Source organism: Caretta caretta, chromosome 1, assembly GCF_965140235.1.
Source record: "Caretta caretta isolate rCarCar2 chromosome 1, rCarCar1.hap1, whole genome shotgun sequence".
Classification (NCBI taxonomy): Eukaryota; Metazoa; Chordata; order Testudines; family Cheloniidae; genus Caretta; species Caretta caretta.
This window is the reverse complement of record NC_134206.1, coordinates 344,192,164-344,336,342: the sequence shown is the minus strand read 5'-3', so window position 1 is coordinate 344,336,342 and position 144,179 is coordinate 344,192,164. Positions and strand designations below refer to the sequence as shown.

The 144,179-nt window shown below is 45.0% G+C and overlaps 1 protein-coding gene across 5 annotated transcripts; it reads right to left on the bottom strand.

The window, feature by feature from the left end:
* Positions 1–48,883: 48,883 nt before the first annotated feature.
* PRKCQ (protein kinase C theta) lies at positions 48,884–136,728 on the bottom strand. Of its 5 annotated transcripts, none has more exons than XM_048836659.2 (20): positions 136,559–136,728; positions 116,559–116,720; positions 116,316–116,467; positions 112,904–113,029; positions 102,083–102,282; positions 99,330–99,390; positions 95,658–95,820; positions 94,604–94,635; positions 94,425–94,510; positions 93,238–93,367; positions 92,603–92,712; positions 91,986–92,109; positions 86,337–86,497; positions 83,474–83,647; positions 74,097–74,188; positions 67,386–67,448; positions 63,411–63,549; positions 57,386–57,574; positions 54,157–54,285; positions 48,884–51,859 (listed from the first exon to the last, which is right to left on the bottom strand). In XM_048836659.2, exons 4-20 carry the CDS (start codon positions 113,019–113,021, stop codon positions 51,704–51,706), a joined length of 2,127 nt encoding a protein of 708 aa, XP_048692616.2. In that variant the 5' UTR covers positions 113,022–113,029; positions 116,316–116,467; positions 116,559–116,720; positions 136,559–136,728; the 3' UTR covers positions 48,884–51,703. The 5 variants fall into 5 exon arrangements, with proteins under 5 accessions (XP_048692616.2, XP_074980663.1, XP_048692617.2 ...); XM_075124562.1 differs by having other exon boundaries at positions 99,330–99,386; positions 102,202–102,282; XM_048836660.2 differs by lacking the exons at positions 116,316–116,467; positions 116,559–116,720.
* Between the last annotated feature and the right edge of the window lie 7,451 nt (positions 136,729–144,179).

Here is a 144,179-nt window from a genome sequence, read left to right as displayed (position 1 = left end):
ACTAGGCCAGGACAGGGGGCAGCATGAATGACATTGTGAAGCTGTGAAAGAGGGAGAAGATGAAGAGAGAAGTAGAGGGGCTATATAGAGGGGGTAGCAGGGAATGAGACCAGAGGGGCAGGTGGACAACAGATGATGTCCAGTGAGAGGTGTGTCAGTTTAGAGCCCTGAGGCTCCAGATACAGGAAGGGCTTTGTTTCCTCCAAAGCTCTAGGATATAAACACCAGAAGTAACAAATTCTAATAAAACAAACCAACTTTATACCTCTCCATGCACCCGGATAGTGACAGGGCCCAGGCCAAACCCTGCTCTCAGCTACAGGGATGCTGCTGTCATTGAGGTAGTGGAAGCTGTACCCATGTTACAGCGCATAGCTGAATCTGTCCACCTGAGGGATGGATCAAAGCTAGAGTCACTTCTCCATTTTCTCGCTGAATGTTGAGGGAATTGAATAAAGGAGAGCTTGATCTGATGGCCTGTGCATTTGTGACGAGCGCATGAGGTGCGTGGTAACACCGAGATAAGACAAATCCTCATACTGATTGGACCCCCATTACCACAGGATTCGAGTACAGCTGGCCTGGCGGTGTCACTCCTTCACCACGAGTCTGGGTTCTTTGGACACAGCCCCCTGAGATGTAGGCATTTAAATGTGCAAACAGGAGAGAACCAGCTCCAACCATATTCTTGAAGGACTCTTAATACTTGGTGAGTCTTTGGGGACCCAGACGTGCATCAGGCTTCATACGAGGGCCCAGCATAATATTGTTTCACAGGACTCCTCTCCACGAGGAGATACACAGAGATGGGGCAGAGTATCTTACATGTTAGAGCAGGCAAAACCCCTGGAGAACAGCACAGCTTTCTGAATGGCCCTCTGTCAGCACAGGGTTTACAATGGTGTCAACGGCACCATGGCGGTGGACCCACACTCAGAAGGGGCCCCGGTGTCCAGACTGGGATCCTGCCCCTCCGCTCTGCCCCGGGGCCCCGTCCCTGCTCGGTGTCTTCCCTCCTGAGGCCCTTTCCATGGCTCACTCCTCTCTGCCCTCTCCCCCTCACCCACCCGCTGCTCGTTCCTCTCCGCCGCTCCTCCACATGAGAGCAGTGGGCGGGGCTGCGGGGGGAAGGGCTGCGGGGGCGGGGCCTCAGCGTGGCATGGAGGTCAGGGCCTCGGGGGGAAGAGGCTATGCAGGGAGGTGGGGCCAGAGTCCGAGCACCGGGGCCCTCAAAAGGTTAATCTGGCCCTGCCCTCGTTGATATTCTCGTATATAATGCTTATCGAGGGCCTAATCCATAGCTCATTGGAGTCAATTGGAGACTTTTCACAGACTTCAGTGAGCTTTGGATCAGGTCCTAAGCATGCAGATATCACCATTTTCACATCACCATTACATTACATCCTAGCAATAAGACCTGCAAAGGTGGTGCATTTCAGCATTTTGACCTCACTTACACAGCACTTAGCTTTCTGCCTCCCTACCTGACAGAAGCTATATTCCCCAGAACGCATTGTGTGTTCTGTCCGACTCCAGCCAGCCAAGCAATACAATTGTTCTCGCTTGCTATTATTGTATAATAACCAGGAGGTGGCCCAGGAGTCTCGATTTGGGATTTGTAAAAGGAAAACTAGTGGTGTTTCCATTGTATTTAAACTTCCGAAGTTCAGGGAGGGGAAGGTCAGTCACGTAAAAAGGTTTAGTTTTGTTCTTTCTATAACAGCCAGACTGTGAAGTGGCTTTTGGTCTTGGGAAACCTCATCAGTAAGCTTTTGTTTTTTCAAAAAGAAAAGGAGTACTTGTGGCACCTTAGAGACTAACCAATTTATTTGAGCATGAGCTTTCGTGAGCTCATGCTCAAATAAATTGGTTAGTCTCTAAGGTGCCACAAGTACTCCTTTTCTTTTTGCAAAGACAGACTAACACGGCTGTTACTCTGAAACCTTTTGTTTTTTGTTATCGAAACCCAGGTTCCATTTTACCCAAACTTTATCTAAGAGCATAAGAACAGCCAGACTGGGTCAGACCAATGGTCCGTCTAGCCCAGTATCCTGTCTTCCAACAATGGCCAATGCCAGGTGCACCAGAGGGAGTGAACAGAACAGGCAATCATCTTCCATCTTCTGCAAACAGAGGCTAGGGACACTCAGAGCATGGGGTTGCATCCCAGACCATCCTGGCTAATAGCCATTGATGGACCTAATCTCCATGAATATATCTAATTCTTTTTTGAACCCTGTTATAGTTTTCGCCTTCAGAACATTGGCTGACGAGTTCCACAGGTTCACTATGTGTTGTGTGAAGAAGCACTTCCTTTTATTAGTTTTAAACCTGCTGCCTATTAATTCCATTGGGTGACCCCTACTCCTACGAGAAGGAGTAAATAACACTTTCTTAGAATCTTAGAATCTTTCTTAGAAGAATCTTGGCTGGTGTGAAGAAAGTGACTATCATATCCCTCCCCTTAGTGGTCTCTTTTCAAACTGAAAAATCCCAATCTTAAATCTCTCCTTATATGGAAGTTGTTCCATACCCCTAATCATTTTTGTTCCCCTTTTATACCTTTTCCAATTCTAGTCTGTTTTCTTTGAGATGGGGTTACCCGATCTGCATGCAATATTAAAGGTGTGGGCGTACCATGGATTTATATAGAGGCATTATGATATTTTCTGTCTTATTATTTATCCCTTTCCTAATGGTGCCTAACATTCAGTTAGCTTGTTTGACTGCTGCTACACATTGAGCGGATGTTTTCAGAGAACTAGCCACAATGACGCCAAGATCTCTTTCTTGAGAGGTAACAGCTAATTTAGACCCCCATCATTTTATATGTATAGTTGGAATTGTTTTCCAATGTGCATTACTTTGCATTTGTCAACATTGAATTTCATCTGCCATTTTGTTGCCCAGTCACTGAGTTGTATGAGGTCCCTTTGTAACTCTTTGAAGTCTGCTTTGGACTTAACTATCTTGAGTAATTTTTAGGGCTGTCAAGCGATTAAAAAAATTAATCGTGATTAATCGCACAATAAATGGTATTCTAAATAATAGAATACCATTTAAATATTTTTGGATGTTTTCTACATTTTCAAATATATTGATTTCAATTACAACACATAATACAAAGTGTACACTGCTCACTTTATATTTCTTTTTATTACAATTATTTGCACTGTAAAAAACCAAAATAAATAGTATTTTTCAATTCACCTCATACAAGTACTGTAGTGCAATCTCTTTATCATGAAAGTTGAGCTTACAAATGTAGAATTATGTACAAATAACTGCATTCAAAAATGTAAACTGCATTCAAAACAATGTAAAACTTTAGAGCTTGCAAGTCCACTCAGTCCTACTTCCTGTTCAGCCAATCGCTCAGAAAACAAGTTTGTTTACATTTGCAGGAGATAATGCTGCCTGCTTCTTGTTTACAATGTCACCTGAAAGTGAGAACAGGCATTCTCATGGCACTGTTGTAGCTGACATTGCAAAATATTCACCCTCCAGATGCACTAAAGATTCAGATGTCCCTTCATGCTTCAACCACCATTCCAGGAGACATGCATCCATGCTGATCACGGGTTCTGCTTGATAACAATCCAAAGCAGTACGGACCAACGCATGTTCATTTTCATTATCTGAGTCAGATGTCACCAACAAAAGGCTGATTTTTTTTTCTTGGTTCATGTTCTGTAGTTTCCACATTGGAGTGTTGCTCTTTTATGACTTCTAAAAGCATGCTCCACACCCTGTCCCTCTCTGATTTTAGAAGACACTTCAGATTCTTAAACCTTGGGTTGAGTGCTGTAGCTATTTTTAGAAATCTCACATTGGTATTGTCATAAATATAAAGGGAAGGGTAACCACCTTTCTGTATACAGAACTATAAAATCCTTCCTGGCCAGAGGCAAAACCCTTTCACCTGTAGAGGGTTAAGAAGCTAGGATAACCTCACTGGCACCTGACCAAAATGACCAATGAGGAGACAAGTTACTTTCAAAGCTGGACGGGGAGGGGAGGGAAGGGTCTGTCTGTCTGTGTGATGCTTTTGCCGGGACCAAGTCAGGAATGCTCTTCAGAGCTTCTGTTAAGTTAGTAAGTAATCTAGCTAGAAATGCGTTAGATTTCCTTTTGTTTAAATGGCTGGTAAATAAGCTGTGCTGAATGGAATGTATATTCCTGTTTTTGTGTCTTTTTGTAACTTAAGGTTTGCCTAGAGGGATTCTCTATGTTTTGAATCTGATTACCCTATAAGGTATTTACCATCCTGATTTTACAGAGGTGATTCTTTTACTTTTTCTTTAATGAAAATTCTTCTTTTAAGATCCTGATTGCTTTTTCCTTGTTCTTAAAATCCAAGGGTTTGGGTCTGTGTTCACTGATGCAAATTGGTGAGGATTTTTATCAAGCCTTCCCCAGGAAAGGGGTATTGGGCTTGGGGGGATATTTGGGGGGGGAAAGATGTCTCCAAGTGAGCTCTTTCCCTGTTCTTTGTTTAACATGCTTGGTGGTGGCAGCATAGGGTTCAAGGACAAGGCAAAGTTTGTACCTTGAGGAAGTTTTTAACTTAAGCTGGTAAGAATAAACTTAGGGGGTCTTTCATGCAGGTCCCCACATGTGTACCCTAGAGTTCAGAGTGGGGAAGGAACCTTGACAGGTATCTTCTTTGCATTTTGTCAGATCTGCAGTGAAAGTGTTCTTAAAATGAACATGTGCTGGGTCATCATCCAAGACTGCTATAACATGAAACATATGGCAGAATGCAGGTAAAACAGATCAGGGGACATACAATTCTCCCCCAAGGAGTTCAGTCACAAATTTAATTAACGCATTATTTTTTTAACGAGCATCATCAGCATGGAAGCATGTCCTCTGGAACAGTGGCCGAAGCACGAAGAGGCATACAAATGTTTAGCATATCTGGCATGTAAATACCTTGCAATGCCGGCTACAAAAGTGACATGCAAATGCCTGTTCTCAGTTTCTGGTGACATTGTAAATAAGGAGAGGGCAGCATTATCTCCTGCAAATGTAAAAACTTGTCCGTCTTAGCGATTGTCTGAACAAGAAGTAGCACTGACTGGACTTGTAGGCTCCAAAGTTTTACATTGTTTTGTTTTTGAGTTCAGTTATATAACAAAAAAAAATTTACATTTGTAAGTTGCACTTTCATGACAAAGAGATTGCACAACAGTACTTTTATGAAGCGAATTGAAAAATACTATTTCTTTGTTTATCATTTTTACAGTGCAAATATTTTTAATAAAAAATACACACTTTGATTTCAATTACAGCACAGAATACAATATATATGAAAATGCAGAAAAACATCCATAATATTTAATAAAATTTCAATTGGCATTCTATTGTTTAACAGTGCGATTAAAACTGCTATTAATTGCAATTAATTTTTTTGAGTTAATCACATGAGTGAACTGCGATTAATCGACAGCCCTAATAATTTTGTCATCTGCAAATTTTGCCACCTCGCTGTTTCCTCCTTTTTTCAGATCATCTATGAATATGTTGACCAGTACTGGTCCCAGTACAGACCCTGTGGGAGACACCACGATTTACCGATCTCCAATCTGAAAACTGACCTTTTATTCCTACCCTTTGCTTCCTTTCCTGTCTTTTAACCAGTGACTGATCCACGAGAGAACCTTCCCTCTTATCCCAGGACTGCTTACTTCGCTTAGGAGCCTTTGGTGAGGGACCTTGTCAAAGGCTTTGACAAACTGCGACAGGTTTGGGGTGATTTGGAGGGAAAATTCTGGTCACGGCCCATCTTGACTCATAACTGATTTGGGGCTGTTTGCTAATGCCATGCTTCTTGGGCCCAGTCCTCATTTGTGGAACACACAGGTTACAACAATCAGGTTTTAAAATCCATGCGGCACTAGAGGGCGCCAGGACAAAACTTTCGGCCAAAGAACAGGTGTGTCCCAGCAAGTGCCAATACACTTATCCATGATGACTAGCTGAGGGAGGTCTTTACACTGAAAAAAATTAAAGGTTAACCAGACTGCTCCAATGATACCAGACTCAGAGTGGCACAAAGTAGCTGGAGTGTACCAGATAACCTGGCCTACTTAGCTTCCAATCTCTATCCTGTTGATTTAAGCTTTTACTTGAAATATTCCCTTTCAGTTTCGTATATCTTGTTGGGTGACTACAGAGTTTTAAAATGATACCTCCTGTTTTGGTAGCTGATATTTTTCTTTGACTTGAGCCTTTCAAACCAACCTTTAAAAACCCACAACAAAATTCCTAGCATAGGGACAAGAGTCTTTACAGTATCACAGCGTGTTGGGCTATTTCTGTGGAACGTGGCTCCATTTTAATGAGTGAATGTAGTGGTATTGGAAGGTGCCATATAGACAACTCGGAGACTGATATTCTCTCTATTTATCCGAGACAGTTTCAGGCAACTTTGAAGTGTGAGAGTTAATAGACCCCTGGCCCTGGCTTATTTAGGCAGGGGCTGGACGGAAGGGCCCACAGCCCCTTGAAGAGAAATGGTCTTGTGATTAAAGCTGTGGACTAGGGCTAAGGAGATCTAGATCCATTTCCTGGTTCTGCTGCAGGTTTCCTCTGTTACCTGGTGGAAATCACTTAATGTCTTAGTTTTCCATCTGTAATGTGGAGATACTAATACTTCCATTCTCCCATCCTTTCTCTGTCTGGCCTATTACACTTGTCAGCTCTTTGGGAGCGGGGGACTGCCTCTGTTGATATGCACGTACAGTGCTTACCACAATGGGGACTCCTGGGTTTATGGGAATATCAACTTTGGAAATTGCTTCCTTCCTGGGTCCACCAGAGCCCAAGTTTGCTGAGCAACTTTCAGGTCATGCTGCAAAGAGCTGCAGGCTTTTCAGGGCTGTATGTCCCAAAGAGGTAGTCCTGGTTGCTCCCATCTGCATCCACCCATTGTCTCTTGTCGTATAGCTACATTGTAAACTCTTAGCGGGAGGGACCATCTTTTTGTTCACTCTTTGTACACTGCCTAGCACAATAGGGTCATGGTCCATCACTGGGGCTCCTAGGTGCTAGAGTCCTACAAAGAATAATATTTATCTGCACCACAGTCCAGGACAGGCAGTGGCTGTTCCAGCTTTCCGGGCATGCTCAAACACGACTTGGAAAGAAACGTGCTTCTAGTGGTGAGGGAGAGATTGTTCTCCAGGCCAATACAGTCCCTGGCCTCTTGGAGGGGATTTATAACAAAGACGCTAATCACTGGTGTGAGTTTTTGGCATTGAGATGTCTGTCCACTGGGCGATGAACTGAGATCCCCAACTCGTTTTCCTTAGGTCAATGAACAAGTGTCAGGCGGTAATGGCTTTCTGCCACTTCCAACACAGATTAGAAGGGAATGACTTTTCACTCCAGTATCAGCTACTGTCAGTGCTCACATGTCAAGGTGGCAGGCAATATAAAGCAAGAGACAGATAAGATCATGGTGATGACTATAAAATACATCACATGGAGATACACTGGAATTTTAAATAAATTCACAATCTCTGGTTTCAGAGTAACAGCTGTGTTAGTCTGTATTCGCAAAAAGGAGTACTTGTGGCACCTTAGAGACTAACCAATTTATTTGAGCATGAGCTTTCGTGAGCTACAGCTCACTTCATCGGATGCATACTGTGGAAACTGCAGAAGACATTATATACACAGAGACCATGAAACAATACCTCCTCCCACCCCACTCTCCTGCTGGTAATAGCTTATCTAAAGTGATCATCAAGTTGGGCCATTTCCAGCACAAATCCAGGTTTTCTCACCCTCCATCCCCCCACACACAAACTCACTCTCCTGCTGGTAATAGCCCATCCAAAGTGACCACTCTCTTCACAATGTGTATGATAATCAAGGTGGGCCATTTCCTGCACAAATCCAGGTTCTCTCACACCCTCACCCCCCTCCAAAAACCACACACACAAACTCACTCTCCTGCTGGTAATAGTTTATCCAAAGTGACCACTCTCCCTACAATGTGCATGATAATCAAGGTGGGCCATTTCCAGCACAAATCCAGGCTCTCTCACCCCCCCCCCCCGGAAACACACACACACACACACAAACTCACTCTCTTGCTGGCAATAGCTCATCCAAACTGACCACTCTCCAAGTTTAAATCCAAGTTTAACCAGAACGTCTGGGGGGGGGGGGGGGGTAGGAAAAAACAAGGGGAAATAGGCTACCTTGCATAATGACTTAGCCACTCCCAGTCTCTATTTAAGCCTAAATTAATAGTATCCAATTTGCAAATGAATTCCAATTCAGCAGTTTCTCGCTGGAGTCTGGATTTGAAGTTTTTTTGTTGTAAGATAGCGACCTTCATGTCTGTGATTGCGTGACCAGAGAGATTGAAGTGTTCTCCGACTGGTTTATGAATGTTATAATTCTTGACATCTGATTTGTGTCCATTTATTCTTTTACGTAGAGACTGTTCACACAACCTTCCACACAAACCTTCCACACAAACCTCCTCGTGGCTGGATTTTACTAAAACTAGACAAGCCATTTACAACGCACTCTTTGCTTCTCTACAAAAGAAAAAGGACACGAAACTTTCTAAACTACTACATGCTACAAGGGGCCACAGCAATGGTTCCCTCATCCCACCCAGCAATATTGTTAACCTATCCAACTATACTCTCAGCCCAGCAGAAGCAGCTGTCCTATCTCGGGGCCTCTCCTTCTGCCCCTCCACCCCCACGAACATGATACAGTTCTGTGGTGACCTAGAATCCTATTTTCGACGTCTCCGATTCAAGGAATATTTCCAACATACCGCTGAACAACATACTAATCCACAGAGGCCTCCCTACCAACACTACAAAAAGAAGGATTCTAGGTGGACTCCTCCTGAAGGTCGAAACAGCAGACTGGACTTCTACATAGAGTGCTTCCACCGACGTGCACGGGCTGAAATTGTGGAAAAGCAGCATCACTTGCCCCATAACCTCAGCCGTGCGGAACACAATGCCATCCACAGCCTCAGAAACAACTCTGACATCATAATCAAAAAGGCTGACAAAGGAGGTGCTGTTGTCATCATGAATAGGTCGGAATATGAACAAGAGACTGCTCGGCAGCTCTCCAACACCAGTTTCTACAAGCCATTACCCTATGATCCCACTGAGAGTTACCAGAAGTAACTACAGCATTTGCTCAAGAAACTTCCTGAAAAAGCACAAGATCAAATCCGCACAGACACACCCCTGGAACCCCGACCTGGGATATTCTATCTACTACCCAAGATCCATAAACCTGGAAATCCTGGGCGCCCCATCATCTCAGGCATTGGTACCCTGACAGCAGGATTGTCTGGCTATGTAGACTCCCTCCTCAGGCCCTAAGCTACCAGCACTCCCAGCTACCTTCGAGACACCACTGACTTCCTGAGGAAACTTCAATCCATCGGTGATCTTCCTGATAACACCATCCTGGCTACTATGGATGTAGAAGCCCTCTACACCAACATTCCACACAAAGATGGACTACAAGCCGTCAAGAACACTATCCCCGATAATGTCACGGCTAACCTGGTGGCTGAACTTTGTGACTTTGTCCTTACCCATAACTATTTTACATTTGGGGACAATGTATACCTTCAGATCAGCGGCACTGCTATGGGTACCCGCATGGCCTCACAGTATACCAACATTTTTAAGGCTGATTTAGAACAACGCTTCCTCAGCTCTCGTCCCCTAAAGCCCCTACTCTACTTGCGCTATATTGATGACATCTTCATCATCTGGACCCATGGAAAGGAAGCCCTTGAGGAATTCCACCATGATTTCAACAATTTCCATCCCACCATCAACCTCAGCTTGGTCCAGTCCACACAAGAGATCCACTTCCTGGACACTACAGTGCTAATAAACAATGGTCACATAAACACCACCCTATACCGGAAACCTACTGACCGCTATTCCTACCTGCATGCCTCCAGCTTTCACCCTGACCACACCACACGATCCATCGTCTACAGCCAAGCTCTGCGATACAACCGCATTTGCTCCAACCCCTCAGACAGAGACAAACACCTACATGATCTCTGTCAAGCTTTCTTACAACTACAATACCCACCTGCGGAAGTGAAGAAACAGATTGATAGAGCCAGAATAGTTCCCAGAAGTCACCTACTACAGGATAGGCCTAACAAAGAAAATAACAGAACGCCACTAGCCGTCACCTTCAGCCCCCAACTAAAACCCCTCCAACACATTATTAAGGATCTACAACCTATCCTGAAGGATGACCCAACACTCTCACAAATCTTGGGAGACAGGCCAGTCCTTGCCTACAGACAGCCCCGCAACCTGAAGCAAATACTCACCAACAACCACATACCACACAACAGAACCACTAACCCAGGAACCTATCCTTGCAACAAAGCCCGTTGCCAACTGTGCCCATATATCTATTCAGGGGACACCATCAAAGGGCCTAATAACATCAGCCACACTATCAGAGGCTCGTTCACCTGCACATCCACCAATGTGATATATGCCATCATGTGCCAGCAATGCCCCTCTGCCATTTACATTGGTCAAACTGGACAGTCTCTACGTAAAAGAATAAATGGACACAAATCAGATGTCAAGAATTATAACATTCATAAACCAGTCAGAGAACACTTCAATCTCTCTGGTCACGCAATCACAGACATGAAGGTCGCTATCTTACAACAAAAAAACTTCAAATCCAGACTCCAGCGAGAAACTACTGAACTGGAATTCATTTGCAAATTGGATACTATTAATTTAGGCTTAAATAGAGACTGGGAGTGGCTAAGTCATTATGCAAGGTAGCCTATTTCCCCTTGTTTTTTCCTACCCCCCCCCCAGATGTTCTGGTTAAACTTGGATTTAAACTTGGAGAGTGGTCAGTTTGGATGAGCTATTGCCAGCAGGAGAGTGAGTTTGTGTGTGTGTGTGTGTTTCCGGGTTGTGTGTTTCCGGGGGGGGGGGTGAGAAAGCCTGGATTTGTGCTGGAAATGGCCCACCTTGGTTACCATGCACATTGTAGGGAGAGTGGTCACTTTGGATGAGCTATTACCAGCAGGAGAGTGAGTTTGTGTGTGTATGGGGGTGGGGGGGGTGAGAAAACCTGGAAATGGCCCAACTTGATTATCATGCACATTGTAGGGAGAGTGGTCACTTTGGATAAGCTATTACCAGCAGGAGAGTGAGTTTGTGTGTGTGGTTTTTGGAGGGGGGTGAGGGTGTGAGAGAACCTGGTTTTGTGCTGGAAATTGCCCACCTTGATTATCATACACATTTTAAAGAGAGTGGTCAATTTGGATGGGCTATTACCAGCAGGAGAATGAGTTTGTGTGTGGGGGGATGGAGGGTGAGAAAACCTGGATTTGTGCTGGAAATGGCCCAACTTGATGATCACTTTAGATAAGCTATTACCAGCAGGAGAGTGGGGTGGGAGGAGGTATTGTTTCATGGTCTCTGTGTATATAATGTCTTCTGCAGTTTCCACAGTATGCATCCGATGAAGTGAGCTGTAGCTCACGAAAGCTCATGCTCAAATAAATTGGTTAGTCTCTAAGGTGCCACAAGTACTCCTTTTCTTTTCACAATCTCTGTTCTTTGGGTTCATTTTGTATGCTTATTCCAGCAATGAGTTTGCTGACAGGATCCTTTTCTGAAATAGTCAATTAAAACAATGCCCTAAGAAAGCAGATTTAAAATTCGCAGTCACAAGTATGCACACTGGAAATGGGAGTTGGGAGTAACAACTGTACTTCATGAAGTCAGAGGACAGAAACAAGGCTGTGAGCAAGATTAATTAGGCTCTCCATCATATAATGAAAACACAACTCGAGGCACTAAATAATCATATACAAATAAATAAACTCAGCCAGCCAATCAAAGCAACAAAACAGCTCATTTACCTCTCCCTATCCTGCAAAAAACTTGTCAAAACAGCTTTCCTGGCAGGTCATCAGGTTTGAGCTCTTTCACACTGTATGATCTCTGCATCCAATCCAGAGACCTCACGTTTTGAATGGCCGGTGCTCACAATGTGTGGCTTGTGAACAAAGTAAGAATGAGTCACAGAAATGAGTCAGTCTTTTACTCCGAACAAGGAGGGAAATATGATCTGTGGTAAGGTCACTGGCAAACAGAAGAAGTGAAATTTGATTCATCAGATTGCTCATGCTTTGCTTTATTGAGTGCCACTCCCCGTTTTATATCTATCTGTGTTACAGACCCATTTTTCAAAAGAATTCTGCAGGCAACAGTTGGCAGGTAAGTTTCTATGGCAGCGAAACAACATTCTTTCTTCGCCGAACCAAACCCCGGAGTTTCACTGTTTTTACTGTTCTTGTATCTCATCAGTGCTGCTCGGAAAGGGCAGATGTGTCTACTAATAAGTGGAGACTGGGTTCTTTAATCCACCTGATTTTTAGAAGTGTTCGCCGCCTTGCTCTCAAAGGGGTACGACTGGGTGTGAAACTCTTCTCGAAAGTTGAACACTTTTGCATACCCGTCCTGTAGGGTCTTGTTTTAACAATGTCCTTAAGCATGAGCCTAATTTTAAGAGCAATGGGATTACTCCATGTGCCTAAAGTTAGGTATGTGCCTTTTTGAACTGGAGCCTTGGTCCCTCTGGCTAATCCTCTGCTTCTGAATGTCTATTACTGGGCCTAAGTCATATCTGGGTGACAGTGGGAGTTCTCTTTTTCCCTTCACACTAGGCAGGATTTGTGTAGGCTGCATGAACGGAAGGAGATTCAAGCAACGATTTGTTGAGGTTTCGTCACTGTGTTTGTACCAATGAAGAGGAAAAATAAATCATCAAGATAAATTAAAATAAAATAAAAAACCCTCCTGTGTCAGAAAGCAGCCTCCTTGAGGGGAAACCAAGTGAGTCACTTCCTGGCAGAGGTGTGACAAGATAAATGAAAGAAGTCACCGCGCAAGGTGACAAATGAACTCTGTGTCCCCAGCCAGGCTGTCTGTGACAGTAGGAAAGCTCTGCTGACCTTGTTCATTCATAGTATTGGTGTTGTCCAATGGCTGCAATCCCAGCCTAGGTGTTAGGCGCTGTATGAACAGTGAAACGACAGTTCTTGTCCTGACAGGTGGACAGCCCAAACAAAGAGAGCCGTGGTGTGGGAGAGTTGAAGGATGGGGGCTATCGAAGAATAAGCCGATCTTGGCACAGCGAGCAATGATCATGTCTCACCACCTGCCTTGCCATTGGCTGGGCCAGGTCTTGCAGGCATCCCAGCACAGGAGAGTTTTAAGGTGGGATCTGGCGGTGAATAAGGTGGTAGTTAGATGGATTTTGTCAGGAAGTTCTCCTCACTCATATGGCAGGCAGAGGAGAAAGCACAAAGGGTTTGAGGGAGAACTCAGGAAGATAGGACAAAGACTTGGAAGAAGCCTCCTGGATCATCAAGTCCAGTCCCCTGATATTGCAGGCAACCTCGTCATATCATCCTGTCAATAAATGTATCATGCTCCATCTAGAAGACCTTGTGGGTGGATAGGGAAAGCTGGCAACATGTTGTGATTGCTGCCCTGCCTACACTCGGGCCCAGAGCCTCAAAGGTATTTAGACAGCTAACTCCCATTGACTCCCCTCAAGGAGGTTCCAGTGGGAGTTAGGAGCCTATGTACCATTGGGAATCCGGGCCTAGGAAACTGAAGTAATGCTGATAGTAGTTTTCAGTGATGGCTTCCCCTAAACATGTGTTGGAACTGGGTTCCCTGGTCCACTGGGTCTCTACGACCCTCCTTTTACATTGTGTTTTAGTTTTGATCTCGTTCTTTTCTCCTTTTGTATCTGGCCCATCTTTTCCTTTGCACATGGTCCTGGTCTAATCAACATTCAGTTGGATACATGTGATTTTTAAAAGAAGAGCCATCTCTAAGCTAAAGCAACAGTGGCCGAGATCACTTCTGTACGAGTAAGTGGTGGGTTAGTGCTGAGAACAGGGAGCAGTTCACTGTGCTAACAAGAAGCTATGCTTTACAAAACTGTACCTACAAGGCCAGCTTCATGAATCTAGTTTGGGGGAACCTTCTCCAGTTTTTGGCCTCAGTCTGAAATCATGCAAATCTCAGCAGCTTCAGATGAGCTTTTCTTTAAGTTTTCGGGTTCATTCAAGCTCCAGACCAAAGGAGAATAAGAGTCCACGAGAAAAATATTTTCCAACTCCCTGTGAAACAAAACTGCTGACTTGTGCACAGCTGCCCTGAAAAATGGGTCAAATTGTGGTCCCATTGAAGTGTATGGACATTTTTGAAACTGACATCAAAGGGATTGGGATGTGATCCAGTGTCTTAATTAGGGATGTAAACAAATGCATCAGGTATTAATGACTAGACAATGGAGATTAATATTTACTGGACTAACACGCAGGCTGTAGATGTGCCAGGATCTGAAGTGTTCCTTTTACACTTGAAACCTGTTGGTGCAAGCTGCACACCTAACTAGGGCTGCATAGGGATTTATATAACATACCTCAATGGGGAGCATTACAAGACTTATCCTTCGCCCCCTCAGGACACCATCATGAAGTTCCAATCCAAGGAAGACTAGAATCAGGTCCTTGATAAATCTTGGGCTTGTTCTGAGTTCACCTGGAAATTGGAACACACGAAGCGACTTAAATCCACTGTCGTTTATCATAACAAATCAGACTGGTCAAATGGTCAAATTGGAATTAGTACCTGATCCAAAGCTCTTTGAAGGCAATGGAAGTCTTTCCACTGACATCAGTGAGTTAGTCAACACTGAGCATGTTTGAAGATCCACACTCGGAGCACAAGTGCTCACAGACCTATCACAGGGTTGCACAGTTCACGAGTTTGAGTTAGTGAACTTCCCTCCAGTAATTTATACCCATGTTAGTTTAACATTTTTTTAAACTAACATTTCACTCACTAAAGGGAAGCCTGTTCTATGTACTTTAGAAGCTACTAAATAGTCAGTACTTGCCAACTCCTACTTCACCGGTTCCTCGAGAGCTGGACAAATGCTACCAAAAAGTATTTGTGAAAATTTTGTTGAACTCACAGCCATGAATTAGATTCAGCAGCATGAATAACCCTTTTTTGTTGCAGAAAGGGTTGCAAATACTCATTCAAAAATGGATTCCTAGGGAAATACCCGTGCAAATATATAACTATGCGAGTGTTTGTGCTGAACGTGTTCACATGCCATATTGGAAAATGGGTGCATTTGGGATTGACCCAATCAGTGAGCAGAAAGAAGAGCACGTTACTTAGGATCTGCCTCTACTGCAGTCATTGGGTGTGATTGCAGCTTGGGAAGACATACCTAAGCTAGCTTTAATTTAGCTAGGTCAGGTACTGGAGCCGTGAAGCTGAAGCCCCTCCCAAACCCTGGCTATTAATAATGCTACCATGGCTTCATGGTTCTAGTACCTGAGTTAGCTAGATTAAAGCTAGCTGGGTATGTCTACACGAGCTGCAGTTGTGCCCTGTGACAGCAGGGTAGACATACCCTCAGACAACCAATCATATGGCAAGAATAAGTGAATTACAAACAGGGAATAACAAAAGGACAGCTGTTGCAAAGAGTTTGCAAGGAAGCTAGAAGAGACGTTTGTATAACCATTCAGCTCATGATGGGCCTTTCCTTTTGTCATTCTGTCCCTGCACATGTGTCTTGGTGTTATTTGATTTTCTTTGTGTGTTTAGAGGTTATTTGTTTATAGGCATCACAATTTAACAAGATTACAAAAACACTGAATAAATACATTTAAATGAATCATTGACTGGAGTGACCTTGATGTCAATAGCAATCCCCTTTGACTCTATGCAAACATTTTAGCCTTTGCAAATCTGGTAATTCATTGCATCTGTTGATGTTACAAGTGAGTTTTTGTTTATTTTAAATGACTGCCTAATAGCTGGAACCGACATTGTGTCTCTTCTGCTGACTCACTGGTTAGTAAAAGCACTATAATGAGCATGACATCTTTAAACACTATTGAACATACTGTTTCCTTTCAACCAGATATAATTTGCAGTCATTCAACTCTCATGTAAAAGAAGCATGTGATAAAGTGTGCAATTTAATATGCCCCTCCCTAGCCATTATAGGAAAGGGTGCAGAAAATGCTGAGAATTCCAATATTATTTACTCTGATAATCCCCAGAGAATATATATTAGCTGATTGCCTTTGTTTAAAAAGGCATGTAGATTTAGCTTCAGGAAAATCTTTTACTTTCTTTAACAGGAGCAATCTTGACGCTCACTTCCATCATTAATAGACCATAATAATAGCAGTAGTTTTATTTATACACCACCCTTTGCCAAATTACTTGAAGCACTAAAAAACAGAATAAAACCAAAGTTGAACATTCTAAAAGGATCATAAAACACGCCCTATTATAATACATAAACATTAGTGCTACCTGAAAGCAGAGAGACCAGTGTTGAGTTCCTGGCTCTGCCACTGGCTCTCTGTGTGACCTTGGGCAAGTCACTTCATCTCTCTTGTGGTAGCTAGATTAATAGATTCCAAGGCCAGTAGGGATCACTGTGATCATCTAGTTTGACATCCCATATAACACAAGACATAGAACTTCCACAAAATAATTTCTATTTAATCTAGAGCAGATCTTTTAGAAAAACACCCAATCTTGATTTTAAAATTGCCAGTCATGGAGAATCCACTACAACTCTTGGTAATTGTTATCCCCATTCTATAGATGGTGAGTTGTGGCACAGAGAGACTAAGTGACATGTCTAAGGACACACAGGAGGTCTGTAGCAGATGGATACTGAATCCAGATCTACTAAGCCCCATTTCAGTGCCTTACTCACAAGACCACCATCCCCGTCTAGACCACCCTACACCTACACTACCTTAGTTTCTTTCACTCTCCCCAAGCTTCTCACCTATAATGATTAAAACTTTCTCAAATCCTACTAAACTCAGTGACATCTTGTAGCAATGAGTTCCATAGTCTAATTGTGGATAGTGTTGAAAAGTATTTCTGTTCATCTATTTTATTTTTGCTGCCTTTCCATTTCCTTGAGTGTTCTTTTACTCTTGATTTATGAGTGTGGGTGAATAGAAGTGTCCAGTTTACCTTCTCCTTACTGTTCATGTACTTTTATCTTGTCTCATTTTCCTCTTCTCTTCTCTAAGGTAAACAGATAACCCCTCATGAGGGTTTATGAGGACTATCCCGTTGTTTTATGCCAATAGTAAGGATTCTCTGGGCCAATGTATGGTCTCAAATACATGTACCACAGCTTTTGTTAAAGTTGAGAGGAAATGTGCTTGAAGATGAAGGGCCAGACTTTGGTCCATTGTCCAGCAGCCTAGAAAATGCCAATGCCCAAAGGGTTTGTCTGGCTATGAGTCAGCATGCTTGAAAATCCACACTCTTTTCAGGCTGTCTAAAACTTATGGAATTTATAATAAACTTCAATAGAAAGCAGCAGAATCAAGCAAACCGGCGGTTTGGCCCCTTTGATATAGTATTCAAAAGGTCCCCAAATGTTTTAGGAACAAAGAATGAAGTCTCCTTTCCACTCCTAAGCCAGAGAGCAAACAAGGGAAGCAGTTGCCTGGTGGCACCCACATATGAAAACAGGATGCAAATGAGTGTATGAGGCCAAAAGGCAGAGTGGGGCTTAGAATATTCTGTGATTAGGGGACCCCTAGGGAAATTTTGATACCCACACATTGAATACTTGTTATGTTCAGTCAATTAGCATGGGGGAGATACAGGCCCAATGGTACATAGTCCTGCCAGGAGTGCAGGGGATTGGACTAGATGACCTCTCGAGATCCCTTCCAGTCCTATGATCTCAGAATATTCTCCCTGCCACAGCAGAGATGAATAGTCATGAGAATAAACAGTCCTGTGGAGGCGGCATCTTTCCTGACAGCCTCAGAGATTTCAGGGTGAGCACGTGTGTGCATTTGCAGGGACAGGTGTGTTTTCATGCATCTGTGTCTGCAAACCTTACAGATCCAGTGCGTGGGATGGCCACCATCTTGGCTGACACACCGGAGATTGAACTGATAACCTTTAGAGCATGAGGGGTCACTGCTTGAGCTAAAACAAGTGAACACTTTGCAGCCGGGGGCTGTACTAACTCAGACTCCCTCTGGATTGGCACAGAAGAGGATCTGCAACACACATGCACCACTTTCATTTTTATTTATTGAACTGCCCCTAAAATAGCTCAACATAAAATTTGGAGAGAAAATAATGAAGAAAAAACCAAACCCCTACAAATTACCCTGAGTAATTTCAAAGAACCTCAAAGAGCCACTTTGTACAGCTTTCTGTTTCAGAACACTTCACAATTGCCTTCTGCTTTTAAAAACCTCCACGGACTTATTCCAACCTCTGGTCTTATACAATGGGCCCGATTCTGATCTGATTTACAGAGGTGTAGATCAGGAACTCAGCACAGTCACACCAGTGAAAAACCATTGTGAGACCAAAATTTAGGCCCCTTATTCTTTTCTCCATCTGAACCCAGTTCCTCGGCTTGTCTAGCATTGACCTTCTCTCTGTCCTTCGGGGCAGCCTGGCCATTTCTAAGCAGGTGCTCGGGTAGTATGGTAATGCTAATGAGATAGAGAGAGATTCTGAACCCTGCCCTCACAAAGGTCCCAATTCAGCAGGGAACTTAAGCACATGCCTAATTTTAAGCATGTGAATAGTGCCACTGAAATCAGTAAGGCCAAATTTTGTGCTTGGATTTGTACTTTAGAGCCTCTCTCTGACCTGTAATCTGAATACCTCCCAAATTCAGACTTGCTCTGGAAGCAGATCCCAGTATGAAGCCCATGCTTTATGGCTTGGGCCCATCACTACTCTTCCTACCAGAGCTTTCTCCTCTGCAGCTCCTGTCATCTTGCTCCTCGCCACCTCCTCGAGTCTCCAGCTCCCTTCGCACATCACCGGCAAACCTCTCATTCGGATGTGATGTCCCAGCACAGGCTCATCTCTAGCTGTTCCAGACTGTTCATTCTATCAGCCCATTTGTCGGCATGAACATAAGTGAAAAAGGCCATTGAGTTTCTTTGCCTTGCCAAAAAGCCACATAGATTTCTGACTGGATTATTGTTTGATTGGCTTCACTGAGTTTTATAAGGGTTTGTACATGGAGTTGAAAATATTATTTACTTTTAACAAGCTATTTATGTCCTAGCGAGCCTCAACCACTAATCAATACTGTTCTCCCATCTGTTCTCAGATACTGAGATCAGCACATTTCTAATCTCCACTCTGAATGAAAGGAAAGAAAACATTTGGTCAGAGAGAGAGAGAGAGATGGATCTGAACCAAGTCTCCATATCCACACATCTCCAAATGTTTGGGAACTTCGGATCCAAATCCCTGACCTTTGTAGGTTATGGACATCTTTAGGAGGAGATCTTTGTGTAACTTAGCCCTCAGTCTCCTGGGCTCTGATTAGTGTTATGTTCATGGCATACAGACAGAGATATTATGTAAAATCATAAAATACTTTTTCTGGAAGGTTTCAACGTAACACTACTTTATTTCTTAGAATCCAGCACTAACACACAAGAACCTAAAACAGAGAGAGTCGAAGCACAAGTCACCTCACCTTTCTATAAGCTGACTCTGGAGACTGACTGCTGCTAAACCCAGATCACATGCTTCCGTACAAAGCCCCTTAGCCTGCAAGCAGGACCAGGAAAACCTCTGAAAATTTATAGTGCTAGCTTACAGTTTTAACACAGTTTTCAATACAGCACAGTTAGAAGAATCATTTTACTCCTTACAGTCTCAGCAGACATCAAGGCTGTTTAAGTCAGGTTCCTTTAAATAGAAGCAGTGTATTCTGACAGCCAGTTGTTCTGTAGAATTACAGTGAAAGGATGAGATTCCATTGATATTATTATTTATTTGTATGGAAGTAGTGCCTCGAGACCCTAATCATAGACCATGACCCCATTGTGCTAGGGGCTGTACAAACAAAACAAAAAAACAATTCCTTGCTTCAGTGCTGTGTTGATGGCCCTTTAATCAGCCCCTGCTGGCTCAGGGAGCAAGGCATTGGGCCCAGAACTCAAACCTAGATCTCCCACATGGAACCAGAGAAGTCCCACTGCGCCACCTACCGAGACAAACCTTTTTTGGGTCAGTATCTGGCTAATAGTTGCTTACTTAAAAACATAAACGTAGCAGTTATGAGCAAGAGGCTCGGTTTGCCATCAAGGCCTATATAGGCATCCCATAGGCATCCCTATTCTGCGCTAGGCCTCATAACAAATGGGGTCACTTAGTGCTAGCTGCAGCTTACCTGATGTGGATACGTCTCATCTCTAATCCTTACCATTAAAAGCCACCATCGCTGCTCTCATATCTCATTCTGACAAACGTGGCGGTTCTCATAGATATATTTCAAGCAGGGTTGCTGCTGCCTCTCCACCCCCTTCCTCTATATGGAGAGAAAGTAATCGGTAGCCCACACAACCAGAAACTGTATATCTGGCTATGCTCTCACCTGGCAGGTTAAGGAGGACAGAGCTGATCACAACTAGGGTTTCTTTACTGCTGGCAATCTGGGACAACAAGCCATTTCTATTCATCTACCAAGGAAGAGAGAAGCACAAGGGACTAAGTTCTATTTATCTATCTTATAGCCTCATAGATTTTAAGGCCAGAAGGGACCACCATGATCCATCTAAACTGACCTCCTGCACATTGCAGGCCACAGAGTCTTGCTCACCCACTCCTATAATAGGCCCATAACCTCTGGCTGAGTTACTGAAGTCCTCAAATCTTAATTTAAAGAATTCAAATGACAGAATTCATCAGTTAGTCTAATTCAAACCAACAAGTGATCCAGGCCCCATGCTGCAGAGGAAGGTGACCCCCCCCGTACCAGGGTTTCTGTCCATCTGACCCGGGGGGAAATTCCTTCCTGACCCCAAATACAGTGATCACTTAGACCCTGAGCATGTTGCTGAGACCCCCCAGCCAGACATCCGAGAAAGAATTCTCTGTCGTAACTCAGAGCCCTTCCATCTCGGGTCATTGGAGATATTTGCAAACAGCAGGCATTGATGGGCCATATGCCATGGTAGGCAACCTTCTCATACCATTCCCTCTACAAATTTATCGCCCTCAGTCTTAATACAAGTTAGTTTTTTTTGCTCCCTCTGGTTCCTTGTGAAGGCTGTTCCAGAACATCACTCTTCTAATGACAGGTTTCAGAGGAACAGCCGTGTTAGTCTGGATTCGCAAAAAGAAAAGGAGGACTTGTGGCACCTTAGAGACTAACCAATTTATTTGAGCATGCTCAAATAAATTGGTTAGTCTCTAAGGTGCCACAAGTACTCCTTTTCTTTTTACTCTTCTAATGGTTAGAAACCATCATCTAATTTCATGCCTAAACTTGCTGATGGCCAGTTTATAGCCATTTGCTCTTATATCAATATTGGCCCTTAACTTAAATACCAGGGAGGGAGAGGAGTTGTTTATCCCTCTGATTTATTTACAAAAAGCGATCATATCTCCCCTCAGCCTTCTTTTGGTTAGGCTAAACAAGCCAAGCTCTTTGAGTCTCCTCTCATTAGGTAGGTTTTCTGTTCCTTGGATCGTCCTAGCAGCCCTTCTCTGCACCTGTTCCAGGTTGAATTCATCCTTCTTAAACATGGGAGACAAGAATTGCACCCAATATTCCAGATGAGGTCTCACCAGCACCTTGTATAACGGTACTAACATTCCCTCTCTCTACTGGAAATATCTTCCCTGATGCATCCTAGGATTGCATTAGCTTTTTTCATGGCCACAACACATTCGTGGCTCATTTTACATTGTGTGATGGACCAATACATCTAGGTGTTTCTTCTCGGTTGCTTCCAACTGATACGTCCCAAGCATATAGCAAAAATTGTGCGTAATCCCTGTCATCTTCAATGTAACTAAATTTCCCATGTAGAACTGTATCAAATGCTTTACTGAAATCCAATGCAATTAGATCTATTACATTTCCTTTGTCTTGAAAATTGATTATCTTCTCAAAGAAAGAGACCAAGCTAGTCTGGAAAGATCTACCTTTATAACCATGTTATATTTTATCCCAATTACCGTTTATAACTACTGTCTCTTTCAAAATTTGTTCTAAGATCTTGCATATAATTGAAGTCAAATTAACTGGATCTGTAGTTTCCCAGATCATTTTTTCCACTTTCTTAAATACAGGCACTTCATTGGCAATTCTCCAGTCACTGGTTATGACCTCTGAGTTTACGGATTCATTAAAGATCCTTGCTGTTGGGCTTTCAAATTCATCTGCCAGTTCCTTTAATATTCTTGGATGGAGTTTACCCGGGTCCCCAGTTTGGTCCCATTAAGCTGTTCAGTTTGGCTTCCACCTTGGATGTGGTAATTTCTACTTCCATATCCTTGTTCCCATTAGCCAGCCTGCCACTACCCCCAAGCTCCTCATTACCCTTATTAAAAACTGAGGAAAAGTATTCGTTTAAGTGTTGGGCCAGGCCTAGATTATTTTTAACCTCCACTCCATCCTCAGTGCTTAGCACTCCCACTTCTTTCCTTGTTTTCTTTTTATTTATATGGCTAAAGAACCTTTGCGATCTATCTATCGACTGTAGGGTTTCATACTACCACCCATCACCATAATACTTGAGTGCCTTCCCTGTAAGATTTGTGATGGGGCATATTCATCCTTGGGGTGCCCCCTTCTCTCCATGCATAATTTCCTCAGCTCCAGCACCTCTTGCAGGCTGTTTCTCACTGGGATGTCTGTGGCTTGAGCGTCTGGCCAAGTCACATAAAATTCACCCCCCACTTCCAGGGTAATAATGTCCCAACTCAAAGGAAAATAAACCCCTCTTCCATCCTCCCCAGAATCAATCCTCTGCACACTCTTTGCTCCACTCATGGGCACTGCAGAGTCCCTCCTCACTCTGTCGCAGAGTGCTGCCTTCCGGGGCCTTCTCCCTGGAGGCCTGGCTCCTCCCAAGCCACTGACCCTCAGGGCTTCTTCTCTGGAGCCTCTCTTCTCCTGGGCCTGCTTTAAGAGTCTCCTTCTCCCTAGCTGCCTTCTCCCTTCAGGGGCAGTCTCAAGGGACAAGCTCCTTCCTGCAAACCCCTCTGTTGTTCCTTTCCCCTTGAATCTCGCCTCCTTCCACAGCCCAGCTTCTCTAGCCTTGCCCCTCTTTCAGGGCTCAACTCGCCTTTTCAAAGCCCAGTCCTGCCCACCTCTCATGGCCTGTTGCCCAGGGGCATTCCTTTCCCCTGCAGCCCTGCTTTCCTTCCCAGCCTTGGCTAGGATCCCATCCCAGAATTATTCACCCCCACCACCACCTGGACTACCGTCTTGCTATTCCCAGAGAGGGACAGCAGAGTCTCTCCCTGCAGCCCCTTTCTGCTACAAACTTCCTCTCTTTATACTGTGTGGCCTGCTCCTGGCCAGCTGGGCTTCAGGATTCATTAAGTCTGGCCCCCGTCCAGGTGCAGCCTGGTATGTTAATTGGCCTCTTGAGCCCACATTTACCCATTCAGGGGCTGTGTGGGGTATGCACCCCAGCACAGATGGCTTGGTGTGTTTATTTGATTAAAACCAAGGGTGGACATTTATTTGCAAGTTACTGCTGGGTGCAGCTTTCAGCCATCTGCTCCTTTGGTATCGCAAAGGTTAGGCACCCCGGTTTTAATATTCGTCACAAGCCTCCATATGCTAAAGCACAAGGCAGTTTCTAATCTAAGCCATATAGATTCAGTGGCATCAGACAGGGTTTCTTTTTTCCCCCTTACAAGCGCCATGGTATCTTTTGCAGACCATCAGAACAAGCAAGCTTTTCCGAGAATTGATTTGCATTCTGTCTCGCTGCGTTGCCAGGGTCACTCCGGGTATGTCTACATTGCAATTAAACAGCCTGGCAGCCTGAGCCAGAGTCAGTTGGCACAGGACAGCCCACGGGTGTCTAATTGCAGAGTAGCCCTGGCCTCTGTGCTGGCTGCCTCAGTGAAAGGAGAAGCCTGGCTTTCATTGAGGGAGGATCCAACTCGCCTTTCAGCTTTCAGGTGTAAATCAGGAGTCACTCCATGGAAGCCAGTGGAGTTACACCAGCAAGAAACTGGTCAGAGAGAATTAGATCCTTGGAGTGCACCATCCTTTCTTCTGAAGGCGGTACGTGCTAGGTTATAGCTTTGCCACAAACCCGGCGTGTGGGTCAGTGTTTGGTGCTGCACTGCCCCAGAGAGAGAGCAGGGGAAGAACTGTATCTCAGAGAGGTACAAAAAGGAGTAGAAACTGGCTAGTGGTCCAGGCCAGAATCAAGTGTTTATTATCCCTTCTGCAATGGCTCAGCTGTGGCATCTGGCTCATTGGAGTCTTACCAACGCCTGCACCCCCTGCTTGGGGGGCTGACCAATCACATTACCTTGCATGGCTCGGACCAAAATCTGAGTAGAATTTGCACCTGTGTAGGGGTGCAGCCTGCCTCACAGTCTAGCCCTATATGTTTACTTTCCAGTTGGTTAGATTAGTGGTGACTAATGAATAAGAATCACTCCCGAGGGCAATTTTGCCTAACAAACTTGGAGGGAGCAGTGAGCCTTTAAGCCTTTGTGATCCATGCAGTTATATAGGCTCTGATCCATCACCACAGCCAGCCCTGGACAATGTAATGTAGCTATCTGTTTTCTGTGCACTGCCCCTTTAAAGTTTCCAAGGAATCCACCTGGTGGTCTCCTTTGAAGACAGGATCTGAAGAGCCAAGTTAGTTGAAGATGGCAGCTGCTACTGAGTGAGCTGCGTAACCCACACTAGGGGAAGTGCGGGTCTTTGTCTCCCCCTGCTCATTGGACCATTTAGGCAATTTGACTCTGTTATGGCTTCCAGCTAAAGCATTTAAGCCTTTAGTTCAAGTGATAACAGCTCATATTATTAGCTCGTCAAATTCAAATCCAGATTTGGGCCCAAGCAGCATAAGTTACCATCACACCCATGGCGATCTCTCAGAGGGCTTTTACATTTGTTCATTCTTGTTTTGTCGGGCCAAAATAAGTCACTCGAGACCAAAAGTGTATAGTTGCATTTCGTGTGCGAGGAAACTTAAGCACAGAGCAGCAGCTTATATTCCTCCTCCTCCCAGTCTGAATCCTGGTGCCAGTGAGCTACTACAGAATTAAAATGCATTATTAAGTTTAAACATCTTTTCAGAAAGTTAATTTCCCAGTCTCTGCCAGTTCCTACCTTGCTATCTCAGAAACTCCACCGGGCTGGGATTTATTATCCTGATAATGGTGTGCTTCACTTTCTCCATTCTGTCAATTTTTTACTCTTTTCATTATTCCTAGTATGGCTAGAAGTGACTCGATATGATGAGTTGATTGTTATGCCTTTTGAATGAAAGTCACTATGCGGTCCCTTTTCTCAACTGCCTTCGCCCCATGACATTATTTTTGGGGGGGAGATGAGATGTTACATCTCAAAGAATTTCACCCTGGTGGAAAATGCCAGCGATTTTAAATAAATACATTCTCTGAGATGTTACATTACCCTGCAGAGCTAGTGCACAGCAGAGATCAAATGGCTTTCCAGAACTGATTTTGCTTCCCCGCAAGCCGAATCGAATATCAAAGCCCACATTTAAAAGGAACCATTAGGAAAAAGGTTATACATAAAGTTTTCAACGGAAAGGTGTTGTAAATGAAATGGGAATGATTGCCGGAGAAATCGTTTCCTTTGCTACAACAACAATAAATAATAGAGCTGAAAGCTGAGATTCCTGCTCCAATGTCAGAAGATTTTCTGTTTAGATTATTTTAAAATAAAAGAGCAAAGTTGGCAGGTGGGATTGAACCTGGGTCCTCTGGAGCTTAGTGCATGAGCCTCTACCACATGAGCTAAAAGCCAACTGCATGTTAACTAAAGCTGGAGAGAAAACTCATTAATCTCTCTCTCTGTAAGTGGTCTCGCTGCCACTGGCTGGACAGAGCACCACAGCCAGGAGGTGTGTGGGTTACACACACATTTACACCGGCTGAGAATCTGGCCCCATACGTGAAAAGAGAAACACAGATCTATGCAAACGTATAGAAACCTGCAATGATGATTACACTTTATTTGTATTATGGCAGGGCCACAGCTAGGTGCTGTACGGACACAGAGACAGCCCCGGCACTGAAGAGCGAGTCTTTTTGTAAATATTGGGGCTGCTCAGCGCTGGAGTACACCAAACCCCCCGGTGCCGGTAGTGTGCCAGGAGCAACAAGACTTAGAGGCAAGAACTGCAGGTGCTCCTGCATCTAGGCCTCATCGATGCTAAGTCTCAATAAGCACGCCGACACACGCCTAAGGGAAAGGGTATTTTGGTAGGGCTTGCGGGAAAGGGGAAGGTTGCAGATACCCTAGGTGCAGAGGCTCACCAGTTACAGTTCAAGGTGACCAACAGCAGTAAATGTTTGGGTCTCTGGGGAGTCCAATTGAGAGTCAGGGCTCTTCAGGGCTGGTGCTTCGGGTGCCCTCTCCATAGAATCATAGAATATCAGGTTGGAAGGGACCTCAGGAGGTCATCTAGTCCAACCCCTTGCTCAAAGCAGGACCAATCCCCAACTAAATCATCCCAGCCAGGGCTTTGTCAAGCCTGACCTTAAAAACTTCCAAGGAAGGAGATTCCACCACCTCCCTAGGTAACGCATTCCAGTGTTTCACCACCCTCCTAGTGAAAAAATTTTTCCTACTATCCAACCTAAACCTCCCTCACCGCAACTTGAGACCATTATTCCTCATTCTGTCATCTGCTACCACTGAGAAAGTCTAGATCCATCCTCTTTGGAACCCCCTTTCCAGTAGTTGAAAGTAGCTATCAAATCCCCTCTCATTCTTCTCTTCCGCACACTAAACAATCCCAGTTCCCTCAGCCTCTCTAGGTGGACTCCTCCTGAAGGTCGAAACAGCAGACTGGACTTCTACATAGAGTGCTTCCGCCGACGTGCACGGGCTGAAATTGTGGAAAAGCAGCATCACTTGCCCCATAACCTCAGCCATGCGGAACGCAATGCCATCCACAGCCTCAGAAACAACTCTGACATCATAATCAAAAAGGCTGACAAAGGAGGTGCTGTTGTCATCATGAATAGGTCGGAATATGAACAAGAGGCTGCTCGGCAGCTCTCCAACACCAGTTTCTACAAGCCATTACCCTCTGATCCCACTGAGGGTTACCAAAAGCAACTACAGCATCTGCTCAAGAAACTTCCTGAAAAAGCACAAGATCAAATCCGCACAGACACACCCCTGGAACCCTGACCTGGGATATTCTATCTACTACCCAAGATCCATAAACCTGGAAATCCTGGGCGCCCCATCATCTCAGGCATTGGCACCCTGACAGCAGGATTGTCTGGCTATGTAGACTCCCTCCTCAGGCCCTACGCTACCAGCACTCCCAGCTACCTTCGAGACACCACTGACTTCCTGAGGAAACTTCAATCCATCGGTGATCTTCCTGATAACACCATCCTGGCTACTATGGATGTAGAAGCCCTCTACACCAACATTCCACACAAAGATGGACTACAAGCCGTCAAGAACACTATCCCCGATAATGTCACGGCTAACCTGGTGGCTGAACTTTGTGACTTTGTCCTTACCCATAACTATTTTACATTTGGGGACAATGTATACTTTCAAATAAGCGGCACTGCTATGGGTACCCGCATGGCCCCACAGTATGCCAACATTTTTATGGCTGATTTAGAACAACGCTTCCTCAGCTCTCGTCTCCTAAAGCCCCTACTCTACTTGCGCTATATTGATGACATCTTCATCATCTGGACCCATGGAAAAGAAGCCCTTGAGGAATTCCACCATGATTTCAACAACTTCCATCCCACCATCAACCTCAGCCTGGTCCAGTCCACACAAGAGATCCACTTCCTGGACACTACAGTGCTAATAAACAATGGTCACATAAACACCACCCTATACCGGAAACCTACTGACCGCTATTCCTACCTGCATGCCTCCAGCTTTCACCCTGACCACACCACACGATCCATCGTCTACAGCCAAGCTCTGCGATACAACCGCATTTGCTCCAACCCCTCAGACAGAGACAAACACCTACAAGATCTCTGTCAAGCTTTCTTACAACTACAGTACCCACCTGCAGAAGTGAAGAAACAGATTGATAGAGCCAGAAGAGTTCCCAGAAGTTACCTACTACAGGATAGGCCTAACAAAGAAAATAACAGAACGCCACTAGCTGTCACATTCAGCACCCAACTAAAACCCCTCCAACGCATTATTAAGGATCTACAACCTATCCTAAAGGATGACCCAACACTCTCACAAATCTTGGGAGACAGGCCAGTCCTTGCCTACAGACAGCCCCGCAACCTGAAGCAAATACTCACCAACAACCACATACCACACAACAGAACCACTAATCCAGGAACTTATCCTTGCAACAAAGCCCGTTGCCAACTGTGCCCACATATCTATTCAGGGGACACCATCACAGGGCCTAATAACATCAGCCACACTATCAGAGGCTCGTTCACCTGCACATCCACCAATGTGCCAGCAATGCCCCTCTGCCATGTACATTGGTCAAACTGGACAGTCTCTACGTAAAAGAATAAATGGACACAAATCAGATGTCAAGAATTATAACATTCATAAACCAGTCGGAGAACACTTCAATCTCTCTGGTCACGCAATCACAGACATGAAGGTCGCTATCTTAAAACAAAAAAACTTCAAATCCAGACTCCAGCGAGAAACTGCTGAATTGGAATTCATTTGCAAATTAGATACTATTAATTTAGGCTTAAATAGAGACTGGGAGTGGCTAAGTCATTATGCAAGGTAGCCTATTTCCCCTTGTTTTTTCCTCCCCCCCCCCCGACGTTCTGGTTAAACTTGGATTTAAACTTGGAGAGTGGTCAGTTTGGATGAGCTATTGCCAGCAGGAGAGTGAGTTTGTGTGTGTGTGTGTGTTTCCGGGGTGTGTGTTTCCGGGGGGGGGGGGGGGGTGAGAAAGCCTGGATTTGTGCTGGAAATGGCCCACCTTGATTACCATGCACATTGTAGGGAGAGTGGTCACTTTGGATAAGCTATTACCAGCAGGAGAGTGAGTTTGTGTGTGTGTTTTTTGGAGGGGGGTGAGGGGGTGAGAGAACCTGGATTTCTGCAGGAAATGGCCCACCTTGATTATCATGCACATTGTGTAGAGAGTTGTCACTTTGGATGGGCTATTACCAGCAGGAGAGTGAGTTTGTGTGTGGGGGGGGAGGGTGAGAAAACCTGGATTTGTGCTGGAAATGGCCCAACTTGATGATCACTTTAGATAAGCTATTACCAGCAGGACAGTGGGGTGGGAGGAGGTATTGTTTCATGATCTCTGTGTGTATATAAAGTCTGCTGCAGTTTCCACGGTATGCATCCGATGAAGTGAGCTGTAGCTCACGAAAGCTCATGCTCAAATAAATTGGTTAGTCTCTAAGGTGCCACAAGTACTCCTTTTCTTTTTGCGAATACAGACTAACACGGCTGTTACTCTGAAACTCCTCATAAGTCATGTGTTCCAGTTCCCTAATCATTTTTGTTGCCCTCCGCTGGACGCTTTCTAATTTTTCCACGTCCTTCTTGTAGTGGGGCCCAAAACTGGACACAGTACTCCAGATGAGGCCTCACCAATGTTGAATAGAGGGGAACGATCACATCCCTCAATCTGCTGGCAATGCCCCTACTTATACATCCCAAAATGCCATTGGCCTTCTTGGCAACAAGGGCACACTGCTGACTCATAGCCAGCTTCTCGTCCACTGTCACCCCTAGGTCCTTTTCCGCAGAACTGCTGCCTAGCCATTCGGCCCCTAGTCTGTAGCGATGCATGGGATTCTTCCGTGCTAAATGCAGGACCCTGCACTTGTCTTTGTTGAACCTCATCAGATTTCTTTTGGCCCAATCCTCTAATTTGTCGAGGTCTCTCTGTATCCTATCCCTACCCTCCAGCGTATCTACCACTCCTCCCAGTTTAGTGTCATCTGCAAACTTGCTGAGAGTGCAATCCACACCATCCTCCAGATCATTTATGAAGATATTGAACAAAACTGGCCCGAGGACCGACCCTTGTGGCACTCCGCTTGATACCAGCTGCCAACTAGACATGGAACCATTGATCACTACCCGTTGAGCCTGACAATCTAGCCAGCTTTCTATCAACCTTATAGTGCATTCATCCAGCCCATACTTCTTTAACTTGCTGGCAAGAATACTGTAGGAGACAGTGTCAAAAGCTTTGCTAAAGTCAAGGAACAACATGTCCACTGCTTTCCCCTCATCCACAGAGCCAGTTATCTCGTCATAGAAGGCAATCAGATTAGTCAGGCATGACTTGCCCTTGCTGAATCCATTCTGACTGTTCCTGATCACTTTCCTCTCCTCTAAGTGCTTCAGAATTGATTCCTGGAGGATCTGCTCCATGATTTTTCCATGGACTGAGGTGAGGCTGATTGGCCTGTAGTTCCTAGGATCCTCCTTCTTCCCTTTTTTAAAGATGGGCACTACATTAGCGTTTTTCCAGTCGTCTGGGACCTCCCCCGACCTCCCTCCAGCCCAGTCACTATTAGATTGAGGGTTTCCCAGCCGGGCTCGGTAAGTGTCTCTCATTGGGGCCCCTCTGCACTGGCTCCCTGCTTAGCTGCTTCTGCTCCTCCATACATCTCACACAGAACTGGTCCCATCTGTAATATCTGACAGCCACAGCATATTCAACACACAGCTCTGCACACCGTATCTAGGGAGTCTTCCTCCATCCAGCTTCCTGAAGCTCCTGACGAGCTGCTTCCCAACAAAGACTGGCCATTCACTGGTCCAGAACCTTTCCTCTGGCCTGGCCAGGGAAAGGAGAGGACTGTGGGGAGGGGACTGATGGGATTTGGGAGTCATAGGCCCCAGCTTAGCAAATCCATCACACTTTTCATCTGAGGTTGGCAGATAACACTATAAATAGGCTTGGAAGAATTAGATTTTTATCAGTAAATATAGATAAATGTTGATTTCACCATACACATTGTGAAGCAGGAGAGCCGGAAGCTCCCTAGAAGTGGGGGTCTACCATTGCCTGGACCATGGCCTCACCCCCTGCTGTGCCCCCCAGAAGCCCCACCTGTGCTTCGCCCCTGAGATCCTGCTGTCACTTGGCCTCTTCCCCCTGAGGCTCCAACCGCTTGCTCCTCTCTGCCCCTCCCCTGCATCGCTCGCCTTAAGGCAGGTAAAAAGTGATATGGCCACGGCCACATGGTCCCCCCCGATGTGAGACTTTCTGTGGGTGTCCAGAACTATGATTGTCCCTGTTAATCCTCTGCTTTAGCCAAAGAGATTTGTTGGGTGTTAAACTGAGTGACAGCTTTCGGTCACCTCTGGTTGCTAGCCTGGCAGACAAGATCTTTAGGATTTCACCATCCCTTTGTGACTTGCAGGTAACACTAGATACACCCTGGTCCCCGATCTCCCTAGAAGAGTGTTCATCTGCAGGACCCAGCCCTGGTCACAGAAATGACCAAATTTGCTGCGCACACACCAGCCTGTTGGATCTGCTGAGGTTTCACACATTTATTGGTCCTACAAAACCCAGGAACTGTTGGGCACCATCTACTGTGAGCTTTGGCCTGCTAAACCCAGGGTTGTGAGTTCGATCCTTGAGGGGGCCATTTAGGGATATGGGACAAAAATTGGGGATTGGTCCTGCTTTGAGCAAGGGGTTGGACTAGATGACCTCCTGAGGTCCCTTCCAACCCTGATATTCTATGATTCTATGATACTGGCACGTTATCTATTACCTATTAATGGATATACAGGCATAGGGCACGCTCATAACAGTCGGTTGCATCCAGCTGTGGTTCTGAGCTATGCAGCATAGGCTATGAGCTGGCTGTTTCCTGGAACTTCTTGGGTTGACAGACTCTGTTATTCATACCACTAGACCAACCCAGGGCTGTTACTACAGAAAGGTTATATGTTTCGACCGAGGTCACACAGCGATTCCATGACAGAGCTAGGAGCTAGTGTAACCTTTGGGTGGGCTCAGTGCTTCTGAGTTGCCCTTCTCCAGTTCCCATAAAAACCATCAACTCCCATAGAAAAGCAATTGGAGACCCAGAATTCAGTCTCTAAGGATTTTCAGCAAGGATTGCACAGGGTCAACCTCCCTACATTCAAGTCCCCAAAGGAATGAAGTTAATGAATTTACTTAAGTAACAACTTTATAAAATCTTTTGATAAAGAAACATAATAAATGATAATAATTTATAACATAACTTGGCTATTTTATAATCCATAGACATTATCCTCACAGTTATACATTAACATAAATAAAGAAAACAAATTAAATCTAAACAGGTCAGTCCCCACAGAAACACAGTGAGAAGAAATTCAGAGTTCCCCACAGTTTAGGCTGAGTTCACTTGAGTCTCAGAGTGTTTGATCACCCAATCTACAGTCTGCTGAGTGCCTGGTCTACATTACAGAGTTTAGTCAACTAAAGTTATGTCAAAAAGAAAAGGAGGACTTGTGGCACCTCAGAGACTAACCAATTTATTTGAGCATAAGCTTTCGTGAGCTACAGCTCACTTCATTGGATGCATGTTATGTCGACACTCAAAAAGTGCTATAATACAAATCAGCAGTGCATGTTCACGCTTGCTCCCCCTGTCGGCAGAGCACGTCTATCAGCTGGGGCACTATCATCAACAGTGTGAGTAATGCACGGTGGGTACCCATCCCACAGTCCAGCTCGACACCTTCTGCCACTAGGTCTTGTGGGAAGGCAGAGTGGAACGCAGCACATCTTGGGACTGGGCTCAGTGTCCCATGATGCACTGCTTTCCGTCCCAGCTTCCGGCTTTCTTTAACGGTATTTTTCAGTGGCCCTAGTTTGGTGTGCACCCCGGCATCTTTGTGTGAAGGGACGCAACATTTCCCCTCCACTTGCTTGTAAGAAACTTCCATTGGAATCCATGCAGACTCATCCTCTGCTGAAATCACTGTGAGCCGGTCAGCTAACTGATTAACCAGCCACTCAGCTAAGTATCTAGCTTAAAAAAAATAACCTCTGACAAGAAAATACAAGAACTGAGAACCGCAAAATAGAAACGACTTTTTCCCCATTACTACAGTTAAAGAAGAGTTGGTGAATCAGACTAGTTGAGACAATGTAACTAGAACAGTCTGGCTAAAATCAAACAACATTCAAAGTATACAATTAAGATAGAAGAAATTATTTCCCCCCTTTCAATAATTAACATTGCTCATGTTTCCTTGTTAAGAGGGTTAACAATATCACTGACCTGCTGCAGAGTTAGGGACAACAGTCTGTTTTCTGCTCCTGGGCTCAGCTTCTCCCAACTCACCCTTCGTAAAGCCCTTTGTAAAGCAGCTGCCCTGACCGCTTGCCCTCATGGAGTCTAACCCCAGCAACAGGGAACCTATTGGGGCAGACCCAAAACTACCAAACCCCAAATCCAGAAGCTTCTGCATGCATTGTGCAAAATCTGTCTATCAACAATTAGCCGGACACAACTCACTCCTACCACCCAAGGGGTCTCTTAAAGAGATATCTCCCTATCAGGCATTTGGGTTACATAACCAGCTGACACACTGGTACATCGTTATTATTTGTGTTATGGTAATGCCTAGAGGCACCAACTGAGATCAAGGCTCCGTTGCACATACATACAATGAGAGTAGGGTGACCAGATGTCCTGATTTTATAGGGACAGTCCCGATTTTGGGGGCTTTTTCTTATATAGGCACCTATTACCCCCCACTCCCTGTCCCGATTTTTTAGACTTGCTATCTGGTCACCCTAAATGAGAGACAGGCCCTGCCCCAAAGAGCTTAGAGTCAAATAGACAAGACAGATCAGGAGGAGAGGGGGAGGGGGAGCTTCCCTGTATTAGAGATGGGAAACTGAGGCACTGAGCGTAAATGACTTGCCCAAGGTTACATGGGTGTGTTGTAGCAGAGCCAGGAACTGAACCCAGATCTACAACAATCAACTAAAATGTTAACCACAAGATCACGCTTCCTCGAAAACAGAGGTTCCCCTATGTTTTTTGCTGCACCCCCCTTCTCCATGGAAGCTACATTGCTGGGTCCCTCCAATTCCTGCCTGTCTGGTGAAGAAAGTGACTCACTGAGGGGAGCGGGCAGCCCACACCTTGGCTGCTGGCAAGACCTGGCTGGCTCAACCCCCGGAAGAGCCCACGGCAGCTCAGCACAGAGCGGTCTGTGGCTCCTTGCTTACAGTCTCCGGATAGTTTAAAATATGTGGGGCTGTGGCTGGCCCAGTGTCTAGGGCGGGAGCATGTGCAGGGAGTCAGGTTGGGGAGGAGAGGGAAAGCAGCAAAATGCTGCCAGGGCGGGGTCGGGTGGGGTGGGACTGTGGTCCTTTCCCTCCCAGCTGCTGGGGATTCCCTGCCTCTCTTCTTGCTGCTCTCTTGCCCTGGCCTGAACACCTGGCTGGCCACAGCTCCATGCCCCATCTAGTGCCCTCCAGACCCACACCTCACAGTTTGAAAACCACTGCCCTAAGACATGACTTAACACAACTTTGCATCAGTGCAGGCAAGGTTAACTTCATGGTAGTTAACCCAAACTATTCAAGCTCATGTTCCAATCTGGCCCAATGTTCTACTGAAGCCCTGAGAGATTCGATACAGTTCGCCAGCCTTCTGAAGGAACCTGGGATGACTTAAGAGTTTGCACAGTGTTGCTGTTGTAAGGTCTGATGCAAGAACCGTGTGGAAAACATTTGAGAATGAGTATTGCTTTGAATTGTTTTACTCCCTCAAACCCCAACACTCAAAGTGAAACTCAGCATCTCTGGGTGGATCAAAACCAAAGGCAATGCTCAAAGGAAGCATAAAGAAAGAGTTTTGGACAACTCTAGTTAGTGTTATGATAGTACTGGTGGCTGGTGGATGAGCTGAGGTGGGAATGAAGTGAAACTGAGTCTCTATAACTCTTTTGAGTATGTGCTAGAACAGGCGTGGGCAAACTACTGCCCGGGGGCCGCATTCTGGCCCTTCAGAAGTTTTAAGCTGGCCCTCAAGCTCCCTCCGGGGACCAGGGTCCAGGGCTTGCCCCACTCTGGTGCTCCAGCCGGGGTGCAGTGTCGAGGGCTTGCCCCACTCCACACGGCTCCCAGAAGAAGCCGGATATCCCCACTCTGGCTCCTACATGTAGGGGCAGCCAGGGGGCTCCACATGCTGCCCCTGCCTTAAGTGCCACCCCCGCAGCTCCTATTGGCCAGGAACCAAAGCCAATGGGAGCTGCAGGAGCAGAGGGGGGACATACTGCTACTTCCGGGAACTTCTTGAGGTAAGCACTGCCCGGAGCCTGCACCCCTGACCCCCCACCACGCCCCAACCCCCTGCCCCAGCCCTGATCCCCCTCCTGCCCTCCAAACCCCTTGGTCCCAGCCCGGAGCACTTTCCTGCATCCCCAACTCCTCATTCCCAGCTCCACCCCAGAGCCCTCACCCCCCCCCCCGCCGCCCAACCCCCAAGTTTGTGAGCATTCATAGCCTGCCATACAATTTCCATACCCAGATGTGGCCCTCGGGCCAAAAAGCTTGCTTACCCCTGTGCTAGAAGGACTGGGAGTTCGATTCCGGACGCTTATCTGGGCCTGACTATAGACAACTTGGAGACATGTTGGTCCCAGGAGATTAGAGAGACAAAGTGGGTGAGGTAATGTCTTTTACTGGACCAACTTCTGTTGGTGAGAGAGACAAGCTTTTGAGCTACTCAGTGCTTTTCTTCAGGTCTGGGAAACATATACAGAGTGTCACAGCTAAATACAAGGCGGATCAGATATAGACAGTTGGCTGATGTATCACTTGTTTAATATCTCTTGCTGCTAGGGACTAGACACAGTGAGATGTCCAAGTTTTAGGTCATGTGGTTTCCAGAAGGTCAGTGCTCAGCAACATCCCCACACCCAGAACGCTACACTCCTGGAAATGGCTGCCCCAGACATGTAAATCAATTCTGTCTGTCCCTGAGCCCATATTCATCATTGGTGGTGATGGATAGTGCAGTATTAAATTTCCTTTAAACAAGTGATTGATAACAAGCATAAATGTGAGAGCTCTCGTTTCTCGGGCTGCTCAGGAAATGAGTCATCAGCACTCTGCAGCGTGTTTGCCTCACTTTCAAGGAGTTGGTGTTTTAGCAGTGGATGGATGATATCCACTCACTGGACCATTAATGTTGATTTTCAGTAAGTCTTGGAACACTGGAGAAGTTTGAGAAGATCAGAAGAAAGCTAAAATTTTGCCAATATTTAAAAAGGGAAAACAGGATGACCTGGTAATTATAGACCAGTTAGTCTGACAACAATCTCTGGCAAGATAATGAAGTGGCTGATACAGAACTTGATTAATAAAGAATTAAAGGAGGGTAATATAATTAATGACAATCAGCATGAGGGTATGGTAAATAGATCCTGTCAAACTAACTTGATATCATTTTTTGATTATATCACACATTTGGTTGATAAAGATAATAGTGTTGATGTCATATACTTAGACTTCTGTAAGACATTTGACTTGGTACCACATGGCATTTTGATTAAAAAAATTAGAACAATATAAAATTAACATTGCTCACATTAAATGGAAAAAAGCTGGCTAACTGATAGGTCTCAAAATGTAATTGTAAATGGGGAAATCATCAAATGGTTGTGTTTCTAGTGAGGACCTGCAGGCATCAGATTTTGGCCCTATGCTATTTAACCTTTTTTATTAATGACCTCGAAGGAGATTAAAATCCTCACTGGCAGTTTTCATATGACATTATTCACCACATGTGGTAAATAATGGAGAGACATGTCCTCTTCAGTATTAGATTTTTTTCTAAAAGATACACTCCAGGAATGCTCTTGGAGCAGGTCTCTGGCCTGTGTTATACAGGAGGTCAGACTAGCGGATCACAATGGTCCCTTCTAGCTTTGGAATCTATGAATCTCTGAAGCTGGAGAAAGGAAGATAGAAAACTGAGGCCCAGAGAGGTTAAATGACTTTCCCAATGTCACACAGAAATTCTGCAGCAGAACTAAACTCACATCTCTTGAGTCCCCATCCTGTGTCTTAACCACAAGACTCTCCTCTCTAAAGATGCTGGTGGTGTCTAGGAACAACAATCAGACCATTGATTTAAAATGTTGTATAAAGACTATGCTGCATAGAAATCATAACTTGCATCCCTTTCTTCTTCCTTTCTTTCCTTTTCTCTTGTCTTCTGTACCCTAGTGCAGTTTTTCTTCAGTCTCTCTTTCCTACTATATTGTGTCCTTTTTCCGTGATGCCGGCAAACCAGGTGCCAGCTCTTGCCAAGGCTTTAGCCCTCAGCCGAGCACTGACAAATTCATTGCTGGAAATCAGTCTGTTTCACCTGTGTGTTAGTATGGTTAAGATGGGTATTGAACTTATAACAATGTCTTTAGTGTTTAGACTTTATGACATGCTTGTAAATTGCAGCATGCATTAATCTCACTTATACTATCTTTATTGTGTGCTATAAGGTAATATTTAAGTTCAGGAGGGTTATCTCCTGCTTCTCAAGAAGGCTATCAAAATGAAATGAGCCATTGAGAGACATCACAATACAAACACTTTATTAACTGCTCCGTCACACCCATGAAGAGGCTACAGTGCAAAAGGGCTCATTCCATCAACTTGAATTCTGGAAGAAGGAAATAAAGATAGTGAAGAAGAAAATTTTTCATCTCTTTTGCTTTTTGGACTCTCATAGGGATGAAGTCACAAAACAGCAGCAGAGATCCCCAGGGTCAACCTGGCTTAGCCCTAAAAGACATGCAATGTTCACAGATTGCTACAACTCTGTCACCTTTTGGAACCATAGACAGTAACTCATTTGTGTATGTATGTTTGCCAGCTTTAACCTGTGAGTAACTCTCTCATTTCTTTTTCCTAGTTAATAAACCCTTAGTTAGTTTACTATAGCATTGGCTACAAGCATTATTTTTGGTGTGAGATCTGAAGTACAAGTGACTGATCTCTTGGGACTGGAAGCAACCAGAATCTTTTGTGATCTTTGGTGTATAGCAACTAACTATGTCCAGCTTGCCCAGGTGGCAAGACAGATGGGCATGCCCAAGGGGACTATCTGTGACTCCGTGGTAAGGCTCAGACTGCTTCAGGAGTTCACATTTGTTACCGGGTTCAGGTTGGTGAAATCTAATTGTAGCACATACAATCAGTTTGAGGTCTCCGCCCTGCTTCTTGACCTCTGCCCTGAGGCCGGCACTCACAGTCATGGGCCACTCCAGACAGCGTGACACTTTCTATTTATTGTTTCTTTCTTATTTTGCCTTGATCCCCATCTACATTTTGCTGTCGGCATTTCCCCTCTCTCCTCCTTTCTTCTGAGTAGCCCGATCTCTACCCACCATTCAGTCTCCTCCTCTGTTTCTCCCCAACCTTGAGTCCTCTTGCTCTCTCCCCACCGCCTAGTACTACCTCCCACCCTTTAGTCCTCTCCCCTCTTCTGTCCTTTCAGGCCTGGGACTGGAGAGCAGGATCTGCTCAGAAGGACACAGGTGGGGGGAGTATTTCAGAGGGTGAGTAGGTGAATATGCAGGCGTGGGTGAGTTGTCCTAGCCTGAGTTCCCTGACCAAATCCCTTTGTTTTACTGCTCTACCTTCCAGCTGTAGCCAGAAAGTTTCCTTGGATGGTGATTTCTAATTCACCCCACCCCCAAGCCAATCTGAATTTCATGAATATATAGATAGACAGTGCCTGATCAATCAATCCATCCATCCATCTATCAAGCATCTGTCACCATAGTGTCTAAGGATCATTCAGGGTTTAAAACCAGTGAGCATCATCCAAGGAGTGGTTCAATGGAGCAGGGGAGGGAGTGAGGGATCTGGTTTTCTGTCCTAATCTAGGTGCCCTCCAGGGGCCCTAATTTGAGTGCAATGTTAGTTCTCCATCCTGCTTGAAGGTATAGTCCTAATTCCTTCTTTTCTGCATGGGACCCATTTTTTCTACTTGATTCCCTCCAGTAAAAGTGGGCAGCTATCATCAGTGCCTAGAGAGGACAACAGTTACTCTATAGCCACTTACATTAAATAGAAGCATGCTGCTTTCAGTGGGGAGGGTGCAGCTTTCAGGGGGAAGGTGAACAGTGTTGGAGACCCTCAGAGTTAGGCTGGATGACCTGGTCTTTTCTCCCTACATTATTTGTGGTGTTTTTGCCTGCCAGGTTACTGCTACGGAGCCACAAATATATTGGTAGGGATGTTTTATATTGAACTCCCAGCATCCATTTGTTTTCAGTGATTTTACACACATGCCCATTGATCCTGCAAACCCCATCCTTGTGTGGTAAAGAAAATAGCCCCCTCATTAGCTGATCCTAGAGTGAGCTTTCACAGCTACAACTAAGGCCATAACTTCACTGTAAAGCCAGGAAAGAAAAATCAGCAAATTCCTGAATCAAGCTGCTTTGCTTTGCTTTGCTTGTCTGGTCTGGTCTCTCCCCCTCTTTAAGATTCCCTATCAGTCTGAGTGAGGAAGAAATGTCCAGCTTTAAAGGGTCTCTGACCCCACCCCTCACAGCCTCTACCAATCACAGTGCTTAGTCTGCTTCCTACAAGCTCCCTTTGGCCCTGGGAAAGTGATCAGGCCTTTCTCCAGGTGCTTAGGATCAGGGTCCCTGACACACATAATAAGCATGCAGAAAGTCCCATTGGTACCTTAAAGGGACAGTACTTAAGTGATTTAAAGGAAGAAGCGTGAAGATTCCTGTCCAGATTCTGTCTCAGGTATTTCTAAGGTGTGCACCTTGGGACAGAAGGGCCTTAGTATCTGCCTAGCCATTTCACACCAGTGCGCACTCTGGCCTGTCCACAGACTGACCCATGGCCTCTATTCTGTGAATATCAGATTCAGAGTAGGATTCAAATCTTGCCCTTGCTGAAGGGAGAGAGGGCCAGGTAGTGCAGTCTCTGTGGCCTGGATCCACAAAGGGACTTGGGTGCTGTAACCGGGAGCATTGCAATGCCTAACTTTTAGGCACCTAGAAAATCACTGGAATAACACTGTGATCCACTAAGCCTGTGCTAGGTAACCAGGCTCTCTATACAATGCATGGGGAGAGAGAGGTGCCTGAGAATGTGACCCACAAAAGACAGCACGATAGGAAGGGAACTGCCTAAGCTAGCCAACTGGAGAAGCCAAGGATAGGTACCGAAGTCTGGGCTACGGGGATGTGCCTATCTCTGCTTATGATCCATTCACGGGAACCCCTCCTGCAGTCTGGTGGCTTAGGCACCTAGGGCGTTTCCATGAAAATGAGTGAGGCACCTGCCTCACGCCCCACAGAACAATTGGAGGGGGTTGCCTTGCAGTCTTTAGCCCAGTAGTTAGAGCACTCACCAGGGAGGTGGGAGAGCTGGGTTTAATTCCTCCCTCTGCCTGAGTTGGGAGAAAGGATTCGGACCCGGGTCTGCCACTTTTCAGGAGTGTGCTCTAACTACTGGGCTGTGGGTTATTCTGAGGTGGGCTTCCTCAGTCTCTCCTGCTGAAGCTGTTCTCCATCTTCCTCTGGCCAGATTTTGACTGGGACCCGATCTGGTGGGCGGCCCCTGACCAACTGGATCAGGCCCCCTGGGTGAAATAGGTAGAGTAACACCCGTCTTCCCATGGTTCATGAATCACTCTGGAGCTTAGGCAGGAGATAGGTGCCCAAATGCCTTGAGGGAGGCAGGGGTGCGCATGCTCAGAGGCAGAAATTTATCCACCGAGGGGACTTTTCCCCCTCTTTCTCTGTGCTTATTTGACCCCCATCCACATAGTAACTGAGGCCCAGATCTCCAAGGTATTCAGGTACATAATTCCATTTGATTTCATTTGAGTTCATTGCCTAAATATCTTTGAGCAGTGGTTCTCAAACTATGGGGCGGGCCTCCCAAGGGAGGCATAGGAACGTGTTAAGGGAGGCGTGAGCTGTGTGCTTTTTGTTTTGTTTTGAAGAGCTCTGACTGACAGCCTAGTGCAGCTGGGGCTCGTGCAGACGGGCTGTGCACACCTGACAGTGGGAGCAGTTCCACCAGGGCTGGGGCTCTCCTTACCTCCCTGCCACCCTGAATCTCTCACTAAGAGGTCTCCCAGGCAGAGGGTCTCCTTCCCGCTGCAATCCGTCATCTGGAGGCAGCAGCAGAGCTTGAGGGCTCTGAGGCTGACAGCTCGGGCTGTAGGGGCTCCGGCTGTCAGCCTCGGGGTGGCAGCAGCCGGACAGAAGTAACGGTGTCAATGAGACGCTAAGTCTGCTGTGAAAAGTGACATTAACAAATATCATTTTCCACATTGCTGCCCTTCTGGCTGGGCGTCCGGCCAGCAGCTGCTGCTCTCCCCTCTGCCTTCAGAGCTGGGCGTCCAGCCAGCAGCCGCTGCTCTCCGCTCCGCTTTCGGAGCTGGGCGCCCGGCCAGCAGCCGCTGCTCTCCGCTCCGCCTTCGGAGCTGGGCGCCCGGCCAGCAGCCACTGCTCTCTGCTCCGCCTTCAGAGCTGGGTGCCCGGCCAGCAGCCACTGCTCTCCCCTCCGCCTTCGGAGCTGGGCGCCCAGCCAGCAGCCGCTGCTCTCTGCTCCGCCTTCGGAGGTGGGCGCCCGGCCAGCAGCCGCTGCTCTCCGCTCCGCCTTCGGAGCTGGGCGCCCGGCTGGCAGCCGCTGCTCTCCGCTCCGCCTTCGGAGCTGGGCGCCCGGCCGGCAGCCGCTGCTCTCCGCTCCGACTTCGGAGCTGGGCGCCCGGCCAGCAGCCGCTGCTCTCCGCTCCGCCTTCGGAGCTGGGCGCCCGGCCGGCAGCCGCTGCTCTCCGCTCCGCCTTCGGAGCTGGGCGCCCGGCCAGCAGCCGCTGCTCTCCGCTCCGCCTTCGGAGCTGGGCGCCCGGCCGGCAGCCGCTGCTCTCCGCTCCGCCTTCGGAGCTGGGCGCCCAGCCGGCAGCCGCTGCTCTCCCCTCCGCCTTCGGAGCTGGGCGCCCGGCCAGCAGCCGCTGCTCTCCGCTCCGCCTTCGGAGCTGGGTGCCCGGCCAGCAGCCGCTGCTCTCCGCTCCGCCTTCGGAGCTGGGTGCCCGGCCAGCAGCCGCTGCTCTCCGCTCCGCCTTCAGAGCTGGGTGCCCGGCCAGCAGCTGCTGCTCTCCCCTCCGCCTTCGGAGCTGGGCGCCCGGCCAGCAGCCGCTGCTCTCCGCTCGCCTTCGGAGCTGGGTGCCCGGCCAGCAGCCGCTGCTCTCCGCTCTGCCTTCGGAGCTGGGTGCCCGGCCAGCAGCCGCTGCTCTCCGCTCCGCCTTCGGAGCTGGGTGCCCGGCCAGCAGCCGCTGCTCTCCGCTCCGCCTTCGGAGCTGGGCGCCCGGCCAGCAGCCGCTGCTCTCCGCTCCGCCTTCGGAGCTGGGTGCCCGGCCAGCAGCCGCTGCTCTCCCCTCCGCCTTCGGAGCTGGGTGCCTGGCCAGCAGCCGCTGCTCTCCGCTCCGCCTTCGGAGCTGGGTGCCTGGCCAGCAGCCGCTGCTCTCCGCTCCGCCTTCGGAGCTGGGTGCCTGGCCAGCAGCCGCTGCTCTCCGCTCCGCCTTCGGAGCTGGGTGCCTGGCCAGCAGCCGCTGCTCTCCCCTCCACCTTCGGAGCTGGGCGCCCGGCCAGCAGCCGCTGCTCTCCCCTCTGCCTTCGGAGCCGGGCGCCCGGCCAGCAGCCGCTGCTCTCCGCTCTGCCTTCGGAGCTGGGTGGCAGTATATGTACTTGTGTGTATAAATGATTACAGACACAAAGAAGGGGGGAGGGGGTCCGATCAAATAAGTTTGAGAACCACTGCCTTAGAAGCTCTGGGCCTGAGTACCCGGCATCAGCGAACTGAACACCAGCTAAGGGTGCTATGAAAGTCATGCCGCCAGCAGCAGCTCTGCCTCAGACACATCTGCTTGGCAGATCTCTTTAGGATCAGAAATGCTCTCAAGTGCTGCTCTAACCCCACCCCAGGGGCTGCCGCTCTACTTGCTGATGCTGCTGAGTGAGTCTGGCTCAAGAAAGCGGCAAAGGGACATTTTGTGAGTGTGTCTCCTTGCACTGCAAGCAGCAAGGAAGAGCAGGGAGAGAGAGAGTTAGCGCAAAAGAGAGATTGTCTAAAAGCTAATCGACAGGCACAGCGCAAAGCAAAATTTTGGCGTTAGCACTCACACTTGGGTTTAGTTTCATGAAAAGTGGCTCTTTGTCAAGATGGTGTTTTTGTCACAAAAATGTCCTTTGAGTATCAAAATAAATCTAAACTCAGAAGTTTTTCGACTTTCAATTGCTGTTAATAAAAACAAAAACAAACAGACAAACAAACGCTCTTTGGATGTTTGATTCTTTGGGGGGCTGAAAAATGCCAGGAAAAACATAGGAAAAAATGTATTGTTTTCTTTTATTATTAATTATTATTATTATTATTATATATTTTGCAGAATATAAAATACATTTTCCAACCAGCACTAGTGATCATGCAAAGTCCCTGTGGCAACTACCCCAATTGCTTCTCTGGAATAGTAACATTAGTTAGGAGAGCATTTAATGTCTTTCTGACTGTCTTCTGATGTGATGTAGAAGCTGGAAGCCAAGAGGATCAGCCAGCACCATATGACCAGCATGTTCTCCCCATAACACCAGCAGATATGCTCCATGGCCCATAGCTGGGGACCACTGATCCGGCATAATGTACATCACAGACTAATTTAGACCCCTCTGGATGTGCTAGAGGGGAGTGAGGGCACCCGCACATCAAAGTCTCTGTGTAGAAGCTGTCCACGGTTTGGTTGTTAATACATCTGCAATTGAATTTTGGTCCTGATCCTAACACTCTTACTCTCATTGAGCAGTACCCTAACTCAATGAGACAACTGACATCGGGATAGGCTGCGAACCTCCTTCCTCCCCTTACCCATGTTGGTGAGCAATTACTCCTGTTGAGTAGCTCCATTATCAAGAATGGGGCTGCTCATGTGAGTAACTGAGTGTGGGAATCACTCAGCGTGGGTAAGGGTAGTAGAATCTAGCTCCAAATCAACTGTGGGTGCAAATCTGGGTTCCTGCCCCTCTCACGACCTGAGCAGCTGAGACCATTGTGGGTGCAAAAACGTGGCTTACATTTACACCTGAAGCCTGGGAGGCCATCACCGTGGATATACACACGCCACTCCTTTCACCTGGAGGCCAAGGGCAGGATTTGGCCCATAATGAAAGACTAACCAAGCCCTTGTAAGACCTGGATGAAACTGTTTGCAATAAAACATGCCCCTCTCCGAAGAAGATTGTGCATCTGGCTTTGGAGGAGGTAGGTTTAGCTGAAAACGGCAGCAAGGGGCTGAGTTTTTGTCAGCTTCCACACAGACGCTTTGCGTTCAGTCCAAGTTGGCACCTATCACACAGCAGATTGCACCACAGGAAAGCCAGTGTCGCTTCCCATATCACTCTCTGTGCACCACAGACACCTCCTGGCAGGGAGAGACCAGCCTTTGAGCCCGTCACTCCGGCAAGATGTGCAGCGTTCACGTTCTCGCAATGTAGAGGGCCCCCGTGCTTCGGGCTTTTGGTTTTCAAAATGTTGACGCTCGGGGCGAGGAGCCGACCCCTCTTCTTGCGGTCAAAGTCAAAAGCACAGCTTGCAGTAAGTGAAACAGGGGGTGTGTTTTGGCAGTTATTCAAACATGTTTCCCTTGCGAATCACCTGTCTGCTCTGCAGCTTGGCTGTCTGGGACGATGTCTGGGAGCAGTTCAGGCCATGGGGGTGTTAAAAGCTTGGGGTGCTCAACCACCGAACCACAGAGGATGATTCAGCAACTCAAATTATCTCACTTTCTCAGGCTGCTCCCTTTGGCTATGCTTGCGTGAGGGTGACACATGCACCCTATGTCCTTGTATGGACGATGACCCAGCTGGATGTTAACAGATACTGAATTTAGCCTGCATTAATTACAGACAAATCCTCAGCTAGCTCCTAGCCTGAGTAACTGGGCTGGACGTTTGGGATTTCTCCAGGGATCCTGTCCCCTCAGGCTGTGGAATGGGAACAAAACCATTCGATGGGCATTACTTCAGCATCACAGCTGCAGTAACTCCCACAGGCCTTGGGCACACCGCTAGGTAATGGTTGGTAGCTGGTTGAAATGTCAGAGATGGACGAGCTATCAGATCTTTTCGATTTGTATCTGCTACGCCGGGCTTGATTCTGATCTCACTTACGCCGATGTGAAACGGGGGAATGCCACTGGAATCAAGGCAGTTACACTGGTGTAACTGGTTACGCTGGTGGAAGAACCAGGCTCTGTGATTTGTTGACTTTTTCTCTCAGATTAACGACAACTGAGCAGTCACCAGATCAGTCAGCAGGATGGGGGTAAATCTTCTGCCGTTTGCTCATTTCTCAGGACAGGTGCAAGGATATGTTTTTGGCTTCTGGCACCCCTTAACACTGACCTGGTTCCATTGTCTATTGTGGGCTAACGTAACAAAAGCCTCCAAAACATCAGTGGTCCCTGAAGGAAACTAGTTTCATCTCAGATGTTTTGACTTCCTGCATTTTCTTGGCGAGCTTCTGTAGGAGGCCACTGTAATACAACTTACCTAGGTGTGCACGATCCCTGGGTCTTCTCTCCCTTCGTGGTTCAGGAATCAGAGCTGGTGCACATCTCTTAAATGTCTGGACATTCTCTCCTTTGTGAAAAGTGTTTGCTGTGGTTTGATCAGCTCTACCAGGGATTCCCGTTTGGCAAACAAAGGGCGGGCTCATGACATCAGTGCACAAAAGAGGGGAAAAGCTGGTTGGACAGAATCCGTCCCATCCCAACTTTGGTTATAACCTCAGGCCCAGGGAACATGGCATTACTCTAGGGGCAAAGTGTCATTTGAATACCCAGCAACCCAGCCAGGGAAATCCATGCTTTGTGTTTGCCTCTCAGATCTCAGCTCCAATATATTGCTCGTCTTCCCTACCTGGTTTCCCACGACGTCAGTCCAACTGAGCATGTAGGGAGAGCAGAAGTAAAAATCTGCCACATGAAGCTGAGTGGAGAAGAGTGATCACATTATAGCATGTCTAGCTATGTTTCTTACATAGGTGTCTGGCCCCTATTACTGTAGTATCTGAGCACCTGATAATCTTTCATATATTTATCCTTGCAACATCCCTGTGAAGTAGAGATGTGCTCTAACCCCCATTTTGCAGATGGGGAACTCAAGCATGGAGGCCCAGATTTGTAAAGGTATTTCAGGACCGAAAGACTCAGAGAGGCACCTAGTGGGATTTCGAGAAGTGCCTACACAGGTGAGGCACCTAACTCCTCTGGGAGTTGGGCACCTGGGTACTTTTGAAAATCCCACATAGGCATAGCCCTGACTCCGTGGGTGCTCCAGGGCTGGAGCACGCAGGGGAAAAAATAGTGGGTGTTCAGCACCCACCAGCCACAGCTGGGGCCCCCACTGGATCAGCGGGGGGAGGAGCTCGGGGGAGGGCAGAGAGCTGCGAGTGGGCGGGAGCCTCAATGGTGGAGCTGGGTCAAGAAGAGGCGGACTGAGGGCGGGGCCTCAGAGGAGGGGCCGGAGCAGGGGCAGGAAAGGGTGGAGTCAGCGCTTAAGCACCTAGCTGCACTTTTAGGTGCCTGAATATCTGTGAAACTCTGGCCTTAGGTACCTAAATCCTTTGCAAATCTGTCCCAGAGAGATGAGTCCAAGGTCATACAGGAAGCATGTGGTGGAGCCTGGACTTGAATCCAGGTCTCCCAAGTTCCAGGGAGGTGCCCGGCCACTAGACCGTCTTTCTTCTGCATGTAGCAATTGTTTGTGTTTGACCAGAGCTTCTGCACTAAAAGCTAAGGAAATACAGTACTTCCTCCAGTGTTTCGCTGAACCAGCTTGAGAATGTCAGGAGATAGTGTTACAGATGGGGAGACGGAGTTCGCATGTCTAATGAGTGAAGATATTTGAGACACAAGGTGGGTGAGGTAATATCTTTTATTGGACCAGTTTCTGTTGGTGAGAGAGGATGGCTATTTAGAGATGGTTTGTACGGGTAGGGGGAAGGAGAAATGGGAACCCTTTAGGCAACAGTTCAGAATGATACCATTCAAATTAGACTTTTCAAACCCAGCTCTGAATTTCTTGAAAGTCTTGGATCTCAAAGGTTTTGTTCATCCCATTGGAGATAGGGGCTGACCACAAAGTTGAGCTCCAAACCTTCCTATAAGGGAGGGGTGTTGGTAAATAAGGTTTTGATTTGGGTTCATTTCTAATTCATCTGACAATGCTAAGAATGAAACTTGTCTTAGTTCCTCAGTGTGGAACACCAGACAGGATTAGGTAATAGTAAGAAACCTCAGAGCCAAAACTCAGAAGAAAATCAAAGCAGGAGACAAGGAGCCAGTTCAGATATTAAATGTGATATGCTTTTAAGAGGCAATCAGTGATGTATCTATTTGGCAGTATTTCTACTTTAGGGGGAGCAAGTGAAATGGCAGAAATTGTATGTCTGCAATGCAAATCCACAGTACTATGAAGTTGAATCTGAGCCAAAAGACAGCTCAGTTCAACAGTTATTCTGGTATAACCCTGAGCATACTGTTGGTGCTCATTAAGGGATAGTGCTGAAATCTGGGATCTTGGGGACATTACTGTACATGTGTGTATCTGTATTGTTACAGACATACTTGCTGACAGGTATTTTGAAATAAATGTCCAAAATAATTGAAACTGGCATACTTGTGCAGTGTTATTCTGACAAATAAAATTTGCAGAATTTTAAAATATCCTGTGCAGAATTTTTAATTTTTTGGTACAGAATTTTTAATTTTTTGGCACAGAATTCCCCCAGGAGTAGAATAGGCTTGTCTGGAATTCAACAAGCAGGAAGTGAAGTGATTTTATTTCTATTGATGTAGATCTTTTTTTAAAACCTGCCCATCCATCACTCTAGGTTTAAGTACAGAAAGACCAACCCTTTCAAAGTTAGATGCCTAAAAATGGACTCCTAACTCTGAATGTAAGAACCTAATGGGAAGTTTCCTTCCTATCATAAGTGCTGAGCACTCACAGCTCCCATTGACTTCAATGCAAGCAGCAGGTGCTGAGCACCAGTAAGAACCAGGCCATCCTCTCTTACATGCCCAATTAAGGATTTAGGTGTGGGATTTTCAAAAGCACACAGGATTGGCCTAACTCTGCTCCTGCTGGAGTCAATGGGAGTTTAACCATTGACTTCAATGGGAGCTACGTTTAAGCCAACACTGTGTGCTTTTTAAAATAACACACTGGGTGCCTAAATTTCGGCCCCTGTAAGCATATTTGGAACACGATGGTGGATGTTATACCTCCCTCTTATTCCCATGCAACCCCCTTTGTCACTAAGAGGAGAATTTGGCTCTTTTCTTTGATCCGGTTTCCCTTCTTATAATATCAATTTTTTCTCTTAGATACTAAAGGCCTGATGCTCAGCTGGTATAAACTGGCATAGCTCCATCGACTTCAATGGAGCGAAAGTGAGATACACCTGCTGAGGATCTGGGCCCACGATGCACAAGCAAATCCCATTATTGACATCAGCGGGAGGTGCGTGCTCCCACGTAAGGGTACAATTTGGTTTTACAGTTGCTGTTATGCAGAAATAGACGTTAGTCCATAGCACAGGTTTTAATACTCAAATGCGTCCTGACTTTGGTTACTTACCACCTGGTTGAAATGCCCCCGAAGAACACGCAGCAGAGCGCCCGTCACAATTTGAATGGCTTTTCTGAGTGTGTCCTTTCTTTGTTCCCCTTTAATCACATTTACACTCACTCGCCAATCATACACAACATTTTATTAAACTGTACAAACAGCACTGACATTTTAAAAATTCATGTTAACGAATCTAATTAAACATGATGACTAGCGGCAAACAGTATGCACAGATTTCACCTACATTTCATACAGCACAAACAACGACTTCTCAAGAGGCAGGAGACTCACATTCCTGGGATATTCTTTTAACAGCAAGGTGGTTTTCTTTTCTGTCTTAGATTTTCATACTGCTGCCCATCACCGTACTATGGTGAGTGCCCATTCCCTCACATGGGACCATGGTCACTGACACTGCTGTGCAGAACGTGGTTGTACAGGTAGAAAGCCTATGACAGTTTTAATTGAATCGAGTCATTAACATTACATTGCCCTTGGAAATCTCTAAATATTCATACAAATCCTCAGTTGGAATAAACCAACATAGCTCCACTGAAGTCAACAGAGCAGAGAATCTGGCTCTTTATTTCTGCTTTGACATGATAACCAGGGTAAATATTTCCATTAGACTATTAGTGAAAAGCAGTAACTTAGAGGCATTAGATCTTTCCATTTATCTCTTGAACAGCAACTAAATAAGTAGGATGATGGTTTTGCAAATCTCAGAAGACAGCGTACATTTATTGTAAAGGATTTCCACTAAAATCTCATTACTGCTACGATATTTTTTTGCCCGAAACAGAACATAATAGGTCAGCAACTTGTTGTCAACAGTTGAGAGAAAATAATTGCCATTATCATGCAATGTATTGTCTCATCTTTAGAGTGTCGCGTGCAGCTTTGTACCTTGGTTCAGGTCCCTGCTGAATACCAAAGAGCAGGGGCAGCATCATTTGTAGCAGTATTAAGTTGTTCAGTCTTTGAAAGTACTGAATACTATCTTTCAAGTTAATACCTACAGGACAATGACCAGAGGCCCAAATCCCTAAATTATGTTTTGGGGGAGAGTCTCTCCATATTCCTGACCAGGTGTTAGGAAGAAGAGACTCCCCCAAAGAGAATCCAGCCCCGATTTTACCCTGAATCTGGCAGATGGTGGGACAGAAGCTTAGAGCAGCATTTCTCAAATGCGGCCACCATGGCCTTTTCTTGCTACCAGAGGCCCCTGGGAGGTGTGTGGGGGGGGGGGGGAGTGAAAGCCCCTCCCTCTCCCTGTTGCTCTTGGATGCACCGCCTTGGTATCAGTTGCTGGGGCTGCCAGCAGGGGTTGGGTCCTGCCCCCCTCTGGAGACACCTGCAGCACAATGCTGGAGGAGCAGGCAGCCTGTGAGTTCCCCACCTTCCCAAGGGCGGTGGGGCTCAGGCTTTGGGGTTCAGTCCTGGGGTGGTGGGCTGGCAGGCTCTGGCTGTGGGGCTTCGGGCTCCAATCCCAGGCTTCGGCTGCACAGTGGCAGGCCCTAGACTTGGGGTGGCAGGACTTCAGGCTCTAGCTCCCCCCTGCCTCCCCTAGCCCCTCATCCAGGGCTTAATTTGTCCACAGACTTGGCAGGGCTGAGTAAGTCTGCTGTGAAAAGCAGTATTTGTACGTTAATATCACTTTTCACAATGGACTTACTAGCTAGCAATAAATAAATGATAATGATATGGACGTGCATATGTGCATATTTAATTGTTTTTCTTAAAGCTGATTAAGTATTTTAGGGAAAAGTGTGAGAGCGGCCACCAGCAAGAGTTGGTGTCCGCACTCTGAGGCCATGAAAAATTTTGTCCTGAGAACTCCTGGTTTAGAGAGTCCTGTTTGAATGAACACCCATAGGGTACGTCTACCTTTGGAGCTGAGGGTGTGATTCACAGCTCAAGGAGACAGACCCACACTAGCTCTGATGGAGCTGGCGGGCTAAAGATAGACTGAGATGCTAGGCATGAACTTGGGGCAGCTCGATCCTCCCGCTGCTTGCACCGCTCTAATTTTAGTGCGCTAGCTCAATCAGAGCTAGCGTGGGTATGTCTCCTCGAGCTGCGAATCGCACCCACAGCTTGAAGCATAGACACACCCATACAGTGCAGATGTGAGGAATAAAGCTCAGAGCTGAGCCTCACTGCATTGACATAGAGCTTGATTTTTAGTCTGTGGTTTGAAGATCACGTATACATGTCCCCAGTCTGCGCAAGTGTAAATCCCTGCATGCACACCTAGGCAAATCTAACATTTATGTGCATGCAAGTGTTGGAATTTGCACCCACAAAGCCCGTCTGTCCCAAGGTTTTTTTGTGTGGGCAAATTCTAGCTCTTGCACAAATAACGGCATTTTTAAAGCATGCAGGCCGGTGTTTGTCTTCGCCGAGTACATGTAGGTGTACATGCAATTTTACAGGTGCACAGGTGGGAGCTGAAAAGAGACCTACCTGGAAAGGTAGTCTTCTAGGAGGTCCAATTCTTGAACACACAACCCTGTACTCAATGGAAATTTGGTCTCAATAAGAACGTCAGGACTGGACACTGGAGTAGCAAATCTGAAACACACCGCGAGGGCCGAAATGTGGTTGTCTTACTCACACGAGGAGTCCCACCGGCTATGTGTGTGAGTAAGGTGAACAGGATTTTGTATCTACTCCTTTTCTATTGCCTTCAAATTCAAGAGCATGCAGAAAAGAGAGCGAGACCAAGAGAGACCAGAAAGAGAGTTGGCCATTCGTGAAGTACGTTTGGCATCTGCTACAGGATACAACCAGGAAACCCACAAACATGGTATCAGCTTTCACTGGTGAGTGCTTCTGTTCAGGTTCTCGTCAAAGTGAACCATTCTTGGTTTTCAGTTGATAGAAGTGTTACTCAAATCAATTCACAGAATTCCTTTAGCGAGGAAGGTGCCGGGGAGGGCAGATCTCAGGATAAGATCCTCTCCATTTTAGGGTTCACAAATGAGAAGTTGCTGAACATATTCTGGTCCATGCTGTTAATCAGCGCTCTGTCTGCACACGACAGTCTAGGTTTTTCATTGAGAAATTCCTTGTCAAAGTTGCTACAGTCACTTGTGGATTTCTTCAAGAAGGAAAAAGGAAAGAACGAAAAAACAGTTGTTTCTTTTCATACCATTTACCATTCATCTAAATCTAATCTAATGGTATATTTAAGGCACCCATACCTTTGGGATCTAAGGGCACGTCTACACAGTGTAGACACTTCCTACGTCCATGAAAAGGTTTTTGCGTTGATGTAGTTAATCCACCACTCCAAGAGGCGGTAGATAGCGTGACAGAAGAATCCTTCTACTGATCTAGCCACGTCTACACTAGCGGTTAACTATGGTGCTCAGGGTGCAAAATTTTTCACAGTGCTGAGCGATGTAGTTAGTTCGTAAGTGTAGACCAGACCTAAGTATCCATCATCCTGGTATTGGTTACCTTGGTATCAGTGTGGTATCAAAGTATCCAGAACCTTGGTGTCAATCACCTACCTCTCACTGTGATATCTAAGTACTGTAAATGGGAGTACAGATTATATGGGCAACAGTGTGACTCCAGTGAATTCTACCATGTAGGGATATTAGAGAATTGGTTTCTCTTTCTGTAAAACAGGGATAATTAGGCTTATGTATCAGTCTGTGCAGGCTAATTAACCTGGGTTTGGAAATGACTTTGAAGGTAAACTGCTCGACATAAATGCTGTGTTGTAAGTACTATACAAATGCTATTGCTGTTATTGACAACATCAGCTGTTGGAGGGAGGGATAGCTCAGTGGTTTGACCATTGGCCTGCTAAACCCAGGGTTGTAAGCTCAATCCTTGAGGGGGCCATTTAGGAGTCTGGGGCAAAAATTGAGGATTGGCTGGACTAGATGATCTCCTGAGGTCCCTTCCAACCCTGATAGTCTATGAGTGTTCTCCAGATTTCACAGAGAAGCTGATGGTTTGATTTGACCTTGTACCTTAATTCTGTGTGCCATAATGAAGCAGAATCCCATGGAGCCGGTGCTTAATTTGTAATGAAAGATGTGCCGGGGCTCAAATAGATTTTTTACATTCATAATGGAAGCAGGAAGCCCAGAGTGGGTGGGGCTATGAACTACCAAGCCTAGAGGTGCCAGGACTCAGCCCTGGCAAGCCCTGGCACAAATTAAGAACTGCATGGGGCACCAGAAGTTAGGTTCAGCATTTTCACGTTTGGATGTCTATGGTTAGGTGCTTCTGTGTGTACTTAGGCACTTAACCAAAGGCCAACATTGTCTATCCTGTGTGTCCAAAGTCAATCCACGTTGAGGAAGCAGGGCCTGATCTGCAGAAGCAAAGAGTTCCCACAACTCCACATGAAGTCAATGTAGCACGTGGGAAATCAGCACAACTAAAAACAAGACCCTCGGTGCCTAAATGTGGGTTGACGTCCCTGACGTTAGATTCCGGAGCTTGAAAATTTTGCCCAGTGTGTCTGACTAGGGGCGGCTACGTTTGGAAATGCTGGTCTGAATCCCGCTGGTGCTCTCCAGGCAGGCTGTTCTGATTGGCTGTTGGTGCCAACTTCAGTGCTGGTAGGGAGAGCCAGTGGCAAAGCCACAGGTGGACCTGGGTGGGCCACGGCCACCCCCCCCCACAGCCCCAGCTCTGCTCTGGCCCCAAAGCTTGCCTGCTCTGCCTGCCCACCCAGCGCTCCAGCCGGGGAGTGGGCTCAGGGCATGGGGGCTTGCTCCGCTCTGCCCGCCTCGTGCTCCTGCTGGGGCTGGGTGGGTGAAGCGGGGAAAGCCCCAGTGCCCTGAGCCCACTCCCAGGCTGGAGCGCCGGTGGGGTGGGCGGAGTGGAGAAAGCCCCCCGCGCACCGCCTCCGCTCCCCGACAGGAGCACTGGGCAGGCAGAGCGGGTAGGGGCACGAGAGCACCCATTTTTCTGGGGTCCCGGGTTGGCCCAGGGGCTAATCCGCCACTGGGAGGAGGGCGAGTGAGCGGGTGGCCGGCAGAAGTAGAGGAGATCTTCAAAAAAGGCAGGCCCGCTGCCTGGGGGAACCGGGCCCAGTGTGGGGCGGTGGCACCTGGAAGAGAGCCGGGAGCCGTGCGTGCTGGAGAGCAGCGTCTCCTCCCAGAGCTTGGTGCACACCCGGGGCCCCGGGGAGCCCCTGGGCAGTGGGTCCATCCATCGCCCCCCGCAAGGCCAGCTGCATGAGGTGGGGGTAAGCAGGCCCCCCATCCCTCCTGCCCTCCCGGCCCTCCCATAATTGCCCACCCACCCGCAGTCAGGGCCCACCCAAATAGCCTATGCTGGCCTTGCCACTGGGGAGAACGCACAGTTCAGGAACAAAAGAATATGGTAAGAAAAGCGTTTTGATCTGAGGAACCTAAGAATAGTCCTTACCACTCTGGGTTTGAATGGTGGTTCCATCGCTCGCTCTTCTAGAACCTCCCAGTTTATCTCCTGGAAAAAGGCATGCTGGCGGATGTTCCCCTTTGCTCCGAGCCTCCTCTCCGGTTCTCGCACGAAAAGCTGGAAGTGAGCAGAGAGCGGAGCACCTTACTCTTCTGTGGATAGCACCGTCCACAGTAGCACCCACGTAGCCATGGTAGGTGTCACCCATGGTACCTCTTTACTCAGTGAAAACGTGAATCTTGCAGGCAAAGTGGTGCTGATCCCTAGCCCCACATGCCAAGCGGGAAGCTGAATCATCTTGTCCTGGTCCTCATTACTTCACTTTGATACTTGAGGCCAATTTTTCAATGTCAGCCATTAAGCTGTGCCCTCAAAACGTGCAGGTGCACAAGCCAATGGTGAATTGTGTGTACAAAATAGGTGCTTAGATGCACGATTACTGCACCTGTTTGCCTGTGTAAATGCCTGTACAATGACATGTGTGTACAATTACGGGTTGTGAGGATGAATATTTTGTAGATAAAGCTGAGGCATAAGTGTTGGAAAAATTAGGCCTTGATGGCTAGAATATTCATATGGCAGGTGTTGCCCACCTTCATTTTTACCAAGCATTCCAGTCATCTGGGCCTGCATTTTGTGAGGTCTCCGAATCAGAAAGGCTGCTAAGAGGTGGCAAAGCTACTTAAAAATCACTCCTTGCACTCTGTGTGTTGTCTTCCCTTCTGTTGGCACTTTTACCATGACACCTTGACCCAGGGGCACTGGAACAACGGGGCTATGCCCTCCCACTTTTTACCAGCCGTAAGGACAAGCAACAGGGGAAAGGAATGGGGCCTCAGGGGAAGGGGCAGTGTAGGGGTGGGGCCTCAGGTGAAGGGGCAGTGTGGGGGGGCGGGGCCACGGTTTGGGCACCCGTGGCCCCCCACTGTTAGGAAGCTTCCACTGTCCCTGCCATGGCCACAGGTTCCCTTGTTTATCAAGATCAGCTGAAAAGATAGAAGACTTTTCTAGCCCTGGAAGAAGACGGGTTGTCTATGACACAGATTTTCAAAAGAGCTGAGCTCTTCTGCAGGCCCCTAAATGAAATGGCATGTAGAGTGGGTCAGGAATGTTTTGACAAAATGCATTTTCACTCGAAAATGCCAATTTGACAAAAATGAGACTTTCTGTAGGTGGGCAGTGTTGTGGTAGGCATGTTGTACACAAGGTATTAGAGAGTCAAGGACATATCAGGTTTGATGAAACTTTCATGGGGAAAAGTAGCTTAGGTCCAGGATGGAATTTCTGGTTAGAGAGAGAGAGAGAGAGAAAAAAAGACTATTCCCTCCCAACATCCAAAAAGACCAGTGACTATAGAATCTGTTGAGATGTGGGTAACCTAAGTTCAAGACCCATCTCTCCCTGACTCAGACCAGGAGCTAGAACCTGGGTCTCCCCATCGTGGCTAACCACCAGGCTACTGGCTCCCGTGGCATGGGTCTCTCTGTGTGTGTTTCCATGAAAATCGTTCAAAGGGCTCTGTTCTCATCCCCGAACAGGACAATTTTTTTAAAATCTCAGAAACATTTGCGTGACAGGAAAACCATTTCCTACCCAGCGCTAGGCGCCACATTTTCCAAAGTGCTCAGTGCCCATCAGCTCCCATTGTTCTCAACACAAGAAACTATTTGGGCAATCTGGCCCCCCACCAGTTGTCGGCGCTGAGGTCTTTTGAAAAACTGGCCTTTTATCTGGGGTGGGACCATGTCTTTTATGTGCATGCTCGTTAGCAAGCAAACACACAGTTGCTGCTCAACAACTAATAAACAACAATAAGGTCTAGGGCCAAAGGTAGCCACTGAAGAATCGGATGGAAGGAAATCCCAGCTACAGAATGGAGTCTTGGGTTGTGCACCAGCAAATCATAACCTGGCCACAGTGATGAAATAGACCAAAGGAGATTGATTGCACAGCTATAATTCAGCTATACAGAGTCCCCTCCACTAAATTAAATGCTTATTCTAATGAATCTAAAGACTACCACATGTTTAACTATACAAATTCAGTGCTAATGGGAAGTGGCCAATAACCAGGATAATTGTCTCTTTCTCAGAAAGGGAGTTTAGTGTTTGGCAATAAGGATGATTTTTATTTCTGATACTACATTAAATAAAGCTAACAAAAGCTCAGTCTGCTTGTGCAGAAAGATGGCACCAAGAGACACCTAGTCAGGCCTCCATAATCTCTGTCTCACGTGTTGTGCATTGTTTGAGCCAGCATGTTTGTACTTTATTTATTATTCTTATTATGGTGGTTCCTAGAAGCCTGAGTCCTGCTGTGCTAGGTGCTGTATATACATAGAACAGAGAATCCTCTTTCTCCATTATTATTATTGATGGAGCATGGTGCATTACCATGTGACTTTCCTGACACATAAATAACATGGTCCTTCCCCCGAGTCCAAACCAGAAAGACTAATGTGAGACATGAGAGAACAAGGAGGGGGATGGAGACAACGTGGAGATGAATGTAGGCGTTAAGATTCAGGGGGCCTGGGATCAGGCCCATTGTGCTCTGAGATCCTCAGACAAAGCACTGTCTATAATCGTGCATCCAGCTTTGGTCCCCCCACTACAGAAGGGATGTGGACAAATTGGAGAGAGTACAGTGGAGGGCAATGGAAATGATTAGGGGGCTGGGGCACATGACTTACGAGGAGAGGCTGAGGGAACTGGGGTTATTTAGTCTGCAGAAGGGAAGAGTGACAGGGGTAGCCTTCAACTACCTGAAGGGGGGTTCCAAAGAGGATGGAGCGCAGCTGTTCTCAGTGGTGGCAGATGACAGAACAAGAAGCAATGGTCTCAAGTTGCAGTGGGAGAGGGTTAGCTTGGATATTAGGAAACACTGTTTCACTAGGAGGGTGGTGAAGCACTGGAATGGGTTTCCTAGGGAGGTGGTGGAATCTCCATCCTTAGAGGTTTTTAAGGCCTGGGTTGACAAAGCCCTGGCTGGGATGATTTAGTTGGTGTTGGTCCTGCTTTGAGCAGAGGGTTGGACTAGATGACCTCTGAGGTCTTTTCCAACCCTAATATTCTATGATTCTATGAGATTATTTCTCACCATAGTACTAAGGCCATTTCTCTGCACACCAGTGAGAAGATGCAAACATCAAGGAGAGATGTTAGCATTTGGCAAAAAGGATCTGACCTGTACCAGTGGAAGTGCTGTGTCTTCTTACCTTCACTAGGATGTCTTTTGCATCCTTATTGAGCCAGCGAGGGTAGAATGGATTATCCATGCGGATGGACTGGAAAAGCTCCTCTTCATCTTGGCCATGGAAAGGAGACTGGCCAATCAGCATCTCATACAGAAGGACACCAAAGGACCACCAGTCAACCGCCGTGTTATATTTCTGTCCGAGCAAAATCTATGTCAGAGGGAGATTGGCAGGGAGTGAGAAAGGCAGACACAAAACACTTGACATTAATAGTCTATCCTCTAGATGCTGTCCATTAGTGGCAGACTTGGACCCCTCTACAGCTGCTTTGTGCTGCTTAGGCAGAGCAAAACAGGCATGATGCTATTTTAAACAGCCATTGGATGATTTTCCTCAGTAACCTGCAGATGGCATAGACTTACCGGTGCACCCTTCCTCACAGTTGCCAGTGTGGGGTGTGTGTGGTCAGAGCAGCTCTAAATCACAGCAACCCCAGGCTTCCTGAACCCTCCCTTTGGGCCATACACAGCTGGGTATAAGTCAGGGGCTTGCCTGAGGCTTCTTTAACTGGTCCATGGCCCCTAACGGAATCAGGGACAGAAAGGTGACGTAAAGACCCATTTGCACCATCCCTCTTCCACAAGCTGCACCCGGAGCAGGGATGCAGCTGAGGATTTGGGCCAAGGACCTGGAGAAAGCAATTAACTGGCATCATCGTCGTCATCATCAAGTGGATGGGGAACCAGCCTGTGGGTCAGAAGACCTGGGTTTGCCAACGAGCTAGTGTGTGACTGTGGGCAAATCACTTAATCTGTCTGTGTCTCAATTTCCTTAGCTACAAAAAATAGGGATAATAACAATACTTACCCACCTTTGAAATCTATGCCTGAAAAGCTGTATACAGTAAGTATAATTTTACTACGCAGTTCGCTTTCCTGAAACAATAGAAGACTAGTGCAATCTGCTGCAGCAAAAATAGTCACACGGCTAGCAGGTAAAGGTGTGCCAAAGTTACATTCTAAACCCTGCTGGTTTTCTGCTTACAAACATGGAGCTAAACTGTTGAGCTGCAACATGGGAAGTAGTGCCAGCCCCACATTCTTTTGCAAAATTCATCAGAAAAAGAAAAATTAACTCAGACTTGTGAGTTCCATCGTTTAAAGAAAAACCCAGTTTGTGAGGTGTGTCGTGGGGCTTATTTGACTCATCAGAGCTGCATTTTAAAGAACTGAATTTGGAACTGATTAGTAGTCTATACCAGTGTTTCTCAGACTGTGGTCTGTGAATCACTTGCTGGTAGCCCACAGAGAGCAGGTCATATGATGTTAGCCCCACCTCGTTACTAGCTTCTTCTACAGGCATCCATGCTCTTCGTTATAAAGAAAAGCCCTGAAGCCTGGGGAAGCAGCTGAAGATAAGAAGGAAGGAGCCAGCCTAGCTGCATGTAATGTAATTGGTGTAATTCCCACAGGGATGTTGCACAATTGTGAATAGGATCTTTATTAGGAGGGGCGGCAGTCTGCTAATCACACATTGTTTGTGGGGGAGAGGTAACCAATAGATTATGGACCTACTTCTCTGTTACATCCAGTTAATAGTGGGGGAAGCAAAATGTATGTGTGTGTTGGTGAGGGACAGAGCTAGTAGGGAACCTGTTATTCTGCTCCAATAGCCTGAGTCTTTGCCCTGACATTGGACCAGTTTGGAGCAGCCCAAGGGCTGCTCTAAAATGCACCAGTGTGTTATTCCCTAGGGACCATATGCCAGCTGACTTTGTGCTCTGCCAGTCCTCTTGCCCATCCTAACACACACCCCCACCCCCAGCACTAGGGTCTGCAGGAGAGGAGTAATAGGAAGCAACTCTGCTGGCTCTATGCTCGTTGGGGATTCCCCCATGCTAGGAAATATCACTGCAAAGGTGGTAGAATAGGTCAGAGAAACTTGTCTGACCTGGTTGTTAGGATGTGGTTCACTAGGTGAAAAGTTTAAACCTCTGGTCTTCAACATGGTCTAATAGCATCTGGCATTTTGAGAAATCAAAATCAAAACCGCCAGAATAAAGTTTAAAAATAAAATAATGAGCTCAAGTGTCCACAGTCATCCAGTTGTTTTTACAGAGTTTTGTTAGGTTTTGTTATTTTATCTTTTACCACTGACAATGCTTTTTCTAATTACGTTAATATGCAACTGGCCAGAAAGTTGTCTATCCATGTACTATACATACTTCAGCTCCACACCAATACACAAAGCCTCTGTCAGCTGCACCTTAATGAACAAGGGTTTCATTTCACTCCACGGTTTATCGCTATATTGGATAGATTTTTGATTCACAGAAGGCAATGCCTCTGACAGCTTGTTTGCAACAATGACTCAGAAACTTCTTGGTTCCCAAATCCCTATTCAAACAGGGTTCAATTTCCACAGCAGGAGGTGCAAAAATAATCGCGTAATAGTCTAGTGCCATGTCTTGTAAGGTTTGCTGTAAGCAGCTACATGGGATCTTTAATGTGTTCACTAGCCCCAGTTGTAATTTTACAAGCTGTCCTCTGGTGTGGTGAAATCACTCTAAGTTACCCCAGAAAGGAATGGGACAGCACAGAGGGAATTTCACTCAGCTATTAATAGTGCATAAACTAAGCTTCATGTTACTGGCAATCACATAGTCATATTGAAGGCAATGAGTTTACAACGATGTAATTAGAGCAGAATTTGGCCCGGCAAACCTACTGTGATATGATTGTTCCAGTTCTGCTCCCATTTACATCTGGAGTAACTCCCCTGTAGCCAGAATCTGGGTGATTGTACGTGAGCCCAGAAATGACCCTTTTCTCAGATAAGCCAGAGCAATAAGAATATAACCCCATGCCCAGTTGTGAGTGAGCAAGGCCAAGTTAGAAAGCCCTTCAGCGTGAGCAATTTGGGAGGTGGCAAAGACACAGGCGTGGGCTTGCTGGCATTCATTCTTTGAATTGTAAGGGCTCTATCCTGTAGACTTTATGAAGGTAAATCTTCCATTGAGGCCAATGAGATAGGGCAACATGACATAATTCCAATGCCAGACCTAGGATAGAGACATGATAAGTCAATGGGAATTTTACCAGAGTCAGACTGCTGTGTGAAGCCTCAAATGCAATTGTACCTCTATAGCATGGGCTACATTCAGTCTGCAGTGGCCATCCAGGAGCTGCCCCCTGTAAGGAACTCTGGGAGAGTCAGCCAGAATTCTTCCTGGGGGCTCTGAGGAAACGATATCACCTTTCAGAGGGTTCCCTCTAGGGCCCTGGCCCAGCCCTCACCTCTCCCCTTTCCACCCTTTTTCAGACAGCTACTGCCCACAGTAACTTGCCCATATTAAGGGGCTCAAGAAATGGAGAGGAAGTTCATTGCGGCTCCTCCCCTATGCTCTTCAGCACAGGGGCTGATTACAATCTGACCCCGTATGCTAGAGTTGCTGGAGCTATAAATGACTAACTGTGGAGATGATTAATACCACAGAAGACAATTATTCTTCTAAGTGCAGGCACAGCTGCTGATGGCTGAAGCGGTGTGGTCCGGAGAACAGGGTACTGGTGTGGGAGTCAGGATACCTGGGCTCTTTTCCTGGCTCTGCTACTGATCTGATGTGTGACCTTGGGCACATCACTTTACCTCTGTGTCTGTTTCCCTTCCCACCCTCCATCTGCCTTGTCTACCTAACTTGTAAGCGCCTTAGGAATATGTAAGTATAGCACATAGCACAATATGGTCCCAGTCTCAGTTAGAAACTCCAGGCCCTACCGCAATACAAATAATAATAACTGGAATAGGCAGCTGTGCTGAAATGCTGGAAAAAGTCTGTTACATGGTTTGAAAGATGATTAATAAACTCCACCAGTTCTTTCAGTTCGTAGGTAAAAGGTTTTTCGATGCACTGGCTGAAGTTCTAAAATAAATGATGGTGCTGAGATAAAACCTCTCCAGCTTGCATTAAGTGAAATCGCAGATAACGGATTATCTCTTGAAGACCGTGACTCTGGTTTAGGATCAGAAAAAGATTTCTTTAAAAGAATGTTGAAGCTGAATAAAAGCCACTGGGGACTTGATTGCGATCTCACGTCCACTGGCATCAAGCCGGCGTCGTTCCACTGATTTCAACAGAGCGGCTCCTGAATTGCATGGTTACCACTGAGATCAGAATCAGGTCCCCGGAGCGCAGTAAAAGATTGATGAAATACAGCGTGGGGGAAAACAAAGCTTTTAAAAACCATCTGGCACGCACCGATATCCATCACGAAAACACTAAACTCGGGGAACAGGATCTTGAAAGGCAAAGAAATGGATTTCAGAGCGATGCCAGGCATGATGCATTGAGGGCTCTTGAGTTCTCTTCCTTCCTGAGAAACATTTGGCTTGTTGCCAGATTAGTCAGAGTCTCTCCACGGAAGATCTGTGTCTGCTTTCAGCTGGAGTCGGCACCCAGTCAAATCAACCACAAGGCCAGGAACAGGGTGAGGGCAGGAGGAAGAGGCATTGTTGGGGCAGGGCCTCTGGAGAAGAGGTGGAATAAGGGCATGGCCTCAGGGGAAGAGGTGGAGCAGGGGGCAGGGCCAGAGTTTGGGCACCGGTGGCCAAACTCTGGAGCATTTCTAGAGCATTTCTGGCACTCCTGCACCAGGCTACATCAGTCAGGGCACACAAAGACCGGATTCTGGTCTCTATAAACAGCTCATTAACTGATGCATCCTGGTGAAGGAGAAGAGGACAAAGAGGAGTGCAGGAACAGAGGGGACTTTAAGCCACCTTTGTGTCTCCTTTTATCCCAGCCCCTGATACACTTTGGAGCAGCCTCGGGGTAAATAATGTTAAGCTTTCCCCACTCCCATCTAGGAACCAAAGGCAACTGAAAAACAGTGAAAGCACAGTGACCACCCCCTGATAACTCCTCACTGCCCATGTCGTGCACCATACATAGGATAAGGTAGCTGCTTATACTGGGGTACTTCCCAGGGGCTGTTTCTGCCCCCTTGATGGGACTATAAGCGAGAACTGGGCCCACTGACTTCAGTGATTGACCCTGATATAAGTGAGAGTCCCTATATATTTATTTGAAGAAACAGTTGGGATTCACACATGCTTGTATTGTGCCTTATTTAGGGCCCAGTCATGTTAACACTTAGCTACTCAGCAAAGACCCTGATGCAGGAAGCACTAATGCATGTGTTAGTTCAATGGCTTAAATCCCACTGAAATTAGGGAGTATCCAGTCAACTAGTCAGGATTTTCAATTGAGTTTCGTGACGGGTCACTTTAATCACATGGTATTCTGTCGCCTCATTGGATGACCTGCCTTTATAAACAGCTGCTGCCTGAAATGAATTTCATTTAATCACAGATCAAATTTCATTTTGTGATTCAACCACTTATGGTGCAAAGTCGGCGTTCCACAAACGCCTGCCTGATGAACATTTCAGTGGTAGGAATGTTCACAGACATAGGCGACGACTTCTAGTTTTCTCCGGGGGTGCTCCACCCCGGCTCTGCCCCAAGGCCCTGCCCCCACTCCGTCCCCACTCCTGAGGCCCTGCCCTGGCTCCGCCTCTTCCTGCCCCAGCTCCACCCATTTCCTGAGGTCCCCACCCACCTGCTGCTCCTGGTCTCTGTCTTCCCTCAAGCCCCTCCCCTCCCAAGCCGTCAATCAGCTGTTTGGTAGCGGCGGCGACGAACAGCTGTGGCTGTGGATGTTGATCATCCATTATTTTTTTTCCGTGGGTGCTCCAGCCCTGGAGCACCCATGGAGTCAGCGTCTATATTCACAGAGAGCAATAAAGGGTACTAACAAGCCAAACTGAAATCCAGTTTCTAACTAGGGGAACCATTCGCAAGAACCTTATATACTTTTCACGCAGCCCTGCATGTGATTAATCATTGTCTGTTTCCTCAAAGAAAATGATGCAACTACTGGGCTAAATTATGCTTTCAGTAACAACCGCACAACCTCATTGACATTGGTGGGCTTCCTGCAGGTAGGACTGAGAACAGATTTGACCTAAGTTCAGGTCACACCTACCTCGGGAGCAATGTAATCAGGGGTTCCACAGAAAGTGCTTGTCTTTGCATCTTCAAACATGTTCTCCTTACACATCCCAAAGTCAGCAATTTTGATATGCCCGTCCTTGTCTAACAGAACGTTATCCAGCTTCAAATCTCTGCAAGAGAAGAGCAAAGTAAACATCTTCTATGGAAACGTTGTCCAGCGGCATAAGTGCGTGTATAATATTACATAACATAGGTTCTTGCAATAGGAAAGTGGCAAGATTTGGTGATTTGAGAACACAAGGGGGAGGTCAAGGTCTCCATCCTGACCCCAGCAATCTCTACAGCCAACTCAGTGAGTTCACCCTGTCTGCTCTACTCCCATTTCCTCACCTGTCATATGGGCTTATTAATAGTTACTGTACCTACCAGGCCCCAGAAGGGCGTTGTGAAGATTAATGGGGAGCAATATAGAGCTGACCTATCTGCTCCGCAGCTCCAAGAATAAAATTGTCTGCGTAGGAGGGGCAAGAACACAGCCTCACCCTGCCCCCTTTGGGCTGTACTGAATCCCAGGGCATGCAAGGAAGATACACACCTTGCACTCAGGGAAGCACACGGGCTGTAGTTTTTACCTGGCTGCTGAGCCAGGGTACAAGAAGGAGGAGGGTTTTTTACACCTTCTTTCTCATTTGGCAGCCCTGCCACACCCACACTAATTAGCACTATAAGCAGCTCTGCTCCTGGGGGGAGGGAGGGACATTAGGAATTCATGGAGACTGAGACAAAGGCCAAAATATACTTTCCCACAAGTCCTGTCCCCAAAATCGAATTCCGGTGCTAACCTCAATGGGGTATGTCTACACTGCAGTTAGAGATGCATGTGTGCTGCAGGACCTCGAGATATACCAGAGCTAGCTTTGATCTAGCTAGCCCAATAAACAATCGCAGGGAAGCTGCAGCCGGGCTGGCTTTGCAATGGCTGGGAGCACCCCAGAACCTAAGTAGAACATCCATCATCTTTTCCCTCCCGGGGCCGCACTAGCTGGGGCTGAAGTATTTACAGAAGTCCTTCACACTCTACTGCCACGCTCTCCTCTGAGGTTGCAGGCTGCTGTGGGAAGCCGGGAGCTTGGAGAGAAAAATATGTATGGGGGAAATTAAAAAGCAAGCCAGCCATGAATCACGCACATCAACACAGAACAAAGAGGAACAACCCCTGAAAGGAGAAATGGAGTGATGGTTTCTTCTGGGTTAGTCTCCAGAGCTGACCTAAACTTCAAAAAAGAACAGGAGTACTTGTGGCACCTTAGAGACTAACAAACTTATTAGAGCATAAGCTTTCATGGGCTACAGCCCACTTCATTGGATGCATTGAATGGAACATATAGTAAGAAGATATATATACATATATTATACATACAGAGAAAGTGGAAGTTGCCATACAAACTGTAAGGGCTAATTAATTAAGATGAGCTATTATCAGCAAGAGAAAAAAACTTTTGTAGTGATAATCAAGATGGCCCATTTAGACAGTTGACAAGAAGGTGTGAGGATACTTAACATGGGGAAATAGAGTCAATATGTGTAATGACCCAGCCACTCCCAGTCTCTATTCAAACCCAAGTTAATGGTATCTAGTTTGCATATTAATTCAAGCTCAGCAGTTTCTCGTTGGAGTCTGTTTTTGAAGCTTTTCTGTTGCAGAATTGCCACCCTTAAAGTTACTGCTGATAAAACAGCGATTAAGTCACAGGGACTAATTTTCAAGGCGGTTTTTTAAGCAGCACATTCTTCTGCACTCACATGCACCAGCAGGCCCTTAAGCATGTGAATGCCCAACTGGGCCACAGTTCCAAAAGTGACGTAGCCACTTTACCTTGAACGGTCCCTTGAAATATGGGTTAACTACTTATGCTAAACAATCGATTCCATCCTGAATATTTAGCTGTGGTACTCTGAGTACATTTCCCAGGCCTGAAGAAGAGCTCTGGATAAGCATGAAAGGTTGTCTCTCTCCCCACCAGAAGTTGGTCCAATAAAAGGTTTTACCTCACCCACCTTGTCTCTGTAATATCGTGGGACTTTATAAGCTCTAAGCTACAGCAACACTGCATACAGAAGTGACTTGTAATTTTGGGCACCCCATCTGAGGCGCCTTGAAAGGGGGCCTGACTTCCAATGGGTGGCTACTCAGAGCCTTCTGAAAATCAGAACATTGTCTCAAATTGAGCACCCCAAAAATAAAGGCAACCAAAATTACTTAGGCTACGTCTACACTAGAGACCGATGCAGCTGTGCCGCTATAAGATTTCTCATGTAGCCGCTCGATGCTGACGGGAGAGAGCTCTCCTGTCAACATAATTAAACCACCCCCAACAAATGATGGTAGCTATCTAGTTGGGAGATTTCAGAGTAACAGCCGTGTTAGTCTGTATTTGCAAAAAGAAAAGGAGTACTTGTGGCACCTTAGAGACTAGTTGGGAGAAGCTCTCCTGCCGACATACCACTTGTGCACGCAACCACGTATGCCAGCAAAATGTATGTCGCTCAGAGGTGCGGTTTTTTTACACTCCTGAGTGACATAAATTTTGCCGACAGAAGCGTTAGTGTAGACATGGCCTTAGTTGCTTTTCAAAATGTAGCGCGCTCTCTCTGAGTAGTCAAACGCGAGCCGCCTTGGACTCCTTTTAAAGGCTGGGATTTATCGAAGGAAAGACAAGGGAGTTAGGCATTCAAATCCCATTCAGTTGACGTGCCCGTTGAAAATCCCAGACAAAGCACCTATGTTTAAAAATAGGGACCATAATATCAAGAGAAGAAAACATTGTCACAAGATAATAGTCTCCTGCTGCTAGATTACTGCCAGGTTGAAATGTGAGACATTGATCAACAAGAAATAGAGAGGCAGCAATTCCAAGCGGCAGATACTCATGTTGTCATCATTTCCAACTTCACTGACTTTATTTCTGTTACGCCAGGGGTCGGCAACCTATGGCATGCGTGCCAAACACAGCACGCGAGCCAATTTTTAATGGCACGCTGCTGTCTGCCGGACCCTATTGAGTAAGAACATTTTGTGTATTTAAAATCCCTTTGCAGTTCTATTGGAACACTTCAGTAGTACTGTAATTCCCCGCTGCCCCCTCCCCCTTTTAATATAAGCCGCTGTCTTCCAATCTCGAAGTGGCTACATTGCAGTGGCAGGGCAAAGTGACCCTTCCATTTATAAGCTCTAAGCATGCATTCCTGGTGCACTCAAAACTCCTGACGAAGTCAGTGGGAGTTCTGAATGGACATGTACTGGAGGGATTGGGCCCACGTTTTGCAATCATGTCTTTGGGATCTTTCAGCTCAAGGCACTATGTAATTGTCAATAACATCTCAAACTGGGGTGGGATCTGAGTTACTACAGAGAATTCTTTCCTGGGTATCTGGCTGGTGAATCTTGCCCACATGCTCAGGGTTCAGCTGATCGCCATATTTGGGGTCGGGAAGGAATTTTCCTCCAGGGCAGATTGGAAGAGGCCCTGGGGGTTTTTCGCCTTCCTCTGCAACATGGGGCACGGGTCACTTGCTGGAGGATTCTCTGCACCTTGAAGTCTTTAAACCATGATTTGAGGACTTCAATAGCTCAGACATAGGTGAGAGGTTTATTGTAGTAGTGGGTGGGTGAAATTCGGTGGCCTGCATTGTGTAGAAGGTCAGACTAGATGATTGTAATGGTCCCTCTGACCTCAATATCTATGAATCTATGAAACTGGCTTTGGAATACACAATGGGCATTGAGTTCAATGGGAGTAGGATGGGATCCCCAAAAGGGTGCATAAGACTGACTCTTTTCCAAGCTCTCTCCCCCAAAATAAAATAGGCGAATGGGGTGAAAAACAAAGCGGGTTGTAAATTCAATATTAGTAAGAAGAACAACGTACAAACTAGCAGATAAAATCAATATGTTGAAGAAAAAGGCTAACTGTGCCGTATATTAGATTCCAATGTGTTAAACTACCTGTATATTATTCCCTTAGAATGAAGAAATTGCAGACCACAAATGATTTCAGCAGCATAGAACCTGGAAAAAACAAACAAACATGTATCAGAACTGATGTCTCCCCACAATAATTCTCCATTTGGGGCCAGATCCGCAGCTGGTGTAAATTGGCATCACTCCACTGCAGTCAAAGGAGTACAAGCAACATCTTCAAAAGCAGCCTAGTGATTTTAGGACCCCAAGTGGGATTTCCCTACACCCCCCCCCCCCATGGGGGTGTTTACTCCCCCTGAATTTCCCCAACACCCCCCCAGTTTTGTGAACTAGTTACATGCAGTGTTGCCAATTTAGTGATTGTTTGGGAATTTGAATTGAAATTGAAACATGAATACACTTTAAAAGCATATACAGTGTATCATAAAATATGGGTCTCTGAAAAACTATAATAGATTTGAAAAGTATGAACATAGACTAGCTTCCTTATACAGCTGTTTATGACAATGTCAGTGCGCTCATTTTGGTGATATTGGCCAACTTAATAATTTCAAATTATGATTTGTAAGCAAAGTCTAATTGAGCTCTCCCTGACAGCTCGTGATGAGCTGGGGGCTGGGGGGAAAGGCTTCAGGACCAGACTGTATTTACATTCACACCTAATCTACCTAGGTATCCAGCAAACTGAGCTGCGTTGCCCAAGTGATAGATTTTGGCTGGGGCTGGGTTACAAATCACTTGAATGGGGTGGGGGGGAAAGAAATGTTGTTGTTCTTGTTGTAGGAGTAAAGGGCAGTAGAACTGTACTTAGCCTGTGCTGACTGAGGGCATCAGGAGAGAGGGTGGGGACGGGTGTTTTGCTTGATGGTCTGCCTGAGTCACAAGTACTGTTTGACCTGCCCCTCTCCACTATAGACAGAGCTGATTAGGCTCCATAGAGAGTCTTTTGTTGTGTTAAGTGACCACTACAGCTGAAATCACTGATAATCAAGTCTAAGTGCTTAGACCTGCTGTGGGACAGTGTTTCTGTGGAAGAGACGGTCCAGTCTGCACTCGCAGTGAGGTTCCCCCACTGAGAGCTCAGCTAAAATCCCTGAGAGCTGGGTGGAACCTCAAGAGACCAACTCGCAGAGGTCACAGTGGCAAGTGGCAGCAGAAGGTGACAGCACAGGGCCATTGGCAACAGAGCGATGGAGTGAACGGTGGCACAACGAACAACAGTGGCCAGAGCGAACAGTGAGCAGCTGGAGGAACGAGCAAGGTGCCTTCTTGCCCTCACACCTGGGAGGTGAACTCATGTGAAAGCACCTCTGAACTCTGAATCTCCACTGACCAAGGACAACACCGGTGAGTGTTAATGAGGCTGTTACACAACACAGTTCATGCGAACAAACATGTCTGTGGCATCATACTTTCTATTTCGGCAAGAGATACCACACACTATAAACTGGAGGCCAATGTTAAGTGCATTGTCACTTGTTCATCCTGAAGTTGAACACTGGTTCTGAACAAGACCAGCAAATGCTCACTGTCTTTCTGCAAGAAACAAAACTGACTGGCTAGACGCATGTGATGCAACAGTGAAAGACTCAACAGTTGAAAAAGTGAAGAACTCTCTCACCACATTCAAAAAATTTGCATACATGGCTGATGAATGCACCAATGCAAATGGTCATCAAGTATTAAGTCATTTTTCAGAAGTAGCAGCCGTGTTAGTCTGTATCTGCAAAAAGAACAGGAGTACTTGTGGCACCTTAGAGACTAACAAATGTATTTGAGCATAAGCTTCCGTGGGCTACAGCCCACTTCATTGGATGCATAGAATGGAACATATAGTAAGAAGATATATATTATTATCACTACAAAAGCTTTTTTCTTCTGCTGATAATAGCTCATCTTAATTAATTAGCCTCTTACAGTTTGTATGGCAACTTCCACCTTCTCTGTATGTATATATATATATATATATATATATATATATATATATATATATATATATATATATCTTCTTACTATATGTTCCATTCTATGCATCCGATGAAATGGGCTGTAGCCCACGAAAGCTTATGCTCTAATAAATTTGTTAGTCTCTAAGGTGCCACAAGTCCTCCTGTTCTTTTTATTAAGTCATTGTGTATGTTATCTTGATGTCAGTGTAGGCCAGTACATGCATTTCTAGATGTTCAAGTTATAGAAAACAGATTGGCTGCATCTGTGACAACCCACATCTTAAAAGAGTTAAATGCTTGTCAATTGGACCCCAAACAGATGGCTGCTTGTGCATTTGATGGAGCTGCAAACGTCTCTGGAAGACATGGTGGAGCACAAGCTTTTCTCAGAGAAAAGTGTAACCCTAGTCTCTCCTATACACACTGCAGAGGCGCCATCTACTCCAACTAGTGCTAGTATGAGCTGCAGACTCTTCAAAAGACATTAAAAAAGCTATACATTGAATGTCTTTATAGTCTTTTTTCAGCAAGAGTCCAAAAAGACTGAATATCTTGGAAAATATAGAAGATACACTGGACTGAAGTTCAAACTAGTCCAACCTGGGAAAACCCTCTGGCTTTCTCATGAATGATCCTTGGCTGTTGTCTTAAAATTACTCCAGCCATTATTGTTGTCTTTGGAACGTATCTACCAAGATGGGACGGATCTAAGTAGTGAGGCTGGTGGATTACTTTTGCTACTCCATTCAGAGAAGACTATTGCTGTTCTCTCTCTTGTAAGTCTACTGTTGAAACCACTTGGGTCATTAAACAATGCCATCCAGGCATCTGCTACAACAATAGTAGATCTTTGTCCAGCAATAGAAGCTACATTTGGATCAGTCAGAGAGCTATCCATTGAAAAAGTACTGGAAGAAGCAAAGACTTCAGTCCAGAAGTTGACTAATGAAGGCATTTACATTGAATCCTTAAGTGAAGAGGACAAGAAGTGTTTGTTAAGACAAGTGAAAAAGTACACAGACTTGATTCTTAAAAATCTACAACAGCGACTTCTAGATTCTACTCAATCTCTACGTAGCTTTTACAGATCCCTGTCTTATAAAACACCGACAGTTGAGTGGAGTGAGGCACTACCAGCAATGGGGCTGCCATATGCTCAGGACAAAATAGAGAATTTGAACAGAGAGTGGAATATCATACGACGAATGAATGAAGATTTGATTTCAACTTCTTTTTTATCATCACTAGTGGCTCGACCCGATCTTTATGCTGTGTTTCCTGGGCTGAAAGAAGTAGGAATTAATCTCTTGCTACTCCCAGTCAAAACAGACACAGTCGAGCGTTCTTTTTCATCATTGAATAGAATTTTGTGTTTTGAAAGACGTCGCCTTCTGCCTGATCATGTGAATGAACTAATGAGCATATCAATTGAAGGAATGGAAGTACATACGAGAAGCCACCAAAGGTGAATGCATTGCATTCAAGAAGTTCATTAACAGAGTTGTGCAAAATTATAACAAGAAACCAAGAAGGATGTAGATGTAATGCTTCATAGAAGGCTTGAGTAGCCAACTTTAATTTGTGTAATGATTTTAAAATCTAATAAAATGGTCATGAAACATTTTTCAGTTTTTACTATGGTGCCATACAGCCCAACTTCACCCTCACGGTCTCACCCGTCGGCCCTGACCCCCACCCTGTAAATTTGAACACCTTCCCCCCCCAGCAATTTCAATTTCTGGGGAAAACACTGCCAACTCCCTTTTTCAAACATGACTTAGGCACATAAGAGCCCAAGTTCCATTGACTTTTGATGAGGTTTAGGCTTCTAAGGGCCAGATTATTAGGCACCTACAGATGACAATAGGTTCCAAGTGGGATATTCTAAAGGACCTAAGTAGATTTGGTTCTAATTGCCATATAAATCATTTGGAAAATCAATGAGAATTGGCACCTTACCTGCTTAAGCACTTTTGAAAATACTCTTAGGCACCTAGTGTGCATCTTTATGCATCTTTGAAAATCTGCCCCCTACGTGCCTAAGTCACTTTTGAAAATGGGACTTAGGCTCCTAAGCCACTTAGGTGCTTTGGGAAATTTTACCCCACATCCGTTTACACCAGCTGCAGATCTGGCTACTTGTGTCTTTTGTAGAGTCCTTTAGAGACCCTTGTTCACAGCACACTTCTGCATTGGGGTGAAACTTCACCCCAATACACAGGCCCAGTGTAGGACCAATACGCCACTTAAGTTTCACTTCAGCCCTCAAAATAGGACCCCTCTGCCCAGAGGTGAATGTAACCCTAGAACCATATTTCCACTGGATTCTACTGCATCCTCTCATCAGACCTTGAATGTCCTAGGCTGGAGGCACAGTCCTCAACATTAAGTTAAAAAAAAAAACCCAAACCCCAACAAATCAAACTTTTATTTAAATTAGGCTCTGTTATTTAAATAGAAATTAATTTCTAAGGTGTTTCAATATTGACTTTTACAATATCTTTTGTTGGCATAAGGATTTAGAAAAAACTTTTATTTATTTCAATTCCTCTATTTCAATTGTGGCTACATACATTTTTAATTCTCCCTCGGTGTATTTACTCTTTATATAAATTTACCTTTTTACCATTCGTTTTGACAGGGTTCATGTCCCCAGCCTGCCTTTTTTGCTGCTCGGTGACGAAAACAAGAGACTCCCTTTTCCTATTTTTGTCCAGAGTAGGTGGTCCCAGGCTCTCATGGGGGGGAGGCAGGGATAGCTCAGTGGTTTGAGCATTTGGCCTGCTAAAGCCAGGGTTGTGAGTTTAATCCTTGAGGGGGCCATTTAGGGATCTGGGGCAAAAATTGGGGATTAGTCCCTGCTCTGAGCAGGGGGTTGGACTAGATGACCTCCTGAGGTCCCTTCCAACCCTGATAGTCTATGATCTCGCACAAAGGGGCATGTGGCTGACGCAGTCATCCTAAAGCTAAAGAGCTTCTGGGAATGGCTGAGGCTTATGGGATTCTTTTGTAGTCGTTTTGCTCAATGGCTTTTTCTAAGGGTACATCAACCCTGGAACGAGGGGTGTAACTCCCAGCTCAGGTACATGTACACATGCTAAATTTGATTGAGCAAGAGCCTAAAAGGAGCAGAGTAGCTGCAGCAGTTTAGGAGGTGGGAAAGTCTAGCTGCCCAGAGTACAACCCCATCCAGGACCCCAGGTATGTGCTCAGGAGGCTAACCAGGCTGCTGCCCGCACTGCCATGCAGTGCTGTTTTTAGGCTAGGGCATGTATGTCTACCTGAGCTGGAAATTACATCCCCAACTGTAGTGTAGACACACCCAGAGTCTTCTCCTGCATGCAATGACTTTCAGCAATCAAACTGGGAAATCCTGGCAGTTTTACTGCCCCTGCAGTGGGAGTTTGTTCATTTACATCAGGGCTGAACGTGGCTCAGTGTGAGCTGCCCACATGTGTACAAGGCCAGAAGATGTCCCCAGACGTTTGACACTGAGCATCAGGGGCCTGAGTAGCCTCTCGTTTACTCCAATTTTACACTGCTGTAACTCTGCTAACTTCAGGGGTTTCACTCCTGATTTCCATCAGTAGCAGTGAGATCAGAACCAGGTTCCAGATCTGAAATTCAAAGTGCGGCACAATCGGGATGGGAGTTGGGGCGGGGGAAGGGGGGGCGGGAAGAAAGCTTTAAGCCACCTTTGTGTTCTCAAAATTCTGGCCTAACTGGGGCCTCCCCAGCTCCCAGTGCAATTTAGGGCAGCCCAGGGGCTGCTCTAATTTTCACCAGTCACCGATGGGCTGCTGCACGGCCCAGAGTATTCCAGCAATGGCACTGTCTTCCCCCAATTCTCCTCCTGCCCCAAGATGTGTCTTGCCAGAGACAGGGAAGAAAGGTGGCTTGGGGCTGCTTAAGCCACCCCTGCAGAGCCAAGGGAACCCCTCCTTTCTGGAGAAATCCCCAGCAGCTGTTCTGCACCCTTTTGTGGCTGGAGCCAAACGGAGGTGCCAAAACAAGGGACAGAATCAGGGTCCTGGTGTGTTGTCAAAAGTCCTGCTATTGCCTGACAGTCGTCTTCCCTGTAAATTACCTAGAGATGTGGATCAATGTAACCCTACCCTCTTAGTTCTTTACTGAATGATTCAGACTTCATATGAAAAGGCCCAGGTACCTACTTCAGCAGCTTGACTGGGCCTGCTGATCCATGACTGGAAAAATCAGCTGAACAAAAGGCTACACATGACTGAAAGATCTTGAAACGGAAAGTACACCTTGTGCGATTGTTATGGTTGCACCTAGACCCCTCAACTGTGATTGGGGCCTCATGGTGCTAAGTGCTGTACATACACAGTGTAAGAGAAAGTCTCTGCCCTGAAGAGTTTACAAGCTACACAAGATAAGACAAGCTACACAAGATAAGGGTGGGAGGGGAAACAGAGGCACAGGGAGGGGAAACAGAGGCACAGGGAGAGGAAGTGACATGCCAGAAGTCAGTGGCTGAGGCCAGATGACAGCAATAATACCAAGCCCTAATTACAGTAATTTTCACCTGCAGGTCCAAAAGCTTTACAAAGGAGGTTCAGTATCATTACTCCCATTTTACAGATGAGGAAACAGAGGCACAGAGAGGAGAACTGGCTTGCCCAAGCTAACACAGAAGGCCATTGGCAGAGCCAGAAACAAAACCCAGGTCTCCCGAGTCCCTGTGCTTTATCCTTTAGGTCACGCTGACTCCCTATTACACTAAGTATGTGACCTATTAAAGTAAAAGGCAATTAAATCATCTTACGTTGCTCTGGCGGTGTCAAACTTGTGACAGCTTTGGATATGAAACATTAGATCTCCTCCATTTAGATATTCCATTACAAAAAAGAGGTTTTCCTAGAAAAACAATAAAAGACTAGAATTAGGTACTGAAAGTAAAAATACCATGAAGAAGGAGGGGGAGGAGAAAGGGGAAGGAAAGAAGGGTACAATACAAGGTTGGATTTCTGAAGCAACCAACTTATTTCACCGGTATTTCCTTTCCACTTTTTTTTCCTTGACCCCCTACTTAGCTCCCACTGCCCAGATTTGCATGATCACTGGTAAAAAACATAATAATAAACAATCCCTAACTCACACATAGCATTTTTCATGAGCAGATCTCAAAGTGCTTTAAAAAGGAGGTCAGTTTCATTATCCCCCTTTCAGCAATGGGGAAATGGAGGCAAGGAGCACTGAAGTGACTTGCCCAAGACCAGCCAGCAGAGTGACAGAGCTGCGAATAGAGCCCAGGGCTTTTGAGTCTCAGTCCAGTGCATTGCTCACTAGGCTACACTGCCTGCCATGGGCCCCAATCGTAGAGACACTTGCCCATGTGAGCAACTTCATGTATGGCAATAGTCCAATAGGGAGCTTGATCCTGCAATGTGCTGAGCGCATTGGCCCTGATCCAGCAAAGCACTTAAGCACGTGCTTAATTTTAAGCAACTGAATCGTTCTATTGATGGGGAAGTACTTAAACAATTATTGCGAAGGTTTAAGTGAATAATAATTCTTGTCGTATGCCCAAAATGTGCCAACAGGTCACAGAAGTTTTAGAAAGCCGCTTCCTACTTCCAAACTGGATACGGACAAGTGCCCTAATACTGCAATTGGATCCCCACAGGAAGACTCTGAGGCTAGTACGGTGCCCCGTTATATAAATGGGGTCCTGCATGGGAATCAATAGCAGGACTGGACTCCAAAGTTTCAATTTCAGCTCTTTGTGTATGGGCATTGCGTATGGTTTTCATAGTGCAATTACAGTAGGGACAGACTTGTCACTTGAGCCTGCACGAATCCGAGTGGATGCCCTGGTCTAGTGGTGTCAGAACACCACAGAGAATTATGCCAGGCTGGGTTCTTGCCCTTGCCCTGACTCTGACAAAAACTTCCTCCGGAGTCTTGGAAAAGTCCTTTGACCTCAATGTCTGATTCTACCAGGCTCTGAGGGACAGCCAGTGACATCAACTCCCACTGGGGCCCTCAAGAGTTTAGGGGTCTGAGGACCTTTCAGGAGGAGAGCGGGATTGTAGCTTGTGCATATGCAGAACTGAGATATTAATTATTGACCTTAGAATTCTGTTGTGAACATTAATAAAACAATAGCTTAGACTATGAATTTAGGCAAAGTCTTAAACGAGTGTTGGGGCATAAACTGCATCATGCCAGGAAGCACTATGCCTCAGAGGTACCCTGGGAGACACAATTTCTCCCTTGCTTCTTTCTTGATCCTGAAGGGTAACAATTTGCCGCTGGCCTGTAAATTACTCTTCCAATCCTGCTGGCTCAGCTTCTCTGGCCAGCCAGTTCCCCTCCTCTCCCTGTTGTCATGCTCCAGGTGGGGAGTCAGCTGGCTAATAGTCCTGCTTACTCCCATGTTCCTGGACCTGGATAGGATCGTAAGGGGAGGTTTCTTCCTCCTGTTCTTGGGCATATATTCTGGGTCAGAGTACAGCCTGATGTTTGCAGTGTCATTTGAACATGAAAAACGCTATATACAGTGGCCACCTTTCAAATCTGGACATTCCCCACCTGTTGGAGTCAATCTTAAAATGGCCGATCCCTCACCCTCACAGATCTTCGGAGACAGGCCAGTCCTCACCTAAATTTAACGGTGTCCAGTTTGCAGATTAATTCCAGTTCTGCCGTTTCTCATTGGAGTCTGTTTTTGAAGTTTTTTTGTTGAAGAATTGCCACTTTTAGGTCTGTAATTGAGTGTCCAGGGAGGTTGACATGTTCTCTGACTGGTTTTTCAATATTATAATTCTTGACGTCTAATTTGTGTCCATTTATTCTTTTGCGTAGAGACTGTCCAGTTCAGCCAATGTACACGGCAGAGGGGCACTGCTGGCACATGATGGCATATATCACATTGGTAGATGTGCAGGTGAACGAGCCTCTAATAGTGTGGCTGATGTGATCAGGCCCTATGATGGTGTCCCCTGAATAGATATGTGGACACAGTTGGCAACGGGCTTTGTTGCAAGGATAGGTTCCTGGGTTAGTGGTTCTGTTGTGTGGTTGCTGGTGAGTATTTGCTTCAAGTTGGGGGGCTGTCTGTAAGTGAGGACTGGCCTGTCTCCCAAGTTCTGTGAGAGTGAGGGATCGTCCTTCAGGATAGGCTGTAGATCTTTGATGATGTGTTGGAGAGGTTTTAGTTGGGGGCTGAAGGTGCCGGCTAGTGGTGTTCTGTTACTTTCTTTGATGGGCCTGTCCTGGAGTAGGTGACTTCTGGGTATTCTTCTGGCTCTGTCAATCTGTTTCTTCACTTCAGCAGTTGGGTATTGTAGTTGTAAGAACATTTGCTAGAGATCTTGTAGGTGTTTGTCTCTGTCTGAGGGGTTGGAGCAAATGCAGTTGTATCTCAGAGCTTGGCTGTAGACAATGGATCATGTGTTGTGGTCTGGATGAAAGCTGGAGGCATGTAGGTAAGTATAGTGGTCAGTAGGTTTCCAATATACAGTGGTGTTTATGTGACCTTTGCTTATTAACACTGTAGTGCCCAGGAAGTGGATCTCTTCTGTGAACTGGTCCAGGCTGAGGTTGATGGTGGGATGGAAATTGTTGAAATCATGGTGGAATTCCTCAAGGGCTTCTTTTCCATGGGTCCAGATGATGACGATGTCATCAACGTAGCGCAAGTAGAGTAGGGGCATTAGGGGACGAGAGCTGAGGAAGTGTTGTTCTAAGTCAGCCATAAAAATGTTGGCATACTGTGGGGCCATGCGGGTACCCATAGCAGTGCCGCTGACTTGAAGGTATACATTGTCCCCAAATGTGAAATAGTTGTGAATGAGGACAAAGTCACAAAGGTCAGCCACCAGGTTAGCTGTGGCATTATCGGGGATACTGTTCCTGACGGCTTGTAGTCCATCTTTGTGTGGAACGTTGGTGTAGAGGGCTTCTACATCCATAGTGGCCAGGATGGTGTTTTCTGGAAGATCACTAATGGATTGTAGTTTCCTCAGGAAGTCAGTGGTGTCCTGAAGATAGCTAGGAGTGCTGGTAGCGTAGGACCTGAGGAGAGAGTCTACATAGCCAGACAATCCTGCTGTCAGGCTGCCAATGCCTGAGATGATGGGGCGTCCAGGATTTCCAGGTTTATGGGTCTTGGGTAGCAGATAGAATACGCCTGGTCGGGGTTCTAGGGATGTGTCTGTGCAGATTTGTTCTTGTGCTTTTTCAGGGAGTTTCTTGAGCAGATGGTGTCGTTTCTTTTGGTAACCCTCAGTGGGATCATAGGATCATGTTCTCTGTATATATACATATCTTCCTACTGTATTTTCCACTGCATGCATCTGATGAAGTGGGCTTTAGCCCACAAAAGCTTATGCTCAAATAAATTTGTTAGTCTCTAAGGTGCCACAAGTACTCCTTGTTCTTTCTAATGTCAGACCAGTTACTGAAGAGGAAGAAATATCTTCCCATGGCTTTAATGGTCACAAATATTTGACCCATTCATGTGGTAGGCATGCATACCATGTACACCTGCTACTGGTTTCCTTTGTTATCCTAGCAAATGTGTGCTATTCTAGGGCCAAGTCCCCAGATGGTGTAAATTCACATAACTCCACTGAGGTCAATGGAAATAGGCTGATTTACACCAGAGGAGGATCTGGCCCTCCAAGCCCACCTATATCAGTATGTATAGGCCTGCCTTGGGTTTGACCCTGTACATTCTTCGATGCATTGACTTCAGTGGGACTACTTAGGTGACAAATGGCTTGTGCAGGATCCTGCCTCCATCAATTTGTGGTTATAAGAAGTACAGAAGATACTATTTGCAATGAAAGCTTTTGGGGACAATCAAAGCCTAACTGCTAAAGACAAAATGACTGAGGGTTTAATTTTGCTCTTCAGTGCTAAAGAATGTTTCCCCTTGTGTAATATCAGCCTATTCTCTAGAGATGGCAGCATTTCCTACAGCTGCCAGCCAATTCAATTCAGTCCTCATCTCACACAATTAGCTTTTGATTCTGATTCTTTCACTTCTCTTTTACTGCATGTTAAATACCTTATTCGAGATGCTCTGCTTTGCAAGTCCATCTGCTTGATTTAAAGCAGCAAACACATCTGAATATGTATACAAAGATGCAGGTGTAGATTACTGTATCTCCACATACTAAAGGCCTCCTGGCATAATTCAGCAAAGGTCAGCAAAAGGCTAATTGCACCAATTAAGTCTCACTTAGGACTTCAAAACAGAGTTCTCTGTAGTGCTTAAATAGAGAAGCTAACCTACCCCTCCTACAAGGTGATAGAACTGCCCCTATTGCTGGTTTCAGGACTGGTTGAAAATTTTCCAAAATTCCTTTTGGATGGAAAATTGGGTTTTTGACTAAGCCAAAATTGCCTTCTGCTCAAAAATTTTCAATCTTTTGTTGGGAAAACCTAAAAATGCTCTAATTTTCCACTGAAAACTGAAAAGTTTTGGCCAAAACACTTTGGTTTTAAATCTGTGATAAAAAGTCAAAATTTTCTGCAGTGGCAAAAAAAAATTCTGACCAGCTTTTCTTAAAAACCCCAACCTATGGACGAGATGTTTAGCTGGTATAAATGGAGCTGATTGTCAGTAGAGGAATGGGATAGTCAATGGAGCTATGCAGATTTACTCCAGCTGAGACTATTGCTCTTTGTCACTTTAATAATCCCTGACACCCGCTTTCCTCCTTTACTTTACTACCCGCTGTGCAGAGGGCAGAACTCTGCCCCATCATGTACTGACATCATCTGAGTACCGTAATGTCTTTTCAATACAGACTTGATATTTTTGATGTGACAATGATCCATTGTGTACCTGAATGTGGGGACAATTGTGTTTTTACAACTTTTCTCAAAGCTAGTCTTTTGAACTGCCCTGGCTTAAATTTGTATGATGCTGATATAACAGCATAGTGACAGGCACAGAAAACCTAGCCACTGCTGATAGCAGAGATGAGTGGAAACAGGCATTTCCAACTCAAAGAAAAACCTGAAAATTCAATATTTTTTTGTCCTGAATCAGGATGAAAAGTCAGATTACTGAAATATTTCATGGATCAAAATATTCTGAGAAATTTTGATTCAGAAATAGATAGGCATTTCTTTTCATCATTGTCGATCGCAATGAAATATGTCAACATGCCCATACTGAAATGTTTTATTATAGTTTGTTGAACTGACCCAAAATGTTTCATTTAGAATAAGTTCAAAATTAAACTCCATTTCCTTATGATGCTACATTGCCCCATGGGAATTTTAGACTGGGAGCCTGAAGGTCCCATTTGGGCCAGGGTCCCTGACTGGACTACATTTCCCATAATGCACCTGCGAGCACATGTGTCCTTTGATTCAACACGAGGGGGAGGCCATGTTGCCCATAGGGGAGAATGGGGGCCTGAAGTACAACTGCCATTAGGCAATGCAGCACAATATGGAAATGAAGTTTAAAGTTGAACTGACTCAAAATGTTCGAAATATTCTGATTCAGATTGATGGAAATTTAAAAAAAAAACCAACAACAACAAAAAAGCAGCAAAATCGAAATGTTCCATTGGAAAATTCAATTTTCCAGAAACGCCATTCTCTACATTCAGTGTCATTTTGATAGGGAATTCCTGACCAGCTCTAATCAAGATGTGGGTTTGATATGTTGATAAGAGGATGACGGGAGTGCTTGTATATATTAATGGCCTAATGCTGCATGGTACTAAGTGTTCACCATGACATCCTGAGCGCACTCCACACCCACTGAAGCTTCTTGAAAACTCTCAGCTCATCACAGAATTGGCTCCCAAGATTTTATTTTTAATGGAAGTTAAAGGGTCTGATTCTCCTTTTCCCTAAGGCCCTTTACACTATTCTGTCAGTGAACAGGAGTTTTAAAGTGTTAGGTCCCATATGTTAACGTAACATGTTATGTCAAATTTGGCTCAGCCTTTAGGTGTTCTGCAAATGAGCTGTTACAAAAGATAAGGCTAACAGCATAGAAATGTTTCAGTAACATTTATTTTTAAACTACAATAAATGTGGTTTCTATTTTACTGTTAGAGGGACCTTAATGTAAACTAGAATCTGGTGTATGAAGTGAAACAAGCTGTAAACAAAAATGTAACTGACTTTCAAAAATAGAAAGTCTATTTTTAGTGTTCAAGATCAGCAAAATGCAAAAATCAATCAATCAATAAATAAAAAGCAGCAGCATAAATGGTGAAGAGTTAATTCAGAGATTAACACTGTATCGGAGTAAATAATTTCAGAATTAGGATCATGGGAATTATAAAACAGATTTTACCATGTCCCTTTAAATCACATAAAATAAAAGTTTTTTAACACAGCATATAATTAGCCGGTTGAACTCACTGCTGAGAAGATCATGGTGACCAAAAAAAAGAAAGAAAAGGTAAATATCAAAAACATTTGAAAAAAGTGCATCTTCATTTATTCTAAGGAGGCTAAAAATGACAAGTGTCCTGATTTTCACGAGTGCTGAAGAATTGCATCTTCCACGGAAGTCAGTGAGAGCTGTAGGTGCTCAGCATCTCTGAAATTCAGGCCAAAGGACTATCAATTCTCATAGTTCGTAGCATACATTGATCATCACTTGCTGGGATCAAGCAGAAACTACCTCCCGTAATGGATAATACTGTCCAAACTAGGTACATTAGGGAGATATTTTATTCCTCTGAAGACATGTGGCAGATATTGATGTTGATGAAGAACACTGGACTGAAAGGACTATTGGTCTGTCTCAGTATGGAGATGCCTATGTTCCTGTTTCTACCATTCTTTGTAGATGCATTCAGTACATAAAGGAACTCAGAAACTTCGCATTGCCAACAAATCAATATTTCAGAAAGGTTTCTGACTCACGCTTCTCTGTTTGAAGCCACTTATCAAAAGCCAGTCCAGTGAAGCCTTCAAAAAGAAATTCCAATAATAACTCCTAGGCATGGCTTCTACACACCAGTGCATCTGCTATGAAATGCTTACTCTGAGGATATTCTGATTAAAACATGCCTCCATCGAGTGGTGAGAGAATGTCTGCGGCTTGTTACAGCTCTCTCATTCAGAATGGCTTTCATGAGTTGAATGATCACGGCTTGACTCGGTCAGAGGAGAAAAACATAAGTCAGAAATCAATCACAGTCTACGGGCGATTTGGATTAAAAAGACATGCGCTAAGTCCTACAGCTACAGTGTGAAATGAAGAGGCCAAACTGCTTTAAAATGTTGAAAAGTTGACTTAGGTAAAACCCAAGAAGATGCTTAACATGCGTCAAGAGGGGAATATAACATCATGCCGAAGAGAGGGGGGCCTGAAGTGATCACTCATTTAACCTCGTTGCATTTTTCAGGACTGTTCACTGTACAGATCCTTGTGCTTCAGGGCATAAGCCAACCTCTGACCCTAGGAGAAGCTTGTCCTGGAGGCAGGTTACCCCATAACTGCTGACTGTAGGGTTACTGCACTTCCTCTGAAGCAGCTGGTGTTGGCCACTGTTGATGGCAGGATCTTGGACTATATAAACCAACACTCTGTTCTAGCAACATCTACATTGCTATACATCATTCCCACTGGTGTCTCACCCAACCTACCTTTGAATATCAACCACCCCCACTGGGAGTATATTTCACTTCCCAGTTGTTATTATTGTTAAGAATACTTTTCCTATTATCTAGTCTCAGTTTTCTTTCCTTAGTTTCAGGTCATTTATCCTTCCCCCACAATCTCTGAAACTGTACATAATTTCCTTCCCGTATGTTATGGGTATCCCTTTGCTCATCCTCCTGAAAGGACTAAAATAGATGCCAGGATTCAAAATTTCATGATCTACTGACACAGGAGTTCACAGACTTTTCCACAGTAAATTTCATCCACTGTCCTTAAAGACGTGTTGCTTGGGAAGCTAACTGCATAGGCAACAGAGGTAATATTTGTTTCCTATGACACTGGCTGCTATATTGTTAACCTAGCACTATGCAACATCAAACATCACCAAATTATGGTATACGAATGAGCATGGAAGCCTCCTGAGAGACCTTCCAGAGCTGCCAGAGTGAACAGAGTGGTCATTGGGATGTCATTCCAGATTTTATCCCCAGTTAAACTTGTCTTAATGCCAGTTTAAAATTTTAGTATATAGAGCAGTGGTCCCCAAACTGCCTAGGGAAGTGCAGAGGAACATGGGCTGGGGGGAGGGGGGGGAACAAGGCCTGGGCCAGCCCCCATGGAAGGCGAGGAGGGAGCACCACCCAGCCCTGCTCCACCCCTAGCTCTACCATGGCCCCAGCTCCCAGCTGCTGCTCTGCTCCTGGCTCTAGCCTTGGCCTCCAACCATGGCCTGACCATGGCTTCCCCTCCCGGCCCCAGCCCCAGCCCCCAGGCGCGGCCCCACTCCTGGCCCGGCTCAGCCCTGCCCCCAGCCTCAGCCTCAGCCTCAGCCCCTGGCTGCAGCTCCGTTCCTGTCCCCAGACCCGTCCCCAGGTGTGGCCTCAGCCTTGGCCCCCTTATCCCTCTCCATATACCCCCCCGGGACCCGCAGCCCTGCTCCGGAGTGGTGGCGTGGACAGGGAAAAAAGGGGGTGTGACCCTGAAAAGTTTGGGGATCACTGATATAAAGGGAAGGAAACAAACTGGTTCTTTTTAATTTGCCTGGTATGGTGCTTGAAAGGCTGGTCAGGGACACAGAGAAAACCTCTGGAAGCTACGTTTTGCATCCGGGTGCACAAGGCTCATGCACGATTTAAGTCCCAGTGAAGCCTTGTTTTGAGAGCTTAAATAGTGATATGTCTTTTGCTGTCCCCCTGCACAGGACTGAATTTCACCCTTAATACGTACTGCAACCCCCGGTGCACCACAGGGGCTCTCTGCATGGCCAGTCTTAGGTGGGGAAAGCAGCATAAATCGATAGGGGCCAAAGTCCAAGCATGCTCCCCGGAGCGGATCAGCTGGCTAAGTGTCCTATCCACCCCTACACCCAGCACTCTCTGGATGAAAGCTGGGTCAGAGGTCAAAGTTTCCGAGGCACATGCTAAGACTGAAGGTTTTGTTTCAGAGAACTTTCCTCAGAGTAAACAGGCTCAGGCTTTAGCCCACTAACCGAAGTAAAGCAGAGTGTCCCCAGCATGTTCGGGGACAAATGGAAAGCCCGTATGTACCTTGGTTTGGAATGTACAATACACATGGGTTAGAAACGGGTGCTCCCAAGCCAAGGAGAGGACTCTCTTTTCCACCATGGTGCATTCGACGTCATCGTCCATCAAAACCACATCCTTCTTCAGAGCCTTCACAGCAAAAAACTGATCCGTGTTCTTTAACTCGGCAAGGAAGACCTAGAAGGGGAAGGCCACCTCATATAAGAAGTGCGTTTTCTCAAATCATGTTCAGACCCATTTAAAGAAGTGAGTTGAGAATAACTGGCTCAACACCAGGTTGATGAGACAACTTAGAGTGGAAGGATGATCTAGTGGCTAAGTCACCCGACAAGGACTCAGGGAGCCTGAGTTCAGGTCCTGATTCTGTCCCAAACCTCTGAGGCTTTGGGAAAGTCACTCAATCTACTCTGCATTTGTAAAATAGGGATAACACTTTCCTACCTCATAGGGGTGTTGTGGGGATAAATCCACTAATGACTATGAGGTGCTCAGTTACCACAGGGATGCGGGCCATGTAAGTAGACGGAACTCTTCAGACAGGTGAAAATTTTGGTGACTGAAACCAGTTTTATGCAAGTTTTCATAAATAATGTTTTCCATTTTCTGACTTACCACGACAATACTCTAAAAGACATATGGGGGAGTATTATTTTGTCAGCAATATATAAATGGAACGTTTGGGGTCAGATCCTCAGCTGGGATAAATCAATGTAGCTCCACCTGTTGCCTGATTTATACGAGCTGAGAATCTGGCTCTAACTGCAAGGTCAGAGGGCAGTATGAATAGAGAGGCTGCACTTCTACAGCGTTTCTCGGCTGAGGATCTCAAAGCGTGTAGCAAGTACTAATGAACTGAGTCTTAGAGAAATAGGTAAGCTTTATTATACCTTTTTTACAGATGGGGAAACCGAGGCACTCAGAGGCAAAATGACCGAATGAGCCAGGAGCAGAGTTGGAAGTAGACTGACTTCTAGGACCCCGGGCTAATTACAGTACTGGGCAACCATGTGGCTTAGTGGACCAAGCGCTGTACTGGGCCTCAGAGGACCTGGCCTCACTTCTTAACTCTGTCATAAATTTTACAGATGATCTTGGGCAAGTCACTTCCCACTCTGTGTGTCAGTTTCCCCATCTCTATCATGGGGATACTGACATCCTTTATAAAATGCTTTGAGATCGATGGATAAAAAGCACTATATAAGAGTTAGGTCTTATTATTAACACTCCCCTTGGTTAGCTAAACGTCCAAGAATAATCAATGAGGCTTCCTCGGTACTGTTTACTGAACCGTAGATATGGAAAAGTGCAGGGGATCCGCAACCCCCTTGCAAATTTTATTTACTCCTTTAGTTATTTGTATGTTTAACTTACCAGTGTGCTGTGTATCGCCTCTCCCATGCCATATGGGGAATAATCAGAAATATTAATGCTGATGCTTTAACAACTCTCTCTCGCTGCCCCTCCATGCTATGGCATATTCTTTAAGAGAGGGGCTCAAGGGATAGTAACCAGCATGGAACTGACTGACTGGGAGGTAGGAGAGGGTAGGAGACAGTAAGGGTCAATGCAGTGGCAATGGGCTTCTACACAGATGGCCCAGTACCATCGAAACCCATACAGATCTCTGGAGATTGTCAGGGTATGAAGGCTGAACACGCTGCGTCTTCTCCAAAGGAGGACACACCCCACCCCAACCAATGGAAGAATTTGGAGAGGATTCTGTGGAGGAAGCTTGTCGTGTTTTCTGCTCCCACCCGGTTTTCTGTGGAAGGGCCTGATTTGGCCCTTCTGTACTAAGCTTGTTCAACTATGGAAAGCAAAATGGAAAAAAATAAATCAGATGTTTCGTTAACAATTTAAGACGTGGCCACAGCAATTGCTTCAGTCCATAAAATATGCAAGAATCAGCTATACACCAGGGGCAGGTTCCATCTCTAATGTCTTTGGGCAACATGTGCACGCTCATTAGTTGATGCTAAATTGCAATGAAGAGTTGCTTCCGAATTGCCTCTCAGAACTGCATGAGCGCCAGATGAGTTCATCATGATTCACGTTATCATAGAGGATGCGTCTCCGAATTAATAACGATCAGCCACTCAATGTAAAGTCAGATGAATGAATCCACTGAAGGCAGAAGATTCGAGATTCAGATCCAAGGCACAGATCCCCAGCCGGTTGAGACGGGTAGAGCTGTATTGACTCAGTGGAGCTATACAGATTTACATCAGCTGAAGATCTGGCCCCAAACATCTAAGGGATGTAGCTGAATCCAGCCTGAGTAAGGGGCAGAGCATAGCTGCACTGCCCCAAGAACAGGGGGCTTCACAATCTGGTCCTTGCTTCCTCTTTGCTTTGAAGGGGGAAGTAATCTACTTCAGCCTTTTTACAGGTGCAGCTTACTACCTCCTCTGAACTAGCTCAGCTGTGCTGGCTGATAGCAGAGCCAGGACTCCACCCAGTCCATTCTCTGCCCAACTTCTCCCCACCCACATGCATAAAAGGGGAAGTAGCAGCCTGGCTGCAGCTTTCCCCTCTACACAGGCTCTGGTGATGTGGATAGCCGATGCAGGGGAGTAAGAGGGCCCTTATATTTACTCTCCTATGCAGAGGTGGGGCTGGGTTTATGCTTGAGCCCTGAGAGAGTTAGGTTTCTATGCAATGCAACAGTCGGGTACCCGTGGTGATGTTTACATCTTATTTATCATTAAGGAGGTTTGGGTCAGTGTTTCTTCCGAGGTTTGGAAACACAGTCATGCCTTCTGCCCCTGGCAAGGCAACATCCACGCAGGCATTGAAAAGCTGTTTATATTCTTCAGCAGTGCAATGCATGGCTTCGCTTAGCACACGTCAGCCCCATCTCACTTACCTTGCCAAAGCTTCCCTTTCCCAACATTTTGTGTAAGACAAAATCATCGATTGTTAATTTCAGCTGCTCAGACTTCTGGTCTTTCCCTGGTTCTGATTCCACGAGAGACTCAGGGCTTGTCACGTCTTCCACCGGCGTCTCCCAAGAGATTCCCTGTGGCTCTGAAATGAACCCCAAAGCAAAATAAACACCCAGAAACAAAACAAAACACTCACATCCTACTTTTACATTTTTCAAGGACACCCAGTTCCAATTAAAATCAATGGCAATCAGGTGTCCACACTCACTAGGTGGATTTCAGGCATTGTACCTCAATCTCCTTCTAGTTACGTCAGTTTTTACAGTGGTGTAACTCCACTGACTTAAGTAGAATGACTCCCGATTTTACGTGGGTGTAAATGAAAGAGAATGACACCCTTTAACTGCAGTGTTGCTTTCAAAGCTGAAGAACAGGGCCAAACCCTTAGATTTGGTGCAGCTTTTACTTGACATTGCTTCTTGCTGGCTGTCACGCTATGCCATGACATCTTACCCTTGGGCCTCTTTCAAGCCCATTGCTAAGGCTGCTGTGTGAAACAGACGAGACACTGTTTAAATTTCATGCTCCTTTCCCAGAAGTTCAGATCAGGTTGGCTGTCTTTGCTGTCAGTTTCTGGAGTGGAACTTTCAAGAGGTTCCTGGCTATTCTATTTATTTAGATTTATAAAAACCTGTACAGGAATCTATTCCTTACTGAACCTATCCCATAAACTCAAACACACAATACCATATAGAGGATTGCTCAGCCCACCTTGACAGATAAAATAAATATCCACTGGGGAAGAGATGGTCCCTTAGGTAAGGGGACCATCTCTTTAAAAATGGTTTAAAGCCGGTCCCAAACCATTTAAAGGTTTATAGGTTAACACCAACATTTTGAACTCCACCTAGAAACTAACTGCAAGCCACTGCAGATGTAATTCACTGATCAGCGTATGTTAGATCCTCCTCTGGGGCCAATTCACAAAGGATGCAAGTCTTGCTCTTTAGGGTCAGAGAATCACACAAATGTTGGGCTGGACGAGACCTCGAGAGGTCACCCAGCCCAGCTCCCTGCGCTCAGGCAGGACCAAATATACCTAGACCAGGAGTTCTCTGGACAAATTATTTGGTGGCCCACTTTTGCTGGTGGCCACGCTCACACTTTTTCCTAAAATACTTAATTAGCTTAGGCAAAACAAATAAATATGCACATAGACATGTCCAAATCAGTGTAATTTATTTATGGCTACCTAGTAAGTCTGCTGTGAAAAGTGATATTAACAAACATACAAGTACCACTTTTCACAGCAGACTTATCATAGAATCATAGAATATCAGGGTTGGAAGGGACCTCAGGAGGTCATCTAGTCCAACCCCCTGCTCAAAGCAGGACCAATCCCCAACTAAATCATCCCAGCCAGGGCTTACTCAGCCCCGGCTGCCTGGGGATAAATTAAGCCCTGGGTGAGGGGTGGGGGAGGGAGTAGCAAGGGCCGGCGGGGACGAGGATTGGCTGGGGGAGGCAGCAGGGGGCTGGAGCCTGAAGCCCTGTGGCTAGGGGCCGGAACCCAAGGCCCCAGAGCTGAAGCCCAGGTCTGAAGCCTGAAGCCTCGTGGCCAGAGCCTACCGCCACACCACCCCCAGGCTGAAGCCCAAAGCCTGAGCCCCAGCACCCCTGAGAAGGTGGGGAACTCACCGGCTGCTCCTCCAGAGTTATGCCCCAGGTGTCTCCAGAGGGAGACAGGGCCCAACCCTGGCTGAAAGCCCCAGCAACCAACACCAAGACATCCAGGAGCACCAGGGAGGGGGAGGAGCCACTGCTCCCTCTGCCCTCCCATTACAGCCCAGGAGTCTGTGGCCGCAAGAAAAGCCCCTGGTAGCTGCATTTGGCCACGGTGGCTGCATTTGAGGAACGCTGTCCTAGACCACCCTGGACAGGTGTTTGTCCAACATGTTCTTAAAAACCTGCAATGGTAGGGATTCCACAACCTCCCTTGGTAACCTCTTCCAGCACTTAACTATCCTTAACGTTAGAAAGTTTTTCCTAATATCGAACCAAAATTTTCCTTGCTGCACACTAAGCCAATTACTTCTTGTCCTACTCCACGTGGACATGGAGAAGAATTGCTCACTGTTTTCTTCCTTTTACTTAGCTGTAGAGAGTCAGGCTACTGGTGCGAGAGGCCTCTGGTGTTGACCAAGATGGCAGTCATAACAAAAACTCCAGAGCATTGGTATAACATGCTTCTGCTTTCATAAGTGGGCTGCAGCATTCTGCAAAAGCTTCATTTTCCCAGGGGTCTCCATGTGCAGCCCTCCTGCAGAGCAATGTGATCCTGAGATGACAAGGCCATGGATAATGATAGCAAAGTTGGAAAGGAAACATGCTCTTCTCACCGTTTCACTGGAATCTGAGCTGGGAGCCCAATGTTGTGACCTTTATTGGGTCTAAGCTTTGGCTTAGTTTTGCTTTTGTTCCTAACACGTGTATTTTAAAGCTTGCAGGAGAGGTGGTTTCTGTGCTACCCATTCTATTAGCTGTATTTCATATGTTGTGTTGCAGCTCTTGGATGCCAAGGTAATAATAGGCAATATGGACCAAAGGTGGATTTTCCGACAGGTCGATGTGAGTTAGGAGGGCAATGAAAGTCATTGGGACTTGTGCGCTGAACTCCCCTTGGGCAAATTCCCAGCTCAAAGGAAAGAAGACAATGTGCAAGGGTTCTCCACATTGGTCAACTGGGGAGAGGAACAGAATCCTCTTTCCAGGTCATGGGGCTCCAGCCCAGATCCACAGGCCCATGCTCTTACCGTACCCTGGTACCCTGCCTTGCCCACCTGAACCTACTCTCCAGTAACATAGAGTGTGCTGTCATGGAACACAGCTTCACAGCAGGAAAGACAAGGGGAGCTTCCTGGAATGGCCTCCTGTTGGCTATTTCCAAATGCAGTTCTTTCACATCAAGGTGCACATTAGCACTGCAGATTAGCATGTATGCACCTTGATCTCAATTATCCCGTCACAATCATACTTGAATTTTGTAGGCAAAGCATATACTGTAGTTCTTAAATCTATGGTGCAACTCAACCATTTTATTAATAGATCCTCAGCTGGTGTAAATCAGTGTCACACCGTTCACTGCAATAAAGCTACAGTGATTTACACCAGCTAAGAATCTGGGCCAATGTGCTCTGACTTCTTTTGAATTTTAAATGTTCACTGCTAATAATGAAAGGAATATTAGCTATTGTGGTTCACAGGGGGAGGTAATTTCCAAACGTGGGAGCTAAAAGATTCCACTTAAAACCCACATTTTGACGTTTAGGTCAGCTCTTGGGTGAGTAAGGTGAGATTTTCCATTGACTTTCTATGGGAATGATGGCATGGCTACATGGGGACATCCAGGAAAATTAATCCAAATTAACTAAAGGTGTGAATTTGAAGCACACTTTGGAAGTGAATTAAGCCACATCAAATTAAGGCCACTTTAATTCTGAATAATAGTGTCCATGCAGGGATTTAATGTGGTTTAACTAATCCACTTTAAGAATTAATTTGGATTCACCTTCCAGAGTGTCCTTGTGTAGACAAGCTCTTCAGCACCTAATTGGTATTTGTGTCTTTGAAACATTTCCCCTAAATGGTCATTTTTTGTACGAGTGCAGATTTTATTAAATGTGTGATGTGGACATGCTATGAAGGTGGGCCACACTCACAAAGAAGGCTCACAGCATCAATGGTCATTACCTGCAGGGATGTTCACAAAGCTAAGTACAAATAAAATTCAAGAGAGGAGAGAAAAGATTAAAGTGAAACAAGCCCTGGAAACACAATTAATTAAGCCAGTTCTTTGAACAAGTACACATGTCAACAGCAGAGTGTAGCTTGCCAACAGCGTGGCAGGGTACACAGGTAAGATAAACACAACACTGGAACACTTGCAGGAGATTAACCTTTCTGTAATCAGCATAACTAGTTAAGACTATAACAACATGCCTGCAGTACTAAAACAATAAATAAATAAATAAAAATATAAACTGTTCTGAAGCTGCTCCCTTTAAAGAGCATTACTCTTTCATCAGCGGTAAGCCACAGCACAGAGAAAATAATAAAACCAGGATATGAATTTTCAGTGGTGAGCAGATAGTTCAAACTAAACAGTGGGTGACGTTTCTTCTTGAGGTTCTGATGAATATGGTTGTGGGTGGGGGAAGTGTTGAGGTACCTGACCTAAAGGAGGATTTGGGGAAGAGTTTGTCAGCAGTGTGTGTGGTGCTTTGTGGCTCATGTCACTGGAAGACAGAGTGACATGAAATGCGTTCCTCAAATGCAGCCACCGTGGCCAAATGCAGCTACCAGGGGCTTTTCTTGCGGCCACAGACTCCTGGGCTGTAATGGGAGGGCAGAGGGAGCAGTGGCTCCTCCCCCTCCCTGGTGCTCCTGGATGTCTTGGTGTTGGTTGCTGGGGCTTTCAGCCAGGGTTGGGCCCTGTCTCCCTCTGGAGACACCTGGGGCATAACTCTGGAGGAGCAGCCGGTGAGTTCCCCACCTTCTCAGGGGTGCTGGGGCTCAGGCTTTGGATGGGTTAGGGCATGTCTATGGAGAGGTAGAAAGGAATTGCACTGGGACCAGGGGGATTAGTTGCCCCTGTATGGAGTGGCTGAGAATAGTTTGAGGGTAGGTATGACAGAATGTGGATGAGAGGGATACATTTTGGTAGAGGCATGACTCTAGAAGTGACAGATGTTGCTTTGTATTGACTAGTGAACATATCACATGGAGTGAGTTATTTTGTGAAAACTCCACTATTTGGAGCATGCACTGGAATTGTTGCTGACTAGGTCTAAGCCATAAATCATGTCCGTGCTACGATGTCAGAATCATCACATCACGTGAGGCTTGGAAGGAACCTCTTGTGAGTGTAAGCTACACCCACTCGGTGTGACTCTCTGTCTCCTGGTGGCAGCTAGGCCTTAGCTAAGAGAGGTGGGTCTTTCAGCTCAAGTAATAGAGGCTCATTTATGGATTTCCCAGGTTTGATCCCTGCTGTCAACAACCCATCCAGGGACATCAGCATTGCAAGTGATGGTCCAAACATGGAATCTAGCTGGGAAGCCTCTGAGGCTTGGGAAGTGCTTCCTGCTCAGGGGAAGATGAAAACCACCACCAGATGGGGACAGAGCATAGAGTGAGCATGGCTTATATACATAATACAATGGGTGTCTGTTTCCCTGTACTATGAGTGGACTAAGGGCAGGTCTTCACTACCTGCTGGATTGGCGGGTAGTGATTGATCTATGGGGGATCGATTTATCGCGGTTCGTCTAGACGCAATAAATCAATCCCTGAACGCACTCCCCGTCGACTCTGGAACTCCAGCTCGCAGCAGGCAGAAGCGGAGTCGACGGGGGAGCAGCAGCGGTCGACTCGCCACTGTCCTCACCGCCAGGTAAGTTGACCTAAGATATGCCAACTTCAGCTACGCTATTCACGTAGCTGAAGTTGCGTAGCTTAGGTCGACCGCCCCCCCACCCCAGTGTAGACCAGGGCTAAGTTAATTATTATCATTGTCTCCGGCTAGCAGTTTAAATAATTGGCACCGTCAACACACGTAATTGGAGAGCTACCTCTTTTCCCAGTTGCAGGTGCTGGCACAGACTGAAGCAGAGTTACTTCTTTCATAGGAACGGGAAGGCCAATTTCAATAGGTCCTTCTCTGAAGATCTGTTCAGTGTCACGCAAACAGCGAGCCTGGGTCACAAGCAAAAAAGGAGCAATGTTTTGGCTGAAAATGCCTTTGAGCACAGGTCTCTTATGATACCTGCTTCATCCGCACAGGCATAATTATAGAAAGACAAGGAGGTGGCTACTAACTAAAGTCATCAATTAAATGCATTAGGAAGGTCATGGTTTTGGAGTCTTTGTTTCTTTAAAGCAACACGCTGTGGAAGAGTTTGAGTCTCTGTGTGGTTCTATATATTACAGTCATGCCTAGAGGCCCCAACCAAGATCTGGGTCCCATTGTGCTGCAGGCTGTACACACATACACACACAGTCAGAGACAGTCCCTGCCCTGAAGAGTTTACAGTCCAAATAGACAAGACAGAGTGGAAGGGGAAACAGAGGGTGAAATGATTTGCTCCAGTTCACACAGCGGGTCAGTAGATACCACCCAGGTCTCTTGAATGCCACACCAGTGCCCTATCCACTAAACCATGCTGTTTTAGGCCACAAGCTGTTGTACCTGTTGGGTGCTCTCTATCATTGCCAGTGCTTCGGCCATTAGTTTCTGGTTAACTCCACAAAGGTTTGCCACTTTCGTCTGGCACTTGTGATGGACGTTCATGCCACACGCTGAAAGGAAGAAGTTTATGAGGTGATCAGAGCCTGGGGAGGATTGCATTATAAACAGCATTTGTCTGACATGAGGCAGAGCACTTCTATTGGCCTGAGCCAACAGGTCAGGGTGAAATTCACCCCTGTGAAGCCCTACGGAGCTCAAGGCCTAGGCACCAGTTAAATCCTATTGGTGCATAGTCACTGTGCTGGCCCAACCTGAATAAGCCACAAGCTGGGGAGATGCATGGGGACATTTTCCTCCCCAAGCCTGTGGAGCAGCTGTGGATCCACTCTTCAGCCCCATGGGCCATGCATCCTTGTGCAGCCCCCAAAATGATCCTGCTGTGTGTGTGCGTGTGTGTGTGTGTGTGGGCGATCCTCGGGCTCTGCCCTCAGCATGTCCACATGCCCCCAACGACTAAGGAGCTATTTGCATGCTTAATGTAAACAGGATTTGGCCCTTAGACTGCAGCTCCTCAGGAGAGCAGCCTTGTAAAGGCCCATTCATTCCATCTACATTTGCAGAGCAGCAGGACTCACCGTCACACTTTAACCCTTGCCTCGCCAGGCCCCAAAGAAGCGTGCCACAGTGCTCACAGAATGTCGGGCTCTTATAGTTGTAGACCTTAAACCGGTGCGGCATATCTATCTTAAACCTCTCCTTGTGGAACTGCAAGGAAAAAAGTCAGCAATGCAAACACTATCCACTCTGCATCAGTGCTGAATTAAAAAAAGAAAAGTACTCATCATCCATATTATTCTATCTGTTTTAGGGGGATTATGCTGCTGCCTATCACTGTGGTCTTTGACAGCCTTATTATTAGTTGGCAGGGTTTTTACTATGCCCGGGAAAAAAAAATCCTTGGGAATAAGCAATATATTGTACATAGAAAACAGGGTAGGGAAAAAAGTGACATCCGTGCCAGTGCTGTATCTTTGTTATTGGGATTGACCAAAAAAAGGAAATTGTCTACAGAGTTACAAAGCCAACTAATGGATTTTGCCACAAAGCTCCCATCTTTGTCAATGGGAATTGTGTGGCTAAACCCACTAGTTAGCTTTGAGAATAACAGCCTAAAGTGTTTGAAGGGTGTAAACACCATGGAGGGATCAGAATTGATGAAGGGAAATGCTACATGGGTATAAATAGGAGCTGTGTGATGAAATTAACTAAGAAAATCATAGTCTTAATATCAATGTGGAAATGGCAGCTTACTCTCATTTCTGCACAGATTAGGGAAATGCTCCCTGGAACAATGATGTGAAAAAGCAAGATAAAGGCATAATAAAGGGGAACTTGTCAATATACAGATCTCCCATTAACAGTCTGCAAAGTTTGGATTAAATAATATATACACTCTTGAAATGGTAAATTCCTCAATTTTAAGGCCAGATGGGACCATTATGATCATTGAGGCTGACCTCCTGCATAATAAAGGCCAACAAACTTCATAATATCTCCCTCGTGCTATATCTGTGGTATAGCATTTTTTTTAGGAAGACATCCAGTCTTGATTTAAATATTGCAAAATCAGTTATTAAATTTGAGTGCATCACAAATAAGAGATTGTGTGACCGATCAGGAAGGTGCAAGCAAAGGACACAAATCTGATCCATTACACCCATTCTACACCAGTAACTTCAGTGACTTCACTGGAGTTACTCCTGGCTTACATCAGTATAAGAAAGATCAGAATGAAATCCCTATGCCGAAATGTGACACATACCATTGTTTCTCTGCTATTGATTGCTGATCCCGTGCACTTAGCTATTACTTTATCAATACACTTCTTATGAATGGCAGCATTGCATTCTGAAAGAACAGATAAGTCACAATATTAGGAAAAAATGCCATCTAAAAAAATGACTGAATAAATAATGATAGTAATATAATAAAGCTTCTTACGCCTGCACTGGTAGCCTTGTTTGTTAAGACCCCTGGAATAAACATAAAGCTGGTTAATTTTGAATTTTCAGAGAGCCCCCATAAAGCAGCAGTATTTATGCAATGGAAATTGAAGACCACATTGATTTTTATTAGCTCCTGTAGGGCTTATCTAGCTTAAGTATCTTTATTCATTTCAGCTAGTAGTTAGAATGACTGCTTGCGGCCCTCAGAGCAGGTTTTGTGCACTTTACAACTTTTAATTTTGCATCAGTTAATGGCAACCTGTTTATTAGAAACCTATGTGTATTTTAGTCACTGCAGAAACAGTAAAAGATAGGAGTGAATGTTCATACTGGTACAAATGCAATTAGAATCATGACAACTGGGTGTGTCATATCCCGGGAATGAAACATGTAACCCCTACATGTTAACAGATAAAGGGCCTGATACCGTGACACTTACTCACACGAGGAGTCTTTACTCCTTCAAACAGTTCCAATGCCCAAATCCTGAGGCCTTTTCTCAGTTTCCAGTCCTAACGACCTGATCACACTCCCATTAAAGTCAACGGAAAGATTCTCAGGCCCAGATCTTCAGAGGTATTTAGGCACCTAACTCCCATTGATTTCAAAGGAAGATGAGAGGCTAAATACCTTTGGGGATTTGTGCCTGACTGACTTCAACTGACTTTCTTTGCTGGACTGGGCCCTGCTCAGACAAACGCTCACTGAAAAGGCCCATTGGAGTCAAGTATGTGAGTGAGAGTTGTGGGGTCAGGCCTCTTAATGGTGAGCAATAATAATGTTTCTTCACTGAGGTTTGGAGGAATGGATCCTCCTGAGATGATGATTAATGTTGAGTATATAACAGAAGTGCCCGGGGACATCTGCATACACATGTACATGCTGAATTGCACTGGGTTGTGATCCAGGGAAGACTCGAAAGCACCTCACTTGCACCAACTCTCATTCGTTCGTAGCCACAGAGTGCTTATGGAATGGCAGCTGGTTAACACGGCGGACAATGAGTTTCAGAATGAAAGGTGGAGGAAGCTCTGAATCATTGTACGTACCAGACGAACTCGTGGCAGACAGAGCAGAACGTGGGTTGTGGGAAAAAGGTAGCAGTGAACTCGTGACATTTGACGTTGTGAATTTTGGCTTGCTTGATAGCTCCCCGGCGCTGATGCAGGGAGAAAAACCCCTCTGTCTCACAGTCGATCAGCTCTTTAGCATCTGGGAAGAAAGGAGACGTAAGAGTTCATTACGAAATTCAGTTATTGTGTATGTGTGTAGATATATACAGTATAAGTATATACAGTGTAAGTACAGTATAACTACAGTGTGTGTATACACTCACGGTAGTTACTATACTTATCCTCTGTGTTCTGAGCTGTCTTTTACTGGAGAATCTCAGGCTGCTTTACAAGCATTAATAAATGAAGCCACACACCACCCTGGTGAGGCAGGTATTACACTCATTTGACTGATGGGGAACTGGGACATAGAGAAGTTAAATGACATGCATAAAGACAGAGGCTGTATAGTTGACAATAGAATCCAGGAGTCCTAAGTCCCAGACCTATGCTCTAGTCTCCCCTCTGTAACTATGCTGATGGAAGCAACTAATGTAGACCAAATTCACCTAACATATATATTTAGTATAAAGCTTATAAGAAATTACACATGACTCCTCTGGTTAGATATGAAGCAGGCAGAGTGCCCTTGTCTGTTTCATGATGGCTTTCATTCTACCACTTTAAAGCAGAAAGGGAAAGTCCTCCAAATAAGCAGTCAATCAGTTTAAATACCAATTTGCTGTTCTGAAACTACTGGTAGAAGATCCGTTCAGCATTTACAACGTGAACGTATGATGGTGGGCATGACCCAGGAGAGGTAAAAGCAGGGGAAACAGCTGGCAAAATTCACAATGATAATCCGAGCTGGGTGGGAAAAGGTCATTCTGTTTCATGGAGGATTTTTATATTTTGTTCCAATTGGGAACGAAACCCCCAAATTTCAAAATTCTCATTGAAAAAGGAAAAGATCCCCAGCTCTGGGTCAGACTGCTGGTGGGCTGTCTGGAAGTTGTGCACTCTGGAAACTCTGGGGTCCCCAGTAGCCCACCAGGTGGACCCTGAATCTCTGGAGTCTCTGACTCTGAAGCAGTCCGCCTAGCGTGCTTCCCTGGAGCCATGGACCATGGAAGCCCTGAGGTCCCCAGCAGCCTATCAGACAGGCTGCCAAGGAACCAGGTGGGTGAGCGGGCAGAAAACACTGCCAGGGTTCCATTGGAACTTTGGTGAAATTGAACCATCTCTGTGAAACATTTTATTTTTGATGAATTGGCAAATTCTGACAAAATACTGTTACACGGGAATTTTTCCGACCAACTCTAATGATAAAGTGGATTGAGCTGTTTGCTACAATGACAGTGTAGGTATCCTTCATGTTGTATCCCCAGTGTAACTCAGCCCTGATTAGAATAGCTGGTAGAGTACATTTACAGGCAAGAAAATAGTTCATTTTCCATGTCTGTTCCATCAATGTTCAGTCTTGCTAGCTGTTGGTGATAATGAGGTCAATTGTGCTGGTAGAACTGTCCACTAGGAAATTGGCTGAGACCATCCACTTATTTCACCTGGGACCCCTGAATTTCGGTTTCTACTGACTTGAACTAGCGCTGAGCTGATGACTTAAGGGAGAAAATTCTCGATCCTATAGCCAATGCCTTGAGCCCTCCTATCTAACTTTCCTCCCACCTCTACCCATATTTTAAATACAGTGTATTTGTTTTCCATATATGTTTACATTTAAATTCTAGAATCTTGGGTGATGCTATTTATTATTAGAAAAAGTCTATTTAATTCTGTGGCAAGCAACATTAAATGATAATCTCCCCAAAACTACAACTCCATGCTTCTAAATATGTGTTTCCAAAGGTTGGAATTGGCTTAACATGCTGAATTACAAGACAACAGGAACCAGTGAATTGTTGCTAATGCTAATTCATAATATGCAGAGCATAGGAATTATTTAATGTATTGTTTCCAGCAAATAATTTTCTTTAAAGTAAAAAAAAGGCATTGAACCCTTTCTCTATAACCCACAGAAGCAGAACGTGTTAATACAGACAAGCTCTTGTCGTCTCTTGTTGGCTTTCACAAACGAAGCAGGGCTGGGTCTGGTTAGTATTTGGGTGGGAGATTTCCAAGGAAACCCTAGGTTTTGAAGGAAGTGGTTTGTGTGGTTCACTACGTTGTGCACGTCCCTCTAGTCAGAACTGAACTAATGCCCCATCATGAGGTTACAGCGCAGTATGGAAGTGCTGGCATTGGATTAGATGTAAAGGAGAGAATGTGACCGAAAAACAGTCACGAGTATCTCTTTGGGATGTTGTTGACCTCACTGATGGTACCTTGATCTACTAAGTGATGCAAGGTATAAAGGCATAAACAAGAGGAAGTATTTTTGAGGCATGTTTTTTTAAAATCCACCTGGTGCTCTTTCAGATGCAGTTGCTTTACCATTCAAATTACAATCTGTAATTTAGGGCTTGATCCAACTATGGGAGTTAGATCAGGGCCATGGGGTAAATATTCATGAAGCTGTTTTCAAAAATATAGACCTTTCAACTCTTGACATGAGTGCTCAGGTGTAAGATTTTCAATTTACACAGAATTGTGCCCTGAAAAAAGTGGTTAGAATTATATATAGAGATTCTTTTTGCATATTCCTTGTCATTCTACCAGGCCAGTACTGATTTACTATATGCTGTATTCATGAAAATATTCACAATTAGTGTGATTCTGCAAGCTTTGCAGAGGAATAAAACCCAACCCTTGCTAAATAATATAATAATATCCACCAAGTGGATTGTACAACAATTCACCTAAGTATTCTGTAGGAAGTAGCCTGCACTGAAGTATTGATTCTGACATTGCTATGTGCAATACGGAGATGTGCTGGACACCTAACTTCCCTAAAGGTTAGCCCCTGTGTTGGGTTAAGACTTCTGTTTCAATGCTGACCTGATACAGCTTGGCAGCAGAAGCCTTAGTACTCATCAGAGGTAGGAGTTGATGAGGAAAAGTACCAATGTGCACATGCTTCCTAATGAATTATTTTCATTGTCTTATTGGAAGATCTTTCTAAGTTCAGGTTGTTACCTCCCCATCTAGTCCTCCATCCTGCACTCATCAAAGTCAATGGGAGTTTTGTCAAGGTCAAAAGATGAAAATGTGTTTTACATGGCCATTTATGCACTTTGCCATCCCTTTATGTTGAGATTGTTCCAAACCAATATATTCTTAATGTATAAATTTTTCAGCTAGGAGCTCTATATAGGGCCGGTCCAAACCTTTGAAATCAACGGGAGTCTTTCCACTATCCTGGATGGGAGCTGGATCTGGAATTAGGTCCTTTTTTCTTCTGGGTTGGCTTAAAGGAATGCATGTGTAGTGCTGGCAGTTACGGGAGAATCCACTTTTTTACGGGTAAAGCTAGCAAATTTGAATGCAAATAACTGAGGGACAGCCAACGTGGAATCCCGCAATGCAATATGAAGTGCTCTTCATAGTGAAGCCGCATTCAACCCATTGCAATAATCTCAATACAAGTCTATAGGTGAATCATCAGTATTGAAGTGAGCATTATTTTAAATGCTAGGTGTTTATCTGAAGATGACTTGTCTGTCTCTCATAACCAGAAATCAAATCAATTAATCAATAAATAGTGTCACTTGCCGCTCATTTCCAGAAAGTATCTTGCATTCATTAGCATTCTCCCTTGAGGTTTCAATTCTAGCTGGTTGAGACAAGAAGAAAGAAAAAAAAGCGTAGATGTTAGACAGCAATTCTACTTAACGGCAATCACTTCAGATGCCTGAGCGAACTCAAAGCTAAAGTCTAGCAATAATCTCAGCTGGCAAGAAAAAAATTAATTTCCCCACATTCAATAAATGGCAATAAATTCAATAAATGGCAATAACTACTCGGTTTTGGTTCGTTCATTATTAGACACAGTAACCACTGGAGAACAAAGTGTATAGAAGGGCTCTGGGAGAAGCGACGGACAATATGATGGGATGGGATGTTAGATGGGGTGGGATCTGAGTTACTACAGAGAATTCTTTCCTGGGTATCTGGCTGGTGAATCTTGCCCACATGCTCAGGGTTCAGCTGATTGCCATATTTGGGGTCGGGAAGGAATTTTCCTCCAGAGCAGATTGGAAGAGGCCCTGGGGGTTTTTTGCCTTCCTCTGCAGCATGGGGCATGGGTCACTTGCTGGAGGATTCTCTGCTCCTTGAAGTCTTTAAACCATGATTTGAGGACTTCAAGAGCTCAGACATAGGTGAGAGGTTTATTGCAGGAGTGGGTGGGTGAGATTCGGTGGCCTGCATTGTGCAGGAGGTCAGACTAGATGATCATAATGGTCCCTTCTGACCTTAGTATCTATGAAATCTATATGGTTATAAGACTATGTTGTTTCTCACCAGACGCTTGGGAACAGCATGCTAGAACATATATGAAGTATGGATAAAATAATAAATAACGCTCAGATTTTCCAAAGATGCTCGGTATCCACCAGCTTCCATCAAGAGAACATATCATTCCCAGTGGCAGCTGCTGAGTGCTAAGCACTTTTGCAAATGTGGCTGTAAGTGCCTAACTCCCATAGGCTTCAATGGGAGTTAGGTGCCTATCGATATTTTTGGTTTGCTGGCTGAATCAAAACATTTTTTAAGAAAAATTGTTTCAGGTTGACCCAAAATGAAATTTTTCAACAATTAGAAAAAATAAAAAAACCTCAAGGAAAGTTTGATTCCACTCCACATGAAATGTTTCATTTTGTTTTTGAAGGCTTTTTACTTAAAAAAAAAAAAAAAAAAAACCAACCGAGATGGAATTCGAAACGAAAAGTCATTTTGAATAAAAAATTGAAATATTTCAATTAGAAAATGTCCAAACAAAGTGTTTAAATTGGGGGGGGGATGTTTTGGGTTTTTTTCAGCCAGAACAATTTGGTGAATTCAACAGAAATTTCCAAAATGTTTTGGTTGACGCAAATCTGCATTTTTCAGCCAAAAAGAGCTTTGGCTGAAAAATTTTGCCCAGCTTCACTTCTTAGGCACTTTTGCAAATCCCACTGGGTGCCTATCTGCATCCTTAGGCCCCTAAATGCCTTTGTATCTGGCCCTATGAAGCCTAATGGGACTTTGGGTATGTCTTCATAGCAACTAGATACCCCAGCTGGCCCGTGCCAGCTGACTCAGGCTCGTGGGGTTTGGGTTGTGGGGCTGTTTCATTGCTGTGTAAATGTCTAGGAGCTCAGGCGCTAGCCGGAGCTTGGAAGTCTACACAGCAATGAATCAGCCTCACTGTCTGAACCCCACGAGCCCGAGTTGGCTGCCGTGGGCCAGCTGCAGGGTTTTCTTTGCTGTGCAGACATACTCTTAGGCTCTATGTACCCGTACTTTCTGAAGTACCCAAAATGTTTTTAAAATAGAAATGAGGTGTTTTTGAAAATTTTACCCTATGGGTAAATCTTACAAGTTAGCATAGGCGCTGACTCTGTGGGTGCTCAGCACCCACCGGCGGGTCCCGCCAGTCAGCTTCTCCCCCCTCCCCAGTGCCTCTCACCCACCAATGGGCCTGCCAATCAGCTCCTCCCTCCCCCCCACCCATGCTCCCACCAGCCGAGGATCAGCTGTTCAGCAGCGGGCAGGAGGAGCAGTGGGGGAGAAGGAGTGGGGGGCATGAAAAGGCAGAGTGAGGGCGGGGCGCACTTGGAGGAGGGGGTGGAACAAGGCAGGAAGGGACAGGGCAGGGGTAGGGCCTTGGGGGAGGGGTGGAGTGTGGGTGGGGCAGAGCAGGGGTTGAGCACTCTCCCCTGTCCCTATTAAGAGCACAGCGATCACAAAAATACTATTTGCTAAACAGCATTACCTGCAGCCTGCCTGCTGGGATTATCATGCCATGTAATTAATACTTTGAGCTTGTTTCATCACTACCATACTTCAGATTTATACCACTGATATTTAATGGAGTCACAGTGATATAACACTGAAATGATGCAGCGGTGAATCAGTCCACTGATATTAGACAGATTACATTTTAAGAGCATTTCTCTAGGGCACATAAAATAATTCATATGTAGTCACTCATATTACTATCTTCCCCCAAAGGATTATCTAAGCAAAGCTATTATGTCTGCGTGACTCAGAGGAACCAGAATGCTTGCTAATATAAGCTATATGTTTTAATATAGCAGTGACAGTTAATATAAAAGCATTATGTTGCTCTTTTTGATATTCATGGACTGCTTTCCATCAAGCAATGCACGAGATTATGCCACATGTGTTCCTTGGATGGGCAGACAATTTTTGTTGGCATATCAGTTACATTTGCAATCTGGTATGCACATAGCACCTCCCCTTATTCCATAACAGTTATCTCTAACAAGCCATCAGTGGTGTTAACATCCCAAAGCGGTTACCCATATTTCTGTCTTCCCATTGGTCTTCTTGCACCTGTCGGCCAGTACGTTGAGTTCAACTGTGGTTTCTGAAACCATCTCCGCGCTTTTGTCCTTCACAACAATGTGCATGACCCTACCCTTGTTGATATGGGCATCGAACGTGCTGTTCCAGGGTGGGTACATGGTGGGCTTCTTTTGGATGTACACTTGGCCATTCTCTGTTAACAGAAAAGATATTTAGACATATCGGGATGTCCGCCTGAGAGGATGCGACACAATGGGCCTGATTCTCATTTATGCCACGGCTACCACGCAGGTGAGAAGGGGCCCTTGAACTAAATTTAAATATAATTTGTGCCCACTTAAAGACCTCTTTATTCTGCCACAGTGATGTAAAGTGACTTAGAGTAAATAAGAATCAAGTACATTAAAAATCAGTGGAGTTACACTGGTGTTAATCTGCAGTAATGCAGTTATGAATCAGGCCCTCATTTTGTCTTGGTCAAAATTATTTTCCCAGCATTCCTGCCTCTAAACTTCGTCTTCCAAGATGAAAGCAAAACAGGTAAAGCAATTCCATGGTTATTCACTCTGAACCCAAACAAAGAAACTGGGGGCTAGATCATTTCTGTGAAGGAAATGAGACCGGAGTCAGAGAACCTAGGCTTCTGTGGGAGGATAATCACTCGTTTCCCTCACAATTACTCCATCAATGCTAGAAACACTGAAGAAAACAGGGGCAGGAAAAGGTGACATAGGAGACACAGATGCTGACTTCTATTTTTCCCGATGGGTGCTCCATCCCCACTCTGCCAACTTTCATGTGCTAAATAAGCACCCCGACTTTCACAATAAGCCAAAAATCAAGCTAATCCCATTTCAAAACAAGGCCACAACAAGCCAATCCCTAAGAACCCCAACACTCTAGGTCACTATATACCCCGGCGTGCAGTCTGGGACTGTGGTGGGCCCGCAGTGCACCCCGACTCTCTCCCGCCCTTGCCCCTGCTTGCCCCCCCTTGCCCCTGCTTGCCGGGAGCTGATCAAAAACAAGAAGCAACAAGCTACAACAAGCAACAAGCTACAGGCCAAAAACTAGCCAACAAGCCAAAAACTAGCCAACAAGCAACTCACAAGCCAATTAAGCCACAAAGAAGTGCAATTTCTGACTTTTTTCATGGGTTTGGCATGTCTGCTCTGTGCCCTGAGGCCCTGCCCCTACTCCACCCCCCTCCCCAGAGGTCCTGCACTCGCTCCACCTCCTCCTCCCCCTGCTCCACCCCCTCCCCTGAGGCCTGCCCTGCCTGCCACTCGCTGCCCTCCCGCAAGCGCCTCTCGCCAGCTGCTGAACAGCTGATCAGCAGCCCTGCCAAACAGCTGTGGCTGGTGGGTGCTGAGCTCTCTGTTTTTCTTTCCTTGGGGGCTTGATCCCTGGAGCACCCATGGAGTCAGCGCTTATGATAGGAGACGCAACTTACTTGGATGTGAGGTATCTTTGAAGCCTACCATAAAACTGCCCAGCCAGTCCCAATCATAATTTCCCCCACTCTTTAGTCCAAGTCTCGCCAGACTCTTTGTCCCAATCTACTCCTTTCCTTAGATCTGGCTTTTGCTCTCCGCATTTGAATCAGACAGTTTCCTCCTCCACACTGCCTGGGTGCCAGCAGAAGGGTGACTGAGAGGACAGGAGAAAGGCTGCCTGTCTTCAGTTCCAGGGCCCAAACGCACACGGACTTGGAGGAGCTGGGAGAAGCCATCACGAGGAAAGCTTTATTCCCATTGTGACCATACAAATGAGAAGAACCTCACCCATCTTTCTTAGTATTATACTGTCAGTTTATACACCACGTCAAGAACTTGGACTCTTTACTCAAAGTGAGCTCTGTTTAACAATAACCATCCTTAACTTTTCCTCTTATAAAATGTTAATTTAATGGAATAAGAAAATTAAAAATATAAAACATGTTTAAGTGCATTGTGGGATAATAATACCGCCCTTCTGCTGAGCGTTAGCAGACATCAGGACCCTCTAGGTTGGTGTCCCATTGAAGGAAAAATCAATAACACAGAGCGAGGGGGTGTATCCTTACTGTAACTGGTTTATTTACACAATATACACGAATCCATGAACAGAGGTAGTCACAAACGGCATGCAAGAAAAATCCCAGTTTCTGAAATCTCTACCCAAAAACCTGGTTCCCACAAAGCAACTCTGCACCAAGTATTGATTGGAGTTAGAGAAATAAAAGGCAGAGAACAAACTCTCTTGCTGTTTGCAACAGATTCCTTTAAAATAAACTATGTCAAAAAAACTAACAACAATACAGCATTTCTTCAAAGAATACACACTGCTTGCATGCTGAGTGTAATGGTGCCCTCTGGTGACTCCCTCCATAACAATAATACTTTACACTTCCATTGCCTCTTACCTTGGACAATCTACAATTGCTTTATCAATATTCATAAAAATACTTTCACGACTTCTTTATATATCACACAGAAGCAATGGAAACCACAGCACTGGACTGGGATTTAGGAGACCTGGGCTCTATTCCTGGGTTAGCTAGGCACTGATCTGACAGGTGAGCTTGGGTAAGTCACTGCAACGCTCTGTGCCTCAGTTTCCCCAACTGTGAAATGGGGATAATGATACTGACCTCCTTTGTAAAGTGTTTTGAGATCTACTGATGAAAAGCGCTATGTAAGAGCTAGGTATTGTTATTAATTATCATCATTATCTTCATCATTATTTTCACGTCAACTTTAAATACTTGGGTGTGTGCAATCAACTGGAACCAGTTTAACTAAAGGTGGTTTTATAAACCAATTTGGTGCCATTGGTATGAATTTTGGTTTTGAAACTCTTATTTTGGTTTAAAAGTAGTTCATTTTGATTTCTCTTAATCCAGTTTTAAAAAAATGAATTAATTGGCAGTGAACCACTCTTAAATTGAATTAAATGTGTCTTCAAGCAGACTTGCACCAGTTTAACTAAATCAGTTTGCAAACTGATTTAAGGTAAACCACTGCAAGTTCTGCATTCAGACCAGGTCTTGAAGGAGCAGCATTTTAAGGGAGCCCATGCTCCCAGGATAAACAAACCCCCCCACCCCGTCTTTTCTCTAAGGGTGGGTAGAGGGAAAGGAAGGAGACTGCGATCTACTGTTGATTGGGGCTTGGGGGAGAACCAGCCATCTGCCACCTGCTGCTGTTGGAAGGGAGGAGCAAGAACCAGATGGGAGAGAACAGAGTACGGGAAGCACATGGAAAGCTTTTAATCTCCATTCCCTATCCGGCTCACCCAATGACAACAGAAAGCTGCCTTTATTGCTCCTTTTCATCTCCCACACCTTAGGAGTCCATGCCCTCCCCTCCCTTCCAGCGGCTGGATCACTGGAGAAAAAGGCAGAGAAGAGATGTCTCTTACTGTACCTGGTGCTGCTTCCCAGTGTGACCTCTGCTAGAATGCTGCCTCTCAGCTCCCTGGGTCTGTCCTATTGGCATATCACCACAGCAGTGATCCCCACCCCTACAGTTTTGAAGGGAAGGATCTGGGATCCAGGCCCAGCTCCCTGTATGTGTCGAGGTTTTATATGGTAAGGACCAGATCGTGAACCCTTTACTCACACTGGCTTATTTACACTATACACACCAGTCCTTGAACAGAGATGGTCACAAATGGTATGTTGGCAAACCCTGCTTCCTGAAATCTCAGCCCAAACTCTGATGTGTTGTTCCCTGGAACAATTTTGCACCAAGATGTTAGAGAAATAAAGGCAGAGAACAAACTTCTTACTGCTTGCCACAGCTTCTGCAAAAAGAATCTGTATCACAAAACTAACAAGACAGTGTTTCCTCATCTGAATTTGGACTTCTTATATAAGGGTCTCCCAATATGAGTAGAGGTTGCACCACTCAGTCCAAAGTTTGAATCTGTACATGGACTTTCCCGAAGTTCAATGGAATTTGGATATAGATCAGGCCCATCTTTGCAATTAAGGACCATCACATATTTAGTAAGTGTGTGGTTGGGCACATTTTACTCACACTTGAACACTGTATGTGTCATAAATATAAAGGGAAGGTAAACACCTTTAAAATCCCTCCTGGACAGAGGAAAAACCCTTTCACCTGTAAAGGGTTAAGAAGCTAGGATAACCTAGCTGGCACCTGATCACAATGACCAGTGAGGAGACAAGATACTTTCAAAGCTGGGGGGGGAGAAACAAAGGGTCTGGGTCTGTCTGTGTGATGCTTTTGCCGGGGACAGAACAGGAATGGAGTCTTAGAACTTAGTAAGTAATCTAACTAGATATGCGTTAGATTCTGTTTGTTTAAATGGCTGAGAAAATAAGCTGTGCTGAATGGAATGGATATTCCTGTTTTTTGTGTCTTTTTGTAACTTAAGGTTTTGCCTAGAGGGATTCTCTATGTTTTGAATCTAATTACCCTGTATGGTATTTACCATCCTGATTTTACAGAGGTGATTCTTTTTTACTTTTTCTTCTATTAAAATTCTTCTTTTAAGAAACTGAATGCTTTTTTCATTGTTCTCAAGATCCAAGGGTTTGGGTCTGTGGTCACCTATGCAAATTGGTGAGGATTTTTATCAAACCTTCCCCAGAAAAAAAGGGGGTAAGATTTGGGAGGATTCTGGGGGGAAAGATGTTTCCAAACGAACTCTTTCCTAATAATAATAATACCAGTGTTAGACGTTTGGTGGTGGCAGCGAAAGTCCAAGGGCAAAGGGTAAAATAGTTTGTACCTTGGGGAAGTTTTAACCTAAGCTGGTAAAAGTAAGCTCAGGAAGTTTTCATGCAGGTCCCCACATCTGTACCCTAGCGTTCAGAGTGGGGAAGGAACCTTGACAGTATGTATGTAGATTTTTGCAATTAATATACTTAGATAATTGTCTGTGGGCCTAATTCATCCCCGGTGTAATTCCTGGCTTTGATGGAGTTTCGCCAGTGATGATTATGGCTCTCTATGTCAAATAACAGAGGCTTGCTTCAAGGCACAAGCTCATAAATATGCATTCAGTATCTTTTGATAAAAAGTTGCACAAAAAGAAAAGCAGCTGAGTGCAACATAAACTTCCAGATGTCACTGAGAACAAAAATATTAACAGGAAGAGCCATGACTTCCTCACTGCATCAGCTACACAGCCACCAGACATAGAGAAATCAATTTATCCAAGAGACACAATCATTTGCAATATAAATATCTGTTTTCAGTGCCCTGGAAAATATATGGCTAAAATAAACAAACACTGGGATGGTAATGAATTGGCCAATGCATAAGAGCAAACTTCTCTCTGATGTAACTCCACTGAAGTGAATAGAGTTATATCAGGGACTCATTTACCTCCATGCTCCTGGAAGATGAAACAGCATCTGTCTTTCCTGTAGTGCAAGGCTTTCTCTTTGGCTGACAGTGTCTCTTGATCAGTGGGACTGCATATAAAGTTCAAACACAGTGCAGAATCTCTCATGAGACAAATGGCATCAAGACAGGTGTTAAAAGGGCATGGATCCAGGTGGCCCATTAAATCCAGAGCAGCTTTGTAATGACAGATTTTTTTATGCCTCAAAGGCTCCTATGATATCTGGAAAGGTTTCTCTTCTGTAGTGAGCTGCAGCAGCACTTCCAACCACTTTTATGTTTAAGAATGGCAATGACCTTTGGTTAAATACTGCGATTCCTTGGTTTAAAACAAACAACCCAAAAACCTTCCCTAAAATTACAAAGTGCAGAAAAAACAGCATTCAACAGGCACAGCAGTGAAAGATGACACCAATGCACGTTGCAAAGTACTGAAGCAGAATCTCCTACCAAAATGGCTCCAGCATAGAGGACCTGATCTAAAATCTAAGGCTCTGTTGCATACCAGGGTGGAATCCAGACCAGTGGGGAGCTGAGTCACCCCTGCTCTATAACTTTGGGTGCCTTGCAATGCCTTGCTGCTGTAGCCTCCAACCTGGACTGCTCACAAACAGCGCCAACACGCAGGTCACTCCCAGATGTGTCTGTGTAATTTCACATCACCAGCATCGGTTATACTGCAGGGTGACCTCAACACACTCCCAGTCCCGGATTTTCCCCCTGAAGTGTATGTCTTGTACTGCCCAGCCCTCTCCTGGACAGTCCAAATATAAGAAGTCTGTTATTCCTTTAAGAGAATAATACACACCAGCTTATTACCTGAAACAGAGTTACCCAGACACTTTAATTTAACTATGCTGGATTAGATAAAACAAGTTTATTAACTATGAAGAGATAGATTTTAAGTGAGTACAAGCCATGAGGCATAAGAGTCAGAAATGGTTACAAGAAGAACAAAGATAACATGCTTTTTAGTGCCTAACTTAACAAACTAGATAAGATTCAAGCAAAATTTTTCCAGCATGCTTCCAGCAAGGTTAAAACTCTTCAGGTCAGGATCCCTCCCACCAAAGCCCAATGGCTGTTTTCCTTTGTCTTCTTAGGTGTGATGCCAGGGAGAGACAGGGATGTCTTGGGGTGTTTGCCCCACCTTTTTATAGTTTTTTAGCACCTCTTTGAAAAGCATTTCCAGCTGAGAACCAGGAGACAGGCAGTCTGCTGGAGGAAGGCCACTCCATGCTGTTTTTTCGCTGAGATGCAGATCTCTTTGTCCCTGTCCCCTTTCTTGCCAAAGAGTGGTCACTTGTTGACACCTGGCTGGGGCATCAGCTTGCTCTTTGTCTTTGGGAAACTGGTTTAATCACTCTCTAGACTTATCTGGGAAACCTATTTCAGTCATTATTTCAGCTTATATTCATAACTTTACATATAATGTGGCTATATGCACTTTACCATGCTATTACTGATCAGCAAGTGATGAGTTTTCAAATTATACCTCACAAGACATACCTTGTACAAAGACTATTACAATAGCGTGTAGGGTGTGAACACAGGGGTGTATTCCATCACAGGCTCATTCCATCCTGATATATCATTGGACCCAACTAACAAAAACAAATACATTTAAATAATTTAAGTTTATAAAAGAAACCAACAATAGCCAAAAGTTCATTGAGCATTCCCTGTCCTGTAGTGGCAATTTAGCATCTTTTCCCCATAAAAGCCTTGGAGGTAGTGTAACGCGGACAGACCCCGGGGATCTCTGGAGCTTAAGGCATGAGCCTCTACCGCATGAGCTAAAAACCAGCTGGCTGTTAGCTAGGTCTGTAGAGCAGACTCATTAATCTCTCTCTCTCTCAGTGGTCTCGATGCCACTAGATGGGAAGAACACCACACCTAGGAGGTGTGTGGGTTACATAAGCATGGTCAGAGCATAAGGCTAGGAGCCAGGATTAATAGAGTCTATCACCAACTTTGCAACTGATGAACTGAATCTCCTTGAGCATTTCACTGAGCCCAATATTTTCATGCTTGGGTGTCACATTTGGGCACCTTAATAAAAACAACCTGATCTTCACAGGTACTGAGCAGCAACAGCAGCAGCTTCATGAAACTTGGAGGAGGGATTTGAGTCTAAACTGCATCAGAAGATATCCAGGGCTCAGACATCTACCAGGTCAAAGGAAATGGGAATCTAAGAGGTTTTTTGTTTTCCATTCCAACATGTATATGCTTCAAGGGCCTGCACAACTTTACTCCTTCCTACATCTCAGATCTTGCCTCTTATCATGTCTTCTCTTGCCTCCTTTGCTCTGCCAGTGATGCTGTCTATCCTCAATGCCCCTTTATTTCCTTCTCCCACTCCTGGCTTCATTCCTTCTTCCATGCCGCCAGGTCACAGGGCATCAGATCCCCACCGTCTTCTCCTTCTTCATCTCTCTCCTAAAAACCCATATCTTCAGCAAGGATCTGAGACACTAGCCAACTAACAGATGCCCTACCATTTTGGAAGACAGGTTGCATAGGAAATGTACAAACTGAGATTTTCAAAGGGACCTAAGGGAGTAATGTGCCCAAATCCCACTGAAATTCAATGGGAATTGAAGCCCAGCTCCTCAAAGATATTTAGGAACCTAACTCCCATTGAAATCAGTGGAAGTTAGTTGCTTAAATACCTTTAGGGATCTGGGCTTGGGTGCTTAACTGCATTAAATAAACACCTTCCATCAAGTGCATTATGCCTTATCTGTGCCTACTTTTAGATTGCAAGCTCTTCTGGGCAGGGTCTGTGTGACATTTCCCCGGGTACCCAGGGCTGTGAGGCACCTGCTTGTGCCTGCTCTTAGTGTGAGGAAGTCTTGTCTGTGCCTGCTTGTCTGTGCCTGTCCCCAGCCGCAGCAGCCACGGGCAACACAAGTGCTCCCTTCTAGGCCTACACAGGCCCTGCTGGCACTCTGCAGCCTAGCGAAAGGTACACTGTGGTCCTGGAGCCCTCCGAGCATCCTCCTGTTCCATTGGACGCTTGCAGGGTTCTCAGATCCGCTGCATCCAAAGGAACAATTCGCCTCAGCTTACCAGTTCCACCTCAGATTACTGCTCCGCTTAACACACAGCACTTAGATATGTTTGCAGTGAAATTAAGTGTAAGTTTATGTAACAAAGCAGAGAGAGTCAAGTAACAGCAGTATTGGAAACAAATGGTTACAGAAAAGTAAAACCGTAGGACGCATTTTAGAACCTAGACTTTGTTGACTAGATACGTGCCTGCCTTGTAGAGCAATGCTCACCCCAAGTCCTTTCAGCATTTGCCAGCCACTGTGACCCCACTTTCCTACAACAAACATGGTGTCAGCTTGCCTCCTCCGTGAACAATCCTGTGTGCTTCCTTGTATCCCTAGCAGCCCTTTGTCTTTAGTCAGAATCAGGACACACCCTGCTGTTGTTTTGTTCCCTGTACGTTTTCTTTCTTGTAGGTTTCACAATTTTCCCACGGATATCCGGGTTGTGTGAAAATAGGCAACTGTTGTAAGACATACAATATAAATATGGCCAGACACAGAGATGAGAGTCTGTTACCGCCTGCCTGAAAGGAACATGTCCAAGGTTTGTCATCTCCTGGTGTCCTACCTTAACTCCCAGATCTTCAGAACATAATTTCCAGTATGGATATATATCTTTGTCAATATTATCTGTGTATACATTTTGCAATGATTATGCCGACCAGTGGACTACTGGCTCTCAGTCGAGACTTCACATGCCACTCTTTGGTGAACAATAATGCACATATTTGACCCAGGAAATCCCTGGAAAGCCCTGGGCACCCCTCTGCCGGTTGGCATCAAGGGATCCCTCAATCACAGTCTGTCACTATTTGTGTCCGGCACAGAGCTGAGAACATTGTTGGGACTTAATGAACAATAATCTGTTAAGGAAGGGACATAACTTCAGAGTCTTCTCTAATGGAATAAACCAAGATTCCCCCAATTAATTTTATTCCCTTCTGAACTAACAGAGGCTTCAGTCTGAGTTGTGGCTCCTTTAAAGGATTCACTGAAGAAGAAGACACCCTGGCTACGAATAAAGCTGAACTAGAAAGTATTGCTTTCAATCGAGGCTGTGAGTTTTAAGATCCTAAGGATCTGGTGGCATCCATTGTTTTCCACCTAAATGGATTGATATCCCTACATTTTCCAAAATCATTTAAAATATATTATGAAAGGGTCAATTTTAACACTGTATAAACAAACATAGTCCACATTTTCTTTAAAAAAAAAACAACAAACCACAGTGAACTGTCGAATTAATTGTTTTAGAAGTATAAAAATCTGCTTTTACTAACTGTGTAACACCCTGCAGAGCTTGTGATAAAAGAGACTCCTCAGGTAGGTTGATTTCTAAGACAGTCACCTGAATTATTATTATTTATTATTGTAGCATCTCAGAGCCCATGTCATGGACCAGGATCCCATTGTGCTAGGTGCTGTACAAACAGAACACAAAAAGATTCCCTACCTCCAAAAGCTTGCAATTAAGTATAAGGCAAGCGACAACTGATGGCTACAGGTGGATGGGGGAATATAAGGAAATAATGAGACAATGGTCAGCATGGTAGGTAGTGGCCAGCAATTAGTCTAATGATTAAAATAAATAATGGTCAAACGCAACAGTAAATACAAGAAATTCTTGAACAATAATTATGACCTGATTTTGCAAATACTTATGGATGCGAGTAACTTTACACATGTGTGTAATCTCATTGGGACTGTTCTCATGCTTGAAGACATGTGTGAAAATGGTTTCAGGACTATGCCCTATATAAGTCATTCCACTTTCAAAACTGTAACAATGCGTGCATTTGGAGCTGGAAAACCGGCTACTCCAGTGTTTTCTCTGCACACCTAAGTGTAAACCCCCCTCAAAAATATATCTTACACCAGAGCAGTGATTACGGTAAACAGTTCATTCAGTTTTGAACAATTCTGCCTGTTTGAGAGAGATTTCCCAGGCTTCTTCAAACAGAGAAACGGCTGCGCCTGGCTGTATCTCTAAAAATGTAATGAACGTTTTAAGTCATACTGCTGTATCTCAGAGACACCGAGGCAATTTGCACCTAATTTGAATAAAAATGAAACAACGTGACTTGGCTCAGCTAATTCTGGAGCAATACATGCTGGGATCTATAGCCTCAGCACCCAGGAGCCCACAGTAAAGATGAGGGCTTTTCTAGGCTACCTTTTAAACACTTCATGGTCTTGAAGGCCCCAGCGAGCCCAGCCAAGCCGTGCATGATAGAGGAATTATTCTACGGAATACAATCGTTTTTAAAATTTGTTATTAAAAGATGCTACGAATGCTTATAAGGGTCTCAGCCCACGTTTTACACACAAGTAGCAATGCGGAAAGGCACACATCTATAACAGCCACGAAACATGTATATCTTAGCATGTATATGCTTACCTGATTCCTCTGCTTCTTTGACCATCACCGCACAATACGGATTAATCACCTCCCCTTGCGATGGCAGGTAGGGGCCGCTGTCATAGTTTGATAAGCCAATCCGAAGAAAGGGTGACATGACAGATCCTGTGTCGAGGAACAGAGAAATGATAATTGGGGGAGTTGAAAAATTCCCTTTGTTTTAACTAGTGTTTGATCACTGGTAGCCGGCAAACTCGCAGCTACTCATCCATCCGAACCGGGCTTCTATGATTTCCTCTTAGAATCATAGACTATTAGGGTTGGAAGAGACCTTGGAAGGTCATCTAGACCAATCCCCTGCTCTAGTCCAATCTTCTGCCTGGCAAGATACTGGACTAGCACAAAACTGCCATGAGGCTACACATGAGTGAGGTAATGTAACCTGATGTGTTGATTTCAAGGCGTGACTTAACGGGTCCCAAGGCATTTGCTGGAAATGCATTCAGCTGGCTTCAGAGTACCACTGATCCAACACCAGCTCCCATATAACTACACATTGGAAGTACAGCAGTAGTGAAACCAAGGCATATTGATGGGATAACCTCTCCTGTAGTTTATGTGCAGTCACACGCTCACAAAACGGAGCGTTTTGAGGGGAAACACTGAGCTTTGGGAACACCAGTCTATTGGAAACCTGCAAGTGAAACATGACGCTGTGAAAAATTGAAGCGCTATTTATGTGCAATGTAGAAGTGATGCCAGGCATCCACATCACTGAGTATCTGACACTTATTTATTGGCCAACCTTTGAAGCAAAAATTCTGCTCATTGGATCCAGATCTTTCAAGGAGGAGAACACTTATGGAATCATAGATTCACAGAAATGTAGGGCTGGAAGGAACCTCGAGAGGTCGTCGAATCCACCCCCTGCACAGAGGCAGGACCCAGCAGACCTAGACCTGACATATGTTTGTCTAACTTGTTCTTAAAAATCCTCCAACGATGGGGATTTCACAACCTCCCTTGGAAACCTATTCCAATGCTTAATTATCCATATAGTTAGAAAGATTTTCCTAATATCTAACCTCAATCTCCTTTGCTGCACATCAAGTCATTGCTTCTTTTTCTACTTTCAGTGGACATGGAGAACAATTGATCACCGACCTCTTTGTAACAGCCCCTTCCATATTCAAAGACTGGTATCGAGTCCCCCCTTGGTCTTCTTTTCTCAAGATTAAACATGCCCAGTTTTTTTTAACCTTTCCTTATAGGTCAGGTTTTCTAAATCTTTTATCATTTTTGTTGCTCTCCTCTGGATTCTCTCCAATTTGTCCAGATCTTTCATAACGTGTGCTGCCCAGAATTGGACACAATACTACAGCTGTGGCCTCACCAGTGCCAAGTAGAACAGGACAATTACCTCCTATGTCTTACCTATAACGCTCCGGTTAATACATCTGAGAATGATATTAGCCTTTTTTGGAACTGCATTATACTGCTGACTCAGACTGAATCTGTGATCCACTATAAGTCCCCAGATCCTTTTCAGTAGTACTAACCAGTTATTCCCCATTTCGTAGTGTGCATTTGATTTTGATCCTTAAATGTAGTACTTTACACTTGTCTTTACTGAATTTAGTTTTGTTGATTTCAGAACAATTCTCCAATTTGTCAAGGTCTTTTTGAATTTCAATCCTATCCTTCAAAGTGCTAGCAACCCCTCTCAGCTTGATGCCATCTACACATTTTATAAGCACACTCTCCACTCAGTTATCCAGAGTAATTAATAAAAACATCAATTATTTCCAGATCCAGGACAGACCCCTGCAGATCCCCACTAGATATGGCCTCTCAGTTTGACAGCAAGCTTTGGATAACTATTCTTTGAATATGGTCTTCCAGAACAAGCTACATCCCTCTATACCAATATTCCAGTCATGAGATTTATTCCACCAAGTCTTTGAGATGCCAATTAAGTCAGAGTTTAGCTTAAGTACAATACTTCCAGTTCTTCCTGTTTATTCCCCATGCTCCTTGCATTTATGTTTAGACATCTAAAGCCTGGTCTACATTACAGAGTTAGACCGATGCAAGGCAGCTTACTCCAACCTAACTATGTAAGTGTCGACATTTAAATTTCGCCCCCGCTGATGTAACTGCCCCACTATGCCAACGTAATAACTCCACCTCCACAGCGACGCAGAGTCAAGGTTGATGTAGGTGGGTCGACGCAATGTCAGTATAGACACTGCATTGCTTATGTCAACTGTTACTGGCTTTCAGGAGCCGTCCCACAGTGCCCCACACTGACAGTACAATCGGTACCAGTGCTCCTGGTGAGGATGCGCACTGACACAAGGAGCCAAGTGTAGACACGCACAAGCAATGTGATTACGGAGGCAGCTGTGTGCTGATTTAAGTTAGGTTGTGTAGATGTGACCTAAGACACATTAAGCCACTGTGACATACCGTACAGCTGAAGAGCAACTTATTTGTTCTCCTATTATAGCTCTTCTACAGCTTGCAGTGAAAAGATATAGCAAAGTGATAATCATGTCAACAGAATAACTCTTTATTTACAGATTATTGGGTGCCCATCATAGTAATATCTAGGTCCCATACAAAGAGTAAAAGCTCATGACTCTGGTCTGGCCCCTCCAATATCTCCCAGTCCACTTCAGCTGCCAGTTTAAGACCTTACATCTAGTTGTCAGAGCCTTTATTGGCTCAGGTCCTACCGACATAAGACAGTGAATTTCCATCTATGAACTGCCTAAAACAGTGTGATTCTCTGGGATAATGAAGGTCACAATGCCCAGTAATAAGCGTGTCAGAGCTGGAGGCAAAGCATTCCCAGTTAAGGGCATCTGAACTTCTACAAGAGATTAGCTGAATCCACAGTCTGACCAATTTTAGAAAACACTGAAAAATCTTTTTCATGTGATAAAAGTTTTCCCACCCTAACCAGAACAACATTCACAAGAACCAGCACCACCTCTCACTTATACACACAAACACCCTCTCCCGAGCAGAGCATCTGATAAGCTGAAACGTAAGAAGTGCCAGAGACTGTATGAAATTCACTAGGGACTTTGGTATTGCTAATCTATTTTTGCACAGAAAGTGCTCAGATATGGTCATGGGCAGCAGTACAAAAGCCTAAAATAAACAGAATTGGCACATGCGCACGGTCCACAAATGGCAAACCTGGCCTGTAACCTCCTGCTGCCTTTTGAACAGCTTAGTTGCAGCATCAATCAACAGGCTGCCCTGTGCTCTCAAGGCGAAACCTGGCCTTTCATGGACTATGAGTGGAAATAAATCTCACAGTCCAGAACTGACAGCTGAGTTCACACAACCACCAGTGCTCCCATAGACTGACAGCAAAAACAACCCTACTCACCTCAAAGGTCATGAAGGAGGATAGGGTAAATAAAGACATTTTTCTTACCTGTAAATGGAATTTTACTGATAGACAAGGTCAGTCTCTAACTCGATGGGTTTTCCTTTTCATCACATCTGCAGAAAACATGGAGCACTGTCACGGCTGTCTCTCATTGTCAGTGCTCCTGCGGCGGGGCTGCCTTTAAAACTCGGGGCTCTCTGTTTAAGGAGATGGGAGAAAGGAGAATGAATTGGGGGAACTGGAGCAAAACCATGTCACAGCCACTTGCCAGAATGGCGACCGTCTTACCAGGCAATTTGGAGAGGCGAGATTCCATCCCCCCACGCTGTGCAGAAGTAGTGGGTGACTGCAACAGTCAGAAGGAGTCTCTGTAAGTGCATGACTGTGCCTCACAACCCTAGCCTCTGGCAGATCCTCTTGCCATCTCAATATGGTAAGACCCTCTTCTTCCTGGTTTGGAACATGAAGACAAACATCTAAAATTAGGACTGGGATTGAAACAAGATTTGGGGCAAATGCTCCGGGCCTGATTTTTCAAAGGCACGTAAGACTCACGGCTTAGCAACTGTGAAGTCTGCTCTTTTCTGGCACAGGCAATAGGGTGGTTTATTCGCTGCTAGATCTTTAAGGGGTTCGTCAAGGGATTTCCTCAGATAAGTCTTACCAGCGTAGGGACAATCCACAAGCTCGGTGTTTGTGTGAAGCTTCTCCTCCCAGTTTTAGCTAAAGTACCCTGGGATCTGCAGCTGTGTAGCTGCTAATCTGCCTGAGACACAGATTGAACTCTATGAGGAATCATGTAGGTGTAACGCCCAACAGACCCTGGTCATCAGCAGGCAGGATTGAACCAGGGACCTCAGTGCATGATCCTCTACAGTGTGAACTAATAGCTAACTGGCTGTTAGCTAAGGCTATGGAGCAAACTCATTAATCTCTCTCTCTAAGTGGTCTTGGTGCCACTAGATGGGACAGAGCACCACACCCAGAAGGTATGTGTGTTACACAGGCACTTAGGTACTATGTTTAATACAGTGGAAAGCCTTTGGATATCTTGAGAGATGCCTCATGCCTCAGAGAAAGAAAGCACCATAAGCTCTTCATAAGACACCAGGCAGTGCACCGATGATGGTCAGACTGTGCCAGGTGAAAATCTGAAAGCTCCTAGGGTCACTTCAAAAGACTACCCACATGCTTCTCTATAAGATCTCAGTGTGTGATGTTGCCCGCAAGTGGGAGAAAGTATTTTCGGAAGCATCTGTGACTTGTAGCTTCCACAGGAATCGCTGGGGAGGGTAAATCACAGGCTGGAGTATCTGAAATTAGTTTCTGTACTGCAGAATAATACAGGGAATTAGCATCATCCATCTCCTCAGGTCTTGAGTGATATATCTCTGGAGTTAGCTTCAGCAGCTTGGAGATACATCAGTATTAGAAAGATAGGTCCTTGAGGGAAGCTGGTGAGGTATCCCCATTATCGACTCAGGCTTGGATAGGTTTGCATGGCAACAAACAGGATGGGAACAGATATGGCGCAGCACCAAGAGCCCGGTGAGTAGCAACCCCCTCCAAAGTTACTTATTAGGAAAGGGGTCCATGATATTAAAGAAGATGGGGCATCAGGAAGAGGAGTGACTTAGCCTGGATTGATGGGAAAACCCAATCCAAATAGACAGCAGTCTCACCACAAGAAACAAATGCATTGTTCTTCTTTCTTTGTCTTCAACTATTTGAACATTTCCTACCCCCGTGAAATAAGAGGCCTAGCTAAACTGGAAGGGGAAAAAACTAACTTGAGGAATTCTGGCAGCAAGATTTAAATATAAATGCCTGTGCCAAATAATGGGCACCAGGGCAAGCTAACAGGACCCTGAAGACAGCCTGGGGCTGGCACTGAAAACGTCTGCAATCTTCTGCTCATGCCTGTTGAAATATGAAGTAAGTAGAAACCCATCTCCTTAGAGGTTGCCCACTTGGAGTGAGGAGATGAGTCTGTTGTATAAATAGCACAGTAGGAGTTTGGTTTCGCTTTGCATTTGTTTGTACCATCAGTTCTCCATTTTTTTCATTCTACTAATGACCTGGCAAGAGAAAGATCCCTTAATGGATATATGTCCCAACACCCTAATTCCCAACTGTTTGGCTCTCAAAACAATCCACTCTGTGGACCGTCAGGAAGGGCCGTGATCACCATTAAGTGGTCCAATGACCCCATGCTGAGCAGCACTGGCTTACAGTCACTGCATGATGGCAGGGGATGGCTCATTTGATGATTACCTGTTCTGTTCATTCCCTCTGAAGCACCAGGCACTGGCCACTGTCAGATGACAGGATACTGGGCTAGATGGACCTTTGGTCTGACCCAGTATGGCTGTTCTTATGATTAAAAAGTATAATATAGTACTTTGGAAATCTTTGAGCATGAAAATCAACAAAGCAGTCTAAATATTGTTCTATATCTTCTTGGCACAAAAATACCCCAAATGCAACTAAATAATTTTCTCAAATATTTAGAAAAACTTCACTTAGGTGAAAAGTATTGGGCTAAATTCATCACTAGTGTAATCCACTGAAGTGATGCAGTTACTTTAGCAATGAACATGGCCCATCATGTTGACAGCAAAGGTCAAAGTTTTTAAAAAAATCCGTTTTGAAGAGTTATAAGATCTCAAATCAGTACCAGACTTAGGGCCCACCCCTCATACACCATCAGCGTTAGGAACGAGGTCTGTATTCCACTGGAGAGTTGAAAACCCTCCGTTCCAATGAAAAATACCATTTATTGTAGCCCTGGTTGACTGCACAGTAACTAACCTCAACAGCATGTCACTATATTCTATTGAAAATCAATTTTAGGGATTCTTACCATATATTAGTTATAAAGAATTGGAGCCCTGGATTGGGAATATGCAGGGAACTTCCCATAAGCCGATCATTGAAATGTCATGGCAATCAAGCAGTCATCAGCAAAGGAGAGAGGATATTTTACACTGCTATGTGGGCCCTTTGCAGCTGAAGGAAACAAATCGTATCTGGGGGACGGTTCATCAGGGATCTGCGTGAGTCTTTTGTGTTGTGTGCACTAACTTTCTATTCCATTTCTTTACAAAGAACAATAACTACAGGCTCACTTTTTCTCCCCGGTAAGACCACAGAAATGTGTGAAGTCCCCACAGAAGTGTCTGGGGGGAGACAGAGAGCAGGCACCTGATAACTTGATGAAAGCAGAGGGCATATAGTACATACCCAGTCCTGGCACAGGGGAGGGCTGGATGATCTAATCCTTTGCTTCATATCCAACTTCTAACATCCTCCTATTTTCTGTAGCTAAATGCCAATATAAAAACACTTCTTTATTAACCACTCAGAAAGCGTGAAGCTGGATGGGACTGGACCTCTGGCAGATATCGTGGCATGGTGCAGGAGAGCAGTAGATGACAGTTGCACCTAATGGCCCCCGTTGCGACATTAAGATGCAGCTCCTTCCCCTGAAGAGCTTACCCTCTAAGCTTACAAGGAAGACAGAGGTAAGGAAGCACCATAGTCTCCATTTCACAGATGGGGAACTAAGCACAAAGGGATTCAGTGACTCATCCAACATTACACAGGAAGTCTGTGGTGGAGTTGGGAATTAAACCCAGCTCTCATAGTAAGACTATGTAACTAAGACACTTATATGGTGCCTATCAACAGGCTATCTGAGCACCTCAAAGCCTTTAACAAATGTATCCTCTCAGCACCCTGGTGAACTAGGGCAGTGCTATTACCCCCATTTTACAGAAGGGGATTGAGGTACAGAGAGACTAAGGGCAGGGGTGAAAGTAATTTAAAGGACTTACCGGTACACCAGAGTCCTGAGCGGGGGAGTGGCCTCAACTGGAAGAGGCGTGGCCTCAACTGGAAGAGGCGGGGCCTTTAATCAAGATTTAAAGGTCCCAGGGCTCCAGCTGTGGCTAGGAGCCCCAGGGCCTTTAAATCAGCCCGGAACTACAGCTGCAGAGGCGGCTGAGAACCCCGGGGCTCAGGGGCGAATTAAAGGGCCTTGGGCTTCGGCCGCCATGGAGCTCTGGGCCCTTTAAATCACTGCGGGAGCCCTGCCACTTCTACCCCGGGGCTCCGGCAGCGGGCTTGGGCAGTAATTTAAAGGGCCGGGGCTCCTGCCGCTGCGGCCCTTTAAATCACTGCTGGGGAAGCCGGTCCGGTACGGCACGCCGGACTGGACCGGCTTCCTTTCACCTCTGACTAAGGGCCAGATCCACAAAGGAACTTTGGCATCTAAGTCCCCGTTTTAGGGACCACTGCAATCCACAAACCCCCCTCAGCTGCTGCCTAACCCGACGGGTGCCTAAACTTACTCGGCACCAACATTTTTGTTGTGAAAGTTGCGTTGGTGCCTACGTTTCTGCTTCTGAGAATAGGCACTGCTGCTCGAGGCAGGTGCCTTGGCCCGTCTCCTACCGCAGCCCCAGTGCAGCCCTCACGCCTGGGAAGATAGGAGGGGAAACACTTTCTTGACTATATTAGGAAGCAATACACTTAATGGTCTTAAGCAAATGAACGGGGGAGATTTAGGTTGGATATTAGGAAAAACTTTTTCACTAGGAGGGTGGTGAAACACTGGAATGCGTTACCTTCGGAGGTGGTGGAATCTCCTTCCTTAGAAGCTTTTAAGGTCAGGTTTGACAAAGCCCTGGCTGGGATGATTTAATTGGGGATCGGTCCTGCTTTGAGCAGGGGGTTGGACTAGATGACCTCCTGAGGTCCCTTCGAACCCTGATATTCTATGATTCTATGAACGTGAACAGCATGGAATGTACAGACTAAGGCCCTTATTCAGCAAAGCACGTAATCACACGCTTAGCATGGTTGACTTCAGTGGGGCTTAAGCATGTGCTGAAGTGTTTTGCTGAATCAAGGTCTACCCAAGGGGAGATTTTAAACATTTCAGCTCTTTTTTCAGGAGCAAAACTCACAGTGTGTGGAGTGGATGGGATATATTTCCAGCCATATTGATATGGCATACATTATCTCCCTTTTGCTGGCAAAACTACACAGGACTGGCCCACCACATTTTGGCACCTGAGGCGGGGAGCTCAAATGACACCCCCCTGCCTCCTCGCTTGGGCCAAAACTTTGAAACTCTGGGTCCTAGTGGCGCCCCCCCACCCCAGTCTGGCACCTGAGGCTGCCACCTCAGTTCGCCTCATGGTAAGGCCAGCCCTGAAACTACAGCTGCAAAAATCTGAGTATTTGTGCCTTTAGCTTTCTAATCTGTGACCACAAACAAATAGAGGAGCTGGTATTGTAGATGAAAAATGTAACCCACAAAGGGATGCTTCCCAGCTGAAAGACACTTGGACACATGAATAACTTTACACACCAGGAGTAGTCCTGTGACTTCTGAGCTCCCAAACGGAGTTCAACAGGATTTCTTCCGGTGAATAAAGATGACCACATGAGCATAGACACGGGCTCCGTGCGTGCTCCAGGGCTGGAGCACCCACAGGGGGAAAATGCTGGGTGATGAACACCCACCGGCAGCCCCCCATCAGCTCCCTCCTACCCCCCAGTGCCTCCCACCCACCAGCGGGTCCTGCCGATCAGTGCCTCCCGCCCACCACAATCAGCTATTTTGCGGTGCGCAAGGACGCTGGGAGGGAGGGGCAAGGAGCGAGGGCGTGGCGTGCTCAGGGGAGGGGGCAGAATTGGGCAGGAAGAGGCAGAGCAGGGGTGGGGCCCTGGGGGAAAGGGTGGAGTGGGGGCAAGGCCTGGGCCAGAGCCGGGGGGGCTGAGCACACCCCGGCACTTTGAAAAGTCGGCGCTTGTGAGCATGTGCATAAATCCTGCAGGATCAGGGTCAAATTTTCTCTCTCCCTGTCCTGAAATTCAGTAGAGAACATGTTAGGAATTACTGTCTGACTTATGTAAATAATTCCCTTCTGTCATTTTCATTTTAGGGGTATTCATCGACTGGTACTGCAAAAGAGCTAAAAACAATATTTTTAATAAGAGAACATCTGAAAGCATTTTGGGTGAGACATTCCCTTTTTCATACTGCCTTGGGCAGTGGGAGGAGGGCTGGAAAGGGAATTGGAATAGCTATTTAATTTCCCTTTTCTCCACAGCCAGCCACTGAATTTGCAGCCCGTGGCTTAGAGGGGGCGGAGGAGGAGTGAGAGGGAGTGGAGGGGAGTTGTCACTTCTGGGAATGTTACGGAATGAGACTCTATGCGGTGAAGACCTCCAAGAAGTTTACAATCAAATTTGATTTCCACGCCTCGAGGATTCCTAACCCAGCACCAGGCAAACACCCCCACTGATCTATATACAATTCAGCCAGAAAATGCACTGAATGCTTCTGCCATGTGGAAAAGATGGTACAGGGTTCAGAGTAGCCCACTGCAGCATTCAGGAGATGGGTAATTTCCCTTTAAATGGTTTGTGGATCATCTAGTGATGCTCTCCGTGTTCTATGTTTAGACATCTGCCAGAGCTGCAGGGTATGAACGTCGCTAGGCCTTGCATGCTTTATAAGGCTAGTACACAGGGTTATTTGGACTCCCCCATGCTCATGTGATGTCACAGAGGCCAGAAATGTTTGCTAGATCACCCAGTGTGACCTCCTGAATATTACATTCATCTTATGTTCGTTGTGTGAAGAAGAAAAGACACAGCACCTAGACTGAGCCAAATCCCCAGCTGGGTTAAATTAGTTCCAGTGACGTTAATGTAACTAGGCAGATACTGCAGTTGAGGACCTGACCCGTGGCTTCAGCCCACGCTACAGGTGGAGGAGAGACAGATCTCAGGGGCTGAACAATGGACAGCTGGAGACATGTCTAATGGTGTTTGGGAGCCTTAAAAAGACATTGAAATGTTAAGGGAAGGATTAATGCTCTTCATCCTCAAGAGATGGACTTCCAGCGAGATAAGGATTATTCCATGCAAAAGGGATCTTTCCCAGATGCTGGATACTTGCCTTGTTCCGTAATATGCAATGGGAATATCTCTAGCAGTTAATCTGCCTTTGGAGACCAATAATTTTTACGGGCTGGTCTGAATCCTCTGCTACACCAGGGAGGGGCAAACCAGGAACACCAATAGGGGAATTGCAAAGATATTCAGTGACTAAAACCTTGCCAAATTCCCTGTCTACTAAGCAAGTGTATAACCATTTCTTTAGCCATCATTCCACCTCTGATGCACTACACACAAACACATCCTTACCTATTCAAACAGAAAAATGTACAAACACTAGATTTACTTTCCTCTATTTCTGCTGCTTGTTTATTTTTTGCCTTTTTCTCAGCTATGCATTAGGAGAATTGACTGGTCAGTTTTACTTTTATTTCTAGTTAATTTCACTTCCTGCATTAGCCCAATACTGCAACATCTGGGTGGCAAAAACCACTGGGGAATATTTAATTGTCTAAAAACAACTATTTCCACTGGATCTTTTTTTATTTCATGGAAATATTTCTCATGGTCAGTTTTCTGCTAAGAAAATTTGACCCGATGGTGGATCTTTTCATATAGCTTTTTAACAGCAGTTGCATTCCATGTAGTGATGAGGGAAATCTCTTACACTGAGATACAACTGTGGTACCTTTCATTCTTTTGTTGTCTTGTTCGTTAGCCTGGTGGTTCCTGTATTTCTATAAGATTTTGGTATTGGTTAACAGACTTCCTGCTGTGTTTACTTTTAAAAAAAATGACACAGCTGGAGTTTTGCCTCAACCAATATCTAACCACCTTAAGTCAGAGTGGCATCTATTTCATAGCACTTCCTGCCCACATCGGCTTCTGTATTTTTTTTTTTCACTCTCAATCAAAAGCAAAAGAAAATGCAAGGGGGGAAAAAAAATAAGATGGGCTTGATGTTTAAAAATCCTCCATTTTGCAGGCCCAGTTTCGAATCCACACTTAATTCTGGACAGAAATATGGACCTCTAGCTCCCTGATCTCTCCCATAAATCAGGCACAGTAGTTAGATAATGGACATGCTTAGGGTGACCATGTATTCCTGAAAAGTGGGACCAAGATTATCACACAGAGGAACTGAAATCCATATTTTAGTACTCAAGTATGCTTATTTAGGAGCCTAAACTAGGATTAAGGAGCCTAATTTTAGGCCCTGTTTTAGTCTGGGAATGTCCCTGTTTTCAGGACCTGCCCCCAGTGTTTTGTCCCAGTTTTTGTAATGCCCCTGTAGAGTGGACACCACAAGGTGCTCCCAGCCAGCTAGCTGATCAAATTGAAGGCAGACTGACAGAACACAGGGTCACCTCAAGAACATCCCCTAAGACTGTCATGTTCCACGCTCTCCCCACCCCTAGACTTTCCAGGAAACCTGCATCCTCTGTACAAGAGTCCTTGAACCAGCTGAGCATCTAGCCCAGTATTACTGAACACTTTTGCATTGCTGAGACTCAATTATACTATCATTTGGTACCTTTAGTCATTCATCCTTGTCCACTTTCACTTGACCAGGTACCTTGTGGTTTCATCTTTACTCCCTTCAGCTAATTACCTTAAAGGCAGATGCATTTCTCTTGGGCCAGAGGAGCATCCTTTTGCACAGCTCCACACCTTCTATCTCCATCCTCAGCTAAGGTCTTCCATAGGTCTCTATTGCCCATAGCCTTGACTTTGAGCTCTCCTCCTATATCTACAAATCACCTCCACAAAGTTTCCTGGCGGCATCACTGCCATGACGTTGAGGTCCTGCCCTGTATCTGCATCTCCTCTTGTTGTTACTATTGCAACGCCCTTCTCTCTGTCTTTCCAGCTCCCAAGCTCTCCAGACTCTAGAATTCTGCCTGCTTTCTTACATTCCTAACCCATCAATCCCATCCACCAACAACTCCATCGGTTCCCCACTCATTCCAGGCTCCAGTTAAAAATAGCATTCTTTGTGTATTAAACCATTTTGTAGCCCAATTCACAGCTCTCTGTCTAGTTAACACTGGCCTCCTTTCTTTCCTCTAGCAGAGTCTCACATCTGATCATGGCAGATCCTTCTGAACAACCTCCCTGTAGCTCTCTGCTTTGCGCATTTTCCAGCTCATCTCAGCTGAAGAGATATCTCTTCTCCTTTATCCATACCCACAAATGTCTCTCTCTCTCCTTCTGCCCTTATTTTCCTCTGTGACCTGAACTGAGTATGGTGGGATACAGACTGGATGAGAGGATCCAATATGAAATTAACTTCTAGGGTATTACATTCAGTCCAGGATGGTGAGAATTAGGCACTTTGTCACATTCCCTCCTAAAAGGGTGAGCTTTCCGCAGGTGAGTTTTATCCTGTATGAAGAATTAAGCAAAGATCAAGCAGCTATGACCTACTGCCAACTCGCAGGGAGGTCACTGCGTGGCTGTGTCAGTCCATGGGCTAGAACGGCTTCCACTGCCCTTCTGTGTCCCTTGGAGGCACCGGATCCAGGCTGTCACACATGAGTGGCTTCTCTTCTGGCCTTCTTCCTGCACTCCCCTCTATGTTGGCCTATGTAGGAAACATCCATCCCACCCCTACACAACATATCTCAGGACTTTTGTGACATGAAGGGCCTTGCCCCGAATCTTCAGTATTCATCACGGGGTGAATTTTGCCTTACTTTACTTACGTGTATAGTATGTATAGTATACTTGTATAGTAACTTACTTTACTTGTATAGTATGATCCCATTCTTACTGTACAATGAATTGTCCAAATAGCCTCTGTGGTTACGCACTAGAACCCCTGATGGTAATTGCACAGGTGATCGTGACGCACTCAGGCACTCAGAAAGCGTGACTAGCTTCAGGGTTGCATTGCCTTCTCTTCTGGCTCTACACTTCACCTGGGCTTTAAAGTTGATTGTTGGTCATGACAAAAAAATACACGTTTATAGTAAAGCAATGGTGCCTCACTACTGTGAGCAGAATATATTGAGTCAAACTTGTAAAAAATCCCAGAAGAGGTTTGCTCTGTAGGTCACAGAGGTCATACGTTGCTATGAAAAAAACCCTAAAAGTCATTATTTTTTAGATGAAAGTCATAGTCATGTCAAACATACAGAGGTAGGACCAGATCTTGCAATGCATCCAGCCGGAGCTCTAGTAATTTCAATAGGAGTTAAGCATGTGCTTAAATGCTTTCCTTAGTGGGGATAACTTAAGCATATTCCCGAGTGCTTTCCATTATCAGGGCCTAATGAATTAACTTATGTATCACTTGGTAAGCTGGTGAATAAGATGAGGACATGATAACCATCTACAAATTTTGAAAGGCTACGAAGCCTGATCTAAAGCCCATTGAAGACAGTGAAAGGCACCTATTTATTTCAGTGAGATCAGATTCATAAACACCAAGTTTCACAGAGGTAGCCGTGTTAGTCTGTATCAGCAAAAACAATGAGCAGTCCTTGTGGCACCTTAGAGACTAACACATTTATCTGGGCATAAGGTTTCGTGGGCTAAAACCCACTTCATCAGATACATGGAGTGAAAAATACAGTAAGCAGTATATATATGAAAAGACGGGAGTTGCCTTACCAAGTGGGGAGTCAGTGCTAATGTGGTAAGGCAACTCCCATCTTTTCATATATATACTGCTTCCAGTATTTTTCACTTCATGCATCTGATGAAGTGGGTTTTAGCCCACAAAAGCTTATGCCCAGATAAATGTGTTAGTCTCTAAGGTGCCACAAGGACTCCTCGTTGTTATATACACCAAGGAAGTATAAGAACAGATAGGAGGTTATAACTGGGAAACAGAACATTTACGCTGACCCTAAGAATGAATTTCTGGACAGTCAGATCTATTAGAGTGACGGAAGCACCAACACATTTGAATACAAATGGGACAATACACTAGAAAATACATTGTAGGGAGCAATTCTGCTTAGGCAGGGGTATGGGGTAAATCACTAAACGGGTCTTTTTCACCTCTCGGACTTTGATGATTCTATATTGGCTTAGGTGGTATCTTTACTAATTGTTACAGTTTTCACTCCTATGGCAAGCCCTTTTTTTTCTTTCCCTTTCTGTATTTTTAAATACAGGGGAAAAAATGAGGGAAACGGGTGGGTGGGAAGTGGCTGAAAAAGGAAGCTGGAGGGCAGGTGTTCGCTAGTTTACTGATGTGATAGATCTAAATAGAAACAGCGCTCATTACTGCTTTAGTGCAGGACGGGAAGGAAAGGGAAAACCTAGGCCTGGCTAAATTCCAGCTCTAGCTCTTTTTCACCCTTCTGGGCAAATAAGGGTGTTTCCCATAGTAGTGCTTGGGCCTTTATTTGATTTTTACAGGCAGCCACAGTATGGCCTTGCTTAAATTCCATTCACACACCAATACAAATCTGCATAGGCCTCAACCTGTTCATTTTGCACTAAAAATATTGTACCTGACTCTCCTCCGACTGGCCCCGATTCCCCCCATCATTGTCTTCAACAGAGTTATTCCTGATTTACATGGGTGTAAATGGGGCTGATTCTCCTCTGATTTACACCAGTGTAAATCAGAGGAGAATCAGGACCATTGGTGCACAGAAGAGCCAAAGCAGCATCATGCTAATGCAGCATGTTAAAAAAACCCACAAATACACCGAATCTATATCTTAAAATCTTGGGATGAAATTCTGGCCCCATTGAAGTCAACAGGAGTTTTGCCATTGACTTTAACAGGCCCGGATTTCACCCTTGATTGTTATGCATTGTTTCATCACATGTGGTGTGCTTTAAAGGAAGAGGCCAAATTTTGAGTTCCGTCACAGCTGTATAAATTCAGAGCAAGCCTGTTGATTTCAGTGGAGTCCCTATAGATTTACACCAGGGAAACTGTTAGCAAAATTTGGCCTGGTACCATTTATATTTTTAATACGTTAAAAATGAAAAACATCTTGCTGGGCAGGCTATTTAGAAACCTGTCTAAGGGCCAAATTTGGCTTCGCAGCTATGGACACACGACCTCCCATTGAGGTTGACGGGAGTTACATGTGTGTTTCTGGCAGCAGAATTTGACCCTACAATTGGGTTAGGACAAAAGTGACACCACATGTTGGGCTTGACTGTGATCTTTTTTACATCAATCTAAGTTAGGAGCAACTCCACCAAAGCCAATGAGTCATTCTGAGACCAGAATCAGGCCCACTGGGCCTTAAATCTACATGCACAGCTGAGTAAAGGTTACATGATCCACCCACATGTGCAATTCTCCGTGAGCCAAAGCCTGGTCCCATTGAATCGGTGGGAGGTTTAATATTCTATCCTGTTCTACGCAGGTTCTTATACTGTGCTCATCACTGTAGTATCTGAGCATAGAATCTGGGAGACTTCAGTGGGACCATGATTTGACATTAGAAAGAGCTGCACTGTGGATAGGTAGTGATATATGGTTATAATTAATAAAGAGGCTAAATCCTGTGGTCATTATTCCGGGAGGAAACCACTGGAGGTTTGCTTGTGTAACCCACACACCTCCTGGGTGTGGTGTTCTGTCCCATCTAGTGGCACCAAGACCACTTAGAGAGAGTTAGAATCATAGAATATCAGGGTTGGAGGGGACTTCAGGAGGTCATCTAGTCCAACCCCCTGCTCAAAGCAGGATCAACCCCAACTAAATCATCCCAGCCAGGGCTTTGTCAAGCCTGACCGTAAAAACCTCAAAGGAAGGAGATTCCACCACCTCCCTAGGTAACCTATTCCAGTGCTTCACCACCTTCCTAGTGAAAAAGTTTTTCCTAATATCCAACCTAAACCTCCCCCACTGCAACTTGAGACCATTACTCCTTGTTCTGTCAGTGAGTTAAATGACAGGTTTCAGAGGAACAGCCGTGTTAGTCTGTATTCGCAAAAAGAAAAGGAGTACTTGTGGCACCTTAGAGACTAACCAATTTATTTGAGCATGAGCTTTCGTGAGCTACAGCTCACTTCATCAGATGTATACCGTGGAAACTGCAGCAGACTTTATATACACACAGAGAATATGAAACAATACCTCCTCCCACCCCACTGTCCTGCTGGTAATAGCTTATCTAAAGTGATCAGCCTTAGCTAGGAGCCAGTAGGCTTTTAGCTCATGCGATAGAGGCTCATGCACTAAGCTCCAGAGATCCCTGGTTCGATCCCGCCCGCCGGTGACCAGGGTCTGTCGGTGTTACAATTGAATAAGGAGTGAGTAAAATCTGAGAAAGGATCTTAGGATCTGGCCTAAGCTTTGGGCAAGTTTCTTAGCTGGTTTATATTTCCCCATAAATCATCAGACTACTTTATTACCTGACTCTTAAAAACCCCAAGTGTACTTAGCAGGCATCAGCAATTCAATGAAGGTGCTGTGATCTGTACACACACACATTAAACTGCCCCGGCTCTCCATGTTGGAGAAGTACAACATTACATATGCACTCTGAGCTAACATGCATGCTGATAATGATGCAGAAATGATCAAAATAATCAAATGCCAAATAGGGTTACTGGCTGAGAGGCTTATGTCGACTGGACTTGGTTTATTTTTCTTCACAGACAGTGCCTGGTGCTATAACACAAACATGGAAAGAACTGAACTTCATGGCCTGAAAAAGCACATTTTTCTGAACCTCCATGTTTGTTTGCTCTGGAATGGAATATCTAGGCTATGGGTGATCTTTTACCTTTCAGCACAAAGAAGATATACCATCTATGTAGGTACTTAGATGGTCCTCAATACCAGAGCATCCATTCACAATATACTTACCCAGTCTCTAACCTCACTGTATTATGACCAACTGTGACCCAAGAGCCTCTTAATCTCAACTGGCAAGGGAGTGCAATGGGCAGTGCAGGGATCTCTTGGGTCGGATATATACCAAAGAATGGCATGTAAGGTCTCAAATAAAAGCCGGCATCACACTGTGAAATGTATGTACATAAACTGTTTAAGGAGTTATGTATATACACTGAAAATACGTTCTTAAAGTCTGTCTCAAGTCACAGGTCACTGGCAAAGGTAAAAAACAGGTTTCTTGTCAGACAAGAGATCTCGCTCTACCTACGTATTTACATGTAAATTGAGTATTGTCTCGTTCACGATGGATTTCCCATCACCAGTCTGAACTGAAGGCAAATGAAAGATTGTGGAAAGACTCTAATGGCTAGTCTACCCTAGAATCAGTACAGCGGCATAATTACTCCACCTCCCTGAGTGTCAGGGGGAGAGCATCTCCCATCGACACAGCGTTGTCCACACCGGCACTTAGGTTGGTGTAACTTATGTCATAAGTTATATCAAAATAAGCATTAGTGTAGACCTGCCCTCTCTCAGGAAGAGCAGCACAGCAGAGGGGAGGGAACCCTGTCTGCAGATGCACATCAAATGTTTGCTCAACTATATCTGGGGGGCAGAGAAGACACATGGGCACCCTTGACTGAGGGACTAAAAGGACAGCAGTTTTGCTTCATGAAAAAGGGGTCTCAATCAGGCTTGGTCGAACACACTGAAGAGAACTTTGGAAGCGATAGACTTCTTTAGACAGGATGTTAACCTGTTAGTTAAATGGAGTCTTTAGAAAGGGTGTTATGTTTTCATTTTATATGTAACCATTTGTTTCCGATATTCTTATCCACTTTCACTTGAATCGCTGTTCTTTGATAATAAACTTATTCTTGTTTTCACTACAAACCTACCTCAGTGCTGTGGTGTTAAGCAAAGTGATGATCCTGAGTTGAATCTTACGAGCTAGGGAACAACAGGCTAGTGTGTGCTATTCTTTTGGGAACAACAGGCCGGGTAATTCTGTGAATGTTCAGTGGAAAGGGGGCTGGATGCTGCAGGCAATGCTCTGAGGGGATTGGTGTCTGCCTCTCAAAACCTGCCCAGAGAGAGCGAGGCCTGTGGAGGCAGGGAAGGCAGTGCTTGTGCTGCCAAAATCAGTTGGTTTTAGGGAGCTGATCCACAGCAGGCATAGACATGACCCCTTCACAAGGGCAGGTGGTCGTGAGGTGCCTCACAACCCTGGGAACCTCTCCCTCTCTCTCTGGGTTTTATACAGCCACCCATTGAGACTCCTTCATAAAAGTGATAGCCTTAATTGTCAGGTGTCCGAAGACTGTTTGAAACCAGAAGGCTCATTTGGCCTTCTTTCATTCACCAAAGTATCACAAACATTCATAGCTTTCCTGTGAGCTATGGAAATATCATCCCTATTTTGCAGCTAGAGGATGACTGAATGACTTGTTTAAGACCACACAGGAAGTCTGAAACTGAGGGGGAAATTGAACCCACTGATCCTAGTGCCAGTATGCTATCCACTAGACCATTCTTCCTCCATGCTTTAGCAGAGTTAAGGTGTCTTAAAGCAGGTAGAAATATTAAGGCTCCTTCTCCCTCCCTTTACTACACTGCTTGAGTGCTGAAAAGGTGCCTTATTAGGCCTGATTCTCAGTTAGCCTCTGTGTTAATTATAGAGCAGGCTGCAATGATTAAGGATTCATAATAATTTCCCCTCTTACCCCCTCGTCGTTTGCTCTTAAGTTTTGGAAACTTTCATCTCTTGGACTGAAATTTTCCATGTTTGGGGGCTCTCTCCAATGGTAGATTTGTTCTGAAGGCTTGAAGGAAAAGGGGGTCAGTTGTTCTTAAGCATAAGGAGAGTGGGGAAAAAAGATACACTTTTCCCATTGCAAAATAAAGTAAAAATAAAATAAAAACTCATGCATTCATTTATTTGAACACCTGTATGGTCAAAAAGGACTTAGAAATAGCCCTTCCTGAAAATAATAAAAATACTACCTAGCTAGGTAGATTCATCTGTAGATTCAAAGCACTTTACAAAGAAGGTATCAGTAATTTCAGTTTACAGACAAGGACACTGAAAACAGAAGCCATTTGCCTAACATAACCCAGTGGGTTTGTAATAGAGGTGGAACTAGAAGCCAAATCTCCCTGAGTTCTAGTCCAGTGTATTACCCACTGGGCCACACTGACAAATTACCCTGAAGAAAAATGACAGCTCCATGGTATACATAGGTATTCCCTTCACCCTGTCCCTGCACCGGTATTCCATACCCTTAACACTTCCTGTATGCAGCCTTTCAGGCCACATGTGCCCTGATGAGCAAGCAGCAGGATGTGGGCCAAAATGCATGACTATGTTTTAATATATATGATACCAAAAGAGTCAAGTAATTTGACAGCACAATTCTGTACTAACCAGCTGCTTGAAAACAATAGCTCTAATATCTGACAACCCTAAAGCGGGAGAGGTTATCCGCTGCTAGGACAGCTGCGTGTAATTTCAAGAGCAACCTGGTCTCATTCTAAATGTACCAAAAAATTAATAAACCTTTTCTCTGCTGCTGGATGCAGCATGATCTGTGTCAAATTAAAAATCTCCAACAGGCCAGGAAAATTCCAAAAATTAACAGAAACTGACAATAATATGGATAATCACTTGCTTTCCAAAAAGCCCTATGATCAGAAATCAGACATTTTGGACAGGATGTGAGTATAGGCCACAGGAGAACAATACACTAGAACTGAAATAAGTGGTCATGATTTCTGCTTAACTCAGGCCACTTCCTGATTTGAATCAAGGACCCCATCCTGCAAACCCTTATGCACATGAGTAACTGTAAGGCAAGAAGTCCCTCACGTTAACAGGCAGAAAGTTACTCGTGTGTGATTGTAGGACCAAGGTCGTACTTAGCACTGTGCAGTACATCCACATGTGTAGTTTTTAGATCTCCATACAAATGTGTTTAATTTCTTTTTATTTTATGTTTTTCAAAATCAATCTTCAAAGCCCACACAAAAAACTGCAGTCCACTTTCACAAATTCTTGCTTTAACAGGTTTGCAGAAATATAAACAACAGCAGAATCTGGAGCAGAGCTTTTAAACTGATACAAACTTAAATCCATTAAAATTAACACAAAAAGCCAACAGCAAAAAAGCAGATAAAATTATGGGGGATGGTTAATACGACATCATATAATACTCTGCCAGGAATATAGCTTTTTATGATCAAAATCCAACCAACAAGAGAAGAAATTAAAAAGCACTCATCACATGTTAAAACCTACTTTTCTCATAAGGGGAAATGTGGAAAATATCTCTTTTAACCTGCCAACGTGCAGATGTGATATATGACAAAGACCCAAAATGAGGAAAACTTAAATGTTTCATGGTGGGAAGCTAAAATCCTGGCGATTCCTTTCTTTAGTGTTGATGACTTTTTCCATAGCTGCAGTTTCACGGTTCTTTATTTCTGATTTAAATATTCTCCACAACAGCAGAATAGAGGAGACTAAATTTGTGTGGACCATAGAAAACTTTGGGAATAGGTGACTTTCCTTGAAAGGAAGTACTCTTGAGCGTGGGAAATAGAGTTTACCCCATAGAAGAGATTATTAGGGCAGCCTCCTGTTTTAAGAGACCATTCAAACTACCATCATATGTAGTGAATACAAGTCCGCTTCGCATTTATCAGATTAGATGGTCAACTCCATTGAGCAATCAATTATTGTTAGTGTCTTGATTGGTATCTTAGGACACATTCCACCGTTAAAGGGACTGCAGAAAACATACCATTGTTTTGGTGGAAACTTAAGAGGATTTTTCTGAAATAAGAAATGTCATGATCCTAATACAGGAACCCAAGTTTGGCAATTCAACAAGATGGAAATCAAAATACACCCCCTCTGAACTGCAAACATTTCTATTTCTCTTTTTTAAAATAGCAATTCAGTGAAACTTTATCTCTTTCTGCCCTAGTAACCTTACTAAACACTCTTTTATTAGCATGACTCAGTTGGGTGGCTGTCAGCTGGTCAAGTTATTTTTACTGCAATGAGCATTTCACTGGTGGAAAAAGAATGTAACTCTCTCCCTGTAAAGCATGTCAATAGGTTCTGTAATGAAGGAAAGTATCATTGAAAAGTTAACTGTATTGTATCCACCAATCAAAAGCAATGACCAAAAGGATCTGACTATGCCCAGGAGTCTAACTGTACTTCATTAGCATTCAACACTCTAAGGTTACAATATAACCAAGGTCACATGCTTGAGTGGACTGAGCCTGAGTTTTCAAATCCCACCCCTGAGAAAGGAAATGCAGCTCACTACATACACTAAGCCTGCAGGCGGGAGTTGGTTAGTTGCTGAAGGCCTCTCAAATACACTTTCAAATCCATCACCATATTATTCTGCAGTGCCTCTCCTTACATGCTGGATGCCAAAATGATTTATAGCGTTTAAGAGATATACTGTCAACTTCAAAACCGCACTTTCTGCCTGAAAATCCGTTGCCTGCCATTGTCACAAAGAGGCACCTCAAATGACTGTACATGAAAGAGGTTAGAAGGGGGAAAGTGTTTTCTCTATTTGTTCCAGTTTGTTTATTTTGGAGCTTCCAGAACACTCTGTTTATAGCCATTTTCTCTGTTCCCCATGTACAGCCAGTCATTTCCCCCTGTTCTATGTATTCATACAGCATCAGGGGAGAGAAAAACAATTTTTAAAGACAGGAAAATGTGATTGTGAAACCACAGAAACTTGTGGGGAGCCTCAGATGTAGGACTTGAAACTAATTTAAGCTCTTTTCAAAAAAAATATGAGTAGGGTTTCAGTTTGAGCAGGGTGCTTTAAAACAAGAACAAAATGAGAGAGACATTAAGGTAGAAATGGCAGGTTTAATGTCACCCAAGTTGAATAAAATGACAACAAAACCACCCAGACCGTCTCAAAACTTTTTTTTTTCAGTTTCTGCTCATTCAGACACTAAAATCTCCTGGAACTTCAGACTTCCTTTTCTCATGCACATTTTATAGGCACAGACACTCTCGGTCACACACACACACACACACACACGCTCTGACACTTATACACACAGCTGCACACTTTCACATATCAACACATGGTCACATATATACACCATCACCCTTCAACACGCTGCCATGTACATGGATGCCCTTTCTCGTGCGTTGCATTCTCATTTGCAAACATACATATATGCTCCCTCCCACACAAATGTGTTTTCCGACACACTCTCCCATCATCGCTTTTTACAAACACACAATCGCTCCTACTGTTATACATACGCTTCCACTCTCCCCTGATGTTCACACTCACGCCTTCAGCCATCTTTCATAATCACACACATCCTCTTTCTCTCTCACAACACCTCTATATGTCTCTCTCACAATAACACACTGAGACCCCCTCCACACAATTACATTCACTCTCACCTACACAAACTCGCTCACTCTGCTGTGTGGATCTCTCACTATAACACACACAACACCCCAGGTGTATCTCTGACCTTACACCCACACACATCCCTGTGTGTCTCTCTCTCACATAGAATATCAGGGTTGGAAGGGACCTCAGGAGGTCATCTAGTCCAACCCCCTGCTCAAAGAAGGACCAATCCCCAATTTTTGCCCCCATCCCTAAATGGCCCCCTCAAGGATTGAACTCACAACCCTGGGTTTAGCAGGCCAGTGCTCCAACCATTGAGCTATCCCTCCCCCCCAGTCACACACCCATGTGTGTCTCTCTCACAATTACACATGCCTGTGTGTGTGTCTCTCTCTCTCACACACACACCCTCCCCATGTGTATCTCTGACCATTGCACTATACACACCCCTGTGTGTCTCTCTCACAGTTACACCCCGTGTGTATCTCTCACCATTACACACACCTGTGTGTATCTCTCACAATTACACACATACACCCTCCCCATGTGTATCTCTGACCATTGCACTATACACACCCCTGTGTGTCTCTCTCACAGTTACACCCCGTGTGTATCTCTCACCATTACACACACCTGTGTGTATCTCTCACAATTACACACATACACCCTCCCCATGTGTATCTCTGACCATTGCACATATACACACCCCTGTGTGTGTCTCTCTCTCTCTCACAGTTACACCCCTGTGTGTATCTCTCACAATTACACACATACACCCTCCCCATGTGTATCTCTGACCATTGCACTATACACACCCCTGTGTGTATCTCTCATCATTACACACACATATGGGTATAACTCACAATTACCCCCCCTGTGTTTCTCTCTCTCACACCCATCCAGTGTGTATCTCTCACAATCACACACACACACCTCCCTGCGTGTCCCTCACCACTACACATACACACGTTTGTAACTCACAGTTACACACCCCGGGTGTCTCTCTCACCATTACACACAGAGATCGCCACTCCCCGCTCAGCGCCAGCCCCCGCGCCGCATCTCCCTCCGCTCTGCGCCCCGCACCCCAGCCCGGGACGCCCCCCGCCCCAAGCCCCGCAACGCGCCGCGGACCCCACCTGTCCTCGGCCGCCTGGAGGTGGGCCGCAGCGGGGCTCAGCGATCCCAGCGGCTGCCCCCGTCCGAGCTCCGCGCCCTGCCCCGGCTGCTGCATCCACCCACCGCCTCCGCTGCCGGGGGGGAAGTGAGTGGGGAGCTTCAGCCTGGCTGGCTGCCTCCCTGGGACTCCCCTCACCTCCCCGCCCCTCTCGCAGACCCCTCCTCCCCCTGGGCAAGGAATCCCCCGCCCCACCCCTGCCTCTGGAGGCTCAGTAACCTCCCAGCCCCGGGACAGAGTCCCCACTCGGTGGATTCCCTGCGCTTGGCAGCATCATGCGCTGAGTGTGTGACTAGAGATTCACAGATCCCGAGGAGGCTGGAAAGCAGGGGACGTCGTGACCCTCTAGGACTTCCCACAGAGCACAGACAACTTCCCCACTGGAATTCCTAGAGCAGATCTTCTAGGGAAACGGCCAGTCTTGATTTAAAAGGAATCAGTGGAGGAGACTCCATCAGGACCCTTGGTAAATTGTTGCTGTGCTCAATTACCGTCACTGTCAAAAATGTATCCTTTACCTTTGAATTTGCCTGGCTTCAACTTCCAGCCCTTGGCTCCTGATCTCCCTATCTCTGCTAGAATGAAGAGCCAGTTATTCAATATTTGTATCCCCTGCAGATATTTATAGACTATAATCAACTCAGCCCTTAACTGTCCCTTTGTTAAGCTAAAAGAAAAGGAGGACTTGTGGCACCATAGAGACTAACCAATTTATTTGAGCATAAGCTTTCGTGAGCTACAGCTCACTTCATCGGAGGCATTCAGTGGAAAATACAGTGGGGAGATTTATATACACACAGAACATGAAACAATGGGTATTACCATACACACTGTAAGGAGAGCGATCAGGTGAGGTGAGCTATTACCAGCAGGAGGGCGCGGGGGGAGGAGGGGGGAGGACCTTTTATCGTGATAATCAAGGTGGGCCATTTCCAGCAGTTTACAAGGAGGTGTGAGGAACAGTGGGGAGGGAATAAACATGGGGAAATAGTTTTACTTTGTGTAATGACACATCCACTCCCAGTCTCTATTCAAGCCTAAATTAATTGTGTCCAGTTTGCAAATTAATTCCAATTCAGCAGTTCAGTCCAATTACCTGCTGGTAATAGCTCACCTTTCCTGATCACTCTTGTTACAGTCTGTATGGTAACACCCATTGTTTCATGTTCTTTGTGTATATAAAATCTCCCCACTGTATTTTCCACTGCAGGCATCCAATAAAGTGAGCTGTAGCTCACAAAAGCTTATGCTCAAATAAATTGGTTAGTCTCTAAGGTGCCACAAGTCCTCCTTTTCTTTTTGCGGATACAGATTAACATGGCTGCTACTCTGAAATTTGTTAAGCTAAATAGATCAGGCTTCTTGGGTCTATCAGCCACCCTTAGGCATGATTTCTAATCCTTTAATCATTCTCCTGGCTCTTCTCTGAACCCTCTACAATTTATCAACATCATCCTTGAATTGTGGACACCCGAACTGGACGCAGTATTCCAGCAGCAGTCGCACCAGTGTCAAATACAGAGATAAAATAACTAGGGCTGTCGATTAATCGCAGTTAACTCACACCATTAATTCAAAAAAATTAATCGCAATTAAAAACATTAATCGTGATTAATCACAGTTTTAATTTCACTTTTAAACAATAGAATACCAATTGAAAGTTATTAAAAATGTTGGATGTTTTTCTACATTTTCATATATATTGTATTCTGTGTTGTAATTGAAATCAAAGTGAGTATTATTTTTGATTACAAATATTTGCACTCTTAAAATGATAAACAAAAGAAATTGTATTTTTCAATTCACCTCACACAAGTACTGTAGTGCAATCTCTTTGTTATGAAAGTGCCATTTACAAATGTAGATTTTTTTTTACATAACTGCCCTCAAAAACAAAACAATGTAAAACTTCAGAGCCTACCAGTCCACTCAGTCCTACTTCTTGTTCAGCCAATTGCTAAGACAAACAAGTTTGTTTACATTTACAGAAGATAATGCTGCCTGCTTCTTATTACAATGTCACCAGAAAGTGAGAACAGCCATTTGCATGACACTTTTGTAGCCGGCATTGCAAGGTATTTACATGCCAGATATGCTAAACATTTGTATGCACCTTCATGCTTCAGCCACCATTGCAGAGGACATGCTTCCATGCTGATGACGCTTGTTAAAAAAATAATGCATTAATTAAATTTGTGACTGAACTCCTTGGGGGAGAATTCTATGGCCCCTGCTCTATTTTACCAGCATTTTGCCATATATTTCACGTTATAGCAGTCTCGGATGATGACCCAGCACATGTTGTTCATTTTAAGAATACTCTCACAGCAGATTTGACAAAACACAAAGACGGTACCAATGTGAGATTTCTAAAGATAGCTACAGCACTCGACCCAAGGTTTAAGAATCGGAAGTGCCTTCCAAAATCTGAGAGGGACAAGTTTAGATCATGCTTTCAGAAGTCTTAAAAGAGCAACATTCCTATGCGGAAACTACGGAACCACTGATAAAGAAAATCAACCTTCTGCTGGTGGCATCTGACTCAGATAACGAAAATGAACATGTGTTGGACTGCACTGTTTTGGATAGTTATCGAGCAGAACCCATCATCAGCGTGGATGTGTGTCCCCTGGAATGGTGGTTGAAGCATGAAGGGACATATGAATCTTTAGTGCATCTGGCATGTAAATATCTTGCGACGCCAGGTACAACACTGCCATGAGAACACCTGTTCTCACTTTCAGGTGACATTGTAAACAAGAAGCAGGCAGCATTATCGCTTGCGAATGTAAACAAACTTGTTTGTCTGAGTGATTGGCTGAACAAGAAGGGGGACTGAGTGGACTTGCAGGCTCTAAAATTTTACATTTATTTTGTAATGCATTTTTTGGACATAATTTTATATTTCTAAGTTCAACTTTCATGATAAAGAGATTGCACTACAGGACTTGTATTGAGTGAATTGAAAAATACTATTTCTTTTGGTTCTTTGCAGAGCAAATACTTGTAATCAAAAATAAATATAAATTGAGCACTGTACACTTTGTATTCTGTGTTGTACTTGAAATCAATATATTTGAAAATGCAGCAAACATCCAAAAAATTTAAATAAATGGTATTCTATTATTGTTTAACAGTGCAATTAATCGTGATTAATTATTTTAATTGCTTGACAGCCCTGAAAATAACCTCTCTACTCCTACTCAAGATTCCCGTGTATGCATTCCAGGATCACATTAGCACTTTTGGCCACAGCATTGGACTGGGAGCTCACCTGCAGCTGATTATGCCAAATCTTTTTCAATCATTAAAAGGATAAAGCTCCCCCCACCATCCTGTAAGCTAATACATACATTAGCTATATGAAAATGCATATTGTTTGCTTGCACCCAGCATACCAAGTGATCCATATCACTCTATTTCAGTGAGCAGTTCTCCTTATTAATTACCACTCCCCCAATTTTTGTGTCATCTGCAAACTTCATCAGTGATACTTTTATGTTTCCTTCCAGGTCATTAATAAAAATATTAAATAACATAGGGCCAAGAATTGATTCCTGAAGGACCCCACTAGAAGCACCTCCATTTGATGATGATTCCCTGGTTACAATTACATTTTGAGGCCAATCAGTTAGCCAGCTGTTAATCCACGTAATACATGCCATGTTCATTTTATATCTTTCTGTTTTTATAAATCAGAATGTCATGCAGTACAAAGTCAAATGCCTTACAGAAGTCTAAATCTGTTACAACACCATTCCTTTGTCAACCAAATTTATAATCTCATAAAAATACCAAATTAGTTTGCCAACATCTATTTTTCATAAACCCATGTTGATTGGCATTAATTATATTACCTTCCCACAATTCTTTATTCATCAAGTCCCTTAGCAGCTGCTCCATTATCTTGCCTGTGACTGATGTCAGACTCACAGGCCTATAATTACCCAGATCATCCTGTTTATCCTTTTTTAAATATTGGCACATTAGCATTCTTTCCAACTTCTCAAACTTCCTCAGTATTCCAAGACTTATTGAAAACCAGCATTAACAGGCCAGTGAGCTCCTCAGCCAACTCTTTTAAAACTCTTGGGTGCAAGTTAGGAGGAGCTAGTGAACAGGAACAGCAAACAGGATTTTTGAGAGGGAGTTTAGAGAGAAAGCATGAAAGCCACATACACTTAATGCTCTGTAAATGTAGTCCAATAATAATCTCCCCAAACCCAAACAATAACAACAAAACAAAGAACAAACACCTCCCCCCCACAAGAATAAAAAAAATGCAGGCAGAAGTCCATAAGCAGAGGGGAGGCTGCCCAGTTTATTTCACTGAATGCTGCATGTAGGATTACTTACCTTGTGGGCAAGCGGCCTATATGTGCATTTAGTGCAAGCAACCCATGGGCCTCAGAGACCAAATGTGGGCTCTTGAGATCAGAGTGCCTGAACTGGAGGCGCTAAGGGAGACAGAGATGTCCACAGATGAGACTTTCAGGACACTGGTCCCGTCCCCCGTTTGATGGCCTCTGTGCCGTTGAGGAGGATGGAAGCCTCAGAGAAGGAGAATAGCAAACTGGAGTGGAGGGAAACCATCCCATGATTGGGACCTTCCTTCCAAATGATGCCATAGTGTCCTTTTGCACTGAAGAGATCCCTCTAGGGGAGGGAACCTTTGTTATTAAGAAGAGAGAGGTAATAGTAACAGGGAATTCCATTATTAGAAATATACATAGTTGGGTTTGTGATGACCAGGAGAACTGCATGCTGAATTGCTGGGGGTGAAGGTTGTGGACCTCTCAAAACCTGTAGATAGACTTATGTGCAGTTCTGGGAAGGAGTCAGTGGTCATGATACCTAGGTAGGGAAAGGTAGGAGAGAGATCCTAGAGGCCAAATTTAGGTCAGAGATTAAAGTCCAGTCCCTTCATGGGTAGCTTTCTCCAAAATGCTTCCAGTTCCATGTGCAGGGACTGTGAGACAGGCAGAACTGCAGGGTTTCAATGAGTGGATGAGACAGTGGTGTTTGGAGGAGGGATTTTGATTTATTAGGAACTGGGGGACCTGTTGGGAAGACTATACAGGAAGGCTGGGCTCCACCTAAATCAAAAGAGAACCAGATTGCTGGTATGCAAAATTAAAAAGGTAGTAGAGAAGTTTTTAAACTGCGGGAAAGCCGACTGATGTGGAGGAGCATACAGTTCAGACAGAGCTATCACTTAGGGGAGGATTTATAAAAGGGGATAGTCTACATCCTAGTAAAGAGGAGAGGATAGAAGTTGATAAAGTACAGGTAGGAGCTGAAGAGAAACAGTCAAATGAAAAAGAGTCTCATTCAGTTACATCACATGAAGGCAGACAACTAAATATTGACAAATTTGATAAATGCTCGAAGTCGAAAAGCTTGTATACAAGTGCTCGAAGTCTAAAAACTAAGATGGGTGAACTTGAGTGCCTGGTATTCAATGAAGATATTGATATTATGGGCATCACAGAACATCAGAAGGCAGAAAGTTGTTGGAATGATGATAATCAATGGAACACAGTAATACCAGGGGACAAAATATATAGGAATGACAGCGTAGGTCATGCTGGTGAGGGATTGGCAATATATATGTGAAAGCAAACGCAGAGTCAAATATAATAAATGAATCAAATGGTACCACAGAATCTCTATGTACAAAAATGTCATCCTTGAATAATAAAAATATAGCAGTAGGAATATCTTACTGACCACCTGACCAGGATGATGACAGTGATTATGAAATGCTCAGGGATATTAGAGAGGCTATCAAAACAGAAACTCCAATAAAATTGGGGGATTTCTACTGTACCCATATTGACTGGATACATGCCATCTCAGGGCAGGATGCAAAAACAAAATTTCCAGACACCATTAATGGCTCCTTTTTGGAGCAGGTACTCCAGGAATCCACAAGGGGAGAGGCAATTCTTTATTCAGTCCTAAATGGCACAAAGGATCTGGTCCAAGAGCTGAATATAGCTGAACCTCTCAGTAATAGAGACCATAATGCAATTAAATTGCATTGTAGGAGGGCAAACACCAAAGAAAGCCACCATAGACGCATTTAACTTCAAAAAGAGGAACTATACAATGAGGAAGCTAGCTAAATGAAATGGAACAGCCACAAGAGTGAAATGCCTGAAAGCTGCATGGAAACTTTTTAAAAACACCAGAATATAGGCTCAAACTAAATGTATATCCCACATAACAGCAACAACAATCATAAATAATAAATAATTAGTAATTAATAATAAATGAAGCAGACCAAAAAATGCCACCATGGCTAAACAACAGAGTAAAAGAAGAAGAGAGAAAAAGGCAAAAAGAAAAGGAGGACTTGTGGCACCTTAGAGACTAACCAATTTATTTGAGCATAAGCTTTCGTGAGCTACAGCTCACTTCATCGGATGATTCATTGTATCCGATGAAGTGAGCTGTAGCTCATGAAAGCTTATGCTCAAATAAATTGGTTAGTCTCTAAGGTGCCACAAGTACTCCTTTTCTTTTTGCGAATACAGACTAACACGGCTGTTACTCTGAAACCAGAGAAAAAGGCATCCTCTAAAATTTGGAAGACAAATTCTGTTGAGGAAAATAGAAAGGTGCATAAACTCTGACAAGTCCAGTGTAAAAGTATAATTAGACAGGCCAAAAAAATTTTTGAAGAGCAACTAGGAAAAGACAGAAACTCTAACATCAATTTTTTTTAAGTACATCAGAAGTAGAAGCCTGCCAAACAATCCGTGGGGATACTGGATGATCAAGGTGCTAAAGGAGCACTCAAGGAAGACAAAAGGCTCTTGAAGAGAAACTAAATTAATTCTTTACATCAGTCTTCACTGGAGAGGATATGAAGGAGATTCCCTGAGCGATTTTTACTTGACAGATCTGAAGAACTGTCCCAGACTGACATGTCAACAGAGGAAGAGTTGCAACAAACTGATAAATTAAATAGTAAAAAGTCACGTGGATCAGATGGTATTCACCCAAGAATTCTGAAGAAACTCAGATATGAAATTGCAGAACTACTGACTGTGATAAGTAACCTATCACTTAAATCAGCATCTCTACTAGATGACTGGAGGATAGCTAATGTAATGCCGATGTTTTTTAAAAAGCTCCAGAGATGATCCTGGCAAGTACAGGCCAGTAAACCTAACTTCAGTGCCAGGCCAGCTGGGTGTAACTTTAGTAAAGAACAGAATTATCAGACACATAAATGAACACAATGTATTGGGGAAGAGTCAACATGGCTTCTGTAAGGGGAAATCATGCCTCACCAATCTATTAGAATTCTTTGAGAGGGTCAGAAAACATGTGGACAAGGGTGATCCAGTGGATATTGTGTACTTGAACTTTTAGAAAGCCTTTGACAAGGTCTGCCATGAAAGGCTCTTACACAAAGTAAGCAGTCATAGGTTAAGAGGGAAGGTCCTCTCACTGGTTAAAAGACAGGAAACACAGGGTAGGAATAAATGGTCAGTTTTCACAGTGGAGAGAGATAAATAGCAGTGTCCCTCGAAGATCTGAACTGGGATGCATACTGTTCAACATACTCAAAA

Excerpts from the sequence above, each read along its gene's own strand:
- PRKCQ (XM_048836659.2), bottom strand. The coding sequence starts at position 113,021 with ATGTCACCCTTTCTTCGGATTGGCTTATCAAACTATGACAGCGGCCCC. Across the intron at positions 63,550-67,385 it reads TCTAAGGGAATAATATACAG|AGATTTGAAGCTGGATAACG; the intron begins GTAGTTTAACAC and ends CTTCTCTTGCAG. Across the intron at positions 57,575-63,410 it reads CTGATTACATTGCTCCCGAG|ATTTTGCTCGGACAGAAATA; the intron begins GTAGGTGTGACC and ends CCTCTGACATAG.